Source organism: Passer montanus, unplaced genomic scaffold, assembly GCF_014805655.1.
Source record: "Passer montanus isolate IOZ18808 unplaced genomic scaffold, ASM1480565v1 scaffold5, whole genome shotgun sequence".
Classification (NCBI taxonomy): Eukaryota; Metazoa; Chordata; class Aves; order Passeriformes; family Passeridae; genus Passer; species Passer montanus.
In genome coordinates, this window is record NW_024369929.1 from 2703024 (window position 1) to 2833971 (window position 130948).

The window sequence follows — 130948 nt, forward strand, 5'->3', positions numbered from 1 at the left end:
GAAACTGTTCATTGGATGTGCTTCAACTGCCAGACAAGTAACTGCTGGGTCAAAAAGGAGTGTTGTGGCTGACAAGTGTATTTAAGAAGGAAAATAGCAAAGCTTGCCCATCTTGACATCTCTCCCATCTATCCGTGTCTCCTTCCTTCACATATAAGTCCATACAAGAGCAAAGTGTGTTCCTGGCCAGTCATGCTGGCACATTTGTGTTCTCCTCTTTCCCTGTCAGTCTAACATGGTGTCCTGCCCATTTCTTCACAGCTCCCTGTTTGGTTGTTGCTGCTTGTGCACTGGCCAAAGTGCCCATCCACACAAGTAAATGTGAATTTTCTGGTTTAAATTCACTGTTTGTAGATAGTTCCATCCCTCTGATGCTTGTCCTTTGGTCCTACCCTTATTGTTTCCTTGGTGTTGTTTCCTTGCTGTTGCTTTGTTTGAAAGGAATGCAGCATGTTAGTGTGGTTATCTCCTACCACAGCAACCACTTTCAGTGATACAGGAAAAGACTTGGTGAAGGCCCTTCCAACCCAAACCATTCTATAATTCCATGGCAATAGGAATCATTGTGCTCCTATGTATTCAGTGCCTCCAAACTATTTTATGTGTTTGCACACTATTTCATCTAAGGTATGTCATGAAGAGAAATGAACAACGTATTGTCTATGTGGCATCAATCTAGCTTTTAAGATTTGTTTAAATATTTGGTGCTTGACTCCATTCTTAGGTTTTTTTCCGAGGTCTTCTGTGGCAGCACCTGAATTTCACATTTTGTAATAGAAAACAAAGCCTTCAGTTCTGGTGAAAATGAGTTAAAAGGCTTGTGCTCATAGTATGTGACTGGTTTATTCCATGTAGAAAGAGCCAGATTTTCAAAAGCTGAAAACTTGCTGGCATGCAAATGTTGCATCTCTCTCTATCTCCTGTTTGGGGAATGAATTTGAATATGCACTTTGGAACAGATTTAATCTCATCTGCAGTTCCTTGGGTGAATCTGCAGTTCAGGCTTTGCTCCTCATTGCAGCGATTCCTGTGTGATTTCAGTCATCCCTTGATGCCATTGTTTGCCATGGGCTCGTCTTCCTCTCGGTGCCTGCAGGCTGTGCTCTTATATAGCATATGTTTTGACAAGCCATCTGGTTTCAATAGGTTTCCCAAGTGCCTGCCTTCTCACAGCCTGTCTTTTTGGCAGCCACCAGTGCCTACAAACCCTCTGCCTGTCTTTCTGCATGGATCAGAGATTCTTATTTTCACGTGGAAGCGTTAACGCTTGGGGTAAATAAAGAAGCAGCTTATAGAACCAAGGGGACTTTATGGGTGTAGGGAAAGGGACTGAAACCAGAGGACCCAGCCAAACTCCTGAGAATGCCCCTGTCTGACACACAGGGGTGAGTGAAATGGGTTTAGCTGCCTTCTGGCTGGGCACAGTGCCACACCAGAAGGTTCTCAGCACCAGTAACCAAGAACCCATGCACAGCATGTATATCAAAGGTATTTGAAGACAGCATTGCTCCAAGGGGTGGATTCAACAGCTGTGTATCTTACACTTGCACATCTAATCATCAGAGAACTTCCTCACCACTCCTGCAGCTTTTAAAACCCCCACAAAAGAACAGAATTAGCAGAACTGAGAAAGTAGCAGCCCAACTGTTTACCTTCCCTCTAATTATCATGGGGAAGCAGCTAAAAAGGTGTACTGCTAGGTAACAAAATGGGTACTGAGGTAATCCAAAGATCAGGATCTATAAGCAGAAATAAATAGGTATTATTACATACAAAGTTATTTTGAGATAATAAAATATTGACTTCAGCCATTGTTGCATATCTTCAGCAGTTTGTATGGGGAAATAGTACTGGGGGGATGTTCCTCTGCTTTCTCTACTGCAACATGGTAAAATTACATTACTTACTGGTGTTCATGTGAGTTGAAAGCATAGAAATGCTGCTCACATCTGCCTGCTGTAACATATCCTAAAACAGTGCTATAGTTTGGATCACCCCACATGCTGAATATTCACTTGGGCATATACTCTAGATGAAAGACATGATTTTGCATTCTTCTTCTTTAAATTTTTTAATTTCTAACTTTTTTCTGACCATAAATTCATTGGGCTATCCTTGACTTGCATTGATATAGTAAGAAGATTAATGTAAAGTTGTCATATCAAACAGTTTTTGCTTTGTCTGTAGTGAGAAATAAAACTAAATCTTAAAGCACCTTCTTCCCACCCTTCCATTCTTGCTAGAGAGAGGAACTTCACTCCTGGTTTCACTAAGGATACTGAATATCTACAGCTAGATTATTTACAAGGAAGTCTACTTGAGATTAATTTGGGGTAAACAGAAGCAGTAGATGGTAATAACCCCATCAATCACTTGCTGTTTCACAGCCAGTTTCAAGCAATACCATTAGATTATTTTTTAAGACATAGAACAAGTTTTCCAGAGCTCCTGGCTGCCAGACTGAGTAACCCCCACCAAGGCAAGCGCATCCTTTCTTGACTGATCACTTCTGCTGAAGAGCATCAGCAGCAAATAGGAGGGCTGTGAATTAGCTTGGAAGGATTGGCTTTTAAATGTTACATTTCAGTGATTATTGTTTGCTCACTATAACCAAGAATAGTTTATGGAAATGAAAAACCCTTTGGTATTTTGTTGCAGTCTAAAGAAAATGAAGATTTAAGGAAAATGCATGCTTGGCAGACAGAAGTGTGGGTGCAGTGGGTGACAGGAACAGATCCTGGAATACTCTGACATCGTATGCTTTGTTTTGGTTGTACCAGCATGCCAAATGTGGCTGCAGTTTTTCCAGCAGAAAGCAACATATAAAGCAGGTTTCATTTTAAAAAGTAAAGTGAAGAGCCTGTGAATTATTTGCTGTGTTTAAATGCCTGTAGCAAGACAAAATTTAATTTCAACAGGAATTTGCAAAAGCATAGGGGTCGTTTTATTTTGTAACACTTGAAGGTGCAGGGAGTGAGTACATAATGTTGACTATAATTTTATTAAGGTTCTAAGTTCTACACCAATTAATTTGCAAAACAAAGCAGTAAATAGAAACTAGATTTTCTTTTGCTCCAAATACATAACAGGAAAATTCTGAATTACATTGGAATAGGTTAGTACTCGGGCAATTCCTTGAAACTCTTCCATGTGCCCTCAAATTGCCCCTCTTCTGTAGGTCTATGGCAATTCCAAGTCAGCCTGGTTTGTGGATGTGAAGTGCCAATCATCTTAACTGTATACTTGTACCTGGGGGAACTACTCTTGGAGTTTTATTGATTTCTTTCAGGCCTGCCCCACTGCAGGTAAAAGATTCTTTATGGCAAGGGGGCCAAACACCAGTGTGTGTGGCAGCAGTTTCCTACCTACCTCTCTAATTTAGTCTGGCTGATCTTCCTGAATCATACATTTCTTGTACATGACTGCAGAAAATCCTGCTGTACCCTTAAAATCAAGCTTATTAATTTCCAGAAGGTAGAATCTTTTTCTTATATCATTAGTGTGTGGTGTATGAAGCTGTAGTGACATGGTGGCAGTTCAAATGCTTTCACAAGCTCAGGCTGCAAAAGCCACTTTGTCCCTGCTGCAATTGCAGATGCTGAATTTGGTGGCCAGGCTGAAGTGCTTCCCAACAGCTGTGTGTTCTTGTGTATTGAACTCCCTGTTTTGGGGCTGTGACCCTTTTAAAGATAACGTGTAATCCTGCTGGAGAGCTCAATAGGACCAGTCAGGTGCTTGGAGGGAGTCAAGAAATTCACTCAGTGTTTCACTAAACTAAGGAGCAGAATTTTTGAATAATGCTGCAGCAGCCAAGATGTGACTTACACATAGAGAGATGCAGGCCTGGTGATGTGTTTCAGCAGACCCACTGAGGTACTTGGGAAAAACAGGGAAGTTTGAAGGTTATTAAGGTTGGGTCTATGGTTTTCATAAATTAGTTAGTCATAGAGATGTATATCAATTACTCTTTATTATTTTTGTTGTTTGTCAAGGATTTTTTCCACACTGAAGCATGAAAATTTAGCTTGCAGTGGACTTTGTTATTGTATTCTCTTTAAATCTTTATTCTTAGTTGAAGTAAATAAACCAACAAGGTAAAGAGAGCTGATAGCTACTCCATCTGTATTATGGCACACAATGATGGCTGGAAGTTAAAGGTTTGATATATAGATCTATTTTTTTATTGCCAGCCCCTGCCCCTGAAGAAAGTATTAAAATTTCCAGATGAGTAACCAAACAATAAATAGATGAGACAGTTGCTGTGAATATCTGATTTTTTGCATAATAATGAGATATTGCTGGATAATATGCTTTGCAGTCCACAGTTTGTCTACATTATCATTTTGATTGGACAAATGCATAAGAAAGATATACAAGTAAAGCCATGCCAGGTCTTTTATTTTAAATTGATTCTATGTGAGAGTTCAGTTACATTTCTAGGACATCTTAAAAACAAAACGAATTCTAGGAATATTCCTACACACACACACACACAGACATTCATTTGCACACATCCTCACACACAAAATATACAGCTAATATCTGACCTTACAATTTCTGATGTGCTGCAGAAACATTGTGTACAAACTGCCAGTTCTTTCTCAGGCCAGTCAGGTTAGAATTAGGGGCATTTTCAGTGAGCATCTTCTCTCCTGCCTTGCAAAAGGCTCATGGAAACACATATAAGGGGGCCTTTCAGCTCACTGCAGCACCTCGTTCCATCCCAGAACAGGCCAAAGCAAAGGAGGCTTTGGGCTCAGTCCCAAATGGTGGATAGATGAATTTCTAATTGATTTCACTGTGGAAAGAAACATGCAGTTGAGACATGATGATCTTCATGGAGGGCTCAAAGGAGTGTGTGACATCTGGTACCATTTGGGTCAGTTTTGATGGAGGAAAAATACTGTGCCAGTTGTACTCTCTGACAAGTTTCTTATCATTGTATGTAAGGGCACTGCTGGCAGCACTGAAGCAACATCTCAGTCACGGCCCTCATTGCTAGGAGATGCCCAGCCATGCTGCCAATATCAGTGTCCAGGTAAAAGCTGGGTCTCACTTAGGAGAGATTGACCAAGTTATACTAAGCCATTTTTAAAAGTTATTTCAGAATTTTTCTTTCCAAGTTTTATTGAGAAACATGGAATCAGAGTTTAGTTTTCATTACATAAAAAACCAACAAAACAAATAAAAAAGCTATATAGTTTTTGAACAGTTATGTGTTTTCTGCACTTGACCTTGCCATCTGGACAGGGAAATGTGTAAGCCCAAGCTTCAAGATGAGTTTCTTCTGCTTTGCAGAATTCTGCTGCCTGTTGTTGGTCTGGTTGATGTCTGAGCCCTCGAAATCCTGCAGGGATATCACATTCTTTTTCCTATATTCTGCTTAGATCTTCCAGTCTTCTCCAAGTCTTCCCATAAATGTTTTCTTCCTCCAGGTTTTGAGAAAGCAGGGTCCTGTGTTCCTTGCACCTAGTGACTGCAGTGAGAGTCCTTGCTGTGCAAACAGTGGCAAACCTGGCTGGCACAGGGCTGGTTTCAGACCAGTGAAACACTGGCAATTCAACTGCAAACATCTGCTGGTTCAACAGAGGAGCTGACTTGGCTCTGTCTTCCTTTTTTTTTCCCCCTCTGTTTGTGTCTGCATGTGTGCACCAGATAAGAAATCCACACACTTAAAAAAACAGTGGTAAATAAATAAGCAAGCCTAGCAAATATTACTTAGATGTGTCCTAAAAGCACTTACAGCATCACCTTTCCTCAGCAACAGAGATGAAAACCACTGCTAGATTAAAGGAATTTACACAGCTACTGTGCTGCAGCTCTGCTAGGGCATGCATGATTCAGCTTACAGAAGGACATTTCTGATTTCTTGATTGTCCCCCCATAGCAAATTTATGTAACAGTAGTTTCAGACCCTGTTTCTTTACCAGAGCACAGTCACGGTATTGAGAAATAATGCAGGATTTTCCTTGAGTTTAATTATCTGTCAGCAAATCTGTCATGAGGGATGTCCCAGGAAGAACTTCCATGATGCACAGCCATCAGTGGTGTACCCAGAAACCATTCAACCACAAAAAAAGAAGTGGAACCAGGTTTTGAACTAGGTATTAATTTCTGCTGGTGCAGTGTCCCACACTGTGAGTGACACCTGGCATGTGTCCCAGTTCACTTTCTCATGGTCCCTCATACCGTAAGCAGCAGACAGGAATTTTGTGGCTTCTTTTTCCTCAGTCCCTTTGTCACTTCTTTTTTCCTCAGGTCCAACCCATATCTCCAAAACACTAGAGTCAAATTCAGTCCTTGAAGCACAGACTATTTTCATCTACATCATGACATTCCCTGTCCTGGCAAAATTCCAGCTTACTGCGTTTGACCTCAGAAAGGAGATGTATCGTGCTCCTACTATGCTGTTGAAATTATGCAACTGACCAATTTATTATATTTTAAAGATTATAATATGGTTAATGGGCAGCAAACTTAGTGAAGTCATCAGACTAAGTGTACTGCAGGTGCAACATCTTTTTTTCACTGGAATTTGATTCATTCACAAAATTATTTATCTATTCAAAACAACTGTCATGATTCCTTTGTCCATAGATAATTAAATAAGCTTTCTAATTTATTCATGTATTCTAATTTACATTGAGTACCGACCCAAAAAACCTTTCTGCTTACCCAGAGAGAAGACATAAAATACATAGATAAATCTAAGTGGCAGCCAGGGCACAAAAAGAGCAGTTCTGGCTGGTGAGGGCACTGTTGCTGTAGCTGGGAGCCTGGCCCTGGCTGGCTCAGCAGTGGGAGCTGGGGCTGGAACAGAGTAGTGCCAGAGAGCTTTCTGTCTTCTTTTCTGAGGCCACAAGAAAGTGCAGGTCTGAGATATTGAACTGTCTTGTGCAGAGTTTTTATACTGCCTTTACTGGCACCTTCTTTAACTGAGCTTTCTAGGGTACAGGCAAGTACTCAGAGCGAGTTTCTCTGCTGTTATTTCACTTCTTCCAGGTGCTGGTCTTTGTATCTCTGTGATAACAGAATTCCATCCAAAGCTCATGAGTTCTGTGCTGTGTTCTGAGCCTGAGGCTTCCTGCAGCTGAGGTTCACATTTCTCAGAGGCTCCTTATGTTCAAAGTTTTAGATAGTTCTGTGATTCCTCCTACCATAGGATTCAAATCCTTCACAAACATTTGTGCATGCAATTGCACAATATTATTGTGAATTTGGCAAATTGGCACTGGATTCTTTATGGAGAAGAGGCACAAAGGGGCCCAACATACATTATTTGCAGCAAAGAATATATAAGTCATGCCTCAGAAATACCAGCTACAAAGATACTGGAGCATTGTAGGGTGTTGTAAGCCCTTTGTAAGTTTAGAGAAGAGAATATACAAGTACTTTCAAGGCAGTCCAGACCTGTTTCAGGCTGTCTGGGTACAGGAAAACAATTGTACACACAGGCTGGATCAGTGGGTGTGAGGTTCTGCAAGGCCCAGGGCTGGTCCTGCCCTTGGCTCACACCAACCCCTGCAGTGCCACGGGCTGGGGCAGGGGCTGGAAAGCTGCAGAAGGCCCTGGGGGTGCTGGTGAACAGCAGCTGAACATGAGCCAGGTGTGCCCAGGTGGCCAAGAAGGCCAATGACACCTGGCCTGTACCAGTCATGGTGTGCCCAGCAGGAGCCATGCACTGACCATCTCCCTGCTAGGGCCACCCTGAGTGCTGTGTCCAGTTCTGGGCTCTTGAGGTGTTGGAGCATGTCCAGAGAAGGGCAGGACACCCCAGAGTCCAGGGGAAGCTCTGGATCACGAGTCCTGTGAGGAGTAGCTGAGGGAGTTTGCAGTTTAGCCTGGAGAAAAGGAGGTCCAGGGGGAATCTTATTGTTCTCTACAACTCCCTGACAGGAGGTTGTAGCCAGGTGGGGCTTGGCCTCATCTCCAAAGTAACAGGTGACAGGATGAAAGGAAATGGACTCAAGTTGTGCCAGGGGAGATTTAGGCTGGATATTAGGGAAAATTTATTCATGGACAGCATTGTCAAGCACTGGAACTGGCTCCTCAGGAGAGGTGGTGGCGTCAAAATTCCTGCAGACACTGGAAGATATGTAGGTGTGGCACTGAGTGTCATGGTTTAGAGGTGGGCTTGGCAGTGCTCTGTTAAGACTAGACTCCATCTTAGAGGTACTTTCCAACCTAAATGATTCTACAGTGTCCTGACATTCCATCTGCTCTAATATTTTTTTCCATGCAAGACCTTATGGGCGCTTCAGGAGTCCATGAACGAGTTAGAGTATTAACTTGCTTTTCCTAAGTTATAGGAAGTGCATTTCTGTTTTGATTGTCCTGTCTCTGAGCCACAGAAGCCAGAGGTGTGGTAGCTGTGAGCAGACACGTTTCAGCCAGCACAGCTGGGCCTTGGGCTCCCCAGCAGCCAGTCCTGCTCAGGCTCTGGGACCACACGTGCTGCAGTACCCAGGACTGGATCCACAGCTGGGCCCATGCTCCACTTGGTGACTGCAGGGATTGTGTGTGTGAACTGATTTGTGATCCTCAAGTGTGTTGTGTAGTAGCTCTTGTTTTCCCCAGACAAGGAAATGCAGCTTCAAACATATCTGTCTTATTTATAAGCAGTTTAAACTTTACACTCAAGTTATTTTCTTCTCTTTCCCCAAGCTCATAATTTAAGGGGAAAACCATCAAAAATAAGTACATAACATAGCAGAATACAAACCCTTAAAAACTAGCAGAACCTTCAGTCTCTGCTTGTTTTCTTTTATGGTATTTTGTTTTATTAATAAGGCTGCCTCTGTATTCATGACAAAATAAGAAAGCTATTTCCAATGAAACAGATAAGTCTTTGTTAGACATCAAATATAACTAATATTTGATGTCATAAATATTAATGACTTTCATGTCTTCAGATACTTTAGAATCAATTCCAAACATTTTTGTTTTGATTCACTCTTATTTATTTTTTCACATTGAACTGGTAGAAGGCATTTTCCCCTGTTTTCCATTGAAAATGTATCAAGTTCTGCAGCCTTCTTTTCTGTTTGAATTAAGATGTTGTTCAATGTATTTACATGGCTGTAAATTACAGCCAGGCAGAATTAGCAGTTAGGGTCGTGTCACAGAAATGTCGATATGATGGCCACAAGTCCAGCTGTGAGTCAGAATTGATCTTGGCATTTCCTGGCAGAAGAGAAGGGATTGAAAGAGGCAGGCCTTTGCCCGGAGACATTCAAGAGACCACATTTTCTTTGGCCATAGTACACAGCACAACCTGTTGTTTGACATCTGTTTGCCAATTCTCCACAGGTACTGAACAATAATTGGGATCTCAGCAACAATAAATTAATATTTGTTGCTCCTTAAAAGCAGGACTTTCCTCTTTCTGAGTGGAATACTTCTGTCTCTAATCAAAATGTATAGACTCGGGTTTAGGCCACAAATTCAAATTTTCCTGCCCTCTAAATAAATAATAAATAATGTTACCAGTGGAATGAGTGTTGATGCAGAGAGCTGAGTCTCCCAGAGATTAGATATCTGAACCTGATATGCCTATAACAACTGGGAGCCAAGGTAAAATATCCATCCACACCTGGAGGAGGGGTGATTCTTTGCCTGTGGAGGGTTGGTCTATACTCAGATCAAAGGAAAAAAACTTGCAAGCCTGTGATGGGAAATGTAGGAAAACAGTAAGTAAAAAAACCAAAAAAACAACCCACCTTAAAACAAGTCTGAATGCTTTCAGAGCATGAAGGAAAGAAATCCCATGTTCTTTCCAAGCCTGTGGAACATCATAGCTGTTGTAAATAGGCCAGTCCCGAAGAGAGTACACATGTTCCAAATGGGAGGAGATTATTTGCTGCACCATTTTAGCATTTATCAGTAATTAATGGAAACTTGACAGGGATTTTGAGCAAAATAATTCAGTGTTTCATAAGCCCAAGATTTGGCATTAAAGAATGTTTTACTTATGGTATATATGGTGAGAACATAGCCAAGTTGTTAGCATTAATGAAATCCATCCTAATTCCTCTTTGTAAGATGCAATATTCGTCTGCTGTTATTGAACAAGCAGTTCAAAGGAGTTAAGACAAAGAGTAGGGCAAGGAGAAAATACATTTGAAAATTGCGTCATTCAGAGCATGAACTACAGGCTGAACGGAATTGCTTCAGTTTGGTGATGAGATTGATGTGTTGCTGTGATTTTTTAGATAGTTGTGGAGGTAGAGAATATTTCCTAGTGACTACATGGGATTTGGTGGTGTTAAGTAAATGTGGAAGTTTTATCCTGGTTTGCTGAGGAAGTGAGGCTTATGAAACCATATTTTATGCCTGTTCTCTCCCTTCAACCCAAGCAATGTTGAATGTTTTGGCCAGCTTCAGTCAAAATTGAGAGGACTGGAACTCCTCTTTCTACTAATTGCATTCCTTAGTTTTTTTAAGTGTTCTCTTAAATGGTTTCTTAAAATTTTGACTAGATAGAAAAAATAGGCTCAAATTAGTCCCAAAGGGAAAGCCAGTCTGATCTCAAGCACTGCCCTTTGTGTATGGCAGTAACAAGGCAGCCATCAGTAGAGCCTGCTCTGACAAGTCAGCAGGCAGCTCTGTTCCCTCTGCTCTTGTTGGGCAGGTTATCATGCAGAAATAAGGGAGGAGGGCTCTTCAGGCAGGTGTAGTTCAGGGAACAAAGACCATTTTCTGTAGGGTATCAGGTAAATTTATTCCAGTGCTTACACTACAGTGTGCTTTTCAGTACTGCTGTCTGTCAGCCATCCCCACTGAGATCAATGGGAGTTGTATTGTGGACTGAAAGGATAACAGCATAAAGAACAGGAATGTGCAATCTTGAAAAGCTTCTGTGTCCAGAGAAAGATCCCTGAGCGCCAGTACTAACAGCTCCTTACAGAACTTCCAGAATGAAATCCTTGTGCTGTTCCCAGCAAGGTCATGGAGAGGGCCTGTATGAACAAATTAAAGTTTTCTTTGTGTCTTGGTCTAGATGCTGCCACTAGTTGAGAAAACACTTAACAGCAATATTCTAGCAGATCTTTTTCAAACTCTTGATTTTCCAGTGATTTTGTGTTAATTACACAATGCCAGCAAGTGGAAGATTAAATGGAAACATCCAAGAATAGCCTGAATCCTTTGGTTTACACAATTGTATATGCTGCATTGCATTGCTGGCTGCCTTGCAAGGAACAAATAAATGGATAACACCAAAGTTTTGAACTGTCCACAAGGATTGAGAAATACGGTTTTATTTTAAAGCAAAAAAAAAAAAAAAAAAAGGTGGCATTTTCATGTCCATTTGCTTGAGCCTAATGGGCTTGGTGCTTTCTGGGCACTTAGTGGGTACTTGCATGCACACCTCGGCAGCACAGGAACTTTGTTCATGAATTTGTCACAGTCATGCTCTGCACAACTGAAGTGACACCAGCTCTGCTGGGCTGAAATAAGGAGTACACAAAGCAGGCTTTGGTAGCTTGCTGTAGAGATTAGTGTTTGTTCAGTCCATTTGCTCTAGCTAAAGCAGTGTCTCAGGAGGGTTTGCCTCCATACAGACAATATGACTCAATCATAATTCCATCAGAGTAAAGAGAAGCTTTATGCAGAATGAAAAAATACTTGTAACAAAAAAGGTTTTTCTTTTCAAATTAACATTTACCATTTACTAATGCAAAGAGAGAAAGGTTACAGTGCATGGTGTAGCATGCTTGGAAGAGTGGAACATTTTGTAAGGCCCGGTGAGAGGCCGTGGTTTGGAGCTTTTGAGAGCTAAATCAGCCTCTCTGAAGCCTCATGCTGCTACTGGTACGTGAATTACCTGAGCTAACACAAAACTAACACCAAACCCACTGCCTCAAGGTCTGCAGTGCAAGGGACAGCCTTTCCTCTCTTCTGACACTGCGAAGAAATGGACAGGCATGATTTGCATCCCCCACTCCAGGGAGAAAGGCTTTTACCATTGCTGTTCTGAGAGATACAAGGAATTCCACCTTATGCCAGGATACTCCAAGGATCCAGGCTTATGTAATGATGCTTGCTGGTTTTCTGCAAGATCAGTTCCCAGCTTTCCTAAGAGGTATTTCCAGAGCTCAAGTGGATGAATACTGACAGCTTCTGCTTTGTATCCTCAAAAGGATGAAGGAGAAGACAATGCTGAAAATAGTACTTAACTCTGTGCTGTTGACCTCCTACCCAACTGTGCCACATCCACATTCACAGAACCATAACCTCCCTGACTTGCATTGAGAACTAAGGAACGCATTGTTACTGACCCAAATTCATCCCATTGAGTGTCTTTGCAGCGGCATTTGACCCCAAAACTGTCCTTTTAAGCAGTATATCTTTACTTGGAAAGAAAAAAAAAATCAGAGTTTGATCATAGAGAAACAGTTTGGGGTTTGGCTTGTTTTATTTAGATGTAGGAACTGACAAAGGAGAATGCTCAGGAAAATAGAATAATGTCGAGGGACTTTTGATATTCTGAATAAAAGAAAAAGCAGCACTTAGATATACACAGTCCTCAGTGCAAAGGGAGGGCTAACGAGGGATCGAGAGTGCTAGATGTCTCATGTGCTTTCTTCTTTTCTAATGTTCTGGGTGGCTGTGTGATCTGATGGCTGTCAGACACTCCGTGGTCTGACAAGGCTTTACTTCTCTTTAGAAATGTATTTTGTTTTATAATTTATGCCTGTGACCAGTTAGGAGGAAAATGCTGTTCTCCGAAATACAACTCGGACACATCAATGCAGATAGAGCAAGAGGAGCACTTTGATAGAATTTGAGTGCTACAGGCAGCACTGGGTTTATTTTCCAATGGAGAGCCTTCATTTGAACATGCAATAGGTGCCCCTGGTGATTCCTGTGCAATGACTTCAAAAGAGCCTGATCTTGAGCTTATGGAAAAATCTCAGAGTAATGCCAAGCTGATAAAAAGACATATCTTTGTATATCTTCTGACAGGGAAAAAGAAAAAAAAAAAAAAAGAATAAACCCCTAACCCAAATTCCTCAAAAGCTAGGCTCTGCAAGATGAGCCAGTGCCTTCAAACGACTTATAAGACTTATCCCAAACCATCTTACCATAAACGGATTTATAATATATAAGTATATGTAGGCAGTAAGAGAAATTGTAGTATCTAACTATGTACAGACAATGGAATTGTCTTACTGCCTATATATATTATCTATTATAAATCCATTGCTAATTGTCCCTCCTTTTGCTCACTGAAGGAGTGAGGAAGAGAAGAAGGTCATTTCAGAGCTGGTGGTGTCCATTCTGCAGCTTGTGCTGGCAGTGCTGGCTGTGTGGGGGCACGCAGGGGTTTCACCCCCTCGTGCTCGAGGTCATTTCAGAGCTGCTCATGTCCATTCTGCAGCTTGTGCTGGGCAGTGCTGGCTGTGTGGGGGCACGCAGGGGTTTCACCCCCTCGTGCTCTCACTGCTCCTCTCTGGCCCTGCTGTCTCCCCTGTGTGGACATGACCAGTCCTGTGGCTCTGATTCAGCTAAACCCTCTCTGGATTCCTCACAGGAATTCCTCTACCAGCTCTTTTTAGCTTTCAAAAGAAACTCCAGTATTAGTAACACTTTATCCACGGTTTTACAGTGCCTGATGCTTTGATTAACAATGCTGAAGAACCTAAATGCTGGAGAATTTACAGTGATATGTTTGTTGTTAGAAAAGGAGGGAGGAAATCCATTTCAGGTATTACTGAGGAGAAGCAGGTAGTGTGGTTTTGATGCAAAAGGGTTTGAAAAATTCCTCACCATTGACAAGGTGGAGTCAAGACATAGAAAAAATAATTTCTTAAAACTTACTAGAGTTTTATCAAAAATATTTAGGACTGTGTTTTTATTAATTTTGAGATAGATGAGTCCACATCTTGAAAAGTACCCTAGCATCCTAAAAATAGATGATGAGCTGTCCTTTCTTCCTCCAAGGATTAAGAAACAAACAATTCAAACTAACCAACAACTTGAAAAAAAACAAAAAACAAAAAAACAACACAAAAACCCCAACAACACAAAAACACCCAAACCTTGTTATAGGCAGAGAGGAACATGGTCTGGGTTTGGCCCTTCTTTAGCAAGTTCTTTTGCATGTGAGGCAAAAAATTACACTATGAATGCAGTGGACTAAAAGGTGAAGAAAAAAATGACAGAGAATGTAGACAATTTCCACAGCTCTCAGAGTTGCCCATGACCATGCAGCATTAGGGCACCCGTGTACAGCTGCGTGTGACCTTCCATATCCACTGAATGTGACCCCAAACTGAGAGAAACATCAGTTACTTACCTAATCAGAAAATCATGAATGCTCTGAAAAACCTTGATAGTGAAAATCTAACTCTATTTAATTCACCAGGAATTTTCTGTGGATTTTTATGCTGTTAAATTTTTACCCTGAGCCTCACCCTTAGTGTATAAGGCATTTGCAAGCCTGAATTGGGTGAGCTGTGCTGTAACTCCAGGACTCTAAGCCTGAGAGATGAGAAAACTCAGCAGTGATAGGGCAGGCAAGAAGGGACAAGCCTCCCCTCCTGGGGAATTGTCTGTTGAGGGACTTGTGTGACTTCCTCTGCCATGCACAGTACTTGTCATTTTTAGGGAGAAACTGCTGGTGTCAGTCTTGCAAATCATGAATGGCTGAATAGAAGGTACTTTAAAAACATCCTTTGGCTGGTGAGGAGAGCAGCTCAGGGTGGTCCAGCTTGTCCCCATCCCCATTTACATTCAGGAGTGTGGCTGCTTCCCTGAGCTCCAGATATACCCAACCCTTCTAGGTCTAGCAAAGATGAGGAAGCTCTAGCTCAATAAGGAAATGAGTATTACTATTAACAACTTTCTGCAGGTGTAGAAATCATTCAAATCTGCTTTCATGTCTGTTAGAATTCCTCTCTCTCTGAGTTCTCACAGATGCAAACAAAACAGCAATTTGGAGCCAAATTACGTGTAACAGGGGTCAGCCCTCTCTTGATCCTCTTCCCTGTTCTCCAGAGAACCTCCTTAACCTGAAAATTGTATGAGTTAATTATGAAATTATGTTCAACAAGAGCTCAAGTGCATTCAGCACAAATTGAGAAGAAACACAGACTGTTTGTGGTGTCCTTCAGCAGGTCGGTGCAGGTCCATTCCCATCCTTGTGTGTGTGAGTGGGTTCATTACTGGTGTGAATAGCCCAGCTCTGTGAAAAGCTAAGGAGAGGCAGGAGCACAGGGAGACAGGACACAACCTGCGTTTCTGTGGGTCCAGCACTCCAGTGGGAAAGACCTGGGGGAACTATTCATGTGTCTCCAAGGCACAAAGCAAAAATGTTTTAAATACCCCGGTGCAGACAGCACCTTTCAGCTTCTCAGTACTCTGCTCCCAGCAACACACATTAAGGTGAGGTGACTGTGTCTCCAAGGCACGAAGCAAAAATGTTTTAAAGACCCCGGGATGCAGACAGCACCTTTCAGCTTCTCAGTACTCTGCTCCCAGCAACACACATTAAGGTGAGGTGAAAATTTGGTAGTCAGAGCCACAGAGAGAATGCTCATGCAGGACAGAAATACAGGAAGAGGTGGGAGGGAATCTGATGGTGAAATTGCTCGAGTTGGTAAAAAATTGCACTTTTGTGGTGTGGAAGAGGTGGGATTGCAACTGTGTGAAGAAATGGTTGCCATCTGTGGCTAGCAGTGGAGAATTGTCTTCCCTGCTCTGAAATGGATGCTTTGTTCACCTTGATATTCTGCAGCAAGTTTCCTGTCTGACCTAACCTTTAAAGCAGCTCTTTTTGGCCAGAGCTGGATGACTCGGTGTGCTTTCATGCTCAGGTATTCCAGAAGACAGGCTCTGGTAACTTTTTGCTTGTTTCATTTGAGTTTGTATCTGTTTCATGTTTAATTTGTAATGCAGTGGCACTGCTGATAATAGGAATGAATGTGCCCCCTAATTAGTAGCTTAGACTGTTAAAATATGGAACTAATACAGACTCAGGAGAACAGCCTTGGGAGCAAGAGTTCCCAGATCCTCTGGCAAGAAACAGATGTACTGCAGGTTTTTAAAGTCTGAGAAGGCACTTTAAGCTGTCAAGGCTGTGGCTTGTGAGCCCGCCTAGGAGTAGAACCAGGTCTGGGTTTTGGACTCAATCCCTACTTATTTATTATCTGTCTAGTAGTCATTAAAGCCAGCAAGGAGGATGGAAGCTGCAAACCTCAAAGTGCCTTGATGTCATCCCTGGGAAAAATGTCTACACGTTAGTGCAAACAAGCCCAACACATGCAGGTGGTCTGTGCTGTCTGTGGTAATTGGGGGCAGTGGAAATGCTGAGCATTTTCCTGTGGTATAAGATTAGTCTTGGCTGTAATATCTCTCTAAGGAGCTGCTCTAATTAATGCAAAATACTCTACTTACTACTTAATTAATACTGAGGCCCTACAAAATAGTGCAGAATCAAGAGCCTTTCTTTAGTAGTGCCTGCAGTTGTGGTGTGAGTGACCCTGTTAGACACGTTGGTGTGGCCATGTTAGGGATATGTAAGGGAGGAGGTGGCAAGGCCCACCTTGCATGCCAAGGTGCTGTGCCCTGCCCTGCCCGCCTCGGTGCTGAGGGCCTCAGCAGAGGGAGGATGGCAGATAAAAACCTTCTCATATAAAAGCTGCAGAAGGAAGGGCAGGGTCACCTGGTCCTGATACAGCAGTTGGCACACACTGGTCCACCCCTGTGAAAAGAGTGGCCGTGTCTGTCCTGTCCATTGCTTGCTCCCAGTGGCACAGACGGACACGGCTGTGCTGCCGTGCCCTGTGATGTGGGGCACGGGCACAGTGCCCGGCCTCGCCTGCGGGCACAGCCAGGGCAAGGGCAGGACTGGATAGAGGGGAGAATCTCCCTGCACTGCCCCGGCCACAGCTCTGACCCCGCACAGCACAGCAGCCCCGCTGTGCCCTGGGTGTGACACTCCCGGTGTGCCCTGGGTGTGACACTCCTGGTGTGCGGTGTGCCCCAAGCGTGGCAGCCCCGGTGTGCCCCAGCTGTGGCACTCCCCGTGTGCCCCGAGTGTGGCACTCCCGGTGTGCACGGTGCCCTGAGCCCCGGGGACCAGCCAGGCAGGAAGACTCTGCCCAGGAGTTTCAAGAAGGGGCTGTGGTTCTTAGGGCAAAGGGCGGCTCTTCCCTCTTTTCTCTTTGCAAATATAAACGTCACCTTCCAAACTGTACTGTCCCGGGGGTGGCACTCCCGGTGTGCACGGTGCCCTGAGCCCCGGGGACCAGCCAGGCAGGAAGACTCTGCCCAGGAGTTTCAAGAAGGGGCAGAAGGGGCTGCGGTTCTTAGGGCAAAGGGCGGCTCTTCCCTCTTTTCTCTTTGCAAATATAAACGTCACCTTCCAAACTGTACTGTGACTCCAATGGAAAAATCTGGAACTTTTTTTTTCCCTGGTTGTTGTTGTTGTATTGTATTTTTCTCCAAGCAAGGGTGCCAGTGCAACTCGCCCTGTAGCGCAAAGGGACCCAGAAAGGGAGAAGAAGATAAAATGAATTTAAATTCCAAAGGGGTTTCAGTGCTGGTTTCCTAGTCCCCGAGTCAGCAATGTGTTTGTGAAAATTCAGCCTTTTTGTCTCTCAGAAAAAAGGGCTAAATCTACATCGGTGGCCCAGTCTAGGTTTGCTATTCTTTGCATTTTCTATTCAAGTGAATGAGAGTGAATGAAGTGGCCTGGGACCCTTTATTTGATCTACTCAATTGCATAAAGTGACAGAATTCTAATATATTTGTTTAATGCTCTTCAATGGGGCTTTCACTTTCTAGCTTGCAAATGAAGCCTCGATCTGCAAAGTTTTGTCCTTTTTTTCTTTCTACCTTTTTTTTTTCCTGGCAGAGAGACCATATTTCATAACTTGGGCTACGGTTTGAAGTGATTTCAAGAGGAGTTTTAGACTCGAAAAGTGGGAAATAAAGAAACAGATGTGAAGTTATTGTAAATTCTTATAGTGGGCTCTGGGGCTATTGTAAACCCACTGCAGGCGGTCCAAAGCCTCTCTTTTTCATGCTGTAATTGAAACATATTAATTAGATAATTTGTTGTTAGTTTAAAAGAAACAAATACAGCCCCTCCAAGGCTTCACAGCCTCGGCTTCTTTTTGTTAACAAAAACAAAACAAAAAAAAACCACAACCAACCCACAAAGTGACATTTATATTAAGATTCCGAGATAATTCGGCGCTGAAGTTGATGAAGCTGCTAAGTTTTTTCTCCCTTTCCCAAGGACCACTTTTGAAAAAAGTCTGGCTCATAAAACTCCCTCTCAGGGGTCGCCGGGGAGTTCTTTTCTCCCTACCTGGCACAGACCGCCCTTCCCTGCAAGGCGCGGTTCGAGAGAAAATAAATATTCTGAGTGAGAAGGAGCTGGCTGTCTTCAATAGAGGATTCAGTCCTGTGGGGTGGTGTCTTGTCACATGTCGAGGAGAGAGAAAACAAAACAAAACAAGACCACAAAAAAAAAAAAAAATCGCACACAAAAAACCCAAAACGCTGCCGAGAAAGGATTCACACACCATGCGCTGACATGAAGCAAACCCCCGAGCCCGGCTGGGTTCTCGGGCTTACCTTGCGCAGCCGGGCTCCAACCCATCCTCCGGAAGAAAAGAGCTTTTGCCTGAAATCAACGGTGTCTTTGCATTAAGTACGCCTAGCTTATAATGTCTCGCTGGCAAATAAAATTAAAAAAGAAAAGAAAAAAAAAGAATGAACCCCCCGACCCCCCACGAAATGTCTAAGCAGGACAGAGGGCTCGGCCGCGGCTGCTTCCCTCGCCCCCCATCCGCCCCTTCCCTCCGCGCTGTTGTCTGTTGCTCTCTATTTCAGATCTGTGTTTATTGACATTGGACTTGAGCCATTAGGGAGATTTAACAAGTCAAAGCAGTAAATTCAAGCGACGCGCTGAGCTGCGTATTTGTTTGAAATCAGCATCGCAACATTTGGGGAAGCGCGCGGAGATGCGCGGAGGCTCCGCGGGAGGGAGAGGGCGGCTGAGCAGCGGATCCCCGGGCTGGGGCAGTCTCGGGCAATCGCAGAGATAAAGGGGAAAATGGCATTTGAAATGTACGGCGGCGAGTCACACACTCGCATTATGCAGCGAGAAACCTATCGCACCTTTTGAAAGTGTTTTGCTTTGGGGTATAATCGTTTCAGATCTTTATCTCCGCCGATACTATATAGTTTAAAAAAAGAAAATACTCTGAAAGTGCAGCTTCGTCTTGTTAGTCGGGCTCGGATTTAGTCTTGGAGGATTTGTTCTGACTGCTAGATCTTTAAAGGAAAAAAAGGAAGGAGAAAAAGCTTCCTCGTTGTCTAAAAATGTAGGTCATCGCTTGTTTAGGAAAAGTTTGTCGAGTTATGTGTCCATTGATCTGGTGATAAGTTTTGAATGCTTTCTTTAACTGATCGTGTTGATATAATCGTGGGTTGGACTTGATGAATGAGTTCAGTTGTCCCCCATCCGACAAGCTTTAGCAGCTTCATGCATTTTAATCAGCCCAATGATTCATGTATTTTCCACCTTTTTTCTGTGTGTGGGATCCGATCTTAAAAAAAAAAAAAAAAAAAAAAAAAGTGGTCACAACTGGATTAATTGCCCTCTACATTAATCTTAAAACTTTTGCAAGGATCTTGTGGTGTGTAGTAAGGAAATGGGGATGTCACTTACGGTGTTTATGGTCCAGAAATTCAGAGAGATCAGTGGGAGACAAAACCTCTGTAACATCATTGCCGTAGAATTCGTGAATCCTGCCGCTTCATTAGAATACAATGTCGTTTTCTTGCTAGTTAGCACTTCAGTTGTCTTGTAACTGTGCTCGCAGAATGCCTCATCTCCAAGGCATTTATTTACTCATTTCATTAGATGGCTTCTCTAATATTCAACAGTTGCAGAATCCTTGAGAAATCCCTAGCAGATTTGGAGAATCCTACTAGAAAGTGTTCAGAATCAAGTTTTCATTGTAACTACTTTGCCCTTCCTTTTTAAAAGGGACTGTATATTGAATTACCAAAAAACTGGTACAATTGTGTTAAATGTGCAAACTGCCGGTTTGGGAAAGTGTTGATCAATAAGGATGGAGAAATTCTAGCAGTGGTTGAACAAACTTGTGCTTGAGCAGGTTTAAACGCCAGGTAAAAAAGCTCACTTTAACTCAAAAAAAGATTTTGCAATGCCACTTGTGAGAAAAAAAAACACCACTGAAAAAAAAAATCAGTGTTCTCAGTCCCAAAAAAGTAACTGATTCTTTGAAGATTTTTTTTTTTATGTTTGCTCTGTATTGCAGAAGCTTACTGATTTTTACACTTTTTAGAGAAAATGCAGCTGGCAGTGAGGAGGTGATGAGTACACACAGACACAGGCATGAATGTAATACGTGGTTATATTCGGTCTAAGTGTATAGGGCACAAATGCAGGTGTGTGTGTGTGTGCACAGATGTACAGATATAAATAGATGTTAGATGTAAACCCCACAGAACATGTTCTCCCTTTGCTAAACCGGCAATAATGGCAATTCTAGCTAAGAAGTTGTGCTGTATTAATAACTATATTTATACTAACCTCGCGTGAAAAGGCTGTTTAGATTATCTAAATATTGGAATAACACTATTCCTTCAGCATGAACTAGTGTTTTTGCTTTTCTCGTGTAAACTCTTTAAAAAGACAAATAAGAAACTAAATCTGGATTTACATATTTTAATGAGAAAATATTATTTGGACGACTAGGTTCATAATTTAACGTAGACACTTTTTAACCTTTGTCTTAAAACACACATGCTGGGAACAAGAACACCAATATTTAAAATGCCATGCTTATTCTGTACAGGAAAAAAAAGTTTGAAAGAAATGTCCTTACAGTTTCAATAGACACTAATGCTGTTTAGAGGGCGTGTTCTTTTTTTTTCTCTTAACTTAAGCAGTTCACAACAGAACAACAGTTCAGTTTCCAGCAAACTACCTAAAACTAGAAAGGAGTATATCAAACAAAAGTGCATTTTACACATTTTATAATCATTCATATGCACAAACATTTACAGTTTCCTTAGCCCCCTCTCGTCTGCAAAGCTCCAGCAGAAATCAGGATGACCTCCAGAGTTTGTACCTGCTGTTGTATTACTTTTCCACATTTTATCAGTGACTTCAACAGCTTTTCTTTAAGCTATGTCGGGTCGTGTGCTTGGTAACAGGTTTATTTTTATTATAATTATGGTTGTTGTTTGGTTTTAAGCTATGAAGTAAATAGCTACAAAATTTAAAAAATAACAACAACAACCAAAAAAAACCAACAACAAAGAAAACCTCAGCTCCCCCAAACCTTCGGGTTAACCAGAAGTTAACAGACAAGTCAACTCCTCCTTCTCCTTCACCTGAAAACTACAGTAAACATCCACGTTACAACAGGTACTGCAAAAGGGACCTCGTCTGATTTACAGTACAGATGCAAGTTCAGTATTTACATGAACACAGGCGCTTTGTAAACATGATCGGCGTGGCGGTTCCAGGGCGGGTCCCGCTCCGCTCCCCGCCGCTCCCTCGCCCGGGGCCGCCCCAGCCCGCGGGCCCGGCCGGGACCCGCACCCGCACAAAGGACACCGAGCGCTTCCCGGCGTTTCCAAGATCCAAGCCTTTGCTGCTTGGAGGCTGGAAACGTCGCTGCTCTCACGCAGAGACACTGCAGCCATCCTTGTTTGCGGTACTAGAGATTGGTCCTGTATAAACCCCTGCTTTTCCCCAGACAAAAGAAGGGAAAGAGGCATCGCCGAGCCAGGCTTGCCTGGTCGCCGACGAATCGAAGATGCCTGAAGTACTTTTGGAAAACTAGCAATGCAAGTGGCAGCTCCTACCGGGCGGGAGGGGGCGGGCCGGGCCGGTTCCTTTCGCCTCGGAAGAACGGAAAACAAAGTTCAGAACCGGGGGAGAAACCGAGCCGCGAGGGAGGGCTCGGCTGAAGGGGCTCGGCTGAAGGGAGCTCACGCGAACGGCAGACCTCAGCTTCCCGCGGGGAGTTGTCTCTGCTTTCGAGGAAAAGAGTAGAGAGGAGAGGGGAAAGAAGCGAAAGGAGGGAGAGAAGGGGAGGGAGGAGAGCTCCGAGGAAACTTTGGGAGACAGGGGAAGGCAGCGTCCGTGCGGGCGGCCCGGGTCAGTGCACGGCCACGGAGTGCAGGGCGGGCGCCGGGCTGGTGAGAGTCTCGCTGGGGGTGGCCGGGCTGCTTTGGCTGGTGGCCGTCTGCGAGGACGTGGGGCTGAGGGAGGGCGGCGAGTTCGACAGGATGGTGGGGATGGGCGCGGGCAGGGCGGGCAGGGCTGGCACCGCGGCAGGGGTAGGCTTGATGGGGACTGGGATGGCCGGCAAAGTCTGCCCCCCATGGCAGAGCGGTTTGATGGGCACGCCGTAGGCGCCGTACTCGCTGCTGGCCATGGAGATGGGGGTGGCGGTGTCGATCATGCCGGAGCCGTACATGTGGGGCCAGCCCGTGCCAATGGAGCTGCCCACCGTAGTCAATTGATTGGGGAGGGGGTAGGCGGCCGGCATGGGCTGCATCGTGGAAAAGGCGAGGCCCCCGGGCATCTTGTACTCTCTGGCGATGATGTTCTCGATGGCGAAGGGGTGCTTGAAGCTGGAGGGCTGGGACACGCCGAGATTGTACGTGGACATCTGGGGCAGGTGGGTGCCGGTGGCCGCAAGGGCGCTGAGCCGCAGCTTGGCTTGCTGCTGCAGGTACTGCGCCGCGTCCGCCGGCTTGCTGGGGGCCAGGTGGTCCGACTTGACCACCTTGAAGCGCTTGCGGCGGCGCAGGAAGCTGCCGTTCTCGAACATGTCCCCGCAGCTGGGGTGCAGCGCCCAGAAGCTGCCCTTGCCCGGCTGGTCGGGGCGGCGCGGGATCTTGATGAAGCAGTCGTTGAAGGAGAGGTTGTGGCGGAGGGAGTTCTGCCAGCGCTGTGTGTTCTCCCGGTAGTAGGGGAAGCGGTCCATGATGAACTTGTAAATCTCGCTCAGGGGCAGCATCTTCTCCGGGGAGCTCTGGATCGCCATGGCGGTCAGCGAGATGTAGGAGTAGGGAGGCTTCTGATCGCTGTAAGTGTTTCTGCCCGGGCGAGGCATCTTCGCTAGGCGACCCGCGGAGATCTGCAGAAGGGCAGCGACAGGGGGAGGGGGGCGGGAGGAGGGGGTAGAGGGGTGAGTCCGAGAGGATTTGCACGGACACCCAGTCGGGTCAGCCGGTGGCTCTGGGGCCGGGCTGGAGAAAAAAGGACACAGGGAAGGGGCACGGTGGATCTCAGCCCTCGAAACGGGGGACGCGGGGGGTGGGGGTGGGGGAGTGGGGCGCAGATGAGGGCAGGAGAAAACAGCCCAGAGCCCTGTGCCGCCGCGGGGGGAAAAGCGATGTGCTTCTCCCAGCTCCGGCCTCCCTCAGCCTGGCCTTCCCGCAGGAGCCCGCGTCCGTGAAGTTACTCTAGTGATAGCCCTGTCTTCTGGTCTCTGAGAGGATGAAGGGGACCCCATCCCCTCCCCTCGACTCCCACCCAGCTCCATGCCAGCCCCTGCATGTGCCCACCTTAAAGTTGCTGGAAGTTGACAGTCCGCATCCGGGACGCAGCTGGGAGTCCGGACTCTTTCCCACCCCTCTCCTCCGGCGTGTCTCTCGCTCCTTCCGCGGCCACGCTGCTCCGGTTTAGTCCTGAGGAGGCAGCGAGCTGGCTTGGTTTTGGGAATCCTCCTGTACACCCCTCCCTTCGCCTCCGCGGGCTGAATCAGCTTCTTTTACACCACCGGCAGCTGCACTGTAGCAGAGGCTTGTTTGCTTCTCTGCAGCGGCGATGAGCTAACTAGTTGCCTCCATGTCCTTCCTCTAACCATCTGATAGTTTTATGTGGTGACATGAGCAGAAAAGACCCCTGTAGAGGCGCTTCATTAATGTGCCACTTCTTTGCTATCATATGACAATCGCCTTGGGAGCAGGGGGAGGGGAGCAGGGAGGAGGGGGCTGGAGAGAAAGGCATAATCTGGTTTCATTTACACCTATTTACATGGACACCTTGGGCCAATGGGAATCATTTCCATTTGAAGACAAGGCGAGGGGTGAAAAGGCTCCGCCAGCGGAATTGCAGTGCGATGGTACCCGGTGGCTGGGGGTGGGGGGAAGGTATGCACTAACCTCTATGTGGACTTTGCAGGAAGCTTAGTCTGCAATTCACACTTACAAATGGAGGTACTGAGCAGTGGGATGTTTGACATGGAAATTGCTTGGCTGTGGTATTCTGTTTGTTCTGCATTGTTATCTGATTTGTATTGTTGGCTAACTTAAGGCGACTGTTTCCCCTGTAACGAGGGACTTTCTCTTTGCCAAATCCGCTCTCCCCTAGCGAAGGTTTTTCGAGGAGCGGTGAGATCGGGGCTCCTCGGTAGCCGCCCGGGAAGTCAGTCCCGTCCCCCCCGCACGGTCGCACCCCAGCCCAGCAGGAGCGCTGCTCTGGTTCCGCGGACCTGTTGGTGTAAAGACGCGGGAGCTGCTCTCAATACACCAAGAGAACGGGCTCATGACCGGGCACACGGTCCCGGTGTGCTCGGTAACCAGCTGCTCTGCCCGCGGGACCGGGGATGCCCGGCCGGCCTCGAGGCTGGGGGTCCCGCAGGGCTGGCTGGGATGGGTCCGTGTCAGCGGTCACTGTGCTAAACATCGTCACCTTGACGCCTTCTGCGGGGTTTGCGTGATGTGTGTCATCTGTTCGCCTGCCTGCGTGCTTCTCCGTGCCCACTTGTGTGTGGGAGCAGGCAGGACGTGTAGCAGCCGAATTGCGGCTCTTTCTGTGCACACTGCTCCCTCCTCCGGGAGCAGGCCCCATGCTGGAACCGCAGTTCCAGAGGAGCAGCTCGCTGCCAGCCGTGTGTCCTGGGGGCAGGATCAGGCCCGGAAGGTGCCAGGCTTGCCCTGGCACTGGAGGGAAGTTTGCATGATGTGTATTCCCGAGGCTGCGGTGCATCCTGTCACCCCAGAGCCAGAACTGGAGATTGTCTCGGGAGCTGCGAGCCCGGGGAGGAAGAGCCTTTGTGGTGAATACACATCAACTCCATTAACAATATTTTCGGAATCGGTCAATAACTCACCAAAACGTAACTTAAACACGATGAATTTAGGAGATTAAACAATTTCATTAATATTGAAATGGCCGCTGAGGCTGAGCGCGCGCGCTTGAAATGCAAGCACACGTTTTTCAATATTAACAGAAGTACTTGAAAAGAAGAATAATGTCACCTTCTTAATTCAGCAAAAATAGCCGGGCTGGGGGAGGGAGAGCAGCGGCGGCTCTGTGCAGCGCGGCTGCTGAGAGACGGGCTCTGCGAGAGCCTTGGAGTCCTCTCGGAGTCGAGCAGGGCTCCCTCAAACCTGGCAGCAGCCTCAAAACGCATTTGCACATCGCGACCAGCGCCGACCTCGTGTGTGTTAAACCGTGCTCCCTTCGTCCCAGCCCGGCTGCCCTCGGTCCCATCTAATCCCTCTCTCTCGGGGCAGGATGTCGTTTAGAGAATAATAAGTAAATAATTGTGTTTCTAGGAATCCGAGAAGCCGGCCGGCCCCGCGCTGCCGAGCTGAGGAGCCCTTTGGAGGGGATAGACCTGCCACATGCCACCCTCTGCCCCTTGCAGGGAGGGCCGGCAGCGTTTGTGCTGCTCAGAGCCCGGGACTTGCCTGGCTCAGTTAATCGGCTCCGAGATGCTCCATCCATCTGGGCAGGGCAGGAAGGCAGCTTCCCAAAAAAAATTTTTTTGGGGGGGTGGAGTGGGTAAGAGACGATGAGACGATGGATATTTGTTAGAGGGTAGGAAAGACAATACTCTGAAATGAGGAGGGATTCCTCCCAGCATCCCCTAACACTGGACAGAAAGCTTCTGGTTTGTGTTGAGAACCCCCAAATAAGTGGGTGTGAGGGATACTGCCCTCCCACACCCCCCACACACCCAGCTCCCCCATCCCCAACTTCTAACACCCCCAGTTCAGGTTTTGTCTCTCGGCCCAAGTTCACTCTTGGGATGCCTATCTAAAACACAGCTCAGAAAATCCACACACTGACAAATACTTTTCCTCTTCTCTTTGCCGGTACCTTTTCTTTTCGAAGAAAGAAAATACCAAACCAAACCAGCTGATGCAAAAAGGAATCCTCAAGCTATAAAGTTAAAGGAAAGTCGACTTCCGTTGTCATTTGCTACTCTGAGTGCAAACGAGGTATGGCTGTAAGGCGTCCGATGTTTTTTCCTAATGTGGGGGTTTTTTTCCTTTTTTTTTTTTTTTCCCATTGCAAAGGAATGTGTGGGGTAGGGCAGCTGAAGTCATCCCAGTAACTGATACCCAAAGTTTCATCTCATGCTAAGAAGCAACAGATGATAGACTTGGGCAATATAGGATTTAAAGGTAATTGTAGCATTTCCCTTTTACTTTGAAAGTCAACCCTCCATTAGGGAGGAGGAGAAGGTGAAGTGAATCCAAATCCATTGTGTGGAAAACCAAAACAAACAGACGTTTTTCTGAAGTCTAATTCAAATAAGGAGCTCAGAGGAAGTGTTGGGAAAACTATATAAAATACACATAAGTCAATTATATCAATGTTCAAACCCAATGGAAATCTATTTCATGCAAGAGCCATTCAGCCCTTGCATGGAGCCCATCATGGACCACCTTTCTGCATGGAAGGTTTGCAATAGCCCCCTTTCCCACAAGCAAGACCACACACGTTTACAGATTTGGTAATAATTTATGCTAATTTTCCTCCATAAATCCACAATTCGCCTCAGTGGCAAGCAGGGCTGTTGAGAGAGGAAAAGGAGACAGAAAAGTGACAAATACAATATTGATTTTGAATCCTTGTGGCTGCGAGCAGGTGTGTAGCTTTGCAGAGGGGAGGAGTGGGAGAGGGGCTGTGGGGGGAAGCCAAGAAGTTTTCCAAGGATAAAAAAAATCCACTCTGTGTGAGAGAATACTCACAACCTTGTTAATATTTACAAACCAGTTGGGAGAAAAGAGAAAGGAGGGGGGAAGTACCAGCTTCTTAGGGTTTCCTAGGCTGCGAAACACAATGCCAGTGTCTGAGCAAGCTTCCCCCGTTTTGGAAAGTCAACTGCAGGCTGTTGGTTGTGGCTGCGTTTCGGCTAAGCCTTGCCCTCTTTTTTTTTTTTTTTTTTTTTTTTTAATGGTTCTGCTTCTTCTGCTTCTCGGAGGCTGAGGAGAAGAAAGCCAAGATACTTGGGGTCTCCTGCTTTTCTGTGTGCTTGAACTCCCGGTGCGGTTTCCCGAATAGCTCCGGCCGCTCTGGGAACGGCTGGGCTTTGTCCCACCCCACATTCTTCACCAAATCTGCCACTTTGGCGTGAAACTACTTAGCGCCCTTTCAAAAGGATTTTGTTCCTTTCCCAATGAGCACTAAACAAACTCCCCCTGCCTGTCAAGGCCGGACTGAGAACTGTTCCCCAAACCTGTATTCCCGATAGCTCGGGATGTGCAGCGCGCTTTGTGCCCGGGGGCCCGGGCCGGGCTGCGCCGCTCGGGACCCGGGGCTGGGCAGCGCTCCAGGCCGCCCTGCCCTGCCCTGCCACCACTGCCCGCTCGCTCGCCGCTGCTGTCACCCTTCCGAGAGCCGGCTGCCCGTATGCGCCCTCCTGGGCTGCCCCGTCGGGGGTTTCAAGCGCCGCCAGCCCGAGCCGGCCCTTGGCCCCGCCGGGCGCACCCAGCGCAGAGCGTCCCCCGTGTCCCGAGCTCAGCGCTGTCGGGCCCGGGCCCGGGCCGCGCTCGGAGAGCCCGCGCTGGGACACCCCAACTCCTGAACCCCGAGAGGAGGCTGCTGCTCCCGCTCATGGCTCTGCTCCGGAGCAGCCGGCTCCCGGTTCCCCGGCAGCACCTCAGCCTCCCCTCCCTCCCCACGCCCAGGACTCCCCAGGACGGCTCCGAGGAGTGCCAGGGTCACCCCGGGTGCGTGGGGCCGGCTGGGCACGCAGCGCTGCCCTCTCCGCTCTGCGCGCCCCCGCTGCCGGCCCGGCCCCGCGGGAGCGCGCAGGTGCGCGCAGGGCCGCGGGCTCGGGCGGCGCCGCAGCCGCGGCTCCCCAGCCTTTGGTTAAGTCCTGTGCTGCTAGCGCGGAGTGCGGCTTGAGCCTCGACGTTATTGCCCTGAACGTCTGTCTTTGTGGAAAACTTGCTTTGCCTTCCCGGAGGTGCTGGAGTATTTATCTACACGTTTGGGATTTATTGGTTTGTTTATTTATTTATTTGGAGAAGTAGCAGGGGAGGCCTCGCAAACTTTTTCTTTTTAATCTTCCCTTTTAAACAAATGTCGCATTTCAAGCTGCCCTCTCTTCTCCTTTTCACATTGTAGGAAATATTGAAAATGCCACCTTAGTATTGAAGGGATTAACTTGCTTTTCTCCCAGCCGCTAACTCTGGTGTAAAGGGAGCAGTAGATCAACTGTATAATGTGTGCACTGTTTGGTCATTTGTACAAGCAGAACAAAGGTTGAGCTAAGCCAAATTGCATTGCACTTGTGAACCGAGTCCCAATTTGAAGTATCTTTTACAGCAGGGGGAATGAGAACAATTTCGTGTATGTCTAAAAGGGAATAACAAAGCCACTTTCTAGAGCATCTCAAAGTGAAGTAGTGAGGCGTGACATTCCCAGGGTGAGGAGGGACAAAGGCAGGGTCAGGGGGATGAAAAAGGGAATCAAACAGCCACTTTCACATGTCTGCCCTCAACTGCTGCACCTCTCCATAATAGGAAACAACTGTTGTAAAAAGGGGGATTGCTCCCATTCATTCAAAATAGCAAATGATAGCTAAACAACATTGTCAAAACTGAATCAACTTCTGTGCAGTACCACCCAGAAAAAGGTATTGTGTTTTGGTTAATAGCTGGGTGGAGCAAACTTGATTTTCCTTTTTCTTTCTTTTCTTTCTTTCTTTTCTGTCTCTTTTTTTGTTGTTGTTTTTGGGTGTTTTTTTTCAAGGACTCTTCTTTCCAGATCCATCCGTTTCACAAACTTTATTTTTTATCATGAGCCTTTTTTTACAAGGCGTACTCGTCCCATTCACGCTTTCTCCTACAGTCTGCTCTTGCCTGTGCAAAACCAGAAAGCAAAAAATAGGAGGCTGAGTCCTGTTCTCGCTGCAGTCAGAGCTGCGGTTCAAAATCCATAAACAGCGTAAATCTTTCTTGAATTGCATGTGCGTGTCGCCCGGCAAAAACCACCTTTAAATTACTAAGTTATTACTTAGCCAAACATTGTGAAGTGGTTTTTATGACAATTGACGATGATTTTAAATTGCATATCCACAAGAATAATGGCGCGCGCGTTACGGTTGTTTCCCTTCTTTATAAGCAAAGGTAATAACCGCTTGCGGAATTCAGGCTCGGACAAACTTTTTCCCGCATTGTGTGAAGTCTTTAACGAGTCGGGCTTTAATTAGGGTCAGAACTTTGAATGCTTGTGTTTTTCTCTCTGTTGGCGGGGGGCATGTTTGCAAACAGATCCGTAAGTTGCCGCCGCGAAGGCGCAGCGCGGTGGGGGGGTGCGCTGTGACTGTGTGGGCGCCGGGGCTCTGCACTTTCCCTTGCTGCCGCAGCGCCCCTCCCGCCCGGCCGCCACCCACCAAGCTGCCCAGGGCCAGGGAACACCATTCCCGAGCGCGGGGCTCCCCGCCCCGCCGGGCCCGCTCCTCGCTGGGACGGGACGGGGCAGCAGCGCCCGCCGGAGCCCCGGCGCTCCACCTGCGTCCCGCGGGGAAGCGACAGCCGAGTGTCCGCAGGAGCGGAGGGGCTGCTCCCCCCTCCCGTGCTGTGGGCGGCTTCAGCGATGCGCGGGGCCGGCTCGGGGCTGCGGGAGCGGCTCGGCCGTGGAGCGCCCGCACGCTCGGGGCCCGTGCGGCGGGGCGGAGGGCAGCGCGGGACGGTGACAGGGCAGCCTGGCGGCTGCAGGCGAAGCGCTGATTCCATTTCCCGAGTCCAAGGCTTCCATCGCTTCCTTGTATCTGTTGACATCCTCCGCCCGCCTCAGCTCTCGCCCGCTATACTCACGACGCGAGCGAAGCTCCCGTCTTCCCATCAATCTTCAGCTCTGCAGCAAAAACCATATTAACCTTCTTTAATATTTCATTCCTGGAAGAAATTCTTTGGATCTAACTTTAGAAAATACTTCCCCGCAGCGATTTCTTCCCATGTATTTTTTTTCTCCTTATTTATTATCTAGAGAAATGGTAGTTATACAGTATCCAACCAGCTAAAGAGGCTAGAATTTGATAAAGTATTTTTTCCCCTTTTGGCGAGCAAAGATTTTACATGGGAATAAAAGGCATTTGGAATGGCAAAGCTTTTTGAGCTCTGAGAGCGAGACGTCCGCGCTGTCATTCAGAGGAGAGCCCTTTACTTCTTCTACGAGGAAGTATTTCCGTCCAAGTTCGCTCTCTCTTGAGCCGAGACCTGAAAAAGCCTTGCTCTGTGTTTTGGGTGACGGCAGCTTCAGTCGGCGCGGCCGTTTTCCCGTCAAGGTAGAATTACACTTGTAAGAAGCGCCCCCGGTAGCGGAAGGGAGCCGGGGCCGGCTGAGCCCCGCGGACCTGTTGGCAGCCCCGCGTGGAGTGCGCGGAGCCGGGCGGAGCTGCCTGGGTAAACTGCTTGTGTATTTCACATTATCATCCCGCTATCTGCAGGCAATGTAGATTTTCTAAAGATCTAATGAATAAACAACCAGCAAGTGCTGGCGGTGTAATTTACATTGTTAATGCCTACATGTGTATAATAAATATGCATTTGTATGTCTTCAAATAAACTCTTTTTAGTTTCTAACCTGTGGTGATTTTTTTAAAAGCTGTCTTTTCCAAGAAACCAATTTTCCTTTTCGTTTCCTGAGCTGGTAGGGATGGAAAAGACCTAGCAAAGCGCTTCACATCTGCTTTTCAGTGGCGGCGGGGGATGCGCGGGCCCGGGCGCTGCCTGCCCGCCGCAGCGGTCCCGGGGCGCGCCGGGCGCAGCCACCGCCCGCTCCCCCGGCGCGGGATGCAGGCCACGGCCAGGCAGCGCCAGGCACTCGTTTCTCAGCGCAACTTGCCACGCTTTTAACAGCAGAACAATTTAAATGTACAATATTAGCTCACAGTATTAGTCTGGAGGTGCAAAGAACAATCCATTCAGAGACTGAGCTTCAAAGGCACCGGATTCCCCTCAAGGAAAAGTTTACAAATGTGGCTGCTCCCTCCCTCCTTCCCTGCCTCCCCCTCCTCCCTCCCTCGCCGGAGACAAACGGTTTTCCCCGAACGTTTCTGTAGAGGGCATCCCTGACCAGATTTCTCCCACGTCGCCGTGCGCAGCCCGCTCCCCCCGCTCTGAGCTGCGGAGCGCGGGCGCTCCGTGCGCGGCTCCGCCAGCGGGCTCCGCGCCGCCCCACGGGCCGCGCACCGGCAGCAGCGGCTGAAGGCGAAGCTCTCGCTTTCAGATCTTCAGGCTGAAAAGCCTGGCGCTTCTAAGCCCCTGCTGACTTCACCTTGGGAGGGATAAAGATTTTCTCCTCATTTTTCGCTACAAACCAGGTGCCACTTTCTTACACCGCTTGATGGCAAATGTCTCGTCTTCAGCGAGCTGGATCTGGCATACATTATTTTAATTAAGTCTATGGCGATTTACTTTCCTCTGAGATCCATTCCACGGTGCAATTAGGAACGTATTGGTGCTAGCACATATGAATATTCAGGAGAGTGTCAATTAATTAGCAGACAGAGGAATCTCATTATGGTGCTCAAAACCCTTTTAGTGCTAAGCAGAATTAAGGGGGCATTTGCCAATGTGCTGGATTAGTGAATATTTTACTGCGCGCTCATTTAACTTCATTATCATAGCACTTACGCTACTCTCTGATTTTATTAATTAAATTGCTCATTAATTTATCCAGAAAGGGGGATAAAAAGTTTTATGACGCCACAGCACTCGCGTGGACGCCCCAAAGAGCGAAGTGCCGCCCTGGCGCTCCGCAGGAAAGCGTTTCCTCGGGGCCGGGCAGGGCAGCGCAGCCGCCCCACGCGCGGGGTCCCGCGCCCCTCAGCCGGGTGCATTTTTGTCTCCCCTCACCCCAGAGATAAGTGTAATGCGGCAATTAGCGCTGCTGCAGCAAAGGGAAAAAGGGTATCGCTGGGAATTTGAAGCGTAGACTTCGAGTTTCATCTCTTTTTCTACTTAAATCTTTTCTCAGCATCTGGGGAGCGGGAAAGCCCACGATGCGATTTACCCCTTAATCTCTGCCCAGGAAAAAAAAAAAATCCAAACCAAAAACCTGCAGAAAGAAGAGGCATAATCTCATCTTTCCGAGTACTATGGACAAAATCGAATGCGATGGCTTTCCGACAGAGACAGAAGCGTAACCTGAACGCTGCGCTGGGGAGGAGCGCCAGTGCTTCCCGAGGCCGGGAGCGGCCAAGCGCGGGGTTCGCAGTTTCTCGGCGCAGTCAGGAGAACTGCGAACATCAGAAGCCAGCCATCAGGATTACGCTCATTTTCTAATTAGGCAATACTTCAATTCTCATAATTTTTCCAAGGAGCATTGTATTAAGAGCAGCTATTTAAAAAAAAATGTCCGTGGGATATTGTGCTTTGCAAAAAACAAACAAAAATTCCCTCGGAAATGTTTAATATTAAATATTAATCGGATTTAAATTCAATAGCCGTATCCTGCGACAGTTATAGATGAGCGGGAAGCTATAGATAATCAGCCCTTGTGCATCTTCATACAGGAGGGATCGACCCGGTGTCAGCCAAGGCTCCGCAGAGGAAAGGGAGACCGATGGAAATGTGTTTTAAAAGTCACCTGCATTTCAGCACCGAGCGCCGAATTTGCCCAAAAAGGTTAGAAAGACAAATATTAAATCTGCCTTCACAAAGGGAGCCGCTAAATAGATCCGAAATTAATATGCATGTAAAATTAATTAGCTGCATTTCATGACATCAAAATAAGTACCTGGGAAACAAGAACACCTTCTGGGCATTTGGCACCATATGCTAGAATTACAGTTAATTGACTAATTACATAAATTAGGCATTAATTTTACAACACATCAAGTATAAAAGATATCTCAATTAATTGTGGAGGGAGAAGGAGGAGGTTAAAGGGGAGGCTGGCGGTCCGGCCGGGCGGGGAGCGCGGCCGGAGCCGCCGCCAACTTGGGGCGGTCGTTAAGGCGCGGAGCCAGCCGGCCGCGCTCATTAGAATCAATTACAGCGCGGAGATTGATTAGCGCGTGTCGGGGCGCGGCGGCCCTGCCGGGACCAGCCCGGAGCCGCCCAGAGCACGGCAAGCCTGGGAGCGGGATGCGCTCTCTGCGCCCACCGCTCCGTTCCGTGGAGCATCCTGCCCTCCCCCGCCCCGCTGGGTATTTTATTCTGCGAGGAAAAAACAGTTCTGTGATTTTTCAGGCACTAGGTTGGGGTGTTTTCCAGTGGAGTTAGATTTTCCTGTTGCTTTGCTACAGTGGGATCAAGTTTCAAATGATACCAACAATTTTTGGTAGCCAGAGTCATGGCACAGGGTTTTGGTGCCTTGGAGGTGTGAGGGGATGTTCTCTATAGGTGCAGCACCCTGGGGCCTCCTCACCTGTTAGAAAGGCTACCTGACATCATTTGTTCCTCCCCTCAGAATAAAAGGAGTGTCCAGTTTGTACCTGACTGTATCCAAAAAGGTGTCAGACTCTCTGCATTTACTTTGTAGCTTTCAGTTTAAGCACAAGGGAGGCTGTGTTAAAATGCAGGAAGGATATTCAGCTGATGGGTATAATGATATCTTCCAAGCTAAAATGGCAAAATTCAAACCAGCATGGGAGCTCTAGGGCCCAAAAAAAGCCCAGGTAATGTAGCAGGTAGTGGAAAGACTATCACACTAAGAGTAGTTGGGAAGGCACCAGTAAGTGGTCTCCATTTACTGGGATTTGCTGAACACCACAAAATAAACAAGTCTGCAGCTTTTGGCAAGGTGGCTGGTGAAGCTGGGACTGGACCTGCCCCATCAGGACAGGAGGCACCAGGCAGGCTGCAGGGAGGGCTGCCTTCTGCCTTTGTGGGGAAGTGGGGGGGTTCTTGTTTCTTCTGTGAGTCTGCCTTACTAATATAAACAAAATTTGGCTTCCCTCTCCCTTTGTAAATAAATATTCCATAGGAACAGACCACTGTCTGATTGCATTGGTGACAATAGAGCCTGACTGTTGATGGGCTAGAAAACAGATGAAACCCTGCCACACGTCTATCTTTTTATTGAGACAAAATGTTCATTTTGATGTAGCAGTTCTGTGCTGTTGCCAGATGCTGAAGGTACTTGAGGGAGATGTTGACAAGTGGATAATTGTCAACAGAACTAAAACAGACACTTTGTTTACAGTTGAGCGTGATTAATTGAGAGTAAATAAAACAACAGCTCTGTTCATAAAGTCTCTCAGCATCTCAAGTTCACAAGCAGGCAGCATACTCCAGAAAGGAAGGCACTGAACCTGCTCCTGTGCAGAGTAACAGAGCTCAGTAATGAGAGCAGCCTGTGCAGCTTGGGCATCACTCTCTAAGTTTCAAGCCAAGTAGTTTCCTGCTTACTTTTTCTTCTGTTGGTTTCTTTTCTTTTTTTTTTCCCCTTTTTTTCCCCCTTTAATTTTGGCTTGCATGGCTGGATCCACAAAGGATTACAGATCACACACTAATTCAAAAGAAAGGGTTGAATGCTGGATAGAGTTGACTCAGGTAAAGTGATGGGACAAAAGTGGTCTAGAATCCTTAATGAGCAGTAAAATAGGAAGTGATGCAGCAGTCTTTCTTCCCACATTGTAACTTAAAGGTTGTTCTAGAATATTTCATGCTTTAAACCAGTAGTGAGTGGCACAAATTAGTGATGATGGTCAGTAAAATCCAGGAATAGTCTGCATTTCTGTGGGTTGTTGCTGGTTTGGTTTTCTTTTTTTATAATTAAGATATGTTTCTATTTGTATCCCATGTATATTTACCCAGACTTGTGCAGAAGGTGGCATAGTTAGTATCTAACTGGTATTTGTGCTGTTCCGACTAGAAAGATGCTGCAGCTCAATTGGGGGGTGGAGAGGAAATAGTTTACCAATGCACAGTTGCCCAAATGTGGGTTTTGTGCATATCTTTTTTCAAAATTATAATTTTCTCTCTTTTTTTGTGCTTTGATCTGCTCTGAAGCAACTTCCTGTGAATTATTCTTTAATGGACAGGAGCCCTACTAAGCCACTTGCAGCAGCTGGTTCAGCCTCCCCCGTGTGCAGCACACTTATGAGCCTGTTAATCTGTATTCAAACTTTCTGCCTTGGTCCTGTTCTCGGGTGACTGGAGGTTTAAGGACGGCCTGTCTGTGTTGTACCTGTTGCCAGTGGGCATTCAAACAGCTGGAAGAGCTCTGCAGCTGCTCCAGCCCCTGAATGAGACCTGCTTGCTGCATCAGTGCTGAAGGAGGGGCAAGCTCTCTTACTGAGGACTGTTGTGTATTTCTTCTCGATTCTGTTTATTGCAACTTGCAGGTTTGGGGGTGTTTTTTGTCTATCTTGCTGTCATTGACTTCAACAGTGCCAGCTTCCAAGGGATATGACAATATCCCTGAGTCTCATGCCCACAGTTCAAAGATGCAGTTCTTGGTGGCTGTGTTCCAAACAGTCCTTGAGCAGTGATTGGGTGCTACTCATCTATTACAGCTGTATCTGCTCAGAGGGAGGGGAAGACTGTCAGGAATTGATAAGGGTTTGCATAGTAATACACATTTATCTGTCATTTCAACCTACAAGTAACCTTAGGTTATTGTTTTACACTCTGCAGACCAGTGATGCCATCAGCCTCCTGTCCAGAGGTGCTGCCAGGACAGTGTGTGCTGTGATGTGGCTCCATCACCCTTGCTCAATAGCTGGGATGTTTCTGGCATTGCATGGCTGCTGCTGGGCTCCTGTCCATGTGGGACCGTGGGTCTTGGAGCCATGCCTAAGGGTATTTATTCTGATTCTCAGTAGCTTGTCAGTTGGATTCTTGATTAGTTTATACTTAGTTTGCACCATCACAGCCAAGATGATTGCAGTCTCTTGCCTTGAAGCCTCCTGTATCCTTAGTATTTCTCCAGTTCCTTTGAAAACCTTTCTCCTTTATTTCATCTGTGATCAAAACTTTGCTCATCCCTCATCTAGAATGTGCCTCTTCCTCTGGAGCATATGCTTGTCTAAGCTGCAGCAGTTGTTGCTTGCCTGTGCAGCTCAGAAGTGCCCCAGGATGCTCCCCAAAGGCTGCTGCACTTCAAAGGAGAAGCTGCAGGCTCAGAGCAGCCAGAAAACAGGTGCCTGCGGGCCTCAAAGCCCCAGAGGTGGCTGTTGGCATGGATGTAAGAGGAAAAGCTCCTTTCAAGGAGCAGCTTTGGAGTTTCCTTCTGTAGGGGAGCACTGGGCACTTCAGAGACAAGGCAGCAAGCCAGGATCCTCTATGCAGATTGTGAAGATCTTCCCAGAAGCTAGAGCAGCTGTGTGGGGAACTCCTGTGCGAGTCAGAGCACCGAGGGGGAGCGTGCTGGGGAGGAGAATTGTCTCCCTGGTGGAGAGGTGAGGGCATGGGCTGTTCAGCTGTGGGTAAGCTCTCAGCCCCCAAGTTATGGCTGTCTTGTACCAATCTGAAGACCACTGTGTTACTGGTTTGGATGGTGGTAGGTGTTAGCTCTCCAAAACAGAAGACCCTACTTTATTTGCAAGACAGAAGGGAAGAAATGGTTTCCATACTTGTGTAAACTTTACCATCTGACATCATTCAGATGAAAAGCAAAGACTTTGGAGATAACATCCTTTTGAGCCTAACTTACCTAGCACCTTTTAAGGACAAGTTTTCCAGTGGAGTGACATAATTTTAAAAATAGGCCCAAGGACAGGAGGTTCTGCTACATTTGACATCAGTGGAATTGGTGTATTTTGCAAACGGTAATGAACATGTGAATTGTATGTGACTTCTGAATGTTCAGTTTCTTTATGATCCAGACACAAGAGCTGTGATGCATGGACCTATAGGAATGTCTGTCAAAAATCACCATAAGTATTATTGACTCTGTAGTTAGAGCAAATCCTGAGAATGCTTCTGTCTAACTGGCCCAGGGAGATGTGCCTGGATTTCTTGCTGCCCTGTCAATATAATGCCCTGGGGCATTCAGGGCATAGGCTGCAGATGGATGTAGGATATCCTTTTTTCATGGTCAAAAGCTACTGGTGGATCCTGAAGGAAGATTGCTCTGGGCACAAAACTCAAGGCAGCCAATCACTTGCTGCTTCATTATCTTGCAAGACCTTGAGTTGGAGTCCAAATTGAAATAATGAGCCAGACTGATGAAGGTGAATGCATTTGCAGCTGACAGGAGTGGATGCATGCTGGTAACCATCTGCTGGGATCCCTTGCAGGTAGCTGTGGAAGTGCACTTTCATGTTTAGGCTGTGAATGCCATGTGTGTGATTTACTTTATGTGCATATGCTGTCCAACTAAATAGTTGCATGGGTATTAAAACTATTTAAAGTGATATTTGTTTTATTATGTGCCCTTTGGGAAGAGGCTATCTGATTATCCATTATATATTGTCTTCTGAAAAGAAGAATTCCTCTTTTATTGAGTGTTTGTACACAAAAATCCTGAGACGCAGCAGTTCTGTGCTGTGTATGGAAAGTTTGTATGCATTTGCAAAGTAGAACTTTGTTTAACTTGGTTGTCATTAATGGTCAGAGATGCCATGGCACTGGTGCTTCAGAAGTCAATTAAACATAAACCATTGTAACAGGATTATTAAAGAGTACTGAATGCTGGAGAATAGATGTGTTACAGGAAGGGGCACAAAATTGCCGTGTACTTAGCGTGTATAATGCAGCTTGCTCAATTTGTTCCTGGCTATTCATAGGAGAGTACATTTTCTCTTTTTAATTGCACAAGATGACAAGACCTTTTAATTAAGGTGGCATCTATAGTATTCATATACTGCAAAACCCACAAATGACTAAAACTTAATAGCATCGTAAAAACTATGGTTAAAGCTTTTACCAACACTGCCATCACAGCAAAGGGTCTTAAATCAACTACACCAGCAGTGAACTTATGCCTACACTGAGCCTACTGACTCAGAGAGCAGGAACTGGTTTCTTTTCATGCAGAAATAGTGTCTTTGTGGGGTTTTTATGGCTGTAGTAAACTGGTAAATGGCCCTTTAGTCTCTTCATGTGTACCTGCCCTCCCATGTCTAATTTCTGCAGCCTCTGAAATTTTCTGTGTCCAGTCAGAAGATACTTTTGGGGGGAAAATATAAAACTTCTCTTCTTCACTCAAAAGTTTCCTGCAGGCTTCAGTGAGACAGGAGGTCAGGGAATGGGAATTGCATGTGGAGGATGTGGGGAATTGGCAGACAGGGCTGGATCCACAGGAGCAGAGCAGGGCAGCCCTGGTGCTGCTCAGCTTTGATACTGACTCGAGGGCTCCCTTGGAGATCCACATCCTCCAGCTCAGGGATCACAGGACTGCAGCAGGGTCACTGCTGCAACACGGGATGTTAATCATTCATGAGCAAGTCCTGGCAAGGATTTATGCACGGGCAGATTATTTTGTGTCTTCCCCTTTTCCTTGTAGTAATGACAGCTTACATCTGTTTGTGGGGGGACGGACCTTCACCCTAGGCTGCTATGGGTGTGTTCAAGGGTCCCAGGATGAGGGAAGAGATGAGAATCTTGACTCCATGTTCCTGAAGGCTGATTTATTATATTATATTAAAATGCTATATTAAAACTAGACTAAAAAGAATAGAGAGAAAGGATCCATCAGAAGGCTGGAAAGGAAAGGAAAGCAAAGGAATGGAATGATAACAAAAGCTCGTGACTCTCACAGAGTCCAAGCCAGCTGACTGTGATTGGCCATTAATTAGAAACAACCACCATGGACCAATCAAAGATGCACCTGTTGCATTCCACAGCAGCAGACAATTACTGTTTTTCTTTTCCTCTGAGGCTTCTCAGCTTCTCAGGAGAAAAAATCCTGGCAAAGGGATTTTTCAGAAAATATCACGGCGACAGGCTGCTATCCTGTGGCGTCCCAGGAACCTCCAGAGGTGCATCCTGCTCCAGAGGTGGGTGAGGTGCGTGGCAGCTCAGCAGTGGCAGTTTTTGCCTTGGTAACACTAGTAAAAATGGGAATAGTTCTTGGTCACTTTTGTAAGGGGTTAGGCTTTTTTCTCTCTTATTCTGCAGAATGTAAAGGAATATTCTGCACATGCTGAAAGTATGGTCCTTATTTTTGGCAAGAGCATTCTGTGTTTCTCATCAGCTTTGTGTGTGTGTAACAGTTACTGCAGGGGGCTTTTGTAGGCATTTCTTTTCTCACAAAATTAGAAATTTAACAGTTTGGTTTTAATCATAATGTCCTGATGCTCAGAGTTCCTTGAGCACACCTTCTATCAACTAAGAAATAAACCAGTTTGTATAATCCAAACATTTCCCTTGGGATTGGTTCAGAAAGCAACATGATTTTTACTTTATTGCTAAAAATACTGTGTTGTTTACCAGATGAGTATTTAAATAATTTACAGATGTTATTCTGAAGAGAGACCTTGTTAGAGTGAAAAGTGCTTTATCATGAGAACCTCTAGCAAAAGAGAGGAGGACAGAGTAAACAGGCAGAGAAGAAGGGACCTTGGGATGTATTAACATATAGCAACACTAAAATTAATTGTCTTAATCATGTCTGGTCTGATATTAGGGAATTATGTTAATCAAGTGTATTTTCTCTGTGGTCAGGTTTAGAGGAGGATTATTAATTTGTGGGTGTGGAATCAGTCATTTGGGGATTGCTCTCTGCAAAGCTTTGTGACCACTGGGGTTGTTCAGTGGCCACAATCCTGGACTCTTCAATTCTCTTCATGCCCCCAGTTCAGCCCCAAGGGCCTGAGCAGCAGGAGTCCATCAGATGTAGGCTGAGGAGTCTGCAGTCTTTCCAGGGCCATTTTCTAGACTCTCATGTTTGGTGTGGATTTCATGGCATAGGAAAAGCTGTGTATGCTTCTCTTCAGCCCTTCACCCCAAGCACCCACCTTCTGTTCTGTGTCCTGTGACCTGGGAAGCTGCAAGGCCTTTCTTCAGCACATGGCTGAAGCAAAGGGGCTGGAGCTGGGACCACTGTCATGTTCTGACAGAGGTTTATGTAGGTACTGATGAGTTGTAGAGGAAAATGATGACATCAAAGGATGCCTTCATGACCATAGGTGTATAAAATTTCATTCTTTTAGACGTTTCCTGAGATGAATTAAATTATGTAAATATATGTTAACAATAATTCATAATATTTTAATAAAATCTTTTTCTTTCTCTTGGCTTCTTAGACGTGCAGTCCCAGGTGTCCTTAGGGTGGTGGGTGTTTTGTTTTTACACTTTAAGGACACACAAGGTTATACACTTCATAAGCAAGGAAGCACAACTATTGATATATAATGCAGATAATGATGCCAGGCATCCTTTGTCTGGTATCATTCCCAGTTTTTGCTAGGAGCACTGTTCATCAACAAAGTGACTTCGTATCAAGAAAGGGGATTCACATTTTCAAGTTTTCTGCCAGATAGCTATTCTGGGAAAGAAAAAAGTATTTTGATTTTCTTTTTTTTCCCCTCTAGTGGAAGATTAAACAGTGAAGGTGTCTTTACTGTTGACAGATTTTGTGTTTGTAAATGCAATCAGATCTACCTGAGACTCCTGCCTCAAGTGAACTTACTCACTGAAAAGTACATCCCCAGAGACATTGCTCTCCACATGGTCCCCCTGCTTGTTCAAGCTGTGAAAGTTCATCAAGTTTAAGGTGACCCTTTCTTTAAAATAAAAAAAAATAATAGATTTAAAAATTGTAACTAAGTAGCTGCATAGGAGTTATAGAAGAGATACTTTTCAGTGCTGCCAGTTTGATCACCATCAGGATTGTGGCACAGGTGGGAGGTGATCCTGTGTCCTGGAATGCAAAAAGTTTCCCCACAGCAAAGCAGCTCAAAGCAGCTCATCTGTGACACAACTCTCTGGCTTCCAGGCTGAGCAGAGCAGCCCCTCTGGAGCTTTTGGGCTCCTCCCCCAGTGCTGAACACACTCCATGACTCCACTCACTCCCCAATGCCACAGATGCCTCGAGGTTCCAGTTTATGTAGCTCTGAAAAGGCAAGGCATCAAAAGTAATGTAAAGCTGCTAAAGCCTATGTTACTTGAGTCCTATGTCACTAAAGGAACTTGAATTGGGTTTATCCAGTTCATCTGTTCAATGACTGGCAAACACGTGCTTAAATTTAATCCTGAAGATGAAAACATTTGGTAAATACTGGCTTAAATTGAGTTAGTGATGAGGCTTCTGGTAAAATGTCTGTATTTAATCACAGAATAATCTTACTTGCAAAACCATGTGTATAAACAAAATCTTCTGTTTTAGAGCAAAAATAGGGCTGATTGTGTGGCTGCCAAACAAATCTGCTTGACAGCATGTCCATTAAAAGGGCATTATGCTGGTGAGGAAATGCACTGAGGGGTCTTGGAAATTGTTTGTCAGGAAGCTGAGCACTGTTGGGGTGACCAGATGCCTGTGAACCACAGGTGCATTGTTTCCCTTTCTTGTGGTTTTTAATCTCTGCATTTTGAAATCCAGGAACTCCAGCATCTCCCGACCATTTCTGCTGCTTTGCCATCTCTATTTCCCCCTCTGTCAGCAGTTGGCTACCAGACAAGCTTTAGATGAATAGCATTCACCTTACTTCAGAGTTGTTTTATGATGCTGGTTAGATGAAATAGTTCCAGCAGATACTCTCAATAAGCAAAGGCCTGTACTCTCTGCAGTTCATTGAACCCATATGGATGAGAACAGCTGCAAAGATGGGTTTGCTACCTGAGGCCAATGTTTGTGTTGCCAACCGCGACTCCAGCTTGCTGACCCTTGTATAATTCATTGCAGTTGAGGAAATGTTGCTCACACTATTCCATTTTGTGATGAATGGCATTACTTAAAACTGATAGTCTTGTAAAGCAGTGGTGACTTCCCATGTCTGACAGATGTGAACAAAGAATACAGTCAATAAATATTGCTGTGTTCTAAAGGAAGATTCACTGCTCACAGTTGAGGGGGAGGAATTTCAGTGCAAAGAGAAAACAGGTGGAAAAGAGGCTGGTATAAAATTACAATTTAGAGGTTATGCTTAAGGATGGATCTTTGTGGGGATTCGTGCATTGCAGGTCTCTGAATCATCCAGGTGTGGTGTTGCAGGCACATATCTCAATTACTGCTTCACTGACCCTCTTACAGGAGCCAGGCAAATCATTTCAGTGACCTTGCTGAGCTTAGACTTCCATGGAATTTGCCCAGAAAGAGAAGGATGCCTCAGGAAGGCCATATCTGGATAATATTTTCCACTTAGTACTATTGCTTTTGGGAATGTTTTTCATCCAGATATTTCCTGGTGCATTTTTATTTACTTTTTTTTTTCAAAACTGAGGCTGAGTGTTTTTCTTGTTCATGTGAAAGCACCTGACCTCCTAACCAGTGTCTCTGAACTCGGTGGGAAATCCTGTAGGCTTTGCTGTTGGCCTCTGCAGGCAGCAGCCCTAGGTTCTGATCAGACAGACATTAGAGCCAGCTGATTGTATTGGTGGTAAGAAGAACAAAACCACAGATTCTTTGAAAGGTCAGGAATATCCATGAGTAGCCATTAAGAAAAGGAATAGAGGAACTGAGAAGAGAGACATGCAAGTATTTTATCAGGTTTCTGTGAGAGACTTGGCCAGAAGTTCTTATGGTCTGAGAGAGGAGGATGGAGCCTGGGGAGGTGCAGTTAGGCAGATCTCTGAGTGGTTTGGAGGTACCACAAGGGGAGCAGGACATGGGTTTCAATGAGGAACAAATTGAGGTGAGTGGTGGGAATGGTGAGAAGGGAGCAGATTCCTTTAATGTGAGCCCTTCTTTCACAGAGCTGGTGTCTCTATGCTTTTAAGGTATATGAGCAAAAATAACATCATTGATTGTATTTAGGTAAGAATGTACAGGGCACAGAATCACCTGGTATTTGCCCACATTCACTTCGTGATAGGTATCCAATTGTTTCACAGTCCTCTGCTTAATTTCTTGCCACTTCATGGAGTATGAAGATAAATGAGGTAGTGTTTCTGTAGAATATCATGGACTGCACAATTGAAAGTCCTTTTAAAGTTGAGATATGGATTAATATTAGTTTTCTATTATTTTGTGGTGTTAACGGTGCACCAGCTGCAATACTGTGGATATTTCCCTAGAAATGCTCACTATCATTAAACTGTAACTTTTATTCATGAGGGAAAATAATTGTTCTCCAAGGCGCCCATTCAAAAACTACAAAAATCTTTGCTAAAAGGCTGTTAAGAAGGTGCCTGAAATCCATGGAATCAAATAAGAAGAGAAATTAAAGTATCTGTACAGGTAGTGTCTGAAATAAGACAAAACCCAGTTAATCATCTACATTTCCTCATCCTCAGTCACTAAAGCTTGTTACAGCACAGAGATCAGAGCACAGGAGTGTGTGCAATAATGTTAAAAATGAGTGATGCTCATCTTGCATGCAATAGAAGGCAAGGCAAAGGCCTCTCACCCACGGGCTGAGCACCAGAGCAGAGTGACCCTGGGCAGCCAGCTCTGAGGCTGTGCTGTGCCTCAGCCCTGGGCAGGCCAGCAGGGATGCTCCTGAAGTTCCAGGGCTAATTGAAGCAGCTCTGACAAAGCAGATCAGATGTTTGTGGGCACAGAAGGTGTGTTTGCAGTTAGGCTGAGAAAAGGATTTTTGCTTTGCTTTGTTGTCACTAATGTTACATCTACTGAAATCAAAGCTTCAGCTTGAAATGCAGCTGTGGTAATTTCTGCAGTTCTCTCTTTTTGTTTTTTACATTGTCGTGTGTAGTCACAAGGGGCTGAATTAGGGATGTCAAGGCAGCTTTTCTGGGCTTAACTTTGCAATTAAGCTGCTTTAAAAGATTTCCCAATTACAATGCAAGTAAATAAGCCACAATAAAAAGTAAAATCATGTGAAACTATTCATTTGGACAGTAGCAATTCCTTTAAATTTGTTGTATCGATCTGCACACCTTGAGTTTTCAGACTAGCAAAACAATGGTTGTCTTTTATATCCCATGTGTACCAGCCGACACAGTAGGAGGAGAAACTTTATTATTATTACTGTCTTGGGGTTTCACAGTTGTTTGTGGCAAAGGAACACAGAGCTGACCTGCAGCTGCTGTGCAGAGGGGTTCTCCAAGGATGCCCAGCTAGCAGTGTTGTACTCTGGATTTTTTTGCCCGTGTCACCACTTTCTTTGGCTTTCCCAAGGTGATCTTTTAATTTTTCTTTGTTTTCTGGAATTGGCAGCCTAGCTGGAATTCCTGCACAATAAATCTGGAAGCAATCTGGAAATCTTGGTCATTTTCCAGAGAGTGCAGTGGGCATGGGGCTGAGCAGAACTTCACCTGCCTTTGGTATCCTCACTAGGAGAGAGTAATTCAGGCACAGCAAACCCTTCCTCCTGTGGGCAGCTGAGCCCAGGGAAGGGAGGAAAGAGAAGGCAGAGGTGACAAAGAGGAGTTAAAGAGTGAGGATGCTTAGGGAGGTGACCGAGGAGTTTCTCTGCTTATCTTGTTCCCTGTCCCCAGCCAAGCTGAGGACGCTGCTGCCTTTCTCTGCGGCCTCGGTGAGGGGGTGGCAGAGGCCAGATGTCCCCGCGTTGAGCAGGAGTGGTGTTTTCTCCCTGCTTTGTGGGTCAGGGCTGCATTCAGTTGCATCATCGGCTGCTGCAGCTCCTTTGGTGGTGATAGGAGCCCGTGCTGGGAGCTCCAGGAGCTCGAGCAAGCTGCCAAAATGTCTTTGTCGAGCCAGCGAGAAAGGGGAAACCGTGATGCTCCTCTTTATCTCTCTGCCAAAACTGAATGGGATTTCATGAGACAAAGGAAGGGCACTTCACCACCTGCTGGGCTGCTTATCAAAGGCCCTCTACACACAATGGAGGTGTGAGAATTTTTCAAAAGTGAGGTCACAGATGTCCTCTAAAACTGAAAGGATTGAGCAATCTAGATAGTAAAGCCATTTACCAGATTCCTGGAAATATCATGATATGCATTTGTGGGTATATAAATGTGTACATAGGTGTGTACAAGTATCTCTGTACCTAGATATAATGTCCACAGATCGACTGATGTGACATCAAAGGGCACAGCCCCTCTCCATGCTTATCTAGACAGAAGCAACAGCAGCAATGGATGTGAAAACCAGACCAACATTCTTTAAGATAACTGAAAATCTTGTATGTATATCTTGCATTTTGCACTTCACTTCCTCTGTCTGTTTTGTCTTTTGTCACTTTGTCCTGTCTCTATTCAGATGCTGAAGTCCTTAGGGAAGGCTTCATTTTCTTGGCAGTGTGACACAGTGCACTTTTGCAAGTTAAGGACTACTATGAGAAATATTCAGTGAAATGGCATTTTCACGATTGAAGCTTCTGTAACCAGTGATGCCCATCACCAAACAGAAAGAAGTCCTAGGATTTCGAATGTGCTCTCCCAAGCCTTAGAAATGCACCCAAGGAACTTGTGGAGAGGACCTTACTCTTCCCTTAGAAAATCCAAGGAGGGGACCCCTCAGGGACACACCTCTGTTGTTTGTGTGTATACAGACCTGACACCTCAACTGAGTCATATTTGACTTGTTTCATGTACTGAAGTGCATTTGAAGTGTAATATTCATAATTTGGGAACTGTATTCAGTAACATGGTTCCAGTGGGTAGTCCTGGTGCGTGATACTGAAACATAGGAGATCAAGTACAGACACTGATTTTACTTCATAATAACAGATATAGACTAATTGATTTATATGCTGCAAAGCAATTCAGTTGCACAGTTCTGTGTAACAGAACATGACCTGGGACAGTGTATCTGGAGCACTGTATCTAACAGCAAGTAAACACAGGAATCTGTTGGTAGCCATAAGAAACTATTTTCAGAAGCTATATTTGGAAATATAAAATTATACCTGACACCTAGTAGAGGTGTCACTGCAGCTGGAGCTGAGCAAAAGAATGCTTTTGATATAAAAGAAAAGTGAGGGATGCTATCAGTGTTTTGCCCCTAGTTAGTGTTCGTGTTGTGCATCCCATGCCAGCAGCATCCTGTGGCATAAGTGTCAGCCCAAGTTTAGAATTCCCTGAGAGTGGAGTGGTGCAGTGCAGTAAGCAGGGACAGGGCACCTGTTGGGAGCTGTGTGGCACCGGCCTGGCCCCAGGGAGGGGGATCCCTCCCACAGAAAAAGCAGAGTTGCCTCTGCAAAACAATAAACAAAAAAATGCCTTGTTCCAGCCTGTGCTCTGTTTCACGTGTTGAAAAGGCTGTACCTGCTGTAGGGAAGGGGAGCTCCCAATCTGTGTCTGTCTGTCATTAAAATGTAGGAATGGCCACACACACACACACACACACACACGGGGCGTGGCAAAGGCGGAACCACTGTGGTTTAAACAGCAGCTAATAGCTGAGAATAATCTAAGCAAGTGAGGTTAGGGGAAAGGTATTGATTTTGTGTCATACAAATGTAGGTAGAACATCTAAGCATTAAATAATGTTCCCAGGGCACTTTTCAGTCTGACTGGCTGAAAGAGGAAAGCACAACTTATTTAATGATCTGTAGAAGGCAGCGTCCTTGAGGTCAATAATGTGTACTTAACCTTTAGGTTTTCCATGTTGTCTGCTTGTCCAGTTGGTTTATGAAGTGTATGCTAACATGGCTGGGGATTTAAGGCAGTGATAACTTGATCTCTCAAACATTCTCTGCTGTTGTTGTTGTTGTGTGGATGTTGGACAAATCCATTGTGAATTCTGCTGAGCTTTCCCTGGCACTGCCTGCAGCGATTGCTGCTGCTCAGTCACAGCCTTGTGCTCTGAATGCAAGTCAATAGGGTTTATAATGTGAGCACTAAGATTGCTATCTAAACCCAGTTTTACTTTGTCTCCAAAATTTAAAATGGAAATAACCTCTTCTAGCCTTCAGCTTTTATCAAAAGACCTGTGCTTATTTGGTGGCACAAATAATGATTAATTAATTTTAAAGAAGAAATCTGATAAGAAATAAAGGCAGAACTTCAGTTGACAGCAAGCATACCTCATTTAAGAAGAGAGTAAACATTTTTACAAGGTGATCCTTATTAGACACTAAAATCTAATGCCACAATGCTGTAGAGTTTTACTTCTCTGGGAAAGCTTGAGATCTTTCTTACAGGAGAGCCACAGTTCAAGTATTGAGCTGGCGGTCAATAGACTGCGAGTTCTGTTTCCAGCTCTGCAGGAAGGTTCTGTGTGTGGCAAAGCCTCAGTCTGTGATTCAGCAGAGCACTGGAGGATGTGCCTTCACTTAAGCAGCTGTCAGTCACCCCCATGTGCATGGAATTGCTGTATTGTTTGGGAAATGCCAGAGTTCTTGGCTGGATAAGGGATTGTCAGTGACATGGAGCTACAGATTTCACATGTGCACTTGCGTCTGAAGTAAATTAATGACAATAATTTTGTATTTCCAGCAAAATGTCTTATCTTCCCAGCTCCAAATGGTAGGGCAGAACAGGAAGAAATGACAATGTTATCGAAATTCATCCTGATATCTAAAATATTCCATACAAATATTGTGCTCCTCTCATTTCTTAAGCAGAGCATTGTCTCCCTGGATTGCTTTCTGAAAGGTTCAGATCAAAGTGATTAAAATTTTAAGGGTATTCCAGAACACAGATAAAATTAGTATGATCTCATTTTTTCTATTACTTTTATTTTTTATTTTCTTTGTATTTATGAGTCATCTAAGATTTATGCTTATTAGTAACTGACTAGAATATATTTTTTCAAACAAAATCTACAGTGCAATCTGAGTGTTTGATTACTTGTTGGGAATGAGGCTATGATCCTGTGAAAACTTTTGCCTGAACCAATGACTGTTTCCATCTGAGTAGTTTTATCGATTTATTCTTGCATAGAAACATATGAAGGATAGATGTGCAAAGTTATATTGTATGTACATGATGCTGAGTCTTTCAGGGGGATTTCTCTCACAGGAAGACAATACTTTGCCTCAGTGACCTTTCCCCCTACAAGTAATCTGTCACTGTATAATTAAACGAGAAAGTAAATAATGTTATTATTTCTGAGCATGGACACAGCACACACAGTAACAAATCGGATTCAAAGAATAGCTGATGAGGGGATTTGTGGAGATCCTTGATGCAAAGTTTTAAGTGCAGTACAACCAGATACCTACTCTAAATTGGCTGCCACTGTAATTAAAAGTATAAATGTTTCAAGCTGAATACATCCTATTAGTAAGATTTTAGGAAACAAAAATTTAATTTATTCACATTCGATATGGTCTGTAAATGCCACCATTATATGCTTTCCTCTGGCCTTTGATTAGCTATGGATTAATAAAACTTTTATACCTTCTTTGTCAGCCTCATTTTGAACTCTGTTTTTGCATACTGCTACTATTAAATAAATGAATTAGTGTCCAGAAATGTGTCATGCATATTACCTAGCAGCAGGAAGCATAATACAGTGGTCAGCTCCCCAGGAGCATTATAAATCCTAACACGCTCAGTAACCTGCTCATGTGGACCTATTAAAAGCTTGATGATTTAGTGAAGCAGTATTTGTGCTTAACAATGGAATTTTAGTTAATTCAAAACAAAGTAAATCATTTCCAATTACAGTATTTGAATATTCACAGTAGCTACATAGCAATGCTGCCAGGAAAAAAAAAAAAGCAAAGGCATTATAAAGGTTGACTGGAGTTTAGTGTTTGGAGTGGTTGTGGTGCCTCAGCATCAGATGAACACCACTGTTTGTAAAACATATTTATTTGACATAGCTGCTTCACTGGAGAGACTAGTTTAGAATGGCAAAACTTCCCTGAGACTGTGAAGACTTCAGTGACCAAAAAGGCTCCTGAAGGTGAGGCAGCAGCAGGAAGAGCAGAGGCAGCCAGCCCAGGGAGCATTCGAATGGAGCAGGGCTGTCAGCAGAGATTTGGGATCAGTTCAATGGCACTTTTTGTTTCTGTGCCTACTCACACCCCAGCAGGGCTTGCAGGGATCTAAAGCTGCAGCTCTTGGGGGAAATGGGTGAGAGCATCTGCCAAATGATCCTGGGACTCTGTTGCAGGGGAAGGGTCAAATGCCATGAAATGTCTTTGCAGCTTCTGTCACGTGTAGCCAGTGTGCTGTGTGCATACACACAGATCTGTGGAAGATTAGGCTGCTTCTTTTGAAGACAGGTCAATGTTTTCCAAATCTGTGCTTTCAACCCAGGTTTAGAGTTGTGGCTATGCCTTAAAATGCTGATATGCTTCGAGAAAGGCACTGGTTTATATTTATGAAAACATAATTTCTTAAAGCAAGTAGAATATAGCCAAATAAACATCAGGAAAGCACAGAACTGCCTGAAGAGGGCTTATTAACTCTTTCTCTGCTCAGCTCACTTGCACTCTATGGTGCAGACAGAAGATGGGGGAATAGGTGAAATGCCAACCTCCAGGCAGATTTGATCTCTTCATTTATTCTCATTACTTAAAAAAATTTATTCTGACAACGTTTTCCTTTATGGGTGACATTTGATATCTTCAGATATAGTTATATTAACCTGTTGCTGTTAATTTGAATTGCATTATTCCTACAAGTGTCTCTCTGACTCTTGCAATTTTCAGGCCTCGATTCCATTAATAATCTTAAAAATATCAGTATTTGCACCTTGTGGCTTATTGGTCTCAGCATAATGACTTCTATTTGGAGATGATGGCAGCCATGTGATATCACCTACTTATTAAAAAGTCCTGATGGGAGAGACTCGGGAATAGATTCATCATTAAAACCAAGGCGTTCCTCCTGAAGTCTGAAATACAAAGTATCACCCAGTATCCTCAGAAGCTTTCTCAGTTCATTTTGGCTGTTACGGTAGCGGGTGCAGCCACGTGCTGCGGGGCAAGTTAACAATCCTAGAGCTGCACAAACCGATCCGTGGAAGATGATGTATGATTTACGGGAGTCAATTAGGACAATAAGGCATAACCGTAGAGATCTTATAGATTTTAAAAACTGAGGTGGTGACTGGTTAAAAAACCTGTCTCTATGCCATGGAAAAGTTCTGTGCAGGTTCCTGCTGCGTTGCGGTGTCTCAAAGATAAGGACTGTCCCTTGAGCTCAGGGTGCTCAAGGGCTGCGGATTGCATTTGCAAGCAATTGTCAGCATTTGGGAAAATTGCTGGGGGGGTGTGACCTCAAAGGTATTCAGAAGACAAAGGTGGTCTTAATTAGCATGCAAAACAAATTCCAGGAGGTTTGTAAAAGTCTTTTTGCTCTATTCTTGCCACCCATTTTAGGCTGGGGGGGTTAAACTTTTCTCTATCCTGAAGCCATCCCCTTAAGCAGCGCAATGACTTGGAGCAGTCTCTGTTTAGAGATGGTGCTGAGGGGAGAGAAAGGCGAGGGTTCTAAAGTGTAATCCCTTCCCGGGATACCCCTGGCGGGGATGGCCGGGCTTTGCTGGCAGCTGTGGGTGCGGAGGCAGCCTGGAGTCCAGAGCAGCAGGAGCCTGTCCCCCCTGAGCCAGCCCTGTCTGCTCAGAGCAAGGACCTCCAGGAAACTCTCCTGGGCTCAGGGGACACTTCACAGCCAGCAGGGAATGTTTGCGTGGATGCACTTCTCATGGCCCAGGAGACATTTCCTTTGAGACAACTTTGAGGTCTTGATCGGAGGGAGACTGAAACTCGGGGTGTATCTGAGACCGAGCCTATGCCTGAGTGGTCATTAAGCGATTATCAGGGACCGTGTTGTGCTCAAAGTTGTCTAAAATCTGCTGCCAGAAATTCTGAGAGCTCCTGGAATGTTTATGAAGTAAAGGTCTTTTATTCCTTGATGCATGTGGCCTGTAATGCGTGGCCTGTAATGCACTGTGCTCTCATTTCCTCTGATTACAAGCCACAGGCCATAAGGAAAGGGGGGAAATGGGTAACCAGTATTGGAGTGGTGAGGGGAAATCCCTGTTGTGACTCCAACAAGAATTGCTTACTGTGTGTAGCTCTACTTTTCTTCTTTAAGTGTTGTATTTATGGACTAGTCTTAATCAGTTCTTAGCATTCATGATCAGTAGTGTAAGTTGATGTGAATGTTAAACTTCAAATAAGTTTTAAAGCTTCTGTTGAGGCTTGTTTGCTCCTTCAAAACAGGAAATTACCTGGCCTGAAACCTGCTGAAGAATATGCAGGATGCTTTGCAGGAATATGTATGATCCTTTTTCATTTTAATGAAACTTTGCTAACATATGGTTGAAGGAAACAAACACAAATAGGTTCACCCTGGCCAAATGCATTAAATCAAATATAGCAACTGTGCTCATTATCCATTCATTGTTGTTTCAGAGTTACTCTTGATTGCCTAAGAAATCTTGCAAATTAGAAAATCCATCAGTTGCTGCAAAACATGAATAACACATATAAATAAGACTATAGAATGTATTTTGAGGCCTTAATTTCTTCCTCTTGTGAGAGCAAAGCCAGAAAGGCTTGCTATGCAAATAAAAGAAAGTAAATTGCAGTTTAGTTCAAATGTGGTTGATGTGGTCAGGGTATATAGGATTTTGGTGCTCAAGTACAGTGATAAAGTTCAATGACAAAGGCTCTTAGGGTTTATAACTACTAAAGCAACAACTTTGTCTCTACACAGTATTGGTTATTAAGCCAGTATTAAGTTTGTTCTACTGAACTTGTTTTTAAAAGAATATTGATGTCAGGGCTTTGCAGTAGCAGTGTTTATTCTGGACTACATATCATGCATCCACACCCCTCCAGGCATATGCAGGATCTTTCCATAGAAAGCATAAAAGTGAGAGCAGGAATCTGGTCTAAACTTTATCTCATATATTCTGGCAGCTTTGACAGAACTGTGGGGATGGAGATCCTCCCTAAATGCCAATGCAGAGATCCAGTCCTGGTGATTATGGAGTTAAGACTCTGAAATTCAATAGATTCCCATCCTCTAAACTTTAAGAAGGGTTCTTTTTGTAGGTATTCAAAAGCTAAAATATTTTTTAAAGTCTTATAAGCTAATAAAGTCCTACCTGCAGGGTTCTTTGATGTCAGATCATTGTGCACTCTGAAGTTCTTGTCCAGCTCATTCATCAAGCAGTTCTTTCCATATCTGAATAATCTGGGGACACCTTTCATTTCCCCAAAAAAAGGAAATGTGCTGTATCTTCAGCAGGAATTGTCTTCAGAAACTCTGGAAATTTCCAGACATTTCCATATGACATCTTTCAACAGGATGTGAAGGGAAAAATTGGAGTTTATTTGTAAAACTAGTTAATGAGTTGTTTATATATGTCAACAGAGCTAATAAGCTTTAATTCTGCTTTGCATTTGGTTAAACCCAGTGATGCACATTTCTACATCCACCTGTGAAATTTGTGTGGTTTTATCTTTGACTTGTGCTCAAGAAAATGGGAGCTGTCCACACTTCGTGCTCTCCAAACAGAGTTTGTTTAAACCCACTTTTCATGGAATATACAGACATAAATTTTTTTCTTCTTTGTACCTTCTGTCTACATAGGTATGTCTTTGTGCATGTGGATGAGCAATTTGTTCCCAGTAGTACAAGGAACATCTGTAAAAAGGACATATTTCACTGACAGCGGCAGCGTGCCAGGAATATGCCCCAACTCCTGCTCTCAAGGACACAAGTTTGTGCCATAGCTCAGACACAGTGTGCAGGGGAGGAAAATGTAACCCAGTTTAATGCATATTTACAAATCCCTGCTCTCTGCAGTGTGGTGTAATGAGTACCCCATGCGCAGTTTGTATCACTGTTAAAGCAGCACTGGTGGAAACACCAAATCAAATGAACATGCTAAAATATTGTAATCTATCCCACAGGGTGCTGTTCTTCAAGGGCTTGGTGATTAGAGGTTTTGTTTTCATGCAGCAAATGTTACTATTCACACAGAAGTCCCGCAGAGAGACTGAGGGACTTACACAGGCTGTGTTTGCTCAGGAGATGGGGCTGGGCAGGCTTATGTCTTCCATGAAGAGACCCATCACTGAAGGGTTTGTACCATGGCTCTGCTTCTGATCATGTGCATAAATGGGTGTTCTGCAGAGTGGTTGACTTAATTCAGTCAATTTGATTGATAATTAGAACTGACAAATATGAAATCAATGCAGATCCCAGGAGAAAAACACCTGGGACTGTGAAACCCCCCAGTGGTAAGCACACATGTACAAACCAGAATTCACAGCTGGTTTCCCAGTTTAGACCCGGTGGGTTTGCAGTGCCTTTCCAGGGTGGAGTTTGAGCTGAGCACTGCTGCAGTGGGTGGAATGAAGCTGGGCACTGAGCTTGGGCACAGAGCTGGGTACAACTCCTGCAGGTTTTTTGGCTGGCTTCTCCTCCTATCCAGAACTGGATTAATGTTTTTCTACTGTTTCAAGGGCTCCAATGAGATGCTCTTGGATTTGTTGTTGCTGTTTTTTTCCTCCCCAAGCAGCTAAGCAAAGAAACAAAAAATGAAATGCTTCAAAGAAAACATTTGATGTGAATTTGCAGGCATTTTGTGAGAGAGAAATTCAAATTGCAATGAACAGAAACTTTTTTTCACTGCTGAATTTTTTTCCTTAAATATATCTTTTGTCAGGTGCGTTCCATTTCATACAGTGATGAGAACTGAAAAAAAAATGTAGTTGGGTTTTTGCATGTTTTTTCTTTCTTTCTTCCCTCTTTCCTTTTTCTCCTCTGAAAGTGAAATATCTCTGCAGTTAGGAAAATGGACTGCTGTCAGGAGATAATTTATCAGACAGTGGAGAAAATCCTGAAGTGTTTGAGGATAAATAAAGTGGTTAAACTTCTTCAATTTCAAAATATTTTGAAAGGTTTCAGCTGGGAAAAGGGGGTGGTGGAAATGGGAGAAAAAGAAGTTGTATACATATTTTTGTGTTTAGACATAAGTTGAGATGAGAGATGTGGTAAAGCTTGCTACAAAAAAAAGAAAGATTTTAAGTCAACTCAAATAGAATAGAGAATTAATTTAAAACAAACTGAAATATAAATACACTTCTATAGGGAAATATAATCTGAGAGCTTTTTGATGATTTGTCCATAAAGTCTGATTTTTCAATAGGAGTTTTTGTTTTCCCTTTTTTGGTAATAGATTGATGCAATCTCTTTTTGAGTTAGGAATGATCACTATTTACATTTACTGTTTGAACTGAGATTTGGGAAATCTAAATGACTTGATGGTGATGCCAGAGGCAGCCCAGCAGAGCTAAGAACAGATCCCTTATCTGCATCCTGGTTTGTGCTGTCCTAGCTTGTATTCCTTGGGAAGAAATCTTTCATGGTCATGGCTGGTAAATCCCAGTTCCTCCCTTTCTCTGCATGGCCAGGGTGGAACTCTGGGCTGTGTGTGCCAGTGACACACTGTGCTGTGGGACAGTGACACACCGTGCTGTGGGACAGAATTTGTCACCTCCCAGGGGTGTGCCAACCTGCCTGTCCTGAGCATCTTACCTTGGTTTGAGCTCTGCAGCCTCTGGGGTGACCCTACAGAGCTTAATGTGCACGGGGTGAGTTTGGGTACCTGTCAGGAAATACACAGCGGTTCTCAGAGGGATCAGCTGGAGTTCTAGGATGGTCAGCTGTGCTAGAATGCCAAATCTTTGATACCAGAGCTATTTCAAATTTTGTTCAACTTCTAATTTCAGGGTGTAAGAATCCATTGAATTGCAACACCAGGGCATTATTTTTCTTTAGACATTCCCTCTGCCTGGTATGTTGGTAGCTTGGCCTGCTTCTTTTACTCTTGCACCTTCTTAAATGTTTGGCAATGCTTGTTTTGGGGTAACAGCTGTCCTTATATAAAAATTTTCCTTTGGTTTAGCTTATTAATAAATGTCTTTTATTACCTTTTGAAACCAAAAACAAAGTTAAAAATGAAAATTGTCTCTCTTACCCTAGAGAAAGTAAGAACATTGTTCTAGTGTCAGTTGCTGGAGTGTAAAAATCGTAAGTCAGGAATAAAATTCTGAGAGACAATGTCCTCAGATTTACCACTAATATAAAATCACATTATCTATTAAAAGTGTAAATTTGTGTCTTGCAGACTTAAAACTGCTGGATACTGCAACAAAAATCATGTGTGTGTTGGTTTTTATTATTAACTCTAGCTTTGAATTAGAATTCCCTACATTACAGCTTGGAGCTAAACTCTGTTTACAAAACAGTATTTACACTTGACTAATTTTGCAGATCAAACTAATTAAATCAATTAAACTGGTGATTAACCAAATGAAGGCTGATTGCAAAAATTAGTGGGTTTATTTTGGAGGACTGGAAGTAAGCTAATTACTGCAGTGATTACTTGAACCTGGAGTACTCTAAATGTGGTATAAATTGAAACCTCATAGTGAATTAGACTGGGAATTCATTACAGTTTAAAGCACTGTTAATACTATTCAGGCTGCTACTTCTGTGTGAAAATTTCACTCAGTATTTTGTGTACTGATAAACAATCATTTAGTCTGTGTCCTTTTAAATAACGCCAAGCCATTTCACACAGTATTTTTTTCTTGAAGCTGAGCCACAGGACTGTTTTAATGAAAATGAAGTTACTAAAACTGTCAATCATATTCCTACACTGTGCATGATGGGACATGTAGTCCAACCAAGTCTCCCTCTGTCACCATGTAACCAAATGTTGTTTTCTGGCTTCACGTGGTTGCCACAGCATTTTTGGGGCTGATGTCTTACCCCATGTGTGCCACCTCCAGCTGTTGGCTTGGTGCACAGAAGAAATGGGGGCTGGGTTCTCTTGCCCTGCTCATCACTTAACAGTTGGCACAGCACAAAATGATCTGTACTAATCCTAATTTGTTGCATTTCACGCTCATACTTGGGAATGTGGTGCCGTAGAAGGATTTTAGAAAATGAAGCAGATCTGTGAGATTACTCGCTCATTTTGTTTGCCAATGCAAGCTATTCCCTGTAGGATACTTCCCAGGCTATTTCATTCCTCCTTGTTTCGCCAATTAACAATGGAATATAAATGTCTACTAAAAATGAGCTATATTATAGAGTTCCTTCAAGCACCTCTCCTTGCAAGGGGGTTAATGAAATTGCACAGAATTAAAATAGAAAGACCTCAAAGAGCTGGAATATTTTGTAGTTTGTGCTTATTGCCTATTATACTTATGACTATTGTAAACATGCTTTGTTTTAAGCTTGTTTTGTAGGATCTTTCATTACATCCCTCATCCAGGGAGGGGTTCAGTTTCAGTCCTCATTGCTCCAGTGAATCCAGACACTTGAGAATTATGCTGCATAAGAGGCTTTTATTCTGTATGTTTTTGCAGGTTTGGATTATTTTCTCATGCACATGAACACAGGTCCCACTTGTTTAAAAACAAATTTCTGTAGACTAAAATGCAGATCTCACTCCTTCACTTTGTTGTCCTGTAAGCTATGTCCCACTCTAAGCAAAGCCATATGTAAGCTTTTTGCAGCATTCTGTTGTTTGCTGGGGATAAGGAAATAGCTACTTAAAACAAAAAATAATGAAAAGTACAACCTGTACTTTTACAATCCCCTGTTGGGAATAGTTCATTTTACTGCTGACATTGCTGGGTGCATTTTATCAAGGGGAGCTTCAGACATGAAGAAAAGTATCTTAGTCTAAAGGTGTTAGGGAAGGTAGAAGGTGTCAGTGAAGCCATTTTGCTGGGCAAGTAATCTGAACTGGAGCACTTATGGGACTGGCTGAGGAGAAGGTGGTGATCAGCCAAGGGAAGGGACAGGAATCTTGGTGGGCCCTTGCAAAGGCTCAGCATGAGCCAGTAGTGATGGAAGGCAGCAGTGGGAAGGATTTTGGCTATTTTTGAGTAGATCTGGAGTGTAAGAGCTGCAGATGTTGCCCTCTGTGTGCATCAGAGAGCTGTGTGAGATGAGAGAGCAGTGAGGGGTGGGAACCCCTCAGGGGGGAACTGCCACCTGCCATGAGGGGTGAGCTCTGAGCTCTGCCTGAAGGCTGCTGCTCTGTGGAGACTGAAGCTGAGATGTGCTCACAAGTGGTTAGGAGCTCTTAGCATGGGAAAGAACAGGGTGTGTTCAGTGTTGTGCTTGAGCAGGGTGTGACAGGGCTCATCACACCAAAGAAAAGGGAATGTCCAGGGAGAATGCCTCAGTGGGGCAGTGAGCAGGCAGCTCCAGCCTTCCTGCTGCTGGGCACAGGGAACTCACTTGGAGCCTCTCGTGCTCTTGTCAAGTGTTGGAAAGCACCTGGTAGGTGAAGTACTGAAAAGACACAGGAAGGTGGGCTTTTCACTGTCACATATTGGCTTTAGGGATTTATCTGAGTGTGTCCAAGTAAATTTTCTAAAAAAATAAGTAGGAATACCAAGATAATCCATATCACTATGTATAGACAGTTTAAAAAGAAAATTAAGTTCCCTTGCAGGGTACTCCCTTCTTGAGCAGATTTCTATTCCCATAGAAATCACCTTCTCCAAAACCAGTCAGATATCCAAGTTTGTATGTGAAAATCACATGAAAAATAAGCCTCTTTTCCCCCTCTTTTTTAGCAAATATGTAATCTTCCATAACTGCCATTGTGAGCTACAAATTTTCTTTCTTGGAAAAGAGGGGGAGTTTTGTTTATTTGTAATGGAATTAAAAAATATACTGATTACTAGCTGAATGCTTTAAGGGAGGAAGCCATATGTGTGTAGTACAAGGAAATGCCTCTGCTTGATTGAACACTGTATCAAAAGGCAGCACTTTCTCATATTCTGTGCTCATTAAAAATGCCTTATAAAGCTCTCTAAAGCAAAGCAATCTAAATGGCAGTTTGTTTTCATAAACTAAGTCAATGTAACTTGTCATTATTTGAATAGATACATGTATCTATCAGCTTTTTATTTTCTGATGCAATTTCTGGAAGTTAAATTCCGCAGTATCAATCTGAAGCAAGTTTGCTGGTCCTGCGGAGGTTAGGCTGCAATAAGTTTGCCTCACAATGTCCATTTTCAACTATTCTCTATTATTTAATGCTAGAGCAGAAAGAGAATCTCTTTCTGGGAGCTTCAAATGGTTATTATTCATTTATATTGTGTTACCACCTGGAGTGCTCATCTAGGCTGTATATATGTGGGATTTCCACAAGAGCTTAGGAGACAAGTATGTGAAAAGAGAGGAAGCTGAAGGAAAGCATTCATTAACCAACATGACAAAGGTCTATGAAGTAGCTCCAGTAACCCTGTCTAGAGTAAAATTGGTTAAGAAAGAGGTGTGTGCACTCTTAATAAATTCATCATGTAAAAAATGCATTATTTTTCTCAAGGAGATAGCAATATTATTCAAAACATGCTAAAGTGGGCAGGATATCCCAGGAGTAATTGTGAATTATTAGGTCATAGGGACCTCATTGCAAACTATTTGCAAAACTTAATTGGTGTAATAAATAAAATATGCATGCAAATTAGACTACTTTCTGAATTAAAGGAATCTGTTATCCAGCATTGCAAAGATTCATCCTAATTTAATAGGTTTTATATACAGTTTGAGATGGCCATGTTTCATATTTGTCCTGAAAAAACTAGATGGTATTTAACTAAGCCTGACCCAGCCAACTCGTGGCATCTGATAAATGTCACTGTGTAATGCAGGGTGTCACTGGCAGGGTGACACTGGACTCCAATGTGAGTGTAACAGTATCTTATTTAATTTAGTACACAGAACAAAGTGGCTAAGCAAGGTGACAAAATTAACTGTCCTATTTGCTTTATTCTGTTGAAAGAGACTCTGTAGAGGCTAAAAATATTAATAGTTTTGGAAGTTCTGTTTGAAGCTCTGTTATTTATTGATTTATTTTCTTTTCATATTAGAATTCTAGTAGTGGAAAGAAGAGAACCAATGAGTGTAGCTGATTTCATTACCCTAGATATAAAATAGGGAGTCTGTAGTCATGGTAGTCATGTAATGACTTTGTATCCTAAAGCAAAATCTGAAAGAATCAAAGTGAAGAATCTCTTAGAATAAATATAAATAGATGGATATGAAGAAGCAGTTAACATTCTCTGTCTAATATCATTGCTAGACTCAATAACACTGTCTTGTCATCAACCCCAAATCAAGTATTGCATCTGCTTTTTTAAAGCAGTTGATTGAATGAATACAAATGTCTTGCTGTTGTCACTTGGGATAGCACTTCATACATCCCATTTTCTAGCCTCTAATTATTCCATTTGTAGACATGAATGCCATTTAGATGTAAGCTAATTCAGCATGGTAACTCAATTAGATTTGTACTGACTAGGATTTATGAAACATCAATGGATTCTTGGTGAGACCAATGGGACTACCAGTTATTTATCCCTAAGTCTTACTGATACTGCCTCTCAGGAGCTCAATTAAACACGCCAGTGATGAGAATATTTTGTAACAGTAGTCTTTCACAATTAGTCTAAGATTTTTGTAAAGCATATCACATGTAAGGCAGGGCATCATGTATTATGCAATACAAAGTTCTCATCTGACTAGTTCATGATGTTGAAGGGTAAAAGAAATTCCCATCATTTGCTGTTGTTGTAATTATAGAAACAAAACTCAAATTGAGTTCATAGAAAGTATGATGAAAATTCTGCTTTGCTGATTGAAAAAGTAAAACTCAAACTATATTTATAAAATAGTATCTGCATATTTCAGGCTACAAACAGGTTTCTCTTCTAGTGTAGGTCCCCCTGGAAACCGTGAGTTCCTTGTGTGGGTTTAGAGCTCTCATTGCACTTGATCCTGGAATCATTTTCTTGTTCCAGTATCAGAGTCTGCAGTGAGCTAAGAGACTGTTGGAGAGTATTATTTTATTATTGCTGAGGACCCAAATTCTGGCAGAAGAGTGTTTGGGACACACTGTGCTTTCCACACTGTTCTGTAGAGTGAGAAAGTGAACTGCTGCAAGATTGGGATTTTATGTCAGCACGTGGGAGGAGTGGGCAGTGGCATCTGAAATTGGTGTTTTGGGGGTTAAAAGTCTTGGCAGCTTTGCGTGGAGGGATGGACTGTAGTTCTTGTAAATGCAGACTTGACCAGCCAGCTGTGCTGCACAGCTGTGGACACCAGCAGGCTAAAGGCAGGTTTGTGCATGGCCAAAAAAACCAGATTTTTGCTGACTGGAGTCATGGCTTAGCCCCAGCAGGCAGCCTGGCACCCACAGCTACTGCACCCCCAGTAGACTGGGAGAGTGAATTGGAAGGACGAAAGTGAGAGAATTTGTGGTATGTGGTAAAGATAATTGAATAGGTCAAGCAAAAGCTGCCCAAGCAAGCAGCACAAAGTAAAGAATCATTCACTACTTCCTGTCAGCAGGCACATATTCACATATTCCAGGGAAGCAGGGTGTCCTCACATGTAAGTGTTACTTGGGAACAAAGGTGCCATCACTCTGGAAGTCCCCCCTGCCTCCTTCTTTGCCCCAGTTTTGCTGCTGAGCATGATGTAGAGTATGGAACATGCCTTCATTCACCTGGGGGCAGCTGTCCTGGCTGTGTCCCTCCCAGGCTCTTGCCCACCCCCAGCCTCCTCACTGCAGGGGCAGAGAGAAATGGAGAGAGCCTGGACACTGTGTGAGCTCTGCTCAGCAGTAGCTAAAACATCTGGGTGGCATCAGCACTGCTTGGTGACACATCCAAAGCACAGCACTGCACAGCTGCTGTGAAGAAAATTAACTCTATTCCAGACAAAACCGGTCCAGCTGGAATTTGGGGGTATGGCTGGTGCTGTCTGGCATTGTTAGAGTCCCTTTGCTTTGCCTCTTGTTTATGCTGGGAAGTGGGAAGGAGGGAATGCCTGGCACTGTTGCTGCCCAGCTTACCTTAGAAATCTTCTCCCACTTGACACCCACTGAAAAGCAGAGCAAATCTATATTAAAGCCTCTGTACCTCTATTGAATGCACTCAACTTTTGCTGAACAGTGCAGGAAAACCAGCACGGGGATTTTTGCCTAAACATTTTCCTTCTAGTAGGTAAATTGCATGTTCTTCCTGCAGATTAGACATACTAATCAATGTGCATTGATATGGCCCAAGTATCTTCAGAATGATCCGTGTGTGTTCAAACACCAAACCACTGGGCAGCATGCTCAGTCTGTGGGCTGTAGGCTTTTGCAGGTGTGATGTCAAGAGTAATGAAGCAATATTGAGGCATTACAGTATACATCACATGAGGAATGGATAGGTCACTGTAACCTATTAACTATGAAACAATATTGAATTCTGTGTGCTGAAATGCCATTTCACTTCTTCGGACTGTTTTGTCCATATGATAAATTTGAGTCTGTGTATTTCTAAAAGAGTTGCGCACAAATTTTTAAATATGGTTGTTCTCTCACATCCTCTTCTGCTTTTGATGGCACTACCAAAACTGAGAATTTGTAGAAGGAAGATGTATTAGGGGACACTCAGATTCCAGCTGATTTCCTGTGCCAGGCACTCTCAGGCTCCCTGACTTGGAGCCCTTGCTCCCACGTTGGTCAGAATGCTGTAGCTGTTATGGCTTGGAAGGTGGCTGGGGCCACTTTCCTCTAGGAAATATTGACAGCCTGCAGGACTGAATGTTAATATGTCAGCTTATCTGACATGGTGGCTGATGAAAAATGAAGATATAAAAAACTTATTTTACATGGAATTACTTCATGGGAGGATGGTGTTTGACGGGCCGATTGCTGAAGTGGCATTGTATGGATACTGGTTTTCTGTACCATGTGCTATTCCTTTAATCAGATTTACAATAATGTGATTACCCTACTCTGTCACTCTGCAGTTCATACTGTTAACACTCCACTTGTGCTCCTCAGTGCTAGTAGGATTCTGTATTTTCTACTTTTTCTGAAAGCTGTGCAGATTTGTGCTTAAAATCAGCTGGTTAGAGAGCGGCTTTTAATTTAAAAACCATCCTGCTATTCAAATATTTTTAGCTTATCATTCTTACTGAATTTTTGCTTTAAAACAATATAATAAAATAATTATTCACTTGCCAAATAGTTTTCAGAGGATCCTATCTGGTGTCTTAATTCATGTTGCTGCTTTCACATAGGATCAGGTCAGTATCTTCTCACACAGGGAGAACTCATCATGGCTCCACATCTAAGAACAAATTCATTACTACATTAATAATAGATTTCAGTTACAGTAATTTTTGTGCAAAATAAAGTGTTATTAATCTTAGTACAGGGTAGTAAAAATCTTCCAGTAAATGTTTGGTGTGTTAGAAGACATTTTTGTGGGCATTTTTTTTCCAAAAACTGTTCTCTTTTTAATGGCTGTATGCTTGGGAGAAGAGAGCTCTAATTAAAAACCAAAAAAACCAAATGCCACAAAACCAAACCAAACAAACCTTGTCAAAATGGAATATTTACATATTCTTATATTAAAATACTTCATTTCATGTAAATAGATTAGCTGGAAAACAAAGTCAGTTGAAACAATCATTTTTTACACTTCAAGCCAAACCTGTTTCAAAAATAGCCCAGGAATATTTGAAAACATACACATTTGGAGTAGAGAGGGAAGTGCTGGTGAGTCTCCACAAAATCACCTCAGTCACTTGTTCTGTTGGCAAACTCAGCACAGAGGCTGGGCTCAGGCTTGGACCTGAGCTGTGGTGCACAGATCAGCTCTGGATGTACAGGTGCATCTCGTGCCTGTGCAGCCATGCTTTGTGTCCCAGGCAGCCCACAGCACTGCAAGAGGGAACTGCTTGGAATTTTACTTTGTCCTCACCTCTAGAGGTTCACTTTCTGAGGTGAACAGCACAAAGAGAGGAGGAACAGAGACACCGAGGAATCCTTGGTCCTCTTTGTGTCCTGTTCACAAGGAAGCTTTTGCTTCCCAGCCCTTCCTCAGTCCCTTCCTTTGATTCTAACTCACTCCTCATCCTTTTCACTTCCGTGGCTAATGGGAGTGATCTACATTCTCCTATTCAGCACCTATAATTTTATCTTCTTAGGGAGCTGAAGGCCTCATTTAAACACTGTAATTCCTCTGAATCCCCAAAACTGACCTTAAATTTCTGTTTAGTCGTACTGCCAGATTTGTAGTTGTAGTGCAAAGACACATACACAACCACAGCTTTTGCATAAAACTGAACTCATTCTAGAACCAGGACTGGGATACCCAGAGAAGACATGTAGCTTGTCTCTCTCCTAAGTGTAGATCAGTCCTAAAGAAGTCAGTCCTGACTGATATTTGTCTACACTGCTCTTAAACCTAGATAATTAAAATGCACAACATATTCCAGTGCTAATGCTAATATTTAATTTTCCTGTTGAAGTACATGACTAGTTTTTCTTATTACCATCATCATGGATGTGGGGGAAAATAATTTCCCTAGAAGCAGCCTTTATCTCTCTCCTGTGAGAAACCTCTTCAACGGGACAAACAGAACCCCAGTTGTTTCAGTTTTCCCCAATGGGATTTGCTTGCTCTAATGTTGTGTTATGTCTGGTTGTCTTCCTCTGGGTTTATTTCCATTTAGTCTACGTGTTTTTTATATGGTAAGATTACTTGAATTCTATTCCTTGAGAGCATTCACAGTCCTTCTCACCTTGAAGTAGATATCAATGCAGGAGGAAAGCATGGAGAGCCCAACCCCACAGTGGAGTTTGACACTGGAACACCAGGAATTGCTCTTAAGGGTGATTTTCTACCTGTTTTAGAGCTCACTCTTGTATTGGTTTTGGCTCATAGAGAGTGAATTTCCTTCTTAGTAGCTGCCACAGTGCTTGCTTTGGATTCAGTACAAGAGTAATGTTGATAACACACTGATGCTTTAGTTGTTGCTGAGTAATGTCTGCACTAAATCAAGGACTTCCCAGTGCCTCATGCTCTGCCAGTGAGCAGGAACACAATGTATTGGGTGGGGTGCACAGCCAGGAGAGCTGGCCTGAACTGGCCAAAGGGATGCTCCAAGGTGTGGAATGTCACACACAAACTGGGGAGTGCTGATTGCTGCTCAGAGACAGGCTGGGTGTCAGTCAGTGGGTGGTGAGCAACTGTTCATCAGCTCTTTCTCTTGGGTTTTATTTCTCTTAGGTTTTATTTCTCCTTTTTGTTATGATTATTATGTTCTATTATGTTTCAGTTAGTAAACCATTCTTATCTCAACCCATGAAGTTTGCCTTTCCTTTTTGATTCTCCCTCCCATGGGATGGTTATCCTATTGCAGAAAGATGTTAAGATTTGTGAAAGCAAATCATGTCAAGTTTTACACACAGCTTGTGTGTGTAAAACTGTAGAACTGCTGGTGATGTTCAGAGAAGCACAGCTGCACTTGTGCTTTTCTGACAGCTACCATCAAATCCTAGTTCAGAATCCACAGAATTCCATTGTGATGCCTCAGTATGAGCCTTGTATCTTTGTTCCTCAGACTGGGGCTTTGACCTGAGGACTCCTCAGATGCCTTTTGTCCTGTGTACCAGATACTGCATTCTCAGAAGCACAGGTAGCAATGAAATGGTGCTGCTTGTAGAGACAAGGAATAAGGAGAAAGACCCAGCAGGAATTCTCCTCAGCTGCTGCATAAAGTGACACCAAATTACCTGAAAAAGTTTCTTCAATTGCTATTTCCCCTGCAAGCTGGGCCCACCCTCATATTGCAGCACTCCAGCAGTTTCAGGTGATTGTTGCTCCAATGAGGTGTTTCATGCCTGGAATTATTTCTTTGATGGAAGAAATAGAGAGCAGGACCAGGAACAGATGGTTGATAATGACATCTTAATTCTAGAGAGAATGAAAGTGCTATTTCATTATGGAGTGGTATATTTAAATTGCCTTCAGGTGTTAGTTTAAGAGAGTAGAGGAAGAAAGAAAAGTTAAAAAGATTTTTAAGATTTAGTAAAAGGGATAGATTGGTACAAATCAGAGCTAGTAATAATGCCCTACAAACCTGTCAGATTGTAGTAATGTGACAAGTGCTTGCTAAAGGGAATCATTGCCCCGTGTATGGTGATGGACTTGTTTCACTTTGATGAATCAACTGGTTTGAATTATTAGAAAAATGAAATGTTTGCCCTGGTTCAGAATTTCCAAATGCCCCTTCAGGATAAAAGGACATGCTTTATGTCTTTTTAATAATTTGAGAATCAATTTTATGCTATGCAAAATACTCTCTCTTTAAAGCACTAACATACACTTTAAAACAAATTCATAATCCAACTGAGTTTGGTGACTAATAAGCTTAATTTAAGGAATTTCTTTCCCCCTGCTAAACTTTCCTACTAACTAGACTTCTTTTAGTAAACATGTAATCCTAAAGGTCTATTATGACACTTTCATTAAGCAGAATCCTGGGTGATAGGAATGTTGACATAAATTAGGATTAATCATTCTAATTCCTATGTGAATTTATGGTATCTGTATATGAGAGCTTGGAAAACTACCAATTCAAGACCTGTGTGATAGAAAAGCTACACTCTGGCATCTTTCATTCTGTGAAAGATGCCATTGAAGGGCTGTTATTCTCTTATATATGTCATCTAAAATGTGTGAAAGATGAATAGAGATCCATACACAAACACTTTTGATCTGTTTGTATGCATTTGAGGAAAAGCTCTCATAGATTTCTTAAAAATACACAAATTAATATTGCTTACTTTTCAGCAGGGGTAAATTAGGGTCTTTGAGACCTTCTTAGAACAGTCTGGAGTTAAATAATATGCATGTTTTTCATTTTACTATGATGAATGCAAAGCTATTAAACAACCTTTTAAAGAGTTGGTGTAATTATCTGTAAACAGTAATGTTACAAAAAAAGGTCAAGTTGTCCTGCCATTAGAAGTTTATGGATATAAACTGGATTTATGTTGCCATAAAATGGGCACCGACTAACTAGATTAATTCTACACAACTAAACCAACTGTAGTAATATTTAGAAACAATAAAGTGATACCAATTAAAGCAATTTTATTTTTTGTGTCATATTGATTAATGGTGCACTAAAATTAACCAAAGACCTTAAAATCAGAATGGTTGCAGGAGGCATCCACATCTCAGCATTATTACCAACAAGAAGGAGCAGTTAAGGGAGATGGCCCTGCAATAGTATGAATATTTAATTAATAATTAGTCATGTAATTTCTCCTCAGGAATTATTATCCCTCAAACTGGTTTGTGAATTTAATTATTAGCAGCCTTTTTGTTTCCATGTCCCCTCATTACTGTCAGGATTGATGTAACATAAACTTCATTAAAAATTAAAGCAAGAGTCTTAATTACAAGGCTACCCTGACTGAAGTCAGAATTAGCCAAGTCAGTGATGTGCAAATGAGTGCATTATTTAAGAAACATGCTGGAAGTAGTTATGCTAATGTGGAAGGTTCACAGTAGCAGACCTTTTCACTTGCAGTTGCATATTCATTAAATGCACTATGCAAATTTAATGTAGCAGCCTTAGTAATGCGTTGTTAATTTATTCAGATTTATTGAGTAGGACTTAAAAAAATGTACAAATTTAATTACTCTATCTGCTAGAATGATATTAGGAGAGATAGTGGAGGTTTAAAATGTGTTGATCTGGATTACTGCAGTTTGATGGAGGATGTAGTATCAAAGGACACAATTTTGATAACTAGGCTTGAAAGAATATTTGATTTACTTATAGAATGATCTAAGAAATCACTAAAATTGCACATGCTACTTCCCAATAGGAAAGTAAAAAAAAAGTCTCAGTTGTATTAACTTAAGAGCTAAAGCAGTGCTGAGTCCACAGTCTAATGGATGTAATGATCCTACTGAGACCAGTAAAGGTTATGTATGGAGATCTATGGGAAGCAAAGTGTCTTTGTGGAAAGTTCACCGGTTGTTAGGTGCTCCTCGCCATGCTGCTGCTCATCAAGTTTAACAACAGGAATCCTGTCACTTTGCAACATTACTGGGAGCACACGGTCATTTGTTACCACTGGCTGATAGGAAGATTCAGTTTCTGTTTTTCTTTTTACTTTACAGTCTGCAGAAAAACCCAGCACAAAGACTGCAAATTTACCATTGTGGAATAATTCTCTCCTGGTACATTTTTTCCCTACAAAAGCAATACATATGGGAAAAAACCCTATATGATTGCATTGTAGTATTCACTTTGAAACCTATCCAAAATTACTTGGTCTCTGGTGGAAAGACTCATGCCAGCAAGTGTGACCCTGTTACCAGTGAGGAACAGAAACGCTGAGCTAGAACAATTTGTTTTCAAATGTCTTTGATTCTCCCTCATGTAACAGTTTCCATATTTTTATTTCCCACCTGATGTGTGGTTTCAGAAAAGTAATTGCTGCAAGCGTGTCTTGTGCTTTTTCAGTAATCGACTTCATAGCTGGGTATCTGTAAAAGTTCAGGCAATTTTCAGACACTTGTAAGGACTAAAGCCTGGGTGCTTATCTGGGCAATAAGAGTAGAAAGGACTCCCTCCTGCCAGGTGTGATAAATCCTTGCACATTCTCCCCACTGTGGGGTTGCCTGCTTTGCTCACTACTGGATTGTTGAGGCATCCAGGCTGTGTCAGGCCACTGGCTTGATACTATGAGTAAGTGGCTTCTGTTCCCTTGCAAAGGTCTGATCCTTCCCTGTAAGGAAGCAGTGAACAGTCCACCTGTTTATCTCATTGTTAAAACTTAGAGTTTTCCTGTCTGCAAGTACCTGAGCCTTCAGGTCAAAGTGCTAGTGCTGGGCGCAGCCAGGTCTGCATTATGAAGCCTTAGGGTAAAGCTCATCTGAACAGTTCTATTTCTTCTGCTCTTGCCTCTTGTTCCTGCTATGGTGAGGCTGCTGTCTTGTCTGTGCTCTGAACAACACTGCAGAAATTAACTTGACTGTTCACTTTTAAATAATTTAAAAATTAGCTGCCATTTAATGATAACAATAGAAATAATCTGATGTACATTCTTAAGTCTGCATGGATTTGTTTTACAAAACCAAACCCATCCCTAACACCTTCCTCATCTTTTCACTTTCCCTGTGCTTTACTGGTCTGCTGGGGACTTATTTTCAGCCAAACCTTATCCAGGTGAGAAATGCTCTGCTGCTGGGATGTGAGCTGGCACCACAGGTTTGACACTGAAGTCACTGGATAAGGGAGAAAAGGGACTACTCTTTCTGTCACATTGCCACCCTCAGTGCATGCCATAGAGCAGCTTGAGAGGACAGTTTGCACTGGCACAAGGGATGGAAACAAGTGGTTGGACACAATATCATGAGGGTCCTTTTGTAGTGCCTCTCCTGTTGAACATGGAATACAGCTTCTCTGCCTATGTCTTGGGTTCCTTTCACTGCTAAATATTATAATTGAGACTCCCTGTCTGTGGTTAGATAGAAGGTAGGAGACTAGAGATAGTGGTGAAAGTAATCTCACCCCTAAGGAGTTACAGCTGTGCCAATTAGCAAGCATCAAGAACAAGCCTGCCCTTAATAGGCCACAGCTGGATCCAGTTAAGAGGGGAATTATAAAAGAGCAGGTTGGGTGGTGGGAGGTGAGATGGGGCTTGTTGGCTGTGCTGAGAAGAAGGAGTCAGTGCTGTGAGGAGCTGCGCCTGAGAAACCACAGAGAAGGTATAGAACCTTGGCAATAGGACAGTAACACCTGTCCATGTTTTTTAATCCATTCTGGAATCCATCCTGGTTTTGCCAGCTGGCTTGAGGAATCTGGAGAAATCTGCTAATTGCTTTCCCTCTGTTCTCCTCATAAACAATTGGATCTATTAGGTTGGGGTAAAAAGCTGACTGCCCAATGTGCCAATTTTGATTTTCCCTCCATGCAGCAAACTCCTTTCAGATAAACTCTTTTGCTCCAGAAAGCAGCAATCTTATGACTGCTGTATGAAAAGGATCTGTAGGAAAGTATTTCCCTCCTCTGCTGTCAGGCCTCTCCCCTGGGCCACACAAAGCAGAGTCTGTAGCACTGTAGGTCGGTTCCTCTTGTAGATCATTGAGACATTGCCTGGATGTGTGCACACACAGCCCAGGCTTTCTGGAAATGTTCTGAGGAAAATGTATCCTCTTTGCCCAAACAAGGATCTGTGCAGTATCCTACACATTGCAAGAGTGTTGTTTGAAAGGCATTCATGGTGTTGTAAAGCCTTTCATAGTGTGGCCTCTGTAAATCACAAAAATCAAGTGTGGGTGTGCTGCACCATAGAGAGATTCTCATTTCACACACACTGTACTGGAAATTACTCTCTCAGTAAATTCATGTTCACTCTTCTTTGACATGTTTATCCAGTCATTGGAAATTTCTTTTTTGTGTTGAAAGCACAGGCTGGTTTGTTTGAAATAGTTTGATTACAGTGAAGTTGTAGAGCTGTGCCTTCATTGTGTGGGTGGAGGGATTAAATGATATGCAGTGTATTCTTGGAATAGTTGAATGATTAGGCACTTACATCTGTTTAATTAAACAATGAGCTTCAAACTCTGTTTAATTAAGGCCTAGCTCATTTCAGTTGTGGTCGCATGCTGGGAGTTTTAACACTTCTGTAATTCAAATCCAAGGCTAGAATAACTCTCAGTAAATTCATGTAAATTCTTTTACATGTTTATCCAGTTATTGGAAATTTCTTTTTTATGTTGAAAGCACAGGCTGGCTTATTTGAAATAGTTTGATTGCAGTGAAGTCGTAGAGCTGTGCCTTCATTGTGTGGGTGGGGAGATTAAATGATATGCAGTGTATTCTTGGAATAGTTGAATGATTAGGCACTTACATCTGTTTAATTAAACAATGAGCTTCAAACTCTGTTTAATTAAGGCCTAGCTCATTTCAGTTGTGGTCGCATGCTGGGAGTTTTAACACTTCTGTAATTCAAATCCAAGGCTAGAATAGAAATAGGCTGCTCTCCTTTCAATTCTTAATAGCCAGTGGTGTACAGCACAAGGCAGAGATGATCTGCAGGTGAACAATGTAAGAATTTAGGTGTTATCAGGGAAAAAGGTGTGTTTAAGGTAAGAATTGGGTCAATGTGAAATCCTTTCTGTTGGATGATGGAGAACTGAAGGCCAACAAATATCATCCATCAACAGAGTATATTTTAGTCTGGCTTTACCCCTGGAAAGTCTTGATTCCTTAATGTTATTGCCTTAACTTAGTCTCTTAAGAATTTCACCCACATGGGTGAGAAAAAACAGTATTTGAGATCCAGAGACTGGAGCAAGATTTGAGAACCTTGCTGTATCCCATTTAGCAGAATTCCCAAAATAATTTGGGGCAGATCTGGTTTCCTGTGCTCTGCAATTGCCTGCCAGGCAGTGGGTTTTCTTTTCTCTGTCTCAGTTATGAATTTGAGACACAAACCTTGTTGTGTAGGGAAACTCAAACCAGTGTTAACCAGCGGGCAAAGAAGCAGAAGCTGAACAGAGTGTTGTGTATGTTCTTTCAGTACTGGGCTGGGAAAAGGAAAGAAGAAATTTGTATGGAAATGTAAGAAAAATAGGAAGTGTTACAGATCTGTTGAAAGAGATTCAGAAAAGCAGTTCTTGTGATCAGACTTACAGATCTAAGTATTCAGTTCAGATTGGCTGGGAATTCCAGCTTCCTTGTGACTTGTTACCTTGACTGTCCCTAAGGAAGAAGCACAAAGAGATGGTGCTGCAGTGAGTAAATGTGACTGTTTCCACTTTAATTAGCATGAGCCTATCCTGAAATATTTGGGGAAATGGGATTGACTTTCAAACAAACATGGCGTTTGCTCATCTTATGTTTATCTTGCACATGTCTGAAGTACTGGTGAACCCAAAACCTGATCGTCTTCCCCAAGCACCATATGAATAACACACAATTGCTTCATGCTTAAGATTTACTCTATTCTGGGACTGGTGAGAAGGGAGGAACCCCTAAATGAGTAAAGCAAGTCTCAACTTGGACACCCAGGGTTTCCAAGCTAAACAAGGCAGAGATCCTTAAGTGCCTGCATGTGCCTGTCTCCCAGCAGCTCCAACACGCCTGTGCAGTGCCAGTCCCCTCCCCATCTGGCAGTGAGCAGTCTTGTGGCAGTGCTTGGTACTTCTGCCTCCAGGAAAACACAGGATTTTGATGATGCTTTTTCACAAATGTGCCAAGGTTTAGGCTTACTGAACTTGAATTTTGAAAGAAGCAGTTAGTTGGCAAGCAGCTAATTTTTATTTTTCTTTTTAAAAAACATTTTCACCATAAACAAGTTAATATGCATAGGCTTAATTTTGGTAAGTTGGTCTGTGTATGTATATATAACCAAAACAGTACCTTTGTTGGAGAATACCAATTGCTCATCTCAAATGAGAGTTGTAAGGACTAAAAACAGCAAGAATTTTGGTTGAGATTGTCATGTTCTGATGGTTATTGTAACTAACACAGTAGCTGAAGCATTGCTCTGAGTGGGTTTCTTCTGGCCCTACCTGCTGTTTCTTCAGTCTGTCTCTGTTGATGTGTGGTATCTGCTAACAAAGTATAAGGTTATGCTGCCTTTCACAGTGACACTGTGGATTTTGTTTGCAGTTGTAGGAGCAGCAATTCATATGGTGCACGTGTATAACCTGCAACCCCTGCAGTGACAGCCATTGCCAGACTGTCCCTATTGCTTTACAAAGCTGGCACACAGAATGTTGCAGTTATTGGGTTTAGACAGCAGCACATTATTTTACTGAACCTTAAAAGAAAAAGGGATGTGGCTTTCTTGTGCAACAACCCTGTGTTTCAGTTCCTTTCTGGAACTTTAAAAGCACTGGGTTGGCCTGGACCGTGGGCAGGCAGAGCAGCTGAAGGCTGTATCCTCAGTGGGGAGACTGTAGCCCAGTGAATAATGGCTCTGCTTCTGTGGGTCTTATTCTTTGTTGCAGATTAAATTAATTTAATCAACCTCATGTGTTTGGGCAACCTCTCATCTTTCTGCTTCTCTCTGCTCTCCATCCTCCACCTAGTACATTAACTGGAGGAAAAATTTATGATCTCATTAGTTTTGCATATTGGTTCACTTAGGAGCTTAAAAATGTCACTCATCTTCAACCTGTTATGAAAGCATTTAATCCACCGAAGACTACTCAGGTGTTTCTGAGCCATCTGACAGCTCAGGCATCCTGTAAAAGTTACATTAAAAATGGACTTTGTACAGGTACTTCTGATCACCATGATCACTGCAGGTTCTAAGCTGGACTTCTAGGGCAGGATGTTCTTGGCTGTGCCAAGGCTCACTCTGGGTGCTTCCCTGCAGATTCACAAATTCCATGAGAGCAGGCTGGCATGGGGATGAAGTGAGGCAGCTTCTCCCTCTGTTGGCTTAGGCCCTGCCTGTTCCAGTTCTTGTTGTTCTCTCTGTGTGTTTTACAGTACTTTCTGCAAAGCATTGCCCATCCCTGCTTGATTCTTACCCAGGTCATCCTCTGAACTCCTGCTGCAGGGAGGTCTGGAAGGTGACTGAATGCTGGTACCCCTGGTGATCCCTTCCTGCACAGCAGACCTCTGCTTTCCATGGCACAGAGGGAGAGCTGTTGCTGCTGGAGCTGCAGGGCTTTTTTGAAAAATCTGTGCTTCTGAGCAATTTCAAGAGTTTGGTGAAATCTTCTGAGTGATCTTTTTATTACCTTGTACCAAATGTGTCCTGAAAGAGGACTCTAAGGATCTTGCTGCAGGAATCAGGTATACTTCCACTTTCAGCCTTTTTCCTTCATGCCAACTTTGTGAATTTTTATCTTGAGAGAATGCCTTGTGTAGATGGAGGATAATCTCCTGATGCAGTTCTTGCCAGCACTAACAGGTTGGGATGTTCTGGGATAATGCTGCACCTTACGCTTCCTGCTGTTTGAAGCAATTATTTTTCATGTAAGATGTGTTGGTCCTACTCAGGGATTTTTACAGGTGTCTTTGTATCCCATGGCAAAGATTTGAGGCCTGGTGCTACTTTTTCTATGTCATCATCTTAATTCCAGCATAGAGAAGCTATTTTGGGGGCCCCTTTTCTGTCAAGTCTTTGGAATTTACAGTCTGTCTCCCTTGCCCTCTTTGTCAGACACTAAAGCTCTCTTGCCTTAACTGAAGATGACTTGCCATATGGTAAAGTGGGTTTGTTCTCTATTAAATGTTTTTAATTGCAGTATGTTTACAAAGAGCTCTGTAAATACTTACATATCTGATGCAGCTAGAAATTAGTTTTATGCTGGGTTTTCCTGGGACTATTCCAAATGATGCTGTTCAGAAAAGTTAAATTGCATTTGCTGCCATTCACTGCTTAATGACAGCATGCCCAGCATGGGGCTGGATGGCATCGTGCTTGCCTTGCATCCATAAATAAGACCTCAAAAGGATTACTCCAAATGATATAGGTGAGCAAGCTCCCAGTGAGGTCTGGCAGGAATGCCTACTCTGGTAGCACTAGTGAAATTACTTGTATGATTTAAAGCCAGAGACTCAGCCAATGTAATTAATTTTAAACTCTGTTGATTGCAGTAGGATTTTACATTCATTTTTTAAAGTTGTCCCAGTATGACTTCTACACATAAACAGAGTCTGTCAGAGCTTTTTCTAAAGGCTGCTTACTGCCCTCCATGAAAAGTTTAATTTGAGGGAGAGATTATTTTCTGCTCTTGGGAAGCCCAAAATCAAGCTTCAGACTTGCAGAAACAATGTCTATGTAAAGACCTCAGTCACTGTAATACTGATTTTAATGTAGAACTGGTGTGTAAAAGCCTACTAGATACCTTAAATATCTACAGTAAGTTTCAGACATGAAGTGCATGTATGCCAAGTCAGCACAAAGCACCCCAGACAGGAATTGCAACACAAAGCAGCCCCATCCAAGAAAATGTATTATGTGAAGTGCAAAAAATTCTCAGCTGGATGAAATCAGAGAACGGGCTAAATTTGTTGGAATACACATTGGGTAATTACACAGTTGTCAAAATATTTATTAATCCTGTCTGAATCCTATGAAAACCTTTTCTAAATGTTCTTGGAGGAAAACCAGAAAATCTCAAGTTATCCAGGGCAACTTAATCTCTGTAACAAGTAGAGAATCTTCCACTTAAATTCCTGTTCAACAGACTAAGTTTCATTTTGGCAGCCAAGTTGTTTCCATGTTGTTCAGCCCAGGTACAGGTATTTAGAATACTCATCTGCATGGAAGGAAAGCTTGTCCTCAGCAGCATCCTGAGAATCATACCTGCATTCCTTCTTTGTCTTCACTAACCTGTTTTGAAGTGCAAGTGAGACCAAACTCACACTCTTGGGCAATGCTGTCCTTGCTTTTAGCTGACCCTCAAGCTGTCCTGAACTTCTCCATGAGTATTCTTTAGAGACTGCAGGCATGAGAAACACCGTGGGCCTGTTTTGTGTTTCCTGAGGCCTTTGGAGTATCTATGCCCAGCAGCACCACGGTGGGAAGGGCTATCAACAGCTGGATAAAAGCTCTGCTGGGAAAGGGGTCAGCCTGCAGCCACAAGTGTTGGCGTATGGTATGGGAAAGTGTGTGAGGAACTTCCACTGCTGCTTTTGGAATAATTTTGTGTTGCTTCTTTTACATAAATAGAACTAAAGTGCACTGGATCCTCTGCAAATCGATTATAGGTCTTCATTTGCAAATGGAATGTGCTTTCCCTATATTCTTATCCTTGTACTTAGAATGTATCATATCAAAACAGGTTGTATTTAATGTAATGAAATCTTTAATTTTCGTGTCTCTTAGCCTGGAGAGGTCAGAGCAATGATGAATGATTTCAAAAAGTAGATTTAGGATTTCATAGCTGCCATAGGTACTGGGCATAAATGCCCTGGGTAAGGGGGTCGGGGATGCAGGAGCACCCCTGGTGGGAGCACTGGCATTAACTGCGACAGCATGGCAGCACCTCACTGAGCAAATTCAGGAGGAAGAAGTTTGGAATGAAGAATACTCAGAGCCAAATACTTTTCTGGTGTAAGTTACTTCAGCTGCCCTGGCAGGCTTGTGCAGTGGAGGGTGTGCTTGCACATATGAGGATGTGTGCTTGTATCACAAGAGAATTTTTTCTCCCAGGATATCCGACTCTGAAATTTAGAATCAAGGCTCTAAAGCACCTTGATTCTCCAGCATCCTTTAAGTTTTAAATGTCTGTCTTTTGGGTATGGTCTTAATAGACTAGGGCTTTAGGACCAGTTTCTCTGAGAAGCAGTTCTGTTCAAGAAGGGCCCTTGACACCATTCTGGCTTAATGCTAGACACATCTGCTGCTACTTGGGCAAAATTGACACTGTCTAGAGAGCAAAGCAATCACCTGCTGCAGCATTACAGAGCATTTACACTTGAGCCATGTTACCAGGCAGTAAATCTTGACCTTTAGGAGTTCAGAGATTAGATTTCTTTGCTGCAAGCGCTCAAGATCTTGTTAGGCATTTGTTGCTATTCAAAGCAGATTTCAGGGGTTACCTATGGGTTTAAATCATAGCTTCAATCATATTTGGAAGGTTCTTTTAAAGCTGAGATAGCTTCAAATAAAAACTAGGATTACTTTTACATTTATTGTTAGTAGTTGTCAAGAAGCAAATGTGGGGGGAGGAGGGGGTTGTGGAGGTGAAGACATTGCTCTAAGTTTCAGTGTTTATTTCAATGTGAACAGAAATTTTTCAGTGTTTGGAGAGAAATGGATTCTTTTCAATGTAGACAAAGAGATGCACTTATTCCACTGGGATAATAAACTAAAAGTTGTATTCAAAATAGGACTGAAGGCAGACATAGCTTAAAAGAAGCTATTTTGAAAATAGGAACCCCTCAGATAACCATTGACTTAAATATACACAGTGTTAATAATTTGTTAATACTGAGGAATGCCTGAAAGCTTGTGCTTTACACTGTGTACAAACTGAGCACTGCAGAAGGGGGGTCAGGCAGATGCCAAAAGAGGTCCATGAGGCCCCACTACTAACAGGAATCCTTTGCTCCCATTGCAAAAAGCATTGATGGCCAGGTTTGTGCACACAGCAGTTCACTGGCACTCTCATCTCCTTTGACAAGACAGAAAAATCAAAACTCGTAAGACATCTTCTCCTTTCTTTCTTCCATTTTCCCAAACCATTACAGTGGGTCCCAAATCTTTATTTCTTTTTTTTTTTTAATTCCCCAGCTTATTTTTCCAAAATAAAAAGAGTTACAGTCACGAAAGAAATCCAAAGTGAAAAAAAATGCATTTGTGAAATGTAAGTATAAACCAGATATAAAATGGAAAGCTAATGACTGAAAAGCAATACAGTAAGATCCTATTGTAACTGATAATACGTGCATGTTCTGTGTGGCACTGGAGTTTAAATGTGGTGGTAATTCTGGAATGAATTCAGAAAAGAATCAGCCAGAAGAAGAAGAGATTTTTGCCCTTTGCTCAGGCCAGTGTTCCAGAGCTGGATCACACTCTAACCCTCTGGGCATTGTATTAGAGGAGGATTGGAGATCACTTGGAGAGCACAGACAGGGAAACTTTTATTGAGGAAAGGAAGCACGATTAAAGTGATTAACTACCATGAAACAGTTCATTACAGAGTCCTTTAAAGTCCAAGTCTCCCAGCCCCCAGGGTTTCACTTTCTTGCTTTTTTTAATCCTGTAAAGTAAAATAATGGTGATTTTTTTCCTGCAGAAAGGAAGGGAAAGCTTAACAAATGGAGGAGGAGCTCAGAAGGGGGCAGAACCTTTTGCCTTATTGCTCTTTGGAATCTGTAATTGATATTGTAAAACTTTTCAATGAAACACACTTTTCCAGGCCTTCAGAAACCAGAAACTCCAGAGTTATTTTTCTAAGCCTCACAACTGCAAAGTGTAAGAATGTGTTTGAACTGGTTGGACACTCTTCAGCTGAGCAGTTCCACTCTTCTGTGCAGATGACAAACACCCTCCTCACAAGTGCCAGGTCTTGTTCCCTGTTCTGTGATAACTAGGCATTAAAAACGACAGATGGAACCATAAATGGTTAGCTAAAGTTGTCTTGGGCTCTCTGGACACATCAGGTGTCTCACAAGGTATTAGAGATTGGTCTTGCAGTTGTTGAAATCCTGACCAGTGGAAATGGATTTTAGCTTTAGGAGATAATGAAAAAAGCTCTTGGTGTGTTCTGTAGGAGCATAAAGGCTTCTCTGATGATGCTGGCTCAGGTAGCTTTAGGCAATTGAGCTGCTCCAGTGTATCTCTGCTTCTGTTTTTCATGCTGGGGAAGATCTGAACTCCCCTGGTCTGCCTTTGTAAGACATTCTTGGCCCTGGTTCTACATCTGTCTGTCATCTGCTGTGTGGCTCCACTTTGAGAATCTAAGGATGTCAGAGTCTACAGTGTGTTTGCAATAAAGCATTTAGGGCAGTGCCACTTCCATTTTTATGGATGGGAAATTGTGTTCTGTTTTCTGTGATTGGGTCCTCTGAGGAACTGGGGCGAAACACAACTAAATGTCTTTTGAGTGTCTGGGTTTAAATGGGAATTACACTGGCCTTCTGATACAGAGGGGAAAAAGAAAACAACCAAAAAACTTCAGGTTCCTCACATCTTCAGCTGCAGCCCAGCTTGCCTTGGCAGTCTAAGGGAGATCAGAAGAATTGGAGTATGTAAAGTGCTATTGTATGTAAAAGCACCAAAGGGCTTTGGTACAATGCTGTGTGAAATGTTGACATACTATGTTGTATTTCTAAATTCTAAAATGTTTGCTGCTTATTTGAAACAGCATCCTTAATACAGGATATGGTATTTTGATAAATAAAACACAGGGAAACATAATCTAGTTATGTCTGACTATGCCAAAACTCTGTAGAAGTTTTTGTTGTGACTCGTTTCCCTCCCACTTCTTCCCCACAGATGATTCACTGTTGGTGCCAGCAAATGCATGGTGTGCAGTGGTTGCTATGGTAATTATTCCTTGTAATGAGTTAGTGTTATAAATGGCTAGGATTTGATGAAGAGTTCCCTCAGGAAGATCCTGATCAGTTTGGTTTTGCATCCCTGTGAGACATGCCAGGTGCTGGGCACTCATCCACCGCAGCAGAACCAGGGAGCTGTGGTGGTCCATCACTCCTGAAATCCCCCACACCCTTCACAAGCTAATTCTGTAGGAAATACAAGTAAATGATGCAGGACTAACTAATAACTGGGGCTGGCAATCTGCACAGATCTGCTGCTCTGTACCAAGGGGGCACTCAGAGCAGCTTTGTGCACAGCACTGATTTACTGAAGGGGCAAGAAGATTTTCACATTTACAAAAGCTGAAAGAATGCTGCACCTATTTAAAAGGGAACGATTCCATCCTTGTGTATACAAGTAGTTTTTACTGTTTTGAACGGCCCATGAACTGTGCAAAAGCAAGTGATAGCTTAATGTGGCAATTTGCAAACCTCAAATCATACGGAAAATGTGAGTTTTTCTAAAAATATTGTATTTTAACTCTTTATAGAGACTCATCAGATTACATTTTTAAAGCAGGTGTCTTTCCCAATTTTAATGTCATAATTTCATTTTGAGACTCCATAATTGGAGAACTGATTACCTTGGTTCAGCAATCAGTAATATATACCTTCCTGGAAATCCAGACTTAAGGCTGTCAAGCAGTAACAAGGCTGCTACCAGATATGTTAAAAACCAGTGTACAGGTGGTTGTAATGCTCCCGCACACAGATAGAGGTTAAGGGACCAGTCATTTTATGAGGCCACATGTGGCCTCATCTGTTTTGCATTGTGTTTTGCAAAACAGAAAATTACTTAGTCTGCTTAGCAGAGGAGATTCAATGTGGTGTTTATTTTTTGAAAATAGTGTATGGGAGAGCTGAGATAAAAAAGGGGGTTTAAAATGTCAAATACAGATATGGCTTTGCTTATATTTTTCTTGAGGCAGTCTCTCTAAAGGTACTTTGTAAGCCAAGATTGGTCCATACCAAAAGAAAATATCCAAGCAGCTGCTTCTCTCTGAGGGCACACTAATTATTACGGGTCTGACCTGGGCTGAATCAAAATCTCTCTAACTGCTGGTGTTTGTGGTTGGATTTTCCCCGATCAGGAGTTGAGACCAAACACACAAGTTGCAGAAGTAATGTGTTTTGAGCTGGCATGAGACATTAAATCCATTTGCTGTATGTTAATGTATTTGAAATTAAAGTATCTAGGTCATGTGTAACATATTTTTGGCTATTCCACAAGCCAAATTTAATACTTGGGCTGGGTAATTAGGAGAAGAGTGTTTTTTTCTAGACTTAGAAAGCTTCTCAGAAGTGATATATTTTATAGTGAGATTGTTTATAATTTACTCTGTCTGAGCAGACACATTTTCATCTCAAGTATTTCAAAACGTGAGACTTTGTTAGACACGATCAGATTCTTTGGCTGTGTCTCACTCAGATAATCTCTGCTGCTCCCCTTTTACCAGAGGACCAAGGGTTCTTCTGTCGAGGGCCTTGTTTGTCAGACTGTGCTAATGCATCTTTAATCATTCTTCTTCCTCTTTCTTATGCATTTGCTGCATAGTTCTAGGTGGAATTGCCTCTTCAGATTTTTTCTGTCTTGCAGTGGCACATTCAGGCTCAAATTGTTGTGCTCAGTAGTGCCATTGTCACATTATAACAAGGAAGATGCTTCATCGTGTGTTGTAAAATGAGCTGAAATCTTCTGTTAGGAGCTGAGGGATCATGTTGTAGAAAAACATTCATTTTATGCACCAAGTCATTACACTGGAAAAGGACACATTAAAGCTGTCAAAGTATTTTCACTCTGTAATGCCAGGGTATCATGTTTAACAAGTTGCAGGGCATGAGGATTTCTGTATTCTCATTTACAAAGGTGTACAGTGCAGATGTTTTTAAATGGACAGTTTTCCTCTGGGTTATGAGTTTGGCAGTGGCTAACAGAAAATATTAGCAAATTAGATAATGCCATTTGTCTAGTCTAATTAATGCAGTCAGTTCAAGCACTGCCTCTTTTACTGTTGCTGCTATGTAATTATGATCTTAGATTAATCTCATTTAATATTTCCAAAGAAGGCAGCAAAGTAATATAGACCATTTCACTGTTAATACAGTAGTTCTAGATTTCTGCTTCTGTGCTGGTCAGGAAAAGAAGAAAAAGGTTTAAGTGAAAGATGGTGAGGGAAAGAGATCTATGCAGGGACAGAAAGACCATATTGTTGTATGAAAAGAAAAAAGGCACCTGAGTTCAGCCAGCTGAAAGTTTGAATTACAAAAGTGTGACAGTTCAAGTAAAATAAGCCCCATGAAATGGTGAAAATATCTGCTTAAATCATCTTACTGTGATTGTTGGTACAAACAGTTTTGAAATATTTACACAATCACAACGTATCTGTGAGTCCACTTCAGATCTAGTGGGAGCAGGAACATGGGACAGCTGTTGTTCAAACCCTTCCTGTGGAACCAGGAATGCTTGGTTACACTTAGCTGGGTGAGCAAAGTTGTAACATTTGCTTGCAGTCTCTGTTCCTGGGCTGTCTGGGTTAGTGTGTCTGATTAGCACACTGGGCACACAGGAGTAAAGTCATATCCAAAGACACACCAGGTTGAAGAATCTTTGATAGCTGAGAAGACAAAAGGGACAATTTCTGAGGTGAGATACAGAGAAGATACAGGCATTCTACTGGGAGATAGGATCCCAGAAAATCCTTCCAGCTGGCTAACAGAAATGGAAGGCAAGGAACAGCATGGAAGGCACTGGAACTGGGAGCCTGTAATGTCTGTACATGTGAGATCAGAGAGAGAAAGCAGGAAGGAAGAAATAGGGCTTCCCTTGTTGCAACTCAAGGTACTTCTTCAGGGGCAGAGGAGCAGAAAATGGACCAGAATAAGGATAATTAAGGCACAAGATGGAGGCTCCCTAGGAACACTCTAGGCACTAGTTGGTGGGAGAGAATTTCCTACAGAAAAGGGTCAGATACAGGCGGCAGCAGGCACAATTCACCAGTTTGATCAGCTAACAGACAAAGAACAATTAGAAGATCAGAACCATTACAGTGTTGTACATTACTGTGTTCAGTATTATGGGAAGAATAGCCAGAGGACCAAATGGCAGTGAATCTTTACTATAGATGGTAAACAAAAAAAAAAAAAAAGAGAAATTCCTGTGATGTTGTCAGAATGTGTGCTGCAAGTATGGAGAGAGCAAAGTTCATTTTTTTAGATCATGTCCTGAAGAGACACATGTGGTGATATAATATTAATTGCCTAAATATAGTATAAAAAAAGAATCCCACCCTTGTACATTTATCTTCCAGGCAAAACTAGATACTGTAGAGAATGTGGCACTGATGCTAATGATGAGGGATTGTGCTGCTGATTGGTGACTCTCAAAGGATGGACTATTTGCTACTTTTCTCTTTCCAATGTTGTGTCCCTCCTGTGTCAGACATGTCAGAAGACATCAATCGGTCAGCAAAGAATCCCACTTGGTAGCAAACTAGACCATAAATAATGCCCTCTGCTAAGGCACAGACCGTTCTCCAGCTGATGAGAACAAAACAATACAGAGGTATTAATTGCCTCTTTAAGAGTATAAAACCACTCTGCTGCTTGGAGCAGTGCAGCTCTTTAGGATCTTTAGCTGCTAATGACCACTGGAATCTGAGGGGCTGCAATTGTCTTCCCAATTATTTAAGAACCTGAAGCAGTCTGTGAGTGGTGAGTACTAAAAAGAAAAATCAAAGCAATGTGTTATATTGTGCACTAAATTGATTGGTTTATATGGTACTGTATTTTTATGTAATTTAACATTTAGAAAGCTAAAGACAGCTAAATAAATAAAATAAATCTGTTTTTTTCCTATTTCTAAGTAAAAACATGTTTTATTATTATTTTGAAGGAATCCTTAAGGAGATTTGTCTCAGAAATGAGGAATATGCTGTTTCTTTATTTCTCTTTATGAGACATAAATTTTAAAAGGTTTGGCCTACTGTGGAGAAGAGCAGTGCTGAAGGACCTGTGCTGCTGTTTGTACAGACACATGAATGGAAATTCAAGCTGAGCAGAACCAGTATTGCTGGTGCCTTTCCTTTGCTGAGTGGTAGCTGTGTTCTGACCCAATCCCCGCTGCTTGGTGAGTGGTTTCCCTGCCTGGCCCTGGGTATTCCTGCCCAATCCCTCTTGCCCACACCAGTCACACTCTGGAAAAAGACTTGTGACCTTCAGCTGACTGGCTTATTTATACCTGTGACTTGCAAAAGGGCAGGTGCCCCTCTAGTGATACCAATTTCTCCAATAAACACAAAATCCCACATAATAATTCAAGGTGAATCTTTGGAAGCAGGGCTGGATAGGGTTGTTCATGTCTGTGTTGAGCCCAGTTTCAAATATCTGTAATGTTGGAGTCTCCACAGTCCTGAACTGCTGTGAATTAGAAATTAGTAGCTGAGAGGAATGAGCAATCTCCACACCAAAACACAGCTGGATACTTTCACCCTGGCTGAAGGCTGAGAAGCTTCTGCTTGATTTTTGTCTAGGCAGATGGAGGTAAAATACTCTACTGAAGGCATAGTAGAGGAGAAGCAGTCTGAGCTCTCCAGCAGACCAAGAAAATAACTTGGGTTGGGTATAGCCCCAAGAGGGGCCTGGAAAGGATTTTTTTGTATGAAATGGTTTTGAAGTTACAAAGAAAGGCCACAGTCTTGGCATCTTTGTGCTTATAAAACTGAACTTCCCCCATTTTGTGCCTTTGCAGAGCGACACCAAAATCCCTGATTCCAGACTGTGTTTGCTTTCTGTTCATCACAAGTGTTTGTGATTTGCAGCCACCATTGATTTCAGAAAAACAAAGTCAAATTAAAGCACATTTGTTAGAGGTCTGGTTCCTGTTTATAGGAACTAGAAAGGTGGTTTGGAAATGCAGTACCAGATAAACACACTCCTCTAGAAAGATACTGAACACTGAGCTGCTGCTGTGTGTAATAAGGTTGAATGAATTCAGTTATGTTTGACTGTAAAACGAATTGCTGAAGGTTTGGGTTTAACCAGTGGCCAGACTGTTTCACTGCAGTAATTTTAAGTGGCGTGGGAGTTCATCTTCCTGTAAGAACAGAGATGAGGGAACAGCAACTCTACTGCTTTGTGAAGTATCAGCCAGAATAAAAGTGGCTACTGCTGTACCTGAAGGAGTGTTGGTAATTGCACCACATCCAAATGAGCAATTAGCTAAAGTAATTACCAGCCTTGAGATGAATCCACACACTTTTTTTTGCCTGTGACAGTATCAAGGATAACAGGTGTTGAAAGTGCCTTGAAGGGACAAAGATTAAAGATTATTTCATTATCTGGATTCCTTTAGGCAGAGAACTCTTGTGTTTTATCCTGTCATGCACAGAAAGGTCTTAGCAGCACTTTATTCTCCTCATGCTTTGGCAATTTTGATGCTGAGCTTCTGACAGAAAGTGAACGTTGTTTAATCTGGGAGAATTGTCTGTCCTTGAGAATTCAGTAAATTATTTCTGTGTCTCTGCACAGTCTGCTTCCTACTTAGAGACCCAAAGAAAACTGAAACCAAGGATGCCAAAGAAGCACTAAGCAACAGTCTTGCTATGACTGATATTTAGATTAATTAGGGAAGTATTTGAAGGGTTCCTTTACTTGGAAACTTACTGATGAGACAGTGTGTATGTTTCCAGTAGTGACTTGCAGGAATAATGTCTCTCAAAACTATCACTAGATTATAACATATTCTTGCAGTGTGCACCAGCATTACATTCATGACAGATCTGTGCAAGTCAGTATTTGGATCCCAGGATGATGTGATGGAACATGGCAGAGAGATGGGATGGGTGGAACTGATGGAAGCTGGCTGTTGGAATCATTTATCTACGTAAACATTTTTCCATTAAAAACTTTACTTTGTTCCCTATTTTCTCCTCTAATTCCATTACCATTTGAAGGAGGTTTTTGCCTAGCTAGTACATGTTCGATTTATGGCCTTTTTAAAATCCGTTTCCATTTGATTCTTCACCAGGTCAGCATTAGGTGTTATGCATAACGCTTAGGTGTTATGCCTTTTTCTGGTTCATTATCCTCTGCTTTTGTTTTTCACTAATCTCTTTGTTCCTGTTTCTTGTTTGTTTGTTTTCTGTTCTGTTTCTCAGCTATGATCCATGATTCCCCAGAGCTGAAGCAAGTTGTCCTCTGCTTTTGTTTTTCACTAATCTTTGTTCCTGTTTCTTGTTTGTTTGTATTCTGTTCTGTTTCTCAGCTATGATCCATGATTCCCCAGAGCTGAAGCAAGTTAGTAAAAAGGCATGTCTTCAGTTGCAGCTGGCATCCAATTATTTGTAGTGGCCCTTGCTAACATGCTGGGGTTCCACAAGTTCTTGGTGTTTTATGACTTTGACTGTTCATGGAGCAAGGTCCATTCTGGTGGTGCTGTGTGCAGTTTATCTGCCTTTCAGAAGAGGAGACTTGGTGCTGGTGCTAGAGCTGGGCAGCACCACAACACTGACTCTTCCTTACTATGAGCTGCCCTCTCTGAAGTTAGTCAGTTTTGATCTAGGAGTTTTCTGGAAGAAACTATGGAAATACCTTGTTTTTACAGTGGAAATATTCCAGCTGACTGCAACTGAGGATTTCTGGTGCAGAACATTGTACAAACTTGTGCTGCACTTGCTTTAGTACTGTGGTTCTGTACTGGGTCCATCTTCCTGCTGTACTGCAGGCCAGCATTTCCACAGGAAGAAACTCTCTTCCCTTTTGCTGGATTTCAGTTTTAAGGGCTGTCTGTGCTTTTTCTCTGACAAGTCATGCAAAACCCTTGCATGGCTGAGCACACTTTTTAAGTTACCAGATAGCTGCTCTTTTCCAATTGACATTCACCTGCAACTCCCTTTGTCTTCAGGAAAGGTCATGAACGTGTCCTCTAGCAACAAATAAAGCAAGCTACACAGGCCCAGTTACAGATACAAAACTGGACTAAAGATTGCATTGAGGTGTTTTCCAGGGAGACAAGGATTTCTGCTTTCTGCCGAGGTGGCAGCAGCGAAGATGAGGCAGGTGCTTGTGAGCAGGTTAAGTGCAAAGGAAATGCAGGCTGGCTCCTCTTCCCACTGAGAGCAGTTTCCTCACACCTAATTGTGCCTCTCCGTATTTCTTGTAGTACTGCTTCCATAGTTTTGAACATGCTTTTAATTTTTTTCTTTTTTCCCCCTCTCCCTATGGTTACTTAGGAAAACTTCTGGATGATTAATTCACCTCATAAATATTCATCTTTAATTTTATATTTTCAGTATGGATATGTAGTACACTTGCTGAGAAGAGCTACCTACAATAAATAAGTAAGGCTGAGGATAAATTGAGCATTCAGAACTCCTGGAATTTGCCAGGGACTGACTTAAGTGCAAGTGGATGGTTTGAAATTCTAGTACCCACAGGTCTTTGTAAGCTGAAGTTCTCAGTCTCTGTGTTCAAGGAATGAAGCTGTAATGAAAACACTTTGATATTCAGGAAAAAAAATTAAAGCTTCACAACACTTCAGCTGAAAAGATCAAAGTAGTTTTTGAATAAATGTGACTGCATTTTGCCTTTCAGGGACTGATCTGTCTTCCCTGAGATGATTCCTCCACTTCTCATGGGATTCTCCCTTCATGTTTGTGGGCTCTGCTTCTAGAACATGATTTTTGTTTACTCTAGTGCTGTAGTCTGATGGCTATTAAATGGCTTGCTGGAGAAAGGACAGATTGTGTAACCTTTTTTTTTTGCTAATGCTATGAACAATTCCAGTGACTTTCAATTAGTTGTCTTTTCAAGAGTTTGACAGGTTTAACTGCTGCTAGTAGTCCTGGAATAAAGCTATCTTGAGCCAGGTCAATATGACAGAAGCAACCTAAGCCGTTATGGGATACCTTTCCTGAATAACTAGGGAAACTCTACCATTGATTTAGAAAAACAGGGAAACATGAAATATTTGAAATAAGTTTTGGTGAGATCTCATGCTGCTTATTTACAGAGGCTCCTGTGGGAAAATGGAGATACTGAATGTGTAGGTGGGATGCACTTGGACAGTGCAGAGCATCTGTAACTTAGCTTGCAGGTCAAATGGTTTAATGCTGCTGGAGAAGTTAGAGATACTTCCCAGAAGGTAGAGAAGGCAGATGGTTAACCTGTCCCAGGCTTCCCAGAGGAGCTGGGTACTTCAGGGCAATCAGCACAGTGCAGTTTTTGTGTTTACATGCCCTGGAGATAAGTAGAAATATTTTCCCACTCTATCTATAGGAGATAGTTATGTGTAATCCAGAAAGTTCCCAACCCTCTTAGTGACCCCTCCAAATCCTTTCCTTAAGTATTTATACTTTAATAAAACAAATGAGGAATGGGTTACTGAGGTCCACAGGCAGATGGTCAGTGGGAAGCAGAGTAATGGCACCAATCTTAAAACCTTCTATTTCTGTTGAGCACTGATGAAGAGTCATCCAAGACAACCCTGCAGGTTCCAGCAGGGACCCCACTGCTGTGCCTGCCCAGTGTTCCCAGCAGGCAGGATGCTTCCAGGAAGGCTCACTTGCTGCTCTCTGCTTTGGACTGCATTTCCAAGCAAACACCTGCTTGGAAACCCATTTCAAAAGCACACAATGCAGATATCTTTTAGGAAGGAAACTGAGCATGCAAAGAATTAAGGTAGTGCATTGATGAGACTGAAGCTATTTTGAATAAGAACAAACACCCTTAGGCTTTTGGGATTTTAATACAGAATTTTGAAAAAACATCAAAGAGGGAAAAGTAAATACTGGTTTTGCAGCTATTGACACTTCAAATTTTATTTAACAACAGCAATATCAATTGCATGTTTCACACAGTGTGATTTCCTTAGCTAGATGAGCAAGATTTGCTTTTGAGTGCAGAATCGGACTTTTTGCATGGAATTGCAGGATGGTCTTGTTTTAACCAAGTAACTAAAGTTTGAATGCTTGCCTCTCCTGTACCTGATCTTGAAGTTTCAGTTACACAAGAGATGTATGACCTGGGAGCCTCAGCTAGGGCAATCAATAGCTAGTAAACTGATTTAGACTTAGAGTGCCAAATGCCTTTGTGAAGTGTTTGTACCTCATTGTGTGTTTGTATAAGTGCAATGTAGCAAATGAAATTTTAGCCACCTGTGATTCATGTGTTCATACCTTTAAAAAATATACAGGGTTTTTTAACTGTAAATATTATCAGCTACTTTTCATCCTAATCACTAACAAAAGATTTTGTATCTTCTAACAGGGTTTGACAAGGTTACTCATTTTGCCTCCCTTTTTTATCACTCCAGTCATTTCCATACAGAAGTCACTATTCCTCCATTATCTGGGAACCAGCACTCTGAAAAACAGTGACACTGTGTGTCAGCATCTGCTCTTGTGCTGCCCTGAGATGAGCGAGGTACTCTGAATTTATAAGGACACTTTTTATAAGGAATTAATTGTGGGTTACTGTCTACTTAACACTTGGTTCAGACTTAAAGGATAACGGCTTTTTAGTCAGCTCAGGATTTTGGGAGGCCCATCACAGTAATTACCCTGCAGGAATACCCAGACCTGGTCAGTGCTTGTTTGGTCTGGTTTTTATATACCGTGTCAGCATTACATACAGTAATATTTTATAATGAAATACCCCTTTTATTGGGCCTATGGAAAAGCTAAACATAGTTGGGATAAATACTTTTAAATAAAATCAAATCTAGGGAATAGTTAAGTTATGCAAAGCTTGGACGTTTTAAAGAGAGGTATGAGTCGTTTGATGAATAGGAAATGTGTTAGGAAATTCTGATTAATTATTAATCTATTGAAAAAGGAGCTAGAAAAATTAATATTTTATATCACAGATATATTTATATAAAATAATTCTGTAGTTGGTTAGTTAGCTGGTTAGAGTACAGCTTCAAACAATCTATAGAAACAAGTGAATCCTCCTTTATCTCAAATATAATTAGCCATTTAAATGTCTTGGGTCAATTTATTAACACTTTATTCATCGGGGTGTAACTTTTATTAGGCTTTATTACTATCAGAAATTATATCCTACACAAATACAATAGAGATTTAAATGTTCTGTAGAATGAGCCAATGCTTCCTGACTTTATTGCACAGTATTGTAATGAACCTTGACCAGCTGTAGATTTGATAAGTGTAAAATATTGCTGCTTGCTGCTAATTTTGTTCCTTTTTAATGACTGATAATCCATGTCGATTTAGTGTGATAGTCACAATCCAATACTGTTTTCCTGCTATAAATGTGATTGTAACAGGAGCTATTAAGTGTGTCTATGTAATAAAATTAGTCAGGGAAGCTCTGTATATTGTTTCCAGGTCTTTGGATTTTCATTATAGTAGTGGAACTTGTTAGACTGTAAAGCTTGATGGTTGCCAGCTCAGACAAGCTCTTTTCTACTTCTGTGCCAAGTAAAAGGGTAATGATGCTGCACTAAGAAGTCTGTTCTCACTGTTCTGGAAAATTCATCATATATAAACATAGGGGATCATTTTGGGGAGAGCAGGAAAGGTGTCACGGGAGAAGAAAGAGAGAAAACTCATCTGGACAACTACAACTGCACAAGAGTTGCTTAAAGAGACAAACCTGGCAGCTGAGTGTCTGTGTTGGGAAGGGTAGTTGTGACATCTCTGAGCAATTAGGCAGCACTGGTAAATCAAATGTTCATGTTTGTCAGGATGCCAAACTGTACAAAAGGATCTCAGTGAGGAAGCCTCGGCAGAAGACTCTTTTTCCTTTGGCTCTGTTCAGCAGCATATGCACTTTTAGGTAATGAACTGTTGCATCTGAGGCATTCTGAGAAACACACACCTCCTCATACACTTGCTTTTGGTCTCACTTGATCGTGTCTAACCTGAACAGTTAGTTCTTGGGCCTCTAGGTTTGAAGTGGAGATAGTTTTACAAGAGTAGTTGAAGTCCCAACTGTAATAATCAAAAAGCAGTTTCTGTAGCTTAATATATTTTTTCTAAGTGAGTAGTTATGTGATCTCCATCGATATCTTGACAAAATAATAACTAAAAGCTGTACCCATTTGGGTACTGTTTGCGTAGTATCTCAAAACACTTTATGCTGTGGTAAAGCAGATATCTAACACCTGAATTTCTCTTCCAACTGAAATAGGTAATGTGGAATTCTGCCACTGATGTCAGCGTAGGCATGGTTTTGCTCACAGTAATTTTATCTGGAGAAGCCAGACTCTGGCTCTCATGGTGTGAGAGCTTTGCTAGGCTCTTTTTCTGCTCACGTTGACTGAGCTGTACTGACTGCTGGGGTAGGACAAGAACTTTTTTACACACATCCACTGATGATGTTGGCTCAATAAAGGCTTCTATCAGCAGCTTATAAGGGGCAGTTTATAAATTTTCACTGACTAGATAACAGTTCATCCCTTTCAATACAGGGCAGGAATAAACATAAAGATTCATAACCTACATTATTTATTTGCAGCATTTCCTCCAATGCTTGGAAAAGCTCCCCCCCAAAAAAAAAGCAGAAAGCTGGCAAGTAATGCAGAGAGAGCTGTATTAGCCTAAGGTTTACTGGAGCATGTTTGCATTTTGGTGGCTGTGTGGTAGAAGCTGTGAGGCCCTACTGACCTTTGAGTTTATGCTTACATGGAAGTTTAAATGTCATTGCTCAGTCTGTGCATTTTCCACACCTGCTGTACTGGGGACCATTGAGATGTTCATTCCATATGCCTGCAGTTTCTATGGAGGCTCTCAATGCAGAGCTGTAGCACAATAAAACAGTGGTGTAAAATACATCTAGCATAAGCCTTTCTGCAGAGATCTCCACACTGCCTTTATGGCTGGCACATACTTCTTTGCAGAGGAATTCTGCAACTATTCCTAGGATTCAAAGGGATTTCTGCTTTGCTGGCCCAATCTGCTATGCAGCAATACTTGCATAAGGCTCCCTGCAGCAGTTTTGGGGGGTGCTGGCTGGTCAGGGCTGCTTCTTGCCTGAATGCTGAGGCTGATCAGCAGGTAACAGCAGCCGAAACCCTGGCAACATCATTCAGAGGTTAAGGGGGTAGTCAGTGCACCTGCACATCAGTGCATCCATCCACAATCAGCACCATTTCATCAGTGCTCCTTGGGGAATTAGTATTCTCTGTGGGAGAAGTCCAGTAGCTACCTCCTTTATGCCTCTACAGCAAAACAGGGAGAAGACATTTCTTCTGCCCAGACAGAGGAAATAAAGAAAAGGGAACTTACTTCACCAATTTAGAATTCAAGTTATTCCAATAAGTTCCTAGTGTCCCATTCATTTTTTGCCAGACTAAGATGTCCCATATAGATTTAACTGTGAGCTTTTGCTCTAGCTCAGCTTGTACACTAATACAAAGGGTATTCCTTGCAAATAAACACTGGACAGATACAAAGAAACACTGAGCAAAACCTAAGCCATGCAATGAGCTTCAGAAAGATCAGATCCACAGATGTGCTGACTGAAGTTTAAGAGACAACTTAACAGATGTACAAAGCTGTAGATCAGAGGGGATATAAAACAGTTAAACTTGCTTAAAGGCACAATGTGTCACAATCTAACGATTCCATGCATCCTCAGCCCGACAGAAGAGGGAACATACGCTCAGCTCGGTGCTCTGGCTGTAGGCATGCCAAGAAGATTATAAAAATGCCATGCTGTGATATGTTGCCCTCCTGCCTGAAAGGCTACCATTAAGCTGCTTATTTACTGCACCTATTCAGGCAGCAGTGCTGTTCAGAGTGCTACCTGTCTTCTTGTTGGATAAATTAGTTGTGGATATCACAGGATTGTTGCTGCCCATTGTTCAGTCTGGTGAAGGTGGGAAGAGATGAAAGGCACAGATATGACCTTGTAATGTTTTGTGTAAAATAGGAGATGCTTTTTCTTCATAGTGAGAGTCATGGTTGATCTTGGTAGAACTGATTGTGTTAGCAAGTTTGGAGTTAAATTTAAAAGGCTAACATATTAATGAAGACAATATTATTTTCTCACTATCAATCATATATATATATAAAAATATGTGGGGAGAGAAATGGAGGTGTGGAGGAAAGTGCATGTCATTAGAGCTTTGTGCTCTCTATAAATCAGCACTGTTTGAAATTAAATCATCAAGAGAACACACAGGAAAACATAGACACCCCCTCAATGTAAAGTGTTTTGTTGTTGTTGTCGGTTGGGGTTTTTTTAATATATATAAATTGTTGAGCCCTCATATTTTTATGATATATGGAGCTGTGAACTTTAAATTAGTGATAATAGAAATTGACAAGTACAGCATTAAAAACTAAACCATGCAGCCCTACAGGCTTAATTATGAAGTGAGCAGGAAGATAGACACAGAAAATCCTGTTTCAAAATTTTACCTCACATAATATAAATAAAAGATTATGTCTTCCACTGGTAGCCTAAGATCAAAAGGATAATATAAAATGACTAGTCTGTATTTATTTTGCCTTTATTATGTGTATAGATAAACTATACATTTCTCATTTCCTTGTGTCTTTTAGCTATACACAGAGACACTTAGATATAGATTTAATTATGGATAAATAGCTATAAATTAATATATGTAATTATTTTTAATTTTTTATTTAGTCATTAGAAAGAGGCGCTCTCATTGTCAAAAGTTAAAAATAGAACATTTTTGAATAGTGTTCTAACTGGCAAGTTGAATACAAATTAGGCAAATAAAAAACATTGATTAGAATTTGTTTTAGAAAATGTGGTTCTGAAGATAAGGACGTTTTAGATAATCTCTAACAAACAGAGACAAGTTATGACAGTATTTATTGTATAGATGTATATATGTTATAATGTAAACAGATATCTTCACCACTGAGCTATCATATGTGCTGAACTGATAATTTTCATTGCTATTCTAAAAAAACTGTACTAAGTTTGAATAAGACACTGGAGGCACTGCCTGAATAAGGCACTTTCTTCTTCCTGATGAGCCATTACTAACTCAAAAAATTTTATTTGGCTTTGGAACAGAAGGTTAGTCAGAAAAAAAGAAAAGGAAAAAAGAATCTCGAAGCTGGTGCAACATTCTCCTTCCTTCCTTGAGCTACTTATTTGATAATTTTTGGATGCCAGTATAAAAACTGCCTGAATAGCAATCGATGTGCAGCCAGTAAGGTGTTGTAACATTCAGGGTGGATGTGTTGTGACACAAAATCAGGCTCAAAGGAAGAGTGAAGAAACACTAACACCTTGTTCTAAAGGTTTTCTAAAAGGGCACATCAGTGTTTTTCTTGTCCTACAGTGCACAGGCCCTCAGTGATGGGACTGTCAGGAGTGCCAGGCCCTACTACCCAGGCTTGCTCTCTGTAACTCTCTGTTTCCATACTTGTTTGGCCATGGTTTAGAACCATTTCATACAAAGCCTTAGATGCTGGCTGAAGCTGAGCTTTTCTGATGCTGCTTTACAGCACTGAGTCCTCTTGGAGTGGTGTTTTAACTGGCAATTATTATATTTGATTATGATCAATCAGGATGAAAATTGACTTGACTCCTAAAAGTCTAAATCTCTTTTTATCATTATTAACCCGACATTTTCTTCCTTCTGTCTCTGCCTCATTGAGCCTCCTCCACATGCATTTGCTGAATAAAGATGGCCCTTTGCAGAAATTAAAGGAAAATGTCATATTGTGAACAGTCCTAGATTTAATTTCATAGAGAAGATAGAGGATAAAAAAAAAATACTGTTTTAACTTGTCATTTTTCAGTATGTTTGGAGTTGGTAATATTTCAAAAACTTTTTATAAAGAAGGAGACATTAGCAGTTATGCTAACTCTCATGGAAGAACCTAAGTCTCTGCAGTTGCAATTAATGGTAATCACTGGCAAATCTGTTTTAAATGTCTAATTAATCCTAAGCATGTAAGTAGTGTGACTGTTGTAAATGGAACTGCTCAGACACTCATGTACTGACATGCACAAAATTAGTCAGGCACTTGGCTCCTCCAGTAGGTCCGGATGGAAATGCAAAACTCTTGTGCTAAATCACTTGGGCTCAAGAGAATGGTGCAGTTTAATTATCTCCAGCCAGGGTTAAAGGGGGCTGGAAGTATCCTTTTGTGCCAGAGAAAATCACCCAGATGTCATTTGTAAGGGCAGCAAGGACCAGCTCCAGGGAGCCAGCACAGGAGAGGTTTTGCTGCGTGGCTGTTACTTGTGAAGGGAAACTACTTTAGGATATTAATGCAAGCCCAGTAATCAGCCTGAGATGGGCTTGAGATGCTTCATTCAAATTTAGAGAGTTCTTTCTATTTGGAAGTGTTGACGGGAAAATTATCTAGGTCATGTAAATGAGAGTAGGGATCATTTGGGGAGACTTCAAGTACTGCAGTACTAATGGGCAATATTGAAGCAGACTTTTCATTTTTCATGTGTACCAATCACCTGAAGTATCAACTGGCTGCACATTCCTAAAACTAAAGGATGTTGTAAGGGGGAAAAGTGGGAAAAATCCTAGAGCTGTATTAACTAGAACTAATTTAGAACTGGGAAAAATTCAGGATGATTGGTGAACAGGAGGATGAAGAAGTATGGCTCAAACTCAGTGAGTTTTGTAGCACTGAGTATCAAAGTTGCTTTATCCCACACCTGCTAAAACTGCACGGTCCCAGACAGAGGCCAACACTCTTCAGTCACTGTAACTGACAAAAAAGCTCCCAGGAAGAAAAATATGATCATTAAGATCTTGGGGGGTGGGAGTTGAGTGGAATGTTTGTCAGAATTTCAAATTATTAAGAAAATTGGAATTTGGTGTGGATTTGGTATGTGACAACCCTACAGAAATTTCTCCCTGCTTCTAACAGCACTTACATGGCTAAGTAAAACATAAATTTATTGTTTGGTCGTTGTGTTGGACAATTAAGCCTTGAGAATGTTTTTGTCTTTATTACAGATTGTAATAGTCTTTATTTTTAATATAAATTTATTCCATATAATTTATTATGTAAAAATATAAGTGCATGGCAATCTGCAGTTAAATCAGTGGTCACTGCTTCAAAAAGCATCTAATTCTGGTTCAACAGTCAGTGGTTCTGGCAAAGGACTGAACCACTGTCATGTGATGTACACTTAGAAATAAACAAAAATTGCTGTGATACTGAAATGAAGATTATTTACAGATTAGTTTTCTTTGAAGGGAGGCTCCGTGAGGCTTTGCTGTACAGAACACCCTTCTCCAAAACATAGTGATTCAGTGACTTATTGTATATACAGCATTTTTTACTTAATTCTTTCATATGTGTGTTTTCAGATGATGAGTGTGTGTAACCTCCATAGGATATTTAGATTTTATAGAATCCTGAAGTTAATTGCAGATGTTTTGAATAGTTTTATTTTGTCCTGCTTTATGCTAACCATGATTTGGTATTTAGTCCTGGACCAGAAGGATTTTTTGATTGTTTGGAACTTCAAAAAAGGAAATATTTTTGTTCAGAAATTTTGCAAAGCTTGTCAGATTTTAGGGCTCCTCTGACAACATCCAGCAGATGACAAACAGTTCCTGGGAGTGCTTGGGTAGCCAGTATCTTGTGCATCACCAACACCTTGTGCACTTCAGTCCAAATGCAGAGAAGTGTGCGCAGATGGAAGGAAAACACCTGGCTTTCACAGTCCTTCTGGCACCCAGGCAATGGCCCAAACCAGTTTCATTCTGAAGTGGCTTTTTTATCCAGTCAGTGCAAGTCTGGTGTTTGGAGGCACCCTGAGAGCTCTGTCTTTCTGACAGGACTGCTCTGGGCTGTTCCTGAGCTGCAGCACAAGGTTTATGTGCCCAGAAAGAAAAATGGAGACGTGAGCTCAGCTTGGCTCCAGCCTGGTGATGCTTTGTCAATATTGGATTGGCAATCCTGTTATTATAAGAAACAAGGACATCATGTAGCTGTTAGGAGCTAGAAAATAGATTGTTTACTATGTTCCATGCCATCAATCAGTTTTGTGAGAAAACTTGAGCTCTGGCTGACTGGCATAACTTCTTTTAAAAGCCCCAAGTGTCTCTGTTGCTTAATATTTATTGAGATTCAGTTAACAGCAAATTAAAACTATTCAATTTTTTATGGAAAATAATTTAGAATATTAAGAGTTTTGTAAATCAAATTATTTTAATTCTAATCACAGTAATAAAATTGACATGATGTTTTAAAATAGAGTGCATAGCTGCTGCAGGAAAGTCGTACCAGTCAATGTGTATAGACTGCTAATTTACTTCAAACTGGAGATTAGTAACATAATAAGAGATTACTTCTCTAATAAGATATTTGTCAGTAAAATAATGCAAAAAGCCAAATTTAAGTGATGAAGGTTAGTTTCCTTGAAATATTCCTCTTTGGTGCGTAGTGTATCTGCAGACTAAATATATTTTGTATTTTATGTCACTCAGTATTAGACCAAGTCTTCTGCATTCTTAATGTTTGTTTCACTATGCAAATTCCAAGTTTGGAAAGCTGTTGCCTTCCAAGTCTTCTGTATATAATCATATACATAAGCATATATATAAGAAGGATATAAGAAGTTCCAATTTGCAACAAGAGTTCCTTCTGGTCAGCTGCATAGTGTAAATTGAAACTAAAATATTTAAATTTCATCCTAGAAAAAAAACTTCTTAGGACTTACAAAATGCCATTTTTTAAAAGCTCACTGTGTGAAATGACCTTAGTAGTTAAGTGACATCCTCCATTGTAACAAAAGAATAATTGAATCATGTATCAAATGTTTGCATTGAAAACCAGAATATTTTATGATGGGACCAAGGATCAGCTTGACACATCCCAGTAAGAAAGAAAAATGAGACGTACAGTAGAGAGGAACAAGTGTGAAGCTGGGCCTTCCTTCCTGCCAGCCCCATGCAATCACTCATGTTACTGCTTTGAAGCCTTAGAGGTTTGATTCTGGCCATGGTCTAATTCAAGCTCTAGTGAAGTTTATCAAGTGCCTTACCTGGAAAATGAAATTTAAAAAAAAAGGCGGGGCGGGGGGGGGGAAGTTGAAAACTGGTCAGATATAGAAGAAAATGTGTAATGGATCATCAAATGAAAACAAGACTAGGAGATGAATACTTTGCCCTCGATGAAGTCAGGGTATTTTATCCCTAAAGCACAGGTACCTGAGGCAGTCTCCAAATATTAAAATATTAAGGACAGCCTTCCCCTTCTGAGGTGAGTACATTGTGGAACTCGATGGTGCCATTTGGTATCCTGGAACTGGACTGGTGGCATTGCACACGCCTGTTAGGCAAGTTAGTGAATCAGAAGCAAGCAACCTCTCCAAGTTGGAGCTGTACAGTGCAGTCTTCCTCTTAATTTTAATTCTAATGTGGTAAGTCATGACCTCTTCTTCAAACCCTACCCAGCCTAATCCCTTCCTGGGATCTGACAGCATGCAGCCATTTTTTTGGGTGGGTACACAGGCACAACTGTGTCTGTTCAGAAGTGTTCTTCAAACTATTTGACCTGGAAGTGGATATGAAAACTACCTTCTCAGGGCAGAGTCAAAATGTTCCCATGGTCTAAAGCTGTCCACCCTTCTCTAAACACATCCCTCATTGGTATTCAACCTTAAAAAATGTCTTTCATTAAAAATATAATTTGACGAAGTAATTGACTTGCATTTGATTAAGTCACAATCTATTGGATTAACATGATTAATAGATAAAATTATAATCAAACAGAGCAGTACAAAAGGTGAATTAAGTCATGGGTCACAATAAAATACTAAATTTAAGAAAGATTGATATTGGCAGGATTATTCCTTTCACAGTAGGTATCAGGCTGTTCCCTTACAGACAGTGATGTCATTCAGATGGATTTGGGTAGTCAGAATCAGGGTTGCTTCAAAGGGCTTTGAAGTTGGTGAGAGTTATGCCAGAGTTCTGTTTACAGTACATAACACCCACAGTGTAAATATTCACTGCTCCCATACTGATAGCAAAATGTGGGGTTACTATTAGAAGAATTAGTTCTGAACTGCAGAGGGGAAAAAACAGCTTAATGATCCTAGAATCAAAAAATCACTTGGCCAAAGAAGAACTGTGGTAAGACTTCCTGTTCCACAGCACTGGAATACAGTGTAGCATTTCCTTGTACATATCTATTAGGAAGATAACTTAAAATTTGTTATGAATTTTGACCCACCAATACATAGGACACTGCATTGACTGAAAAAAGCTTATTCAGAATAAAAATTCTAGTATTAAAATTATAGTGTTTCTTTTAGTGAACAAGTAACAACATAGCAACAGACAGCAGCCACATCTTAAGATGACTGTAAAGCTGCAGGTAAACCATTAATGGCATGGTCCCCACCTGGATGAACTGTCAGCATTAATGTGGCTTGTACTTTACTTTGAAAAGGCAAAATGAATTAATTGATCTTTGTCTAGCAACTAGAGTATTCCTTTTCTGAAGCTAAATGTTTTCCTTCGTGCCCACCATGGCATGTCATTTTAGTGCTCCCCTTTTAGGAGTGCCAAGCTAACAGCATGGTCTGGGTGTGGTGCATTAAAGTGGTCATGGCTTGAAATGCATGAAATGCCACTGGGTGGGGTGGGCAGCTAGCTGCACCCTCATTTTGGAGTTATCTAAAGATAATGTTTTCTCTCAACCTCTGTTTTATTTCAAAAGGATAGAGCTAGTGGAAATAACTATACCTACAGTTACCTAACCTTCCTAGACTGACAGCTTGTCAGTAATTAGATCAGATTAGTTAGTAATTAGATCAGCACTTGGTCTGCTACTGAAGTTAGTGTGTGTGGGGGATCTGCTAAGTCCTTTGAAACAAAAAATTGATGGCTAAATTGAAGATACTGGTAAAACATAAGCAGAAAATTCCCACTATGGGATGACAGACTACTGACTGTTTCAAATTTAATTTGCAATAGTCGTGTTCATTGAGGCACCTGTAAGATAAGGAGAAATAGGTGAATTACAGACTTTAACAAGCATCTGAGTTCAGGAAGCTATCAAATCTTTAAGGTGTCTTCAGCACTGTCTCAAAATTCACTAGAACAGAATCTAAGTCCAGTAAATATGTTGAGCACCTCATCAAGTTCAAAGTACCCAGAGAGTTATGGGATGTAGTTGCCTATGGAACCCATCCGGAGTTGTGTTTAAAATCATGATTGTTTTAGCCTAGTCAGGTGGGGGATGATGTGCCAAAACAATGTGGAAAAGCTGTCACTGTAAGCAGCTTTCTACTGGTTGGCTCCCAGTATCCCAAATACAGAGACAAATGAGAATGTTTGTTGCCTAAAGGAGAATTTCTTGTAGTCTAAGCTGACATGCTCTAATAAAAGGGAGTGCAAAAAGACTGTCAGAGCCATGAAATGCAGAATAGTTATTATTGTTTGGTCATTCTTGTTCAGCATTAGACAGCATGGCTCAGCCATGTGTGTATTTGCTTATTAAAAGACAAAAAAAGAAAATCTCATTTCACTTCCAACTTCACTTGAAATCTCTTGAGCAGTTGGCACGTGATATCAGTGTTTTAGTGCCAAAATTATAAATAAATTTTTTGGTCCTTATGACACATTTAAGAATAGCTTTAGCATTAGAAATGGAAGGGCTAAGCTGGACCCTTCTCTCTATACTAGGATGTCTAAAATTAAGAAAAATTAAGAAATCAATAGAATTTAGCAGATGTATTTTTTCAGTAATTTCTCTATTGTTTTCTGGATACCCTGAATTTCAGAATGTATTACCTCTGCCCTCACTCATGAAGCATAGCCCTTGCCAAGGTAAATTCTAAATTAAAATAAAAATTATGTTAAAATTTTAAATTAAATTAAATGCTACACTTTTGTACAATGCAAAATGGAAGAAAACAAAAGAAAAAGGAAGACTAGGCTGTTTCCAATGTCATTAAACTTAGGCAGGACACTTTACATAACTTTAAACTGTTGTTTTGAAACCACTTGATTTGTTTACTGCAGAAACAGTGTTTTGTTATGGATGAACTTAGCAATGACCAACTAGGGATCCCTGTATATTGATTTTTTTTTTGTTTTATTTAAGAATAAATTTAGATGGATGGATGAATTTGGAATGCTGTTGCTTCATCTTTATCCCTAATTGAGATACTACCGTGGATTGTAAGGCTCTGGAGTATAATGATTTGTCAGCACAGGACACAGAGTGGACCAATTTAATAGTTGCTAGAGGGGTTAGGATTCCTACCGCCTTTGATGAAATCTTTTTTAGGTCAGTAACATTTAGAGATATAGGGAAAAAAAAATGAAGTAATTGGAGAGAAACCAGATGGTTTGTGGCTAATTTGGAAAAGTACAGATTATTGTTGTGCAGCATCTTATTCATTAAATGAAAAGGCCTTAAGATTTTGTGAGGGATAGATTAATATTGATATCACGTTATGATTCACACTGTTTAGTGTGCAAACATCAGCCATCCCTTATGTTTTTCTGCCCATGCTCAGTGCTATCACTGAAGCCACTGTATGAGGAATTGCCATGGTGAGTCAGTAGATGACAGCCTTACATGTATATTTTTCATTTATGTTTTCCTACTACGGAAAAAACATTTGCATGCTGTAAAACACAAATTCAAGTATTACAGAAGCAGTCAAATGTATGCTTTATCGTGGAAATACCATGGGTGAGTGAAGTGTCACAAGCATAAGCTGATCACTGCATTCTCTGCCATTTTTTCAGAGCATCTTGCTTTGCAATTTGCTTCTCTTCATTACAATTACATCATTAAATATACGTTAATTTTTAAGTTTCTTTATTGTTCCATTCTGAAGTAATACAGGCACACCAGCTAGGAACTGAGGTGTGCTTATTTTAGGATGTTTACCCATCTCTAACCAGGTAAATATTATTTTACTCAGATTTATTATAATAATGCCCAGGGACCCTAAATGAAATTGCTGAGCCGTTCATAGGTACTGCAAGGGGCAATCTTTGCCTCACACAGTTTGTAGCAAAAATTAGCAAGACAGAAAAAAGATGAGAGTGCACACACAGCCTGGTAAGTGACTCTTTTGGAGAGGCTTTGTAAGAGAGAGGTGGAATGCTTAGGAACAGTGTCTGCTGACTGAGCTGAGAGATGCTGCTCATACACACGAAGGGCCCACATGTCCCAAAAGATATGGAAGTGAAGTATTTTTAATTGAGGAACATGTGTCATATAATGTATATTTAATACATTAATATATTTTATATTTGTGTGTTGCTATATATCTGTGTCTAATTTTGTCGTATTTCAAGATGTCATTACAAATTCTTCACTGTATATTGCAACTGGTATAGGGGATTTTTTGGCTCCCATTAGCTTACATAGTGTTCTTAAGGCCTTTACCTTCTGTTGTGGGATGAAGAGATTTAAACTTCACAGCCTCTTGCTGTCACTTGCTGGCGTAATTGAGAATATTGTCTGAGATTTTTGGAGAATCCTTTCCATTTGGCAGAGATGTTTGGACACGCTTGTTAGGAACTGAACACTACAAAATAGATGGTCAGCTCTGGAGGGGATTCTTCAACAAGGGAATAGCTGTAAGAAAGCAGTGCCAAACAAGCAGCATTTTGCTGAGAGGTTTTCAGAATAACATTCTTGACTTAGAGCCCATTATCTAACAGATGTGTATTGATTTAATAAGCCTCCCTACTGTTTCACTGTAAGCACTTAGTTCTCTCATCTTCAGTGGAGGATGTGAAACAGGAATCTATTAATAAAAAGTCTCTTATTCCAGCAAAACATGTTGGTGCCCATATTTGTCAAGGACAGTTAAGTATTTCAATGCTAATTAAAACTTCATTTTTTTGATTGGGACACTGTGGGCAAGGCCCTCAGTTGGATATAGTGCATCATATATATACACTGATGTCCTTTTGCTTGACCAAAGAATAACATTGCAAATTATTTAATCTACACTATTTTTTCCTGGTATACCTCAAAATGATCTTACAAAATAATATGATTTTCTGTATCTACAGAAGAAAGTACTTGATAACTTGCCACTGTCAAGTCGCTAATTCATTCTCATTTCTTTTTCTGGATGCATTTTAATTTTTTTTTTTTTCTAGATGACTTTTACTGACTAGGAGCAAATATCAGGAAAGATTAAAATAGGTGTGATTTGGCACAAAATCTCTTTAAAGAAGTGCATAAGTGTGGGAGGGAAGAGGGAGGGCCAGCTCTACAGCAGCTGCAGAGTTCTGTCAGGTTTAGAAACAGATTTGGTTTCTGTGACAAGGCTTTGGTGGGAGGCTCAAGGAGTGGTGTCTGTGAGAAGGTGCCAGAAGCTTCCCCCATGTCTGCTAGAGCCAATGCCAGCCAGCTCCAGGATGGACCTGCTGCTGTCCAGGGCTGGCTCAGCAACAGCAGATTGGATGCAATTTATTCCAGAAGTGAGGGAAACCTGCACAACAGCCATTGCAGCTGGGGAGATGAGTGAGAATACAGGAGAGAAATTCTGCTGACACCAACTTGGAGGGAGAAGATGCTCAAGCACCAGAGCAGATTTTTCTGCCACCCACGGAAGTCCGTGGTGGAGCAGAAACCCACCTGCAGCCCCTGGAGGGAGACCAGAGCAGGGTGCCTGAAGGAGGCCATGACTCCATAGGAAATCAGGACCAGCCTGGCAGGACCTGCAGAGAAGAGCCCACGCTGGAGCAGGTTTGGTGGCAGAACTTGGGACCCTGTGGGGATCAGGAGCAGGATGTGAAGAACTGCAGCCTTGGGATTGGACTCATGTTGGAGAAGTTTGTGCAGGACTGTGTTCTAGGAGAGGGACCCTGTGCTGGAGCAAGGGAGAAGAGTGTGAGGAGTGGTCCCGAGGAGAAGGAGCAGCAGAGACAGATGTCTCTGTCTCCTCAGCCTCTTGAAGAGTACTCTTAATGTTTCCCCATGCACATCCCAAAGTAACAAGTCACTTTTGAAAGTCTTATTTAAATGTTATATCCTTTCTTACAGATGCCTCGGTTAAAAACACTGGATTTGCATTCTTGTATTTCACGTTTCTGTCATGCATACAGTGTAAAGCACCCTAAGGCCAAGCATTCTATACAACACAGCTTTTTGGAGGTAAGGAAAGCTTGTGTGAGTAGTTCAGCAGCTGTTTTGAACATGAGATCTCTTCTTTCATAATCTATTACTGCTTTCTGTAAAGTTTCAAGTAATTTGCTTCTCTGAATCAGGCTATAAAGCTTTTAACTGCAAAACTGATCTCCTCATATGTTCTAATGCTGTAATTACATGAGGCCTGATCTTCCAACCCTTGACAGCCTAAGTAATCTGTACTTATGTAACTAATCTTTGTTATTGAATACAGGGAGAGTCAAGTGATTTCAGAGTATCTATTAGGTCTCTACTCAACTTTCCTAAATCACATTTTGTTTTCACATAGATAAGTGATCTAAGTGAAGGGTTAACAGTGTTCTGTCTCTCTTAATTTGAGATTTGGAAGACAATTATAATTCAAAATGTTTCTTCTAGTTGAGACTCCTTAGGAAAGACACATGCATAGCCTAGAGCTAGAAGTCCAACTTTGCTTTTAAATGCAAATATTTTAACAAGTATAACACACAGAAGCATGAACTATCAATTATTACTACTAGGCATATGTAAAACATCTTGTTTATCACAAAGAGACCAAATTAGGCTAAAAGTAAAATAGAAATTTGTAATTGAAATGTTGCCTGTTCTCCTTTAAAACTGCCCATTGTTCTTCTCAGAAGTGGCCTTCAGGTTGTCTTGATGCATCTAAATAGATCTTTCAGTAAGAAAAGATGGGAACTGCCAGTGTTGGCAGACTGTTTGTCATGCAATGAGACTTCCTGGGAACGGTGTTAGAACAGTGCATTATTTACAGCACCAGCCTGTCATTTAAGAGTTAAGGCTTTGTTTCCCCTTACTTTCATTCTCTAGAGGTCTTACTGGTACTTACAGAATGACAGGAGGAAGTTTCAAGTCGGGGAGAGGGCATTTCCCCGCTGACCTACCAATACAGGAATGTAGACAAAAGTCCATGGAAATTTTGAAAGTGTTAACTTCAGCAGATATTTTGAATCCAAACTTAACGGCATTCAACTTAAGATGAAACAAGTGCAAGTTTCAACAAATTTTGGATTTTTCACTATAGTACTGTCTCAGCCTCAGTCAAGTCAAATTCTACTGTCTATCTCCATCCCCCAGAAGACCTTGTTCTGAGACAGTAATACCTTGGGGGTTTGGTTGATTTGTTTGTTTGTTTTTCTAGGCTGGGACTACTTATCTTTTAGGCTTATGGCTGGCTTGAGCCCTAGAGGTGATTTAGTTGCATCCCTTTGTAGACATGACAGTTTTACCAACACTTTCCCTTTCTCCAGGGTAGTTGGTAGCTTTTGACCAGAAGATAACTGTCTTAATCACCCTCAGTGCACCTTCAGGATGTCCCCTTGAAGAGCTGCACTCACAGGAGTCCCATGACTGCTGGACATGTGCTCAGTGCTGTGACTCGTGTGCTCAGGGAACAGGGCCTGAGGAGTCGTCTGTGGAGCTCCTCTGGGACTGGAGCTCTCTAATCACTCTTGGTTACTGCACTGTCTTGTTTTGTCCTCTTTAGGTTTTGGTACAAATTTCTGTACATTGGCCTCACTATGGAGTAAATTCAGAGCTCCCTGTCACTGCTGGGGTTCTGTATATCATGCCAGGCCCTCTGATTTGCTTGAGGTATTTATGCAGCTTATTTCTACTATATCAGATACAGTTTCACCTTGGAATTCACAGTGGTCATAATTGAATCTATTTAACTTTGACAAGATTGATATTGTTGTTTAATTCCTATTTTACAAAACGGTATGTCTAAGTACTATTATTTAAAGGTGTATTGTCTGCATTGTTTCACAGGCTCTTCTCTCTTACTGATGACTTCTGTGCTTTTTCAGGTTCTGAGGGTTTAGATGCCAGACCACAAACTTTTTTCCACTCTAGACTTGTTGGAATAAAATGAATGCTACCTCTAAACAAGGCTGTCTCAAAAAGTTGGAATATTTTTGTTTAGTGTACGACCCCCCCATCATCAGCTGCTTCTAATTTTTCTAAGAGCATACAATTAAAGAGATTTGGCTCAGCTGCAGAGACTTTCACTTCAACTCATTAAGTGGATAACAGCCCAAATAATATTTACCTCTATTAAAATAATAGGTCCTCTACTAGGTGGTGTTACATATTTCTGGTGGTTTTATATATATACACAGCTACTTCTGTGTTTATCAGACAGCTTGTACATGTATATACAGCATCTGATTTTGCATTTTAGTACAGTCCAAGAGTAGAAGTCAGACCATACCCTCTGTGTCACTCCAACTTCAAAAGGACATAAAATAGCCCTCACATCTCCATATCACTACCCCAAGTCTCTTCTTTTTTGTTTGGTTTCTTGCACCAGAGAGAAAGGAGTGTACCTGAGGCAGTCAGTTGTTTCTTGTCTCTGCATTGTTTGATGTGTGATGAGCTTGGTTATCAGATCTCAGTGTGCAATCAGATATGGCTTCACTTGCTACAGAAAGTGCTTATCTACAAGGAGACAAATATGCCCTCTACTGACTTCATCTGTGGCTAGAGTTTAAAAGCTGCTGTCAGAGAGTACACAATGGAACTGTTTGCAAATAAAGCAAATTAAAATAAACATCTTTTATCATAAGAAAGCAATTAGTGTTGACTCACAGCTTCACTTGGTTTTTCTTTCCTGACCTTGACTACATTGTGATGGTTTTGTGCTTCCTCGGACAGTTTCTACTTGCATCTGCATTGATTAAACCTTGATCTCATTTATTATCTCAGGAAATGGTCTCAAGGTCACAGGGCTGGAAATTTAATTATGGTGGCAGTATATTAAGTGGCACATTTAAAGATGCTGAATCGTAGTAATTAATTTTTTGGATGGTGGTCTCTAGGGAACAGGTTTTCTCTACACTGGGTGTTTAGACATCCATCATGGCCATTCAGCTTGGCAGCTGTCTTTTAGCTTTAAACTGCATCATTATTCATCTTTTATGACTGACTTTAAAAACACTAGACAACTATATCCTTTTTTATTGTAATATATGTCAGATGCTTGTATTAAGCTATACTTCACCTTTGCTATAAAACATTAACAGAGGTTGCTAGCAGCTACCTAGGCTGGCCTCTAAATTGAGACAACAATTACCCTTCGCTGACATCTAGTGTCAAGACATGAGATATAGCTGGAGTGCCGAATCCATTGGCCTGGAAATCCAGCACTTCCCCACTGATTCAGGCTCACCCAAGAAGCTGCAGCACTGGACATAATTAGTGGACACGAGGGATTAACTTGGCACACAATGTTGACTTTGTAGCAGCACTAGGTTATAGGATGAAATGCAGCACTGTCAAGGTCTTAAAAAGCTTGTAATGTTTAATGAAGGAATGGTCATTAAACTTGCTGGATCAAATATTAGGCAAGATGGAACTGGGAGGTATTTAATAAAGAGGCCTGAAAATATGAACTAAATCACATATATTCATTTAAACTGCTGGCTAAAGCCCAGTATATTTCAAAATAATTCACTGCTGGTTTAAGCTAGATGGTATGAACTGGGAAGGAGAAGAGTAAGCAAGTTTTAGCTTTCTGCATAACTTTACAGATTGTTTTTTTCTACTGTAGATTTATTTTTCTTAAATGAAATACTTTAAAGTTCACACATTCTGTTGGGACTGCAAAATGGAATGGGTGTTAGAGTTCTCAAAGTGAACAAGATTTTCAAGTGAGGCCTTTCATATCCTTTGTCAAGCTGAATCTTCCATTATCGATACCAAAATATTAAACAGTGGATTAAAAAAATATTGTTACAAGAGTTGATCATAATACCAGTATATTAATAACACTATTTTTTACAGGCTGAGGTGAAGGTGATCTCTTAAAGCAGCTGGGGCATGGAACAGATTTAAATTCTAGGTACAGAATATTGGGTATAGCATTCCTCCTGCACCTGCACCTCCTGAATTTCACTAGACATAGTTTTTCAGCTGTAAAAACCTTTGAGCTTTACTGCTGAAGTTTTTGACCTTCTCTTTAAATTTGTGTTGGGAACCCATCTTGTGCTATTTGGCCTTTTTGGAACAGTAGTCTTCTTCTGTTGTGCTGTGTTTTGTCATTAGAATTATGTGATTGTGGGTGAGATGTTTAAATGCAGTGGAGCTGAGAAAAACTCATCTTCCCAGGTGTATGTGCCATCTGAGTGCACCTTACTTCCCTGGGCAGTTCTGTATGCTCAGCCCCGGGCTCTTGTTAATTCAGAGGGTTTGTAGGCAGTATTTGTAAATGCTGTGCATGTCATTCCTCCACCTGAGGTCTGTGTTCCCACAGTTTGAGAAGAGAACAGCAGGAAGAACAGCAGGATTTAGGGAGAGAAGTGGATGATGGATCTCTGAAGTGAGATATATGAAGGCACACAGGGTTTCTCAGCTTCACTTGGGTTTGATCAGTGACTGCAGAGGACGTCTCCCAGCAGCGTCACACAACGTAGATGGTCTCAAGGCTGGAGAGTGAGCACAGCAGATAATTTGGATCAGGTCAATCAAGCCACAGACAAGCCTACTTGGAAATGGAAATGAGTGATACCACAGTGAATTCTTACAGAGCTGCATATGGAGTTTTGGAGGTGTCCACATTTAATCGAATTGAAGAGGTGCAGAGAGGTGGGAGATGGCCAATATCTAGTCAAGAGTCAATTTAAACAGGAAATGTTTGCAAGTATAATGTTCAGTCTGGTTTCCATCTACATGTGGTTGAAAACTCCTTGGTAATTCCCTTATTAAAACACACTATAAGCTTGTAAATTAGCTCTCTCCTACTTTTAAATATTGCAACAGAACATAGAAATGGGAATAAGGTATCCTGATCACTCCTGTGGATCATCATGGTTATGTTCTAAATGCCCTAGTCTGTTCTAAATTATTAAAATTGGATAAATTGCATGTATGTATGGTTGCACATCTAGCCGAGCAAATCAGCAAAAACCTGCGAAGACAGGTTAGTTAAACCAGGTTTTTTTTCCCCCACAGGTTTCTGAAGAAGCCCCTTTGTTCAAAACCACTGGATTTTGGGAAGAAGCAAGCAAATCACAATGTAAGAAATATGGTGGAATTGCAGGATTTCATGGATATTGGTGGGTACTGATAACGGGAGCATAGTAAGTACCAAAGAAAAATCAAGAGGATATGTGGATATTCTTTTTCTCAAGTTTGTTTTCTATCTTCTTGTAACCCATTTTAACAAAGACCATGTAGATATGTGGGTTGTAACTCTCTATGCTACTGGCCCATTCACAAATGGTTTGAATACATCTGCATGTAAATATTGATGTCCATATGCACATATGTGAGTATTCACGAGTGGGGACCAGCTCTTTAGAAAATTTGAATTTTGGAGCATGTAGAAGAGATGAAATCAGTATAGCTGAGGCAGCCATGTTGGAAGAGTGATAGGTGTAGAGTGATAAATAATCCATAGGTTAAGATAAATTAATATGAGTAAATAGATGAGTAGCTTTGAACAACAAATGGAGAAACAGAATAAAAAACCATTAATGCTAACTTCAGAAGAGGCTCATGATACCAAATCACATATTCACCATGAACTGCTTCTTCTGCTGCAGTCATGACACATTCTATTCAGATTACCTTACTGCTGGATTAAGTCACCAGCAATGCTATTGAAATCAAGATAGCAAATGTTTCCATAAATCATTTGCAATTTATGGATAGAAAAATTTGTCTGTTTTGTTGGTTTTTATGTCAAAAAGCTCAACAAAACCACTTCTTTCTCCTGTCTGGAGACTTTTTTACCTAAAATGCTACAGCAGAAGAGCAGCAGTGATAGAAAATTGTGCTTCAGCACCTTTTGCAACAGACTTGCAGATGTTTGGTAAATTAGAACTTCTACTGCTGAAAGGTTGGATTTATCACCAGTCCAGAGGTTTGGATCCAATCTGTTGTAAGTTATCAGAACTTTCAAATGACATATCAGGGTTTTTCCTCTGCTTTTAAAGCCTCTCTTACATTAAAACACCATGTTATTCTTGTACTGACTTCTTGCAAATATCTCATGAAAGAATTTTTTAAAACATTTAAAGCCATTACTCAGTACACTTGCTTTACTTTTATGGTAGTTCTGAATGCCACAGTTTCAGCCCTTATCAGAGAAAGTTCCTTTCAGATGAGGTAGGCAATAATTGGATTTCTATTTCAAAACTGTTTTGGTGCATACTCACATGACTGATATCCTCATAACCATCCACCCTGAACTACATTCAACTTTCCTAAATGAGATTTTATTGGAACTGATTATGATTAGATAAATGGGTGACTTCACTAATGTATAATACACTTTTCAATTATAGCGTATGTATGATAATTTACATTTCTTGTTTGATAGTATGATATTTATGTGACATATTCTGGATGAGATCTGCTGCTGTTTATATAATGGCCTTACTTTTCTTTTAAATTAAATCTGCTTTCAACTTCTTTCAATATATTTAATTTTTTAGGATAAACAAAGACATTACAAATCCACCTTAATTTACCCTTCAGTGGAATTAAATCTCTTGGTGTATAAATTCTGGTCCCCAAATTTGTTGCCTGAGGAGATAAATTCTACCATCAGATGAACATAATGTGGCTTGGAAGTTCCCCAGTTAAGTAACTGCAGAATCAAGAAGCCATTATCAAACTAACAGCTGAGGGACTGTTAGAGGAAAAATGGAACTTGATGGAGAAACAGGGTTTCTTCTTTCTTGCAATAAATCTGATTTATGCCTCCTGGGTTAACAGTTTTCTTTTCTGTAGAATGCTTTGCTAATTTTGAGGTGAGAATTAGAGCATCTTCTCTGGCAAAGAACCTTTGGCTGGGGAAATAAAAAAGTATGTAATGTACTTTTTTTTTCCCCTGCTAATAGCCTTTACAAGTTTTTATCTGGTGTGAACACCCAAAGAAATAGCATTCAGTCAGAAGAGACATTGTCTACAGATATATCAATAAATTGTATTGCTAAATAGTTTTTAAACTTTGTGTTAAAAAAAAGAAAAATGTTAAGAGTTGTGGTTCATATATGTAATGAATAAAGAATTTTGAAAACTATCATATCACCAAATTTAATTTTCAAGTGGTCAACATACTAGAGGAATACATTTTTCTAATTTAATATAATCTCTCTGAATGTTTTCTGAATGTTTGCTGATGACACAACGCTGGGAGGAGCAGCGGATCCCCCTGAGAGCTAAAGTGGTCAACATACTAGAGAAATACATTTTTCTAATTTAATGTAATCTCTCTGAATGTTTTCAGGAGTTTGCTGATGACACAACGCTGGGAGGAGCAGCGGATCCCCCTGAGAGCTGTGCAGCCTTGGGAGGGACCTGGACAGGCTGGGCAGAGTGGCTGAAATTCAAGGGCAAGCACAGGGTCCTGCAGCTGGGGAGGAACAAGCCCAGGCACCAGCACAGGCTGGGGTGACCTGCAGGGAGGCAGCTCTGCAGAGAAGGCCTCGGGCTCCTGGTGGAAAACGAGCTGTCCCTGAGCCAGCAGTGCCCTGTGGGCCAAGGAGGCAATGGGATCCTGGGTGCCTCAGGAAGAGCAGTGCCAGCAGAGCAGGGAGGTGATCCTGCCCCTTCCTCAGCCCTGGTGAGCCCACTCTGCAGTGCTGTGCCCAGTTCTGTGCCCCTCAGGACACAGAGATGTGGAGCACCTGGAGCGGATTCAGTGGAGGGCACACAGGTGATGAAGGGACTGATGCACAGTAAGTTCCACCTCAACATGGGGAAGAATTTCTTCACTGTGCCGTGACTGAGCATTGGAACAGGCTGCCCAGAGAGGGAGTGGAGTCTCTCTCACAGGAGATATTCCAGAACCCTCTGGACACAATCCTGTGCCATGTGCTCTGGGATGATCCAACTTGAACAGGGAGGTTGGACCACATAATGCACTGTGGTCCCTCCCAACATTTAATTGTTCTGTGATTCTGTGATCAACAAGATTTCTTGAAAGAAAATCACTCAGGATGTAAGAGAAGTATAAGAAAGTGCAGATAGAAGCTGATATGTCAGAAATCCATTAATGCTCCACAGTAGCCTTCCCAAAAGGAGAAACCCCAAAAACCAGATAAGCTGTGCAGTTGTAGTGAGGTGATCCCTTTGTGTTCCACTGCTCAGTAGTGGTTTCTTTTGGAAGTGATAGTTTTCCAGTCAGGCACTGTGGCCAGTTGCTTACATGGGACAATACTGATACTGATAATCTCTTTGTGTATTTTTGTGTGTGTGTGTATCTATTTACAGTGTACATGTATTTACAGGTACGTAGAGTGTCCTAAAAACTGATAGGAATTCCAGCATCTCTATGAATTTATGTTTAGTCAGTATGGAACTGTCATATGATACCAATACTTGGCTTTTAATTCCTCAAAGGGTTTTAAAAAAAACCAAACCTGATGCTTTTGCAGAAGGTTTGCAAAGAACTGAGAACTTGCAGATGTGTCCTTATGAAACTTTGAAGACTGTGACATTTTTCTTTTTTTCCCCCTCCCTTCATGGCAAAACAGAAGAAATTGGTAAAAAACCTATTTCGCATTCCAAATTTTCAATTGTTTTGACTATCCTTCTACTTTAATTATTCCTGTCTCAAGTCCACTGGACTTAGAGAAGGAACAAGGCCAGCTCTGGGGTAAGCTCAACAGGGGCATTTGAATATGAGCACTGAAATTTCTAAGGTTAAGAGTTTGTTAATAAAACATAATTGTGTGTACTTTTTGCTTCCATAAAATGTTTTATAACTTTATTCCAGTTAATATGCTTGTTGTGAGATTGCTGCCATGTGTCTGTAACTTGTAAAGATATGTGAGTTAATGAACAACTTTCACTTGGCTTTTGCCAAGTTACTGAATTATATTAATAGCTGATTGCAGCCTACTGTTTTATTAGGGCAGTATTTTCTTAGCTACTGGCAGATATGTTAATGACAGTGATGAACAACTAGCAATTTGAGATTGAATTTAGGAATTATTTTTATAGTGGAAATTATTTTTTTCCCAATTTAAAGTTTAGTAAGTATAATGGTTTTAAAATAAAAGAGGGCTGATTCAGGCCTGTTATATGGAAGAAATTCTTTATGATGAGGGTGGTGAAGAACCAAAGCACATTTACCAGAGAGGCAGTATGTGATAGATGCCCCATCCCTGGAAACATTCAAGGTCAAGTTGGATGGGGCTCTGAGCAACCTGATCTGGCAGAAGGTAACCCAGTTCACTTGGAGAGGTGTTGGGCTAGATCTATAAATGTCCTCTCCAAGCCAAACTCTTCTATGACTCTAACTCACCATAAGTAATTTGAAGGAAGATACCCATGTCAAGCTTTTTGTCAAAGAGGGAGGAGTAAGATATACTTAGGGATTTCTATTTGTTTAACTCGCACAGCTCTTTGAGGAGGGGCATCCACTTCCTTCTGTTTCTTAAAGTTCCCAGAAGTGTGAGGACAAAGCACAGCCAAAGAAGTGTCCCTGCCTTAAAACCGATGAAGCACACTGGCTATGTAGTCAGTAATCCCTGAAACGTTTCATTATGTAGGATTGGGAAGCAGGAGCTACAAAATGTTAAGCTAGAGGGAAAGCTATGCTATAAAATGCTGTTTTGGAGGCAGTCTGCATCTCAGGGTGACTATTATGTCTGCTAGTCCCTCACTTGAAGGTCAAAAGGAGGAGCCAGTGACTCCAAGCTCCTCTGGTGTGACCAGAGATGCTGCCCTCCAGAGAAGGAACAGGAGGTTAACAATCCAGATGGTGCTTGGAGAAGCCCTGTGGAAAGCTTGCAGAGAAGGCTGGATCCCATCTCTGTTCTCCTGCTGTAAGACAAATCAAATGGCAGAAATGATGTCATTTTAGACTTCAGTGAGTGAGCACATGTAGGCTGGAAACAATACAGTTTCATGCGTGGTACAATTTGTACAGTTAATAAAGGTAGCTCAGAGGAGGGAAAGCAGACCAGGTTGCTCAGAGTCCCATCCAACATGGCCTTGAACACTTCCAGGGATGGGGCATCTCTGGGCAACCTTTGCCAGGCCCTCACCACCAACACAGGGAGAATTTATTCCTAATATCTATTCTAACCCTACCCACTTTGAGGCTGAACCCATTTCCCTTTTTCCTCTCTTTCCATGTCCATGTCTAAAGTCCTTCTCTGGCAGCCCTTTTGTGACCCGAATCTGACTCCTCTCTCTAAATCACTTCTCTGCCTTTCAGTAGCAAACTACTGAAAATGCAGGTAATTTGATTAGGAAAAAAATAAACCCTTGTGTAAAAGTAGACTATACACATGAACCTGTATGAGGCAAAGCAGCTATAAACATAATTCTCCTCCTCTTTTAACAGGACACCACCTGCTATTTAAGTCACTAACCGTTCTGATTATTTTAGACGAATTTCAGTGTGCATTTTCTTGTGCCTCAGTAACAAGGAGTGTGTTTGCTCTAAAATCACCCTACTACAGCTAAATGTGAGAGCATGTGTATTTGATTCATATTGGGCTTGGAGTTTTGTTACTGAAACAGAACAGGAATACTCCCAGGAAGTAAATACTTAAATGAACAATAATGCTGATGCAAATAAGAGGAATGCTGAGTCTACAAAATGCATTATTAACAGAGTATTAGTACTCACATTGGCTGAGACGTGTAGATAGCTGTCTGTGCATGCTGTCAATAATTCTCTGGCTGTCAAAATAGTAGTGCACAAGACAACTGAGCCCAGTGCAGGCAAAATGGCATGAGCCACTTTATTTTCTTTTAAAATCATGACTCATTCATGAATCAGTGGACAGCTCTTAGATTTTAACAATCTGTTAAAGCTGTTGGCCAAATTCCTTTTCACTGGAAGATTACTGGCGACCTCTGGTCCTGTTGCCATCTGAACTGGGGAGTGTGTATATACATATATAAGGCCTTTATCATAACTTCACATTTCCTTTTAGAGATTTCAAAGTGTAGTTGCTTTACCCCACTGACTTTAATATAGTTCTTGTTCTTCTCCACAAAAATAACTTTTCTAGCCTATTTTGGACTCTATAAGAATTTCCCAAGGAACAACCAAAAATAAATTTGCTTCAAATTAAAATTTTTGAATTCAGGTATGATCATGCAAACAACAGGCAGAATTTATTTAACCTTCAGCCAGCTGCTTAACCAAGTTGAAATTATTGATAGCCCATCAACAATGATCAAGATGGAGAACCTAAATGAAGAGGTGCCTTTTATTTTTATTTTCCAGCCTTCCCTGCATTCCCCTCCCCACCCCCCGCTTCCTTTTTTTTTTTTTCTATATAAGAGAACCATTGAGCTGGTAACAAGACTTGAAATTCCATGTCAGCTCAGCCAGCGTGGTCAAGGAGCTCAGCTGTAGAAGGGAAATAAAACTGTTAAGTTATGACTGCCCTCCAATCAGTCACAGGGGTAATGATGTTTGGCTTTAGTCAGGTTATATGTCAGTAAATATACATCTCTCAGACAGCCTTTAAGACAGCCTTAAGATCATGCTTATTGTTTTATACAGATAGGGGTCGGATGCTGATATATGGTGGTCATAGGCCACTGAAATAAATTTCACAGCATTCAGCAGGTAAAGTTAATCTCAGTAGAAGAGAATGTGGCAGCACTTTTGATAGAATATTCATTCAACAGTGATGGGGCATTTTTTCTCTGTTAGGTTTTGTGCAAATCACTCAAATGCATATTTCCCCCCCCCCACCTCAATTCTAAATTTGCTGCTACCTGAAGTGCCCATTTCCATTTGGTCTTTAGACCAAAGATCAAAGATTCCAGTTTATAAACAAAGATCAAAGATTCCAGTTTATAAACAACACTGTTCATTGTATTCTGTTCACCCTGCTCACATATAAATCACTTTCAAAGGTAAGGAAATCTCAGCATTCTGCATTCTGCCAATGAAACATCAGTCTTGTTTGGGTGATAACAGGAACTTTTGTCTCAGGATCAAAGGACTGAGACAAGACCTTGCCAAGAGAGACATTCTAGACTTACAGCTCTGTGAACTAAAATTTTACTATAGACATAGACAAAAAATTTTTACCATACTCTTTCCAATAATGATATTTAAGTTTTCACTTAAGCTTACTGCTAAGGACTTCATATAATTTCCAAATATTGGATCATACCTTTCATTCCTGGAGCTTGACATTAGACATTAAATTTGCTAAGTCTCTCCATAGCATTTTTATAACATAAATGTTATAACCATCATGTTATAAAAATGAAAAGGTTCCCATTATACCAGCTTCTGCTCTTTTATTATTATTCAGCATTACCATTACACAGAATAAGAAAATGTAAAAATACAGCCTACATGCATTTCATGCAACAGCAGTGCAATTAGCTAGAATTTGATAAAGCTATGTGTAGTACTTACACCTAAAATGTGCTTTGGGTTTTAGAGTATCCATTTTTAAATTCAACAAAATTATGGCTGTAGGCCTAAGGTTAAACTGAAGCATCAAGCTGCCCTTTGATATTGGAGCCTTTAATCCAGATCTAGAATAACAAAACTGTTTTAGTTTAATTTACTAGGATTTATCAGAACAATGGCTTAATCCTAAAGTTTTATTTTGTGTTTAAATTGTCAAATATCAATTAAATTAATGGAAAATAGGTCTGGGTAAAGACAAAAGTGGAAAACCAACAGGCAATGTCTATAACTGAAGGCAGATGTTGTTGATAAATTGATTATATATCAGGCTTTCAATATTAATCTTTGTTGATGTTGTTTCACCATTTTTTTCCAAGCTGTTGCAGTCAATGAATAAGTTAAATTCAGAAACTGTAATATTCATACTATAGCTGTTTATATTTGCTAAATGCTGATCCAGGTCCTAAGAGTAAATTATTATAATGCCAGTATAAACATACAGGTTTTACCTTTTAAATCTGCCATGAGAATTTTTATGAGACTGAAATATTAAAAAGCTTTTTTCTCCTCTTGGGTGGTATTAACTAGTCTATATTCACAAATTTAAAATTTTCTTTCCGAAAATCTGATTTTATTTTAAAGAAGATGCTCTAATCTTCTGGGCTTGTACAGCCCTTTTTAGACAGGCACTGCAATCATCACTGAATGATGCTTCATAAGCTTCTTGATACAAATGTCATCAGCTGAAAAATTCCCACTATTACCAGAATCCCATAGTTCAATGAAATCCTTTACATGTGAAAACTGAGTAAGAAATGAGAGTTCATGTTGTCTGAACTATAACCAGGCATGAAATTATTCACTCTCCATGTGATCATCATATGTTAACTTTCAGTTAAGGGGAGTGCAGGGAAATGCTCAGACAGGTATTTCAAGCTATCAGCTACTGTAAGCTGTGATTAAGAGCTTTCCTCAAGAGTGACCCTAATTATCGTTCTCATGTTTTAAATAAGGTAGGCTGTGTCTGCAGACCGACTTAATTTGGGGAACATAGGCTCAGCTTTTCAAATTAACATATTCAAGTTTTGTATTTTCCTCATTTAGCATGTTAAGTTCCTTCAGAGAAAGAAAAAACATTTTAAACTATTTTTGAACCCTTCTTCCTCTCCTAGTCACATTTAAAAAACATTAAGTTCCAGGTCTCTGAATATTCTGTTATAGATTTTACTGGCCAGTTCTGACTGTTCTTCTGCTTAATATTTGATCAGTGTGTGGAAAGGCACTGAACTGAAGGGAACACATGATCAGACATGAGTTTGATACTTCCTGTCTTGCTGAGAGTTGGCTCTCTTGTAGAAATACTTGAAAGGCTATGAAATTGCTTCTGTGTTTTGCAGTAGTGTACCTTGTATTGAGTTTCAAAAGCTTTAAGTCCTTATGGGACACAGTTAACATCAATGTTATATTATTTATTTTTATTTACCTTTTTTACATGTATACTGTCACCCAGTACCATAACCAGTTCTCCTAAAAGCTCATTTTTCAGATTTCATTTTTTCCTTATTTTTCTGTAATTTTTTAAAGCACATTAAAATAATTCAGATATTCAAAGCAGGTCTTATTTAGGATGTGTCTAGCTGGAAAAAAAAAATTATGACCTACTGCATCTTTATAGTGATTTAATTAAAAGTAAATGTTTCCTTGATGTGGACAGGGATCAGTATGAATTGTTTTACACTGATAAAACAAATTCTCACAAAGGAAACATAAATACTTCAAAATCTTTAAAGGCACTTTTTAAATCGCTGTACTTTCATGTATGCCAAAAATTTTGCTGGCATTATATCAGAAAACAAGTCACAGCCTTTTGTGTAATGACCTTGGTGTGACTGGTCAGTATCAATTATTACTTCTTTTCTGTTACAGATTCTTCATTGCAGCCTTGTGATCTGTAGAGAACCGTGGAAATAAATATTTGCTTTGTTTCTCACAAATTATTTTTCAAGAAGAAACTAAAAATTTTTCCAGTTGTTTTTTCAAAGTATAGTCTTTTCCAACACAAGATACTCTCAAGAACTACTAACATAATTCTTTAACTACTAATCTAATTGTTAAAACTCCTAATGTAATTGTTTAACATTTCATAATAGGCTACCCAAGAACTACACCGATGCCCAGAAAATTGAAAGCAAATGGTCACGTAGTAAATGACTAAGTTTACATAAATGATCTGGTGGTAAAAGTTCAGATCCATGCAAAAATTATTATTGCAGCATTTTAGTTAGGCTGATAAATGAGATTTTAGCAATATTTTGTGTGGGATTCTGAATTAAGCTTTTTCTACTTATGTCTTCACTGAACAGATCTTCAACGCTTGTACATAAAGTATATTTTTCTGATTTTTCTTACCAGGGCTCAACAAACTACAGCTTATTCCCATATGGGAGATGGGGGGGAAAGAAAAACTATTTTATTACTGCACTGTATATGCAGTGTTCAGACACCCTTTAAAATGATGTGATGTTTTTTGTGTTCATGCAACTGAGGCAGACATTATGCCAAGACTGGAAGGTACTCTGGGAATAACTTTTCATAGTCTCTACTTCCACACAAGCAGCAGATAGGAATTTGTTAGCTAGTTAACACAGAAGTTAATCAACTCGCATCTGGCTAGAGCCAAGACAGACATGCCAGTGCTCTTTTGCCAAGCTGTCCATTGCAAGTGCAGTGACTGACATGGATTTATCTCTTGCCTATGGAGATCATCAGCTGCAGCATTAAAAGGAGGCATTTCCATGAGTTACTCCACAAATTCAGTGTGATTGGTTTTAATACATTCACTGCACTGAATGCTTCTGCAGTCACTGCTTAAAGAGTAAATTCTGAAGGTTGGTTGGTGATTCTCAGCAATCACTTCCTAGGCTGTCTTTGCAATGGGAGTCAACTGTACCACAAGACACAATTTCTGATTTTTGCTTTTCATGTCTAGTGGTCCATGGCAATTGGCATAGATTTGGCTTTGAAAAAACACTATTAAAACATTCCAAATGAATGGAATGAGCACTGAAAAATACAAGTAAATGCAAACTGCAGTCTTTAATCACGTGGCCATCACTGCGCACACAAACATTCTGTAGGAATTTAGTGGTTTTCTAGAACTGATCTCTATTTTTCTTGTACTTGGTTGCTGAAACATAGACGTATTTCTCTTAATTAAGACAAATTATTCTGATATTTTCCATAGGCACAATTTCTGAAGGCAATATAGCATTAATTTTTTGAGATATTTGTCTTGTCTTATAGAAGGTGTTTCATCATTCTCAGAGAAGCTCCCTGTGTAGTTCCCAATGAAGCTTACAAAAATTTAAATCCCCTACTGGAGGGGAGGTGGATTTAACTGTGAGTCAACATACTTTTAAAACCTCACTACAAAAAAAAGAATACCAAAAAAACCAAACAGAAAAACCCCACCCACAACTATTTTTAATCAACTCTGCTCCTGAGTATGATTAACAGGAAGATTTCTCTTACAGCATTACAAGGAATAATTAAGCTGTAAATGTAGTCTCTGTTTGCCAAGTGGGAAACAATATTTTTACCACAGGCTTCCCCAACCTCAACTTTATCTATCTAGATAAACATAATTAAGTAGTGGATGATGGTTTGTTAGCATTTTATTACATGTGTTTGCAAGGGCATTAAGAATCATCATAAAATGCACAACAAATGTTATAGGTATTGAGGTTTTCAGCAGTAGAAAACGTGACTTTTTAAAATCTGGACTGGAAACATGTACTCCTACAAATTAACTATTCCTCTGTGCAGAACAGCCATTGAGATGCTGCTGTCTTAGTTGATTTACATACACTAATTGCTAGTTCCTATTAAGCACTGAGTGGTCACCTGCTCAATAATATAAATAGATTAATATTTTCAGATAGCAGTTATTCACAAGTAGTATGAAACATTTAATTTGCTTTAGATTTTAGCAATGAAATTGGATTTTCCTTTTGTTTAGGATCCTGTTTGCTTCTTTACTATTCAAACAAAATAACCTAGTGAAGCTGTTAAAATTTGCAATATTTTGTATTTGTATATTATGTAAATGTATGTCTATGTATATGGTTATATAATGGTGAAAGTTTCAAATAGGGATGGAAATTTTTTTTTTGTGCACTTTGGCTAAATAACATGATCTAAATGTCTGTACCTGGCTGAACCTTGAAAGTGAATTGAATTTCCTACAGACGAACCTACAGGAACAATTCATATTTACAGCTCCATAAGCTCAAAGGAAAATCTGACATGGGAGATTTTGTAAAAACACTTCAAGTCCAGGACACACAACCCTTGGAGAGCTGAGTGCAACTTTTGGTTCATGATGAAAAAACATGCAGGAATTCCATATGCTGCTTTAGTGATAGTGTGGAGGGACTGTTTTGGGAAAAAGCAAGTTCCTCAGTTTTGGAGATTCAGTTCTGTACCTGACTTCTGAAGATCCTTCTTTTTGGGGGTTGTTTGTTCTGTTGTAACAACACTTGCCACTTAAAAATATCCTGATTTTTCAAAACTAAAATACCACAACCATCATAATGCCTTTCTTTTATGGAATTCTTGATTCTCTACACAGGTAGTTTAATTGTCTAGAAAATGAAAAAAACTAGCAAGAGAAATAGGTTTTTTTTACCTCTGTTTAATTCTTTGTGTTTTGAGAAGTATGTTCAGAGACAAGAGGACCTTGGTGCTCTTGCTGAAGGTATGAGCATATAGCACAGGATGGAAAGTAGCATTAATAGCCTGCCATAAGGTGGCAAATACAGACCTTGGAAAATGCTTTTAAAGTCAGTCATTACTTCTGTTACGCCATTGAAGAGGCACGGAACTGCCACTACTGGAATTTCAAGTGAAACCTCAATTTACTCCTGGAAGTTACTGATTTCCAGTCTCATGTGCAGCCTAAATTCCTGAATTCTGCTTGTGTTGTGTTTCTACTGACCCTACTGAGGACACACTGGAATCCAAGAGGCCATAATTAAGGGGTAAGGATAAAGCACCCCACAGAAACTCTCTTAGGACATTATTGCTGAGTATTTCTGCATGATTTTGATGATATTGTCCTGCATAAAGCAAAATAGTTGATAACTCGATCTCATGGACATAATTAGTTCTTTTTACTCTGTGTGTGTGTCTAACAGTTACTTGTTCTTTATCGTGATACTTCTAATGTTAATTACTAGTAATTTTTAGCTTGAACAGCACTTTATGCCAAAAAGGTGTGTAAAAGTGCGTTGATGTTGTCCTTTTGAAATGCTTATGTGACAGTGTAAAGGCTATTAATCATTCCTGTGAGCCAAAATATAATTTGCTACTGTCAGAAGGCAAGTTAACAGTATTACAACTTTGTTGAAATTTGAATGCATGCCACGTTCAATTTTTTTTTAATAAGAACTGTAAATAACAGGCCATTTTGAAGTATAATAAATGATCCTTTCCAAAGCCTAATGATAGCTTACTTCAGTTACAGCCATTCTTTTATAGCAATAGACAGCTTTAAAAAAATCATTGCCACATGCACATAATTTTAAGGAGCTGGCATAAAGTTTTGGAGTTCATTTAATTTACACAGGTATGGCAAATATTAGGAGTATCCTACACAGAAAGCTGCCTTATCTTCTGGGTTTTGCACATAGCATTTTCTTCCCAGCTATTTCATAGTCTAGAGATTCCTTTCTGCTTAGGGTATTGCTTATCCTTATTGATCAAACTCATCAATCAGAGGCTAAAGATTTAGTGTGTCCCTGATTTGGTATGTTTAAAAAAATAAGATTAAAAAAATTAAGGAAATATCTATTAAAAACTTTCCTTTGAATTTGCAGTCTCTGAAGAATATATTTTCCAGATATTAACTGGAATCCTAAAGAGTAATATTCTTTTTTAAATTAAGTAAAGCACCAATTCCAACTTAATCACTCAGATTTAGAAGCTGCAAATTAAAAAAAAAAGTAAGATTTATTATATCACTCAGAGGTCAGAATAATGCAGCATATTATTAGCATTAACCACAGGATTATAGTATTCTTTACCTACATAATAGCAGATAGCTGTTTTCAATTGAACTAGCTTCAAATGTTCTGGAAAAAAATAGGGTAGAAAATCCAAGTCTCCTTCAAAGAAATCCATGTATTTTTCTGGCTCTGGTGGGGCTGTGATTTTGTTGTTTGAAAACAAAAAGATAAAAAATACTACAAGTATTAATGTATCATGAAAAGAAATGGTAGCCATAAACTTCAGTTTGAAACCACAAATATCTGGTGTGGATGAAGCATACAAATGGTTTTTTACTGTAATGTTTTGACTGCTTGTTGGTCCTGCTCTTACTACAGATAACAATGCCCCATCACCACAATATGTGAGCACATTGCATGGAGACTGTAGCCATGGAGAACTCTCCAACTGGAGTTGTGTCTGAGGGAAAAAAAGAATGAAAATTATTTGTTTTGAGTGGGTATTTTTTTTTCTTCAACTTCAAATTTTGCAGAAATTTATTCTTGAAGAGAAAGATGTGACCTTCTTGCTTCCCACCTTTGTTCTACAGGTCAGTCATCGGCTGGCACAGCCTTTATTGTCCTTTTTGCACCACTTTATTTTTTTACAAAGTGTAAATTTCATGGTAGTTGAAAATATGAAAAGCTGTTTCTGGAATAAACAGCAACACAAACCACCCAATTCTGCACAGCATAATGGGATTTTAATGTATTCTTCTTGTTGGCATAGTGTATTTCTGTGATAATTTTATGTGACAGCATAATTAAACTGGAAAACAATTCCCATTTCCTATGTATTTTATCTATTTATCATAATTTATTTCTTTACTTTCTTGCTCTGCTATAAATATTATTGTAAGGAGAGTTAAATAAGTTAAACCAATGCAATTACTTTTACAGATTGAAATTAACTTCATATATCAATTTATACTGGTTTGTATACTGCACCTACTATTTGCCCTGTACAAATAAATGCATTTGTTGCAGTATATTTATAGTGTCACTATGGTTTCCATGTTTGCACTCCTTTTGACTAATGTTCTATATGTTAAAACTTGACATTTTAACAGTATTTTCAAACAATTTCATTCATTATCAAATAACCATTTATTACATTGTGGCAATTTCAAACCATTTACTGGACCCTCTAGACATTGCTAAACAATGATTTATCAAGGAGCATGCAAATTTTACTGCTTATCACAGCAAATACAAAAAAGTAACATTAAATACTGACTTGACAACAGCACTGACTAAATTATTTTCCTTTTTTAATCTTGATGAGTCACAGTTAGTAATAGCAGTTTGTAAATGCACTGGAAATTGAGGCAAATATTCTAGATTGCTCCATTATATGAGGTTTTTTCTGGTTTGCTCAACTCTTTTGCATGTCTGAGGGATAAGCTGAAGATTGTGGTACACAGCACATGCATCTCTTACTGTCTTTTTATTTTCTAATGCTGCTTATGTTGCCCCAACATTGTTCTATGTCAAAGTGCTTTTCACATTTCATTTGACCATGAATCTAACAAAACTCACCTCTAGCCAAATCTTTTTTTGGCTAGAGTGAATAGCAGTGAGGCAAAGGATTTTCAGGAAAAATCTTCTTCTAAATATTCTAGCCAATAAGTAGAACTGATTGAATTTTCTATGTGGACACTTGGCTGCAAAATGCTGCACTTTAACAGCATTCCTTGTCTCTCCCCTATTTCTGTAGAATTTGGGATCTCCATGTCTGTGAGAGAACTGACTGATACCCACAAATGACAATCAGGTCTCTGCAAGCACTTAGGTGTAAACCTTACAAGAAACAGTATTTGATGGAGACATCCCCATTCTCAGAGACCTCATTAATTACAGAGCTCACACATTCAGCTCTACACAAAGTAAATCGAAAGGCTTAAATATTCCAGAGGATATTCACAGAAGGAGTTTCGAGGACTTGGGAGTATTTCTCATTTGTGGGGTTCATACACAGAGTAAAGCTGAACAAATACTCTTAACACTGAATTTAAATTATCCCTATGATCCCTAAATCAATAGTTTGGCATTGTTGGTCGATGCTACAGTAACATTAAATAGCTCCAGAGAAAGCCAAGGCTTCACTGTGCAAAACTAACAGCTTAACATCATCCTGCACAGAAGAATTTATAGCCTAAACTGTTTGTGAATTGAGGTAATAAGGAACCACAGAGTAGATTGTGATCTTCTTTGGCCAAGGTCATGAAAGGAGCAGAACTCAAAACTACACACACATTTTCTACATATCAGTCTTAATTTCAAAGGCATCCAAAAGGTTTTGATTCATTATCTCCAATTCAGGAGTGGTTATGAGGAGCCTTGTTCTGTTACTGCTTCCATCCTAGGAGCAGCAAAGACAGCTTTTACTCATTAATCTAATAATGTAGTCATTAGATTTAAATTGCCACCGCTTTGAGCTGGTTCTGGTAAGTCAGGCTGTAAAGTGTGGTAGAGAAGTAGCCAACTTTCTGCTCTGCACCCTGTGTCACAGGAGGACAGGCTCTGCCAGAAAAGTGCAGTTGGGCTGGGGCACTTGGACAGCCGGTGCTGCAACAGCCAAGGTGCAGCACAAACTGGGGCCTTCACAGCTGTGGAAAGGTAAAATCTTGTTTGCTTGTTGAAGGTCTTCCAACCCCCAGCATAAGTACTTCAGTTCTTTAATCTACCCACATGTATCTGGTATGGTTAGCCCTAGCACCTCAAAGCTTGGGTGCTCTCCTGTGATGTCAGTAAGCAATGTTTGAGGGGGTAGACTGCGTCCTTGAGGTTTTATGTTTGTTTGGTTTTTGGTCATCAGCTCTACTAATGTTCTCTGGGAATTCTGCTAGACAAGTAGGTATGACCAAGCCCAAAGTATGTTTACAGAGTACACAAGGAATGTTCATCCAAAAGCAGTAAAAATTATAATTAATTTTTTCCCCCAGGAGAACTGCTTACTTGTTTTCTCAAGTTTAACGGATAATTTTAAAAAATTATTCATCTATTCCCAAATTTTAGTAATTTTAAACATGTTACTGTTTAAAATAAAACAAAACTGCCACTGAATTCAGGGAGGCCAGATCAGGCACAAAAAGAAGTCTGGACTTTAACCAAGCATTTAAATGATATCATATGATGCCAGAATAAATGCACCACTACATCAATGTCCCTGCCTATTAAAAAACCCACAAAGTTTGTCTTTGAAAATGAAAGTGTTTGAGGGCCCTGAGCAGCCAGGTTACTCCTGGCATTTAATCATTGGTGAAACTGAAGCTGAGTTCCATCCCAGGACAGAGCAGAAGGGCTGCTCAGAACCAGGTACCTCAAATCATAGCATTTTGGGCACAGATGCATCTATAACCTCACTCCAGTGACCCTAATGCAAGTACAAATGTATTTACTTTTGTTTTGGTCAGTCTAAATGACAAACTCTTAGGATTTTCAGGTGCTTTCAGATCCAACTCTTGTTAATCCAGGAATTGATCCTAAGATGACTGGTTTTCTTAATCCATTTCCAGCCTCATTTTCTCCACTAGTTTGCCTACTGGAGATTACTATTTCCTGCTTTCCACTGGTCAGATTAATCACATGACTTCTTTTCACCTATCCCTATGAAATCAAGCTTGAGGAGGATTTTTGAGTGGGTTTGGTTTTGTTTTTTGGTTTTGTTATATTTTGTGGTGGACTTCATATGTTATAATCTTCAGAAACCATCAGCTATCAAGTGCCAGAGATAAGGCCTGATTAAGGCAAAAATGGTTTTTAATATAATCAGGGTTACCAGCACTCCCTCTTAGAAAGCAAAAATGGAAAAATAATTATTCTCTGTGGCCAGCAGCCTGGGCATGAGGAAGGAAGTCATCAAGGCAAGCTCTTTCCTCACTTAAGGAGATATTATACAAAACATTAAACCCAATGAGGGTATCTGTCAAAATCTAAGAGACTTCATCTCTGCTGTTATCTACCTTCCATTACGGATTAATTTGACACTAATTGCAAAAATGATTTAATTTAGCTAATCTTCAAAAAATACTGTTAGAAAATTAAAATTAATGGCCAGGATAGAATCCAAGTATTCTACCTGAATAAAAGCTTGGACACGAAGGGCCTGATGCAGAAAGCTTAGATAGAAATTACCTCAAAAATTGCATTTAATAAATGAAGCAACAGACAGCTAAAAATGAATTTAAAGATCATGATAGGTATCAGTGGAGGAAAAGTCAAACTTGTGTACCAATGGAGAAGGATGGCAAAAACCAAATGTGGAGCATTTTAACTCTAAAAAGAACTTTGGTACTATATTTTTTTAGACCTAAGAAACCTCAAGAAATTACACACTTTTAATTACACACTTTTAGTTATCCAAATAGCAGAACCTAATAAATCAAATGTACTATTTATTAGAACCTAATAAAGTAAATCAAGTACTTTTTAACTATGTACTGGACAAACCAGAGAATGTGATTTTTAGAAGTAGTTTTGTAGTTCAAAAGTCAAACTTGTACCAGCAAACTAATCACAGCTTTGTGATGTTCTTCCAAATTCCTATTTCTGATAAAGGCACTGTGTAACATGATAGATTCTCATCTGTACCAGATGGCACAAGTCCCTGAAGAATCATGTGCCAGCTGTTCGCAGGCAGAACACAACACACTTCAAGCACACTTGCTCTCCTCTCACAGCCTGGCTGTGCTGGCACTGGGGCTGGTGAGCATTCAGAGCAGCAGAACCTGTGTGTCACAGGCTCTCTGTGTAGCTCGTGTGTGACAGGTGACAGCTCCTTACTTTGTGCTCCTACTTTGTTTGTTTGTTTTTGTTGTTTAGTTTGTTCCCCTGCATTGCTTTCCCCTGTTAAGTTTAGCCAAGACAGGCCTGCCTTGTCCAGGGCTCAGAAGGGAAATATTCCCCAGCACACACAGAATGCTATTTCCTTCCTCCCATTTGCATTACATGAAAGGGTACCATTCCAACATCTTCCCAGTGCCACCAGACCTGCCTTGCTCTGCAGTACAGTGGGAAACACAACTGCCCCAGCCCGCTTCCCTTGTGCTCCTGTGTGCCTACTTAATGTGATCAGTAACGTGTACAGCTTGCAAGGGAGAATAAGGTTGATTCTAGCACATGGTTAATTAAGACATTACAGTTAGCTATTTGCTAGGCAGGCTCAGGGGACTTGTAATAGGATATGGAGTCTTTCACCTTAAGTTCAGTCATTCTTACCCCCAAATTCCCAGGTAGTGATCAGTAATTTCTCATTAACCCTGACACAGGCTGAATCCAACTGCACTCAGGCATGTAGCTGAGTTCTGAGCACATGTCTTACAACAAAGAGTGTCAGTATCTCTGATAATTAAATTTCAAAGTGAAGAACCCCACAGAAGTTGATGTTTCCCTGTGGCATTATTTTAACTCCTCTGTTGTTGTTGTTGTTATCTCCAAACTCAACAGCTATCATAGGATGTCATAATATCAGCAGACACCGATTTAGGTTTTGAAGGCTACAAATTGACTATTGTTCTTAGGTTCTACAGCAAGACAAACAGTTAATAGTAATACCACATAAAAGTTGGGGAAACATAGTTTAAAAAATACCCAATCCAACACCTAAATTATAATGAATTCCAAGAGGCCCCTAATTTCATGATCCTACCTGCTCTGCCAAGAATGTAAAGAATCATTGGCTCTTGACATCATTCTCTTGCCAAAGGGCAATTACCTATTCTGTATGCATTGCCTTAATCATGTCAAGTTGTGTCCCATACATTTGCATGTCTCCCAAGGAAGCACAGTGCATTGCCAGCAGCCCGATAGGCCAGATCAAAACAATTTCCTGGTGTGTGTTTACATCAGCTTTTGGCTTCTGAGCTGCTTTAGCTGTAGTTGCTCTGCAAAACAGCACAAATTCCCTCTCTGAACTGAGCTGCATCGGGGGTAGAGGGGGGAGTGAGCAGAATCTGGATGGCTGCACCGTCCTTCCCAGAATGAGCAATGCTTTCTAGATTAATGAACTGCAAATCAGCTGCACAAATGAAACCACATGCTAGAGATAAACACAGTCCTCTGAGATGGGCTTGTTGTCACAGCCAGAGAGGGAGAAGGAGAGAGAGCACACACATGTGTGACTAGGGGCGTAATGAATGCCGGCTTCCCTCCTGCCTCTCTGGGATATGTGAGAATGACAAACTCTCTGAGGAACAATTCCTTTGACTGGTTCGTTGAGGAAAGGAAACTTGTCATGCTGCCAAGAATAAAACTGCTCCTGGGCTTAGTTTTGAATTTTATAAAGTGAATAAGTGAAAAATGTATACACATTCACTTCAGACCCAAGTCATGAATAATTAAAAGAATATATAATTGTACCCAGTTTTCCCCTCAAGCTCAAGCAGCAAAGATCTCTTCTGTCCGTGTAACAGGGCACTTGATGTGTTTTGTGTTTTTTTGCAGGAGCTGTTGGAAGTGAGCTGAACTGAATGCATTCAGCATGCAGGTAGGAATTGCAGCCTGACCATCAGAGCACACAGAAACACAAATTGAGAACTCAACTGTTTCGTATCAAGGAAGCTGCAGATTTTTTGATTATGCATAAATATTTTCCTGGTGTGATTAATCAACAATTGATACTAGATTTAGACAATATGATAAAAATTATATTAACACAGCATTATTGTAGACTTTAATATTGCAAATGGCAAAGATCAGACATTTTTTATAAGGCACAGGAAGGTAAGAATATTTACCATGTCAAAAATAAATATACAGAAAATAACTTCAGGAAAAAAAAGTTATCTGTCTCTATTTCCATTTTCTGAGACAGGTACCCTTCCCAGTACAAATTTAGGAATGTTAAATTAACAGTATACAACCACACATTGGTCTGCAATTCTATTGCTGGAATTATCTAGTGGTACCTACCTGGATGGAGATGCAAGAGATCTATTGCTTTTATTTTTATGCATTATTCCCACAATTAATAGGCTCCCCAATTTTCAGCCAAAATGAAATTCAGGATTAATATTCACTTTTCTTGAGGGCATAGAAGTTAGCAAATATGGTATGAATAGTCATGTATTTAGTCCCTTTCACTTGCAATAGAAAAATCTTATTTAAAAACATTAAATTCTGAAAACAAAACAATCTTTATACATCCCCTCCCTTCCAAACACAGACAGAAGTTTCTCATGGGTAGCAAGCTGGCCCTTGCTTCCTCTCACACCAGTATTGCTGTTTGTAGCCAACACACTGTGATGCTCTCTGATAGAGAAAAAGATATAAAACCCCCTGAAAATCATACACAGGATCAGTAGATTGTATGTAGGTAATAGCTACGTCCTTGAAACAGCAAATGTGTGGGATTTTGTTTGACTCTTAGAAGGATGCACATTCTCTTTTTGTATTTCTGCAGCTGAATTCTGAACACAAGTTCTTTGTGTAGACCTGACTTAGAACTTGGCTTCTTTTCAACAACCGTGCATTTGTCCAGAGATGGAAATTACAAAACACCAGAGGGGTATGTTAGGGGATGTGAAGTGAAAGTCTGCTTAAAAACTAATCCACCACAGCATCGTGAGCTGCACCTGAAGTAGCTCAGGAAGCTTGGGAAGAGAGAACACAGGGACACAGACTTCTGGATCAATAACTTACCTCATGATATGCCAAGGCTGTGAAACTCAGCTATCGTTGCAGTGGGACAACTGAGTGCAACAGAATGGCTTTGGAGAGGAGATGACAGAAATATCCGAAGTGAAGCACAATATTACACACCACCTACCTCTCATCCACATATCTGAAAGCTGCTACTCTGTAACATGTTGATCTTGTCACTTCTTATCACTGTTGTCTAAGGCAGGAGCCAAATGATTTTCATGGACTACAAAAGCAAAATAACCCAAAAACCTTACCATCAAAAAAGGGCGAAATAAAGCTGCAAAAAACCCCACACTAAAGTAGCTGGATTTCCTGTAAAGGGAAAATGGCAAGGAGGAATTCTGTACAAATGCAGTCTCCACATCCACCCCCACTGGGACAGACTTTCAAATTAATGTTTCCAAGTTCCAACATTTCTGAGCTGTTGCTTGAACCACTTGAAAGGAAGACATTTCCCATCTAGTTGATGGGGTTTTTTTAGATTACTAGAAAATATTTTTCTAATATGTAAAATGTGAAAGGACTGTAAGAAAGGGGAATGTTTTGTATTCTGCTACTTTTGAGGACTAATTTCTATTTAAAGGTTAATTGTCGATTATGTCAGACCCCAAAACTGTGTAACAGTTGATATTCCCCCCACACAGGACAAAATGCACATAACAGAGCATCATTCCTTCAAGCCTGCTCTCTTTGGCAACGCTTTCATGTCAGAAACTGCTTATATTTGCAATTATCTAATGTTTAAAAATATAATTATTCAACATTCCCCAGTAGTTGGCTCTGACCTTTTGTTTGCTTATTTTCCCGGTTCAATCTGAACACTTGATGGATTTCCAGCTATCTTGTGCCACCCCGTGTAAGAGATGGGAAATTACACAACTTTCTGACCGCTGTGACCTGGGTTTGGCATTGGAGTCCTGCATTGCTGCATTTTGAATACACTTTTCAGTTTATCAGCAACTGAAGCACATTTCAAAACGTATTGAAAGTATTTAATATGACAATTAATTTTTCTTAAAACGTGATTTCTTTATACTTAAGCTAGCTCTACCTTTACATTTATAACTTTTATATGATAAAGTATACAGCCCTCAGGCCATCTGCTGTGCATGATAATAGTTTTTATGAATATATTTTCAATATTCGAATTAATATACCTTTATAATTGTGCTTTTCCCCCTGTTATTTATAATTTTTTTTTATTTGCTGGTTGGTGGTGCTTGCTTTTTCTTTAGTGGTATTTTTCTTTCTCATGTTTTCCTCCACACATTTTTTGTACCCTTATATCCCTTTTTAATTCCTTCCACACTTCTGCATATCAGTCACATTCATTCCAAATTCACTTAGTACCCTACAATAAAACAAACTTTGCTGCTCTTGTTGTGTCTATTTGGCAATAGATCAGCTGTGATCAAGTCGGTAGCTGTCTGTATGTGTTAGTGGAACGTTCTAAACCTTAGCCAAAACTTTAATTCAAGTTCTAAACCTAGTATCATTCCAATTTGGCATGTGAAAGAGAGAAATTATATTTATCTACCTTTCCATGATTTTACTGTGATGAAGGTCTGTATTTCGAAGGTTTGTATTTTGTATTTATGCACGTGAAATTGTAGCTGCAAATGATGTATTCACTTAGTACCCTACAATAAAACAAACTTTGCTGCTCTTGTTGTGTCTATTTGGCAATAGATCAGCTGTGATCAAGTCGGTAGCTGTCTGTATGTGTTAGTGGAACGTTCTAAACCTTAGCCAAAACTTTAATTCAAGTTCTAAACCTAGTATCATTCCAATTGTCTGTTTGCCAATAGATCAGCTGTGATCAAGTCGGTAGATGTGTTAGTGGAACGTTCTAAACCTTAGCCAAAACTTTAATTCAAGTTCTAAACCTAGTATCATTCCAATTTGGCATGTGAAAGAGAGAAATTAGATTTATCTACCTTTCCATGATTTTAATGTGATGAAGGTCTGTATTTTGTATTTATGCACGTGAAATTGTAGCTGCAAATGATGTGGCGATTCTGAGGTTTCCCTCGGTACTTCTGCTACCGCTCTGTTAGTGCTGACATTACCTGCGCTCTTCTCCTCATGCAGGAGGTTCCCCTCGTGCTTTTGACACTCATCTTACACCTTCTTGGGCTCCTGAAGCACCAGGCACGGCCCCCCAGCCCTGCACACACAACTCCCCGAGTGGATTTGACTTTTTCCATCCCGTGGGGAGCGACCCAGGACTCGAGCTCTGGGGTCAGCCCCGTGACAAGCGGCACGGGCACGGGGGGAGGGCGGTACCGAGTGCAGGGACAGCAGCTAATTAGCGTTAATCACCGCCAGCCGAGGGCTGCCCGGCGCCGTCCCTCAGCCACAGCAGGGGCGGCCTGGAGGAGACTGAGGGGAGCGCACTGCGGGCTGCAGCTCCCGAGGGGCACGCACCGATCTCTGCTCCGCGGCCAGGGACACGGCCCGAGGGAACGGCGGGGGCACGGGCACGGGCACGGCTGGGTGCCGGCAAAAGGCTTTCACCCACAGGGTGGTCGTGCACTGCACAGGCTCCGCAGGGCAGTGCTCACAGCACCAGGGCTGACAGAGCTCCAGGAGCGTTTGCACAACGCTGTCGGGCACGCCGGGTGAACTCTCAGGGCGGCGGAGAGCGGCTCTCGGGGCTCCTTCTGCTCCCGCCCTCACGGCGGCGCGCGCCCCGCCCCGCGCTGCTCACGCATGCGCGCTGCTCCGAGCCCCGCGCGGCCCGGGCCGTCACGTGACGCGGGCGGCGGATGCGGTTCCGGGTGAGCGCGGGCGCGCAG

The 130948-nt window shown here is 41.6% G+C and overlaps 1 protein-coding gene and 1 long non-coding RNA gene across 2 annotated transcripts; one reads left to right on the plus strand and one right to left on the minus strand.

The window, feature by feature from the left end:
• Positions 1-22157: 22157 nt before the first annotated feature.
• FOXB1 (forkhead box B1) lies at positions 22158-23632 on the minus strand. The gene is made up of 2 exons (XM_039723431.1): positions 23575-23632; positions 22158-23144 (listed from the first exon to the last, which is right to left on the minus strand). The coding sequence occupies exon 2, from the start codon at positions 23118-23120 to the stop codon at positions 22158-22160; it is 963 nt and encodes a 320-aa protein (XP_039579365.1). The 5' UTR covers positions 23121-23144; positions 23575-23632.
• A 15430-nt stretch (positions 23633-39062) lies between these two features.
• Positions 39063-103705, plus strand: LOC120509123. Its single transcript, XR_005629162.1, has 3 exons — positions 39063-39158; positions 101970-102080; positions 103600-103705. It is a non-coding gene; the product is annotated as an uncharacterized LOC120509123 (long non-coding RNA).
• Positions 103706-130948: the final 27243 nt, after the last annotated feature.

Excerpts from the sequence above, each read along its gene's own strand:
- FOXB1 (XM_039723431.1), bottom strand. The coding sequence starts at position 23,120 with ATGCCTCGCCCGGGCAGAAACACTTACAGCGATCAGAAGCCTCCCTAC.